Source organism: Vulpes lagopus, chromosome 3 (assembly GCF_018345385.1).
Source record: "Vulpes lagopus strain Blue_001 chromosome 3, ASM1834538v1, whole genome shotgun sequence".
NCBI lineage: Eukaryota > Metazoa > Chordata > Mammalia > Carnivora > Canidae > Vulpes > Vulpes lagopus.
The window spans coordinates 28,684,215-28,824,725 of NC_054826.1; the positions used below are offsets into that span (position 1 = coordinate 28,684,215).

The 140,511-nt window shown below is 49.2% G+C and overlaps 4 protein-coding genes and 2 long non-coding RNA genes across 10 annotated transcripts in view; 4 read left to right on the forward strand and 2 right to left on the reverse strand.

The window, feature by feature from the left end:
* Window positions 1-4,067: 4,067 nt before the first annotated feature.
* Window positions 4,068-62,268, forward strand: AFAP1L1 (actin filament associated protein 1 like 1). Of its 3 annotated transcripts, none has more exons than XM_041748206.1 (19): window positions 4,068-4,181; window positions 31,559-31,687; window positions 32,795-32,878; window positions 33,179-33,276; window positions 34,399-34,507; window positions 38,290-38,415; window positions 39,074-39,285; window positions 41,332-41,511; window positions 43,488-43,580; window positions 45,945-46,038; window positions 46,280-46,432; window positions 47,608-47,819; window positions 49,663-49,808; window positions 50,404-50,476; window positions 51,740-51,851; window positions 55,445-55,609; window positions 57,618-57,796; window positions 59,778-59,906; window positions 62,030-62,267. In XM_041748206.1, exons 1-19 carry the CDS (start codon window positions 4,166-4,168, stop codon window positions 62,051-62,053), a joined length of 2,334 nt encoding a protein of 777 aa, XP_041604140.1. In that variant the 5' UTR covers window positions 4,068-4,165; the 3' UTR covers window positions 62,054-62,267. The 3 variants fall into 3 exon arrangements, with proteins under 3 accessions (XP_041604140.1, XP_041604141.1, XP_041604139.1); XM_041748207.1 differs by lacking the exon at window positions 4,068-4,181 and adding an exon at window positions 31,351-31,402 and having other exon boundaries at window positions 38,317-38,415; window positions 62,030-62,268; XM_041748205.1 differs by lacking the exon at window positions 4,068-4,181 and adding an exon at window positions 31,351-31,402.
* On the reverse strand, window positions 13,700-21,831 carry LOC121486850. The gene is made up of 3 exons (XR_005986748.1): window positions 21,749-21,831; window positions 20,918-21,116; window positions 13,700-18,251 (listed from the first exon to the last, which is right to left on the reverse strand). It is a non-coding gene; the product is annotated as an uncharacterized LOC121486850 (long non-coding RNA).
* A 2,017-nt stretch (window positions 62,269-64,285) lies between the features above and the next one.
* On the forward strand, window positions 64,286-77,997 carry GRPEL2 (GrpE like 2, mitochondrial). Its single transcript, XM_041748208.1, has 4 exons — window positions 64,286-66,376; window positions 68,807-68,960; window positions 69,995-70,076; window positions 74,744-77,997. The coding sequence occupies exons 1-4, from the start codon at window positions 66,300-66,302 to the stop codon at window positions 75,106-75,108; spliced, it is 678 nt and encodes a 225-aa protein (XP_041604142.1). The 5' UTR covers window positions 64,286-66,299; the 3' UTR covers window positions 75,109-77,997.
* Window positions 77,998-80,749: 2,752 nt separating this feature from the next.
* Window positions 80,750-91,562, forward strand: PCYOX1L (prenylcysteine oxidase 1 like). Of its 2 annotated transcripts, XM_041750729.1 has the most exons (6): window positions 80,750-80,881; window positions 84,629-84,835; window positions 86,274-86,448; window positions 87,571-87,782; window positions 89,953-90,093; window positions 90,582-91,562. In XM_041750729.1, exons 1-6 carry the CDS (start codon window positions 80,794-80,796, stop codon window positions 91,241-91,243), a joined length of 1,485 nt encoding a protein of 494 aa, XP_041606663.1. In that variant the 5' UTR covers window positions 80,750-80,793; the 3' UTR covers window positions 91,244-91,562. The 2 variants fall into 2 exon arrangements, with proteins under 2 accessions (XP_041606663.1, XP_041606664.1); XM_041750730.1 differs by lacking the exon at window positions 84,629-84,835 and having other exon boundaries at window positions 80,765-80,881.
* A 1,508-nt stretch (window positions 91,563-93,070) lies between these two features.
* Window positions 93,071-133,808, reverse strand: IL17B (interleukin 17B). Of its 2 annotated transcripts, XM_041747875.1 has the most exons (5): window positions 133,204-133,808; window positions 125,687-125,776; window positions 102,341-103,386; window positions 99,933-100,222; window positions 93,071-97,478 (listed from the first exon to the last, which is right to left on the reverse strand). In XM_041747875.1, the coding sequence occupies exons 3-5, from the start codon at window positions 102,359-102,361 to the stop codon at window positions 97,247-97,249; spliced, it is 543 nt and encodes a 180-aa protein (XP_041603809.1). In that variant the 5' UTR covers window positions 102,362-103,386; window positions 125,687-125,776; window positions 133,204-133,808; the 3' UTR covers window positions 93,071-97,246. The 2 variants fall into 2 exon arrangements, with proteins under 2 accessions (XP_041603809.1, XP_041603808.1); XM_041747874.1 differs by lacking the exons at window positions 125,687-125,776; window positions 133,204-133,808 and adding an exon at window positions 104,363-104,626.
* LOC121486717 overlaps window positions 128,093-140,511 on the forward strand; it is a 22,673-nt gene continuing 10,254 nt past the window's right edge. The window contains exon 1 of the long non-coding RNA XR_005986721.1: window positions 128,093-128,482. This is a non-coding gene — a long non-coding RNA (uncharacterized LOC121486717). The remainder of the gene's footprint in view (window positions 128,483-140,511) is intronic.

Consider the following 140,511-nt stretch of genomic DNA (forward strand, 5'->3'; position numbering starts at 1 on the left):
GAGCCCTGTGGCCTGGGAACAGGTAGAAGCCCTGAGCCCTGGAACAGAAACCTGAAGGTGTGACCAAGGAGGGGCTTTCATCCATGAAACTCTCTCTTTCTCCCAGCAGCCACCACCCAGATCTCTATCTGCTTTCCGGGGCCCAGGGTGGACCAGCAGACATGTGTCATTTCCCTGGGTAGGAGCCATAATGGCGATATTGTACTGAGTGGAACAAGAGAAGTTTTCATCCGGCCACCAGCCCTGGGCAGACGCTCGAGCAAGGGGCTCTGGGGCTCACCCTGCACAAAGGAGCTTGGGAGAGCGGCCCTGCACCAAGGAGAAGCCCAATGGGCTGGGCTGCATGCCCACAGCAGCACGCAGTGAGGCTGGGAAGCAGAAACCTCTTCCTTGGAGAGTACCTCGCTGCAATCTCATTTCCCCCTGCAAATAAGTGAGCAAACAAACAACCCCAGGTGACAAATGGCACCCTCTGGGATGCAAGCATTAAAAGAAGCCTCGTGAGCCCTTGAGCAAAAGTATTCACTGACTCATTCCACAGTACTTGCTACCACTCACCCCTGGCCAAGCATGGCACTAGACCTGTAGGGATCTAGCAGGGAGTAAGACACAGCACTCACCCTCTCAGTGCTTGCAATCAGGGAACTGGGCGGGGAGGGGAGGCAAGGCAAGAAGTTAAGTAGGAAATTAAACATTGACGACCCAACTGAAGAACTGAGATGCACAGAGCAACAGAGTCAGTCCAAGAACTCAGGTCTGAATGCCCCATCTGTGGTTTTTCTTACTCTTCCCAGGGTCTCCTGAGCTATTTATCTGCACTGAGGTAGGGGGTCAGTGAAGTAGGCACCCCATAGTAAGAAGGGAGGGGGTCAGTGAAGAAGGCATACCATAGTAAGGCAGGGGGTCAGTGAAGAAGGCATACCATAGTAAGGAACTTGGACTCCACACTGAGGACAGAGGGAAGCCATCCCATATTTTTATTTTTATTTTTTTTTCATTTTTAAGAGGGATCTGGGGGCACTTGCCTTTGACTCAGGCTGTGATCTCAGGATCCTGGGATCAAGTCCCTCATCAGGCTTCCTGTGGGGAAACTGCTTCTCCCTCTACCTATGTCTCTGCCTCTCTCTCTCTCTCTCTCTCTCTCTCTGTGTGTGTGTGTGTGTGTGTGTGTGTGTGTCTCATGAATAAATAAATAAAATCTTTAATAAAAAATTTAAGGGGGATCTGATTGGGGTCATGGAATGTTCGGTCTGGTGGCCATGATGCAAGCAGACCTAGAGGCAAGACAAAAGGGTAGAAGACTAGAGTATGTTTCTTTCACTGGGACAAAGAATCTTTAGCCTCCAAATTTTTCTTTCCCAGGGCTTCCCAGTTCCACCTGATAAGCTAAGAATGAGACTGGGGAGTATCATTTGTTTTCCCAAGATTGGGAGCATGAGGGAGTTGAAAGCTTTCTTCCTGGTATTGTTCACGGGGATCAAATTTGATATCTTTTTACAGAGCCAGAGCTCTCCACACAGAACTCTTTAGACAGCACCAGACAAACCTAGTACCAAGCAATAAGAATCCTCTCCGAGGGTTGCACTCATGCAGAGACATGGGAAGGAAAGGAGGAAACAGGACATCCACAACCACCATCCAGGTCCTTCACTGGCGCTTACCACTGGGCACCCCACAATCACACCAAACCAAACAGCTCTACCAAACGGCTCTACAGGCACATTCTGTGGTCTCCCCCACTGTGGCTCTGCTCCTGCTGTTTGCTAATTACTGTTTGTAATGTAATCTCCCCATTGTGGGCTCACCCAAATGTCCATCATCCAATACTGTCACTATGATTGGCAAGAAATTCTTGCTTTGTCTTGATGAACTCCAAGAGGACTTTATCTCTCCTCTGGTCCTTTTCGCATAGTAATCTGTAACTCATTTATTTTGTGCATATTTATGTCCTCTATTAGATTGTAGATTCCTTGAGGACAAGAGCCCATTCCCACTTGGTGTTTTTTCTCCTGATAGGAACCTGCACAGAATGCCACAAATCTTGCTATGTGAATGGATGAAACATGGTGTCCTTTTTATGGTGACCATAGACTCCATTAAGTGAAAAGGACAGAAAAATATATATATAGTTATTCCTTGTCCAAAACCCCCAAACAGGTTTCTCATTCAGCGATCCTGACAGCAACCCAGCTGTAATCAACTAGGTCAACAGTACCACCCAGTGGGCATTATGAGTAATTATCTAAACCAGAACCACTACACCTCCACAGCCCCTTCTTTCTGTTAACTCTTGGCAAACTGTGCACAGACTGTTCTCCCATTTATACATGTTTCCCAGTCCAAAGTTCAGTTATTCCCCCTCCATAAATTACCCCACAGATATATATAAATTCTCCTTCGCCCTTTTGACTTTACTGTTTCAATTCTCTAACGAACCTCCAAAATTCTTGAAAGTTCAGCAAATATCTTTTAAGAATCTACCAGAGCCTCTGTCTTATAATCGCTATATTTTACAATATTTTACTCTTTCAAATGAAATGTTATGTTTTTAAACATATTAATGGGCTGCCCTGGGACCTTAACAGCCATCTATTGCCTTGTTTCCAATGTTTCAGAGTTCCAACAGTGAACTTGGGGAACTTAATCCACTTGTAAATTGTTGGTTGTCTGCTTTAGAATTTAAACTGACCTTTCAAATTGGAAAAGTAGGCAGGAACAAAGAGGAAGTTGGAAAATAATAATGGCTCACATTTTTATAGCTATTTATGGTTTATAAAGTGGGTTTGTACCATCGTTTCATTTGCCCTCGCAACAGCCCTACGAGGTCAATCAGAGGTCTCCCAAAGCACAGATGAGCAAGAAAGTCTTATGCACTTCGTAGGGCAAGACCTCACACACAAGTTTTCTGACTCAAATCCTTGTTTTTCTTCAGCATGCCACATTCCCTCTGAGGGCTAACACATACTACCAACAACCCATGCGATGTATGGAAGACAGCATTAATTTCAATTTGCCCATAAAAGCCATGGAGAAAAGATCCCTAGTCCAGGAAAGTGCAGGATACTCTTTCCCAAGTTGCTCCTCGCCTCTCTGCCTTTGCACAAAGTGTTCCCAATGCCAGGGTGTTCTAAGTTGAAGGAGTTCCCTAGTCAAGACTGAAAACAGAGCCTCGGCCCAACTTGGGGAGGAAGGGTGTCTAGGAGGACAACTGGGCTTGGACTTCACTTTGTAAAAGGTCTTAAATTTAGATATTTGATATGGTCTATAAATAAGTTATACCTGTTTTCACAGAGACACAATAACGGGATGAAAGAAGTTGACATTCTTCGTACAACTTTAACCTTAAATCCTGTTCTGGGCCGCCCTGGCCATAGCAGTATTCTTCCTACGTGCTGCAATCGGTTCGCCAAGAGCGCACCCCCATCGCACTGTATTTTGGACGCTCAAAGTATTCACCTCCACAATTTGTATTCCCCCCGTTTGGGTGTTTCATCCGTTAATACACAAAGAAGCTCAAAAGCTGGAAATATCCCAAGCACTGTCCGCCTTTTAACCCTCTCTGTGTGTCCTTGTCTTTGACGCTCTTCTTTTTGGAGATCTATTTTTTTCCCTGCCCTCGCGCACGCCCTCGGCGCCGCACCAGCGTAGCGCCCCGTCCGCTCTCTGGAACTGGAAGGTGCTCGGGAAAGTCGCATCGGCCGCAGACGATACGGCCCAAGTCAGGCCACGAGGGGCAGCTGCGGGGCGAGGGTTAGGTCCCCCGGGCGGTGGCCGGGCGGCGGGGCGGGAGCCGGGGAGCTCGTTCCAGCAGCCCGGGCGCCGGCAGACGGGACGCGCTGGAAGGTGCAACCGAGGCCCCGCGGGGCCGGGGGTGGGGCGCGGCGGGGAGGGGCGCGGCGGGGCGGGGCGGGGCGGGCCCCGGGACCCCGGCCGGCCGCGCAGGGGGCGAGGCGAGCTGCGGCCCGTTCCGGGAGGGCGCGGGGGGGCGGGCGCGGGGCGGGCATCCTGTCGGGGGAGGGGCGGCGCGCAGGGCGCTCCCGCGGGGCCGCAGCACAGCGCCGCCCGCCCCCCGCCCCCCGCCCCTCCGCCCCTCCGCCCCTCCGCCCGCCCGCCGGCCCCGCCGCCGCCGCCAACCCGCTCCGCGCGCCCGGGCACCGCCGGCGCCATGGACCGAGGCCGGGGTAAGAGGGGCCGCGGCGCCGGCCCCGGCTGCTGCGCGGGGCGCGGAGGGAGGACGGCGAGGGGGGGGGGGAGCGGGAGGAAGAGGAGGGCGGGGGGGGCGGGAGGGGTCGCGGCGGTGGGAGGCCGGGGCGGGGGTGCAGGTGCCTCCGCCGCGGGGCCAGCTCCCGAGCGGCAGAGGCGCCCCCCTCGCGTCCCGGGCCGCGTCGCCCCCGCGGGTCAGACCAGTGTCCTGCGCTCCGAGTCCACCTCGGGAATCGGTTTGCAGAAATGCCCCGCGGGCTTCCCGGGGCCAGCGGGCCCCTCCCACCCCATGCCCCTCGGGAAGAGTGAGATAGGGCCGGCAGGTACACCCCCAAACGCGGGGTGCCAGACGCCCCCCGGAGACCGAGCCTGCAGCTGCCCAGGGGCCTTGGGAGCAGGGACCGGGTCGTGCCACTGTGCGCCTGGGCGCCCGAGCCCCCGCTCGGGCCCTGACAAGCTGTGCGACCTGCGCCCAGTCCCTCTACCCCTCTGGACCAGTGACAAAGTCGGATCGAGGGTCTCTGCGAGGCCCCTTCTTGCTCCCACGGTTTTTCAGGAGTTGAGTGTGTCTGATAAAAGTCTCAGAGGTTGGTGAGGGAGGGCGTGTGTAAATTGACAGGAGAAAAGAGAGCAGCGAGTGTGGGGAGGGGAAGGGGGCTGCTTAAGAAGAGGCCTAGACACTTCAAAAGGCGGGTGTCTGCAAAAAGGGGCCTGCTTGGACGCGCCGGACACCGGGGCACCTACCCACCCGGCTGCCAGGCAGAGATCACAGGTGGGAATGCGCTGGGTACACTGGCCAGTGCTGCGCCAACGTGAGAAGCATTATTCTTGTTACTGTTATCAATGGGAAATGCCTCTGCCTCCCTAAAAATCTCACACCTTTCCTCTATCTGCCTGTTTGCTGGGCTGAGGCCCCCAAGGTGGGCGGTGGGGCTGGGATCAGGAACGGGGGTGGAGGTGGGTATGAAAGCAGTGAGGAGGGCACTGGGGGCAGGGGTGGGTGCATGAGCAGGTTTCAGGATCAGCTGGCACCGACTCCCAGTACGGAAAGGCCAGGCCGAAGGAGTTCCCAAGGCTCTAGGGGACCCCAGCTTCCAGTTCAAGAAGTTGGGCACGACTTCTCCACCCACCTGTTCCCAGCACAAAATACTGCATACACCTTCCCCTTTCGGGCCTTCGGGGAGGCAGGAAATGGACGGGCTTCAGTCTGGCTCTTTGGACACTGGGGCTCCGATTTGTAAAGCAGTTCTCACCTGTTAAGGGACTCATGGACAAGTTTGCAAACAGCATACGCACCAGAGAGGAGAAACAGAGGGAAGAGGCACCTCTAATGTCCCTCAATCGTCCCTACCCACCTCCCACACGGTACATCTAAAGCAAAAAGTACCCTCCTCCAGAAAGTTGTTGAACATCCCTGTCTTGGTCCCCAGCACAAAAATCCACATCTGGTCTACTCAGAATTATAGGAGGACTGTGCCCTCCTTAGACCAAGGGTGACAATAATTCAATTAGCTTAAAATGTTTTATAACCAGACACCTCCCTTAAGAAGGCTATCTCCTGAGCACTCTTCCTAGGAAGCTGGACTTCCTGGGACCCAGTTAGTACACAAAACTTTCTAGAGCTCTCTCTCCTGCTGCTGGCTTTCCCAGCCTACTTTTCCTTCTCCTTAATACCTCTTGTCCCAGTGTGCTATTACTTTAAGAGTTAGACATGGCCCTATATGTGTTGTGTCTACCTTTCCTCCCCAAGTGGAAGCTTCTGGAAGGCAGGGAGTGGATCTGTGTGGTCACTCTCCTGACACAATGCTTGGCACACAGTAGGAACTCGCTAAGAGTGGTTCGGTTCATTAACAGAAATATGAAGCACACTTGGTAGTGCACTGCAAGTTGATGGATATACTGTTGATTTTTTAAAAGAGAATATACATCAGAACAGTTCTTTGTGACTTTCAAAGGCCTTCTCAAAATGTGAGTAAAGTGGTCATATGGCCAGGGCACATGAGATCAGGTTGTCTATCTAGTTCCTAAGTTGTCTATCCTGCTAAATTATTGCAAACATCTTAGCACTAAAGCAAACTATATCTGAATTAGAATGGAAACCTGTCTACGTATTCAAAATAAAACATGGAGCTTCAAAAGGCATTCCAGCGACGTTTTTTAGTGTGCCCTTGCCCCCAGGTGGGTGTGTGCATTCACTTCCATTGTCCCGGAAGGTTTAAGAAGCTTGGGTTGAGTTTCAAACTCATACTTACTACTACGTGGGGAGTGGGATTGTCATGCCCAAGATACTGGGGAGGAAACTACACTTGAGCATTAATAACAATAGCCACGGAAATCATCCTAGGAAAGCCTGCATCGCAGGTGTATCAGTTTGCTAGGGCTGAATAACAAAGTACCACAGACCAGGTGGCTTACACAACAGATGTATTTTTTCACTGTTTGGGAGACTAGAAGTCCAAGACCAAAGTGCTGTCCAGGTTGGTTCCTGGTGTGGCCTTTCTGACAGGCTTGTAGACCTCTGCACCTTTTTTTTTTTTTTTAAGATTTTTATATATTTATTCATGAGACACACGTAGAGAGAGATATAGAAACATAGGCAGAAAGAAAAGCAGGCTCCTCACAGGGAGCCCAATTTGGGACTCGATCCCAGGACCCCAAGATCACGACCTGAGCTGAAGGCAGATGCTCAACAACTGAGCCACCCAGGTGCCCCGAGATGTCTGCCTTCTTGCTGTGTCCTCACCTGACCTCTTCTCTTTGCCCTGTGCACGTGTGAAGAGAGAGAGGGCTCTCTGCTGTCTCTTCCTGTTCTTATAAGGACATCAGTCCTATCAGATCAGGGGCCCACGCTTATGACCTCATTTAACTTTACCTCCCTAGACGCCCTGTCCCCATATACAGTCACATTGGAGGGCTAGTGCTTCAACCTATGAATTTCAGGGGGTACACTCCAGTTCAGATCAGCAGGATTGGGTCACTGCCACTAGTGGCACACCAATCACTTGCTGTTTAAGGGATAGAGCTAAGTTTGAACCAAAGTGCTGATCTTAAGCTTACTGCTGACTCCCTCTGCTGTGGCAGGTTACCTGCCCAAGCCCTAGAGCAAGATTTGGATGTCATGTCTTCTTGCCCCCGGTCCAGGTACCTGGACCTGTGTGCGCACAGCTGTGCTGCGCACACCTTCAGCAGCATAAAAGCTCAGCACCAAGGTCAACCGACTCAAGAATAAAAACAAACCTGGAAATTAAGACTTCTCTTCTCACAGGATATATGTCTTCCCATGAGTAAAGGAAAATTTATATGAGGCCAGAACAGACAGAGAAACCACTCATAATGAAATCCCTTCCAGTAGGATTTACAAATTCATGAATATCATACAAAGAGAGTAGGAGAGGGGCGCCTGGGGGGCTCAGTGGTTGAGCATCTGCCTTTGACTCAGGTCATGATCCCAGGGTCCTGGGATCTGTGCATCTGCCTGTGTCTCTGCATCTTTCTCTATGTCTCTCTTGAATAAATAGATTAAATCTTTAAAAAAGAGAGAGAGAGAATAAGAGACTGATGGCCACAGATACCACCTCCTACAGGACAAATTAATTCTGTCTTCATAGGATAAAAAAAAAATACTGATAATGCCTATTTCTTGGGGTTGTTGTATATATTAAATGCACAGAAGGTGCTTCAAACAATGCCTTGTATGTGGGACCCACTCCGTAAATGCTATTGTAATTAAAGCCTTGTATCATCAGATTCTGCATAATAAAATTGCTTTATAAAGCTTCACTTGCAGGGGTGTCTGGGTGGCACAGTTGGTTAAGCATCTGCTTTTGGTTCACATCATGACCTTCACGTCCTAGGATCCAGCCCCGCATTGGGCTCCCTGTTCAGCGGGGAGTCTGCTTCTCTCTCTCTCTCTCTCTCTCTCTCTCTCTCTAATAAATAAATCTTTAAAGCTTCACTTGGTCCCCCCTCAAGCTGCTCTGACTCTGATGACAGATTTGGAGTCCCTCCTCTGTTTTAAGGATGAGCTAGACAGCTTTGTGTACAGCTCAAAGACAGGATCTGTATCATAGTCTTCTCTGTATCCTGGAGCACCTCCTTTGTGGTGCTTATCCCTTGAAAATCCATCTGTGACTCTAAATAACTGGACCACAGTCTGACACATGACTTTGAGTGACTGGTAAAATACTAATATGTGTGCTGACGTGTCCATATTCTCTTATGCATCCTATTTACTCGTGCCCACTGACTGTCTGTGTCTTCCTAATTTTGCCTCTGAAGTCTTTCCAGTCTTCTCGAGCCATCCCCTCTTTAAAGCCTTTGGTCTAAATTGTATCTGATTTTGTAATATGCCTTCTTAATGTCCAAGATTATATCTGATCTGCCTTCCTCATGTGAAGTCACCGATTTCCCCATGGTTCCTTTCCTTTCCACCTCACAACTAGTTCTTTTTCAACTAGTTGAATTCAACCCAAGATGGGAGTTTCTTTTGCAGTCTGTGTTCTTTGGGAGATCATATTGCCTGCTGGGCAACTCAAGAAATAATCTGAAACTCTACTTTTCATTGAACGGGATTTTTATTGTTCAAGAGATTGTGGAAGAACCCATTCTAACTATTGTGCCTCTGTTGGACCATCTTTGAGATTCACATTAGGAAAGCTGCATCTTCCTTATCCAGCTTCCATGGGCCAAGCAACCTGTAGCTACTTCTAGAATGAGCTCTCTACAGTGACTCACCACCCACCTTCTACCTCTGGGATTGTGCATTCCCATGCAGATTACCTCTTCCCTGAGATCCAAGTTCTTTCTCTACTCCTATCCGTTACTGGCCTTCTGAAAGGAATACTCAACCATATTCATCTTTTCCAAATATGTTTTGTGACATCATCTTTGTCAGCCTGAAGACTGAGTAAAGCTGAATGGTTCAGAGAATAGATAAATGCAGGTTTGAAGTGTTCTGGTTTGTTTTTTAAGTAGGTTCCATGCCCAATGTGGGACTTGAACTCATGCCCTGGGATCAAGAGTTGCATGCTCTACCAACTAAGCCAACCAGATGTCCCAAGGGTTTGAGTTCTGGCTGTAACTTCCTAGCTGTATGATCTTTCTGAACTGAATAAATTAATTCCTCTGAACTTCAGTTTCACTTCATTTGCAATGTCGTGGGTAAAGGTAATATATGTAAGCTAGCTCTTAGGAAACATTCAGGAGTGATAGCTATTATATTTATTAAATACAATGACTTGGATTTCAGCTACTCTCTGCAAATGGGTGTATGTGGTCATATGGGGCCATGAGATTTGAACTTACTCTCTTCCCTGTAGAGGCTTCTGCTGTCACTGGGCGCTGCTTCCACATCCTTATCCCACTCAGAATCCATGGTGTATGGCTTCCCCATTGTAGTCAAGGTTTTTTCTGCCTCTCCCTCAAATATCAGTTTCAAATCCCCCTTCTCACATGGGTGAGCACCCTGCCAAGTAAGTTCCTCCCTCCCCAACCTCTGCCAGAAGCCTATCATTACTCCATTCTGATCTTTGCTTGGGAAAAACAATCCTGTGTTTGGATACCATCGGCTTCTCATACTTTTCTTACCCTCCTATAAAAACATGCAACTGAACAAGAAAGTACAGCTCCTGCATGCACATGCATGTACATGCACGCATGCGCATACACACACACACACACACACACACACGCACACACACACACACACACACTACCCCTAAGCATTTTCCTCCTCCCTTTCCTGACCAGACTTCTCAAGTACACAGTCAGCATGTCAGCCTCCAGCTCCGTCCCCTACGACCCCTGTGCTGCCTGCACTCTCCCTTCCAATCACACCTTCTGCGGAAAGCCCACTCTTCAATGTCACAGAAGGTTCCATTCTGTTTCATCTTTCACCTCCTCTAAGTCCCATCACCTGGACTTCTCAGTAGCACTATTGACCTGCTATCGACTCCTCTAAATGTGTTCTGCCCCTTGGTGGACATGAGGAAAGCATGGATTTTGGAGTCAAATAAGTCTAGGTTAAATAACCCCTGCTCCATCCCTCCCAGAAGCCTTTGCTGCCTCTCCTCCTGCCTCTCAGTCCCACTGTTATCAGTGCTCACAGCCTCTGGGCTTCCCCCACCCTCAGGCAAATTACCCAAGTCTTGCCCCCTCAGTCTGCAAAGCAGGAAGAATGACACCTAGAACAGGGAGACTGGGCTGTGGTGATATTTACCCAGCGCCCTGTGCCTGACCTGTGGCAGGTGCTCACTGTTCTCCATCTTCCCTTCTGGCTCACTGGCGTTTTCTTCTCTGATGACTCTTGCCCCTCTCTCCCCACTGTCAGGCCTCTCTCTACACACTCTCCTGTAGAGAACCAAGCCCCCGTGATGGGGACACCCAGTGTCCCTCTTCAGCTGCAAGTTGGGTCCACTCCCAGCATTACCTCCTGCCTGTGGTGCGTTTCCATCCAGAGGTCAACTCAACCTCTGAGTGACCCAATTTTGAACTCCTCTTATTCACCACCAAATCAGATCACCCTTCCTGTTTCTCTTTTTCTGTTAACAACACAACCACGTGAGGAGCTCTTGGAGGAAATGGGGCTGTTTGTGAACAAGACAGAATTTGAAAGGGGGACACAGGATCAGCCCTGTAGAAGAGATAATAGAACGACATCCCAGAAGGCTCTTCAAGAGATTCAACAGAGGCCAATTTGGGCTTGAGCTAGGAGAAACATACCAATGAAAAGAATGACTCACTCCTAGAATTGGAGTTGCCCAGGGACAGAATGGCCAGAGATCAGGGAACCACAGAATAACTCCTATGGGGACCACAGTAATCATACAGGCTAAGAATGACTGTCACTTAATATTCAAGTGGCTTCTATTGGCATGACCCTTTTGCAAATTGCAGAGAATGGGACTTCCACCTGAAGCATCCATCTTTTATTTAAACATACGCTTTGTCATAACTTTTACTGGGTCTTATAAATTGCACTTAAGGATAGAATACAGGAAGAAGAGGACTTGATGGCATTAAAGACAGTAATTTAAACTATAGATCTGATCATGCTTAAACCCCTCAGTGGATTCTCTGTGTTCTTAAGATGAAAACTATACTCCCTGTGGTGACCCTCAAGGCCCTGCCCTCACTGTTACCAACTTACTTTGGGCCCCTGGCCATCTCTTGCTGTGGGGTCCCCTTACATTGGTCTTTGTACCTCCAACTGGTTACTCCTGCTCATCCTTCGAAGTCTATTCAAACCTTACTTCCTTAAGGGAGTTGCTCCCAAGCTCCCAAGCTCCAGCTCCCTTCTATAGGGGCCCCCTGGCCCCCTGCACTTTTTCCCCCTTGGCTGTTGTTGTCATAATTCTAATCAATGGTGGGATTAACTGTTAATGTGAGCTCTGTGAGGGCAGGGCCCTTCTCACCTTTGTTCACAGCTCTTTCCCTAGCACCTAGAGTCATGCTTGGCACATAGTAAATGCTCAAAAGATGTCTGTGCAGATGATGAATAAATGAATGAAAAACTACAAAATTCACTGAGTAAGAGCTGGATATGGCCACTTTCAGCTCCAGGATTCTCCATTTGAGTGATTCTCACTTTCTGGACACAGAAACATGGACTTCATCATTATTCATTGTTTCCTTTGCTTTCATCTTTCATCCAACAAGACTTTAAATCCTGTTGATTATTATTGAAACATGTCTCTTGGATGGCTTCTTCTCTCCATCCAATGGGAGCTTCCTGTTTCTGCTCTCACCTTTTCCAGCCTGCCCTGAGGACCACCCTCCATTTGTCTGTTGAACTCCAGCTGGGCTCAGAATCATCCCCTGTGGAGCCTACTGAAAATATGCTCCCAGGGATCTGATGGGTGGGTCTGAAGTGAGATTTGGGTACCTGTGCCTTTTGTAAAGCTCCCAGCTGAGTCTGATGTGCTCTGTGTTTTGAGCAGGGACCTGCTTTTATCGCGACCCTTGACCCTGCCCAAATACCTGCCAGGATTCCCTGTTGCTATCTCGAGCACTGTCTTTTATACATTTCAGCTGAGTGGGACTCTAGGATCTGGATCTCTTACCCAAAGTAGTCTTCTGAAATGTCTCCCTTTATCTTTAACATGCCAAGCAATTTTTCTATTATAGTCCATAATATATCTGAACACATTCCCCTCCCTCCCCCCAAAAAAATCTTTGCCCAGTGGACCTCTAGAGATGCCAGTGTTTATCTTGGGGCTTCTCCTTCCCTACCCCACCCTGTACTCTGCTGTGGACTCCCAGGGTGTGTGAACTCTAGCCTGAGAAGACCAATCTCCAATAAATGTGCCAGGACACAGTGCCAGAGTGGACATGAGTCTGGACACGGAAGCAGAATCCTACATGCTAGCCCTGGCTCAGCCGCTCACTCTGCAAAGCAAGAATATACATTTCTACAACACTTCTGACTTTTAGAAGTGTTTCCACGATTACCAGTTGTATCCATTGCAGCATGGTGTTGGGATGGTGGGCACTGTGAATGCTTCATTCAGAGCCCATGAGCCTCTGGTAATCATACCCAATCTCACTTTGCAGTCGGATACTGTGGGATCGCTGTGGGCAAGAAGGACCCTGTATAATAGGGGGATATTTAGATAGAGTATTGACCACTAAAATCCTTTCTCTGTGGACCCTTCTAGCTTGAATTTCTCTCCTGTGGCTTCTCTCAACTCAGGCAAAAGCCCTGTGAAATGGACAGGTGAGACATCTCCCCATTGGACAGATACAAAAACTGAAGCTCAAAAAGATGTCTCCACTATTCCCTGTCCCAGAAAGAGACCAGCTCAGCATCATTCGGCTATTATGAAATCATCCCTGCCACATCCCCCTTCTATCTCCTCTTTGACTTGGGGTTATCACCACCCTCCTCAGTCTTGGCTTTTAGAAGATTTCATTGCACTAAGTTAAATACCCCTTCTATGCATCTGTGAGTCCCGTAGTCTGAGACGGTCTTGCCTTCTCATTTCCAGTGTCTCACACCTAGCAAGTGTTCAATAAGAACAGCCCACTGAGCGTTCACCAGGAGTCAGGCAGTCTACATTTGTACATGGGGCTCTTTAATGCTCACACAATCATGAGGTTGCTGCATTTTAGCCTTCCTGTGCATAAAACATGCCATTTGTTTCACTGGGTGAAAAGTCCATCCAAAACTGCTGCCTACAGTTATGACTCAAGAGTATCCATACTGTGTGAAGCTTTTATTTTCCAAAATCACAGCCAGGGCATGGATGTGAATTATAAAAATATGAATATTATTTTTTATTAAAAGCTTATGACAAAATCTAGTTCTGCTAGGCCATGAAGTATGTTCCCTGTGAAGGAAGGTGGCTCATATCAGTGTGCCAATGCATAGATCATTATTTATATATTTGTGATACTTTTCTTTTTTGGGCACTGCCATCTCTCCCCCCAAGGGAACTCAATGGGAATGTTTGTTGTGACTTTGCCCTCTGTTGCATATTAAAGTTATTTCCTGTTATTTACTCTGAGTAGATGACTAAAAATTTGTTGTATATATTTGTTAAAGTATCCCCATTTTACAGATGAAGAAACTAAGGCTTAGAAAGGTCAGTTTATTTACAGAGCCCTGCCTGCTTCTAAATATCAGTTTTTTACTGAATGCTGGAGGGTCATCGCCAAGTCAGTTATAGGAAGGACTTGCTAGATAAGCTACAAGGATTTACTGGGTCCAGGTTTCAAGGTGGGGGCAGAGAGGATGCTGGGAAGCAGGGGAGGGAAAGAGGACGCCCTCCGTCAGTGAGTGATAGGGCCAAGCAACTGGCGTGAGATTTTATTTCTTGCCCTTTACACTCCTCCCACCGTAGTCCTCAGAGTTCTGGTGTTTAGAATTCAAGAAGCTCTCATCCTCCTGGAGCTAAGAAAGAGGCCCCAGGCAGGGCTTGTCCTCCATCTAAAATTCCATTTGGGAAATCCCAGCCTCGCCCCAAGTGAGGGTGGAGGTACAGAGCCGGCCAGGCGTGATTCTTCTCCCTGGCACAGCTGTCAGGCTGCAGCAGGGGCAGAATGTGGCACCACATTGCAGTCATTCCAGCTCCGGGGAATTTATCGACAGCATGTCCTGCGGGAGGCAAGCTCAGGGGCTTTTTATAGCCCTCTAAGAACCGAGGGGAAAACTGATCTCTTGAGAGAGAGAAGTGGTGCACGTGTCTTTTCCAGGCACCGTTCCCTCAAACCTGTAGTCCCAGATGCCCACAGTTCAAATCAGGCCAAGGGTCATGGCTAAGTGAGCAGTGGCACACCAACTGTCCGGGAGACAGAGATCCCAACCAAACCCAGTTCCTAGAGCCCCCTCCATTGGCTTCAGTTTTCTTCACTTTGTCAGGTCGAAGGAATTCTAAGGCAGGGATCTGCACATCTCAGCCTGTGGACCAAATCCAGCCGGCCACCAGCTTTTGTAGATAAAGTTGTTTTTGTTTTTGTTTTTGTAGATAAAGTTTTATTGGAACACAGGCACACCCATTCCTTCTGCATTGTCTGCATGGCTTTCTCACTACAAGAGCAGAGCTGAGTAGCTGTAACAGGCCATATGTGGTCTGCAAAGCCTAAAGTATGTATGTACTATTTGGTCCTTTATAGGAAAAGTTTGCCAACCCTTGGATTAGACTGTAGAGAGTTTAGGAGTGTCTACCTAGAGCACTGTGGTAAGAAGGATTCTGAGCATGTCCAAACTCAGGAAGGAAGCTCTATCCTTTAGACCATAAAAAAGTGTGAATTCAAGAGTAGGGTTGGAAGGACCCCAGAATGCCATTTGCTCATGTTTTTCAAACTACTTTTAGTCCCAGAATCCTTTTGCAAACAAAATCTTAAGCAATAGAGCTTGGGGTGAAGTGGAAATGAGAACATGATACAGTCCATTCTGTCCCTCCTACTCCCAAGGCAGCACCTAAGGAAGCTACACAGTTCCCATTAGAAGAGCATTTGAAAACCACCTCTCCAATCCTATGACTCTTATTTTACGACTGGGGAAACTGAGGCTCAAGGGGCAGCATCTTGCCTCAGGTCATATGACGGACTCCCAGTTGGCTTTCCATGGAACTACTAACATGGTCATGAGGTGTCTGCAGAGTAGATACATAATCTCTGCTGGGGAGAAAACACATCCATTGGCTTTGGGGACCTCAGAGCTGCCATTAGTGCATGGGTGATGACAGGCCCTCGCTGATCCAGCAGCCCATGGGGCTAAACAGGGCTATAGTGAGGCCAGGACACATTGCTGCTACCTGCTGTGCTTCACAGTGGTTAAGCAAGGCTTGCTTGGGAGCTTTTTTTTTTTTTTTTTAGAACACCAAAGCCAAAAGAATAAAAGGAAAATTGAATTGGACCATATTTTTAAAAAAAAACAGTCATACCAAGACACATTTTTAAAAAACAGAACATGTCTCACTAACTGACATACAGTTCATTTTTCTGGGTTTTTTTTCCCTCCCCAAGAAAAGCTCTTATTAGGCAGATAAAACATCTTTAAACCAATGCCATCCTAGAATGGAGAAATTATGATAATTTATCCTGCAGCTTTCTTTTGAAGATGGAATCAGATTTATTCATTTGTAGAATAAATATTTACTCTTCCTGTCCATTCTTGTTGAAGGGTTTGCTGAGAGCAGATGCAGCTGATATGAAACCAAGGGGGATTTTTTTTTTTTTAGCTCCACTTGAACCCAGAAGAAAACTGATCTAAGGGTGTGCTGGGAAGCCAGAGAGACCGATCGTGTTTCCTCAGGGCCAGCCAGCGACCAGGTGCAGCTCTGAGGGCTTCCAGAGGGGAAGCTCGGGGTCCCTGCAGCAAGTCTCTTAGTGAGGCACCAATGCCGGGGACATGAGGTCATACCTGCCCGGTGGCCATCAGAGAATATATTAGAAGGACCAGAGGGCTCAAGGGACATTTTCTAGCCAGGAACCTCAGAACCTTCGGAGGCAGCACCCAGGTAGGGAAGATACCAGAGTAAAAAGAAAAAAGGCCCAGAAATGTGCTCAGCATGCAAGGGGTGGGCGTGCCGACAGCCCAGAGAAGCAGGTAGGGGTTAAATGGAGCCTCCTCAATCAGGTCCTTGGACAGAGTAGGGCTCATCTTCCAGGTCCCCAGCTGGGTGTGTCCCAGTCCTGGAAAGGCTGAGGTGCTCGGATTTGTAACTAGTAATAGAAGCAGCCTAATGCTGGAGCCCTGGCTCCAGTGTCATGTTGCCTGGGGTCTGAATCCTAGCTCTACTCATCCACTTAATCCCCCAAGTCTCAGTTTCCTCAACTAAAAATGGAGATAACGATCTCCCATCTCCCTACAGGGATCGTTGGATTCATGCAATGAAAGCACTCAGCACATAGGAAGCATTCAATTAAAAAAAAAAAAAAACCCTAACACTTAAAATACAGATTTGTAAACGATCGCCTCCCTTAATGAATTAGAATGGAATCCAAGTTCCCTCTCTGCTGCTTCCCCTCTGGCTTCAGGCTTCTGGCTCCTGGCTTCTGGCCTGCTGGTCCTTGCAAGGAAGGGATGGAATGACAGAGGGATTGCGGATAAGCCACAGGGAGCGCATGTGATGTGTCACACAGGAAACTGGCCTCAAGGCCCTGGGGAGCTACTGACCAGCCGGGTGTGAGCAGGAGGGGGTTCGTGTAAGTGTTGCCATTGGGGGACGTTATTAGAAGCGGCAGTGAGCCTGTGTGACAGTGGGAAGGGAGAGGCTGGAAAGAGGTGACCAGTTAGTTGCTGCCCACGAGCGGCAGACTGCATAACATGAACTCATCTCCGTGTCTAAGTTAAGAACAGAGAAACACACAACTTTAGGCTCTATCCACTTTCAGGTAGAGTTGTGTGGAATCCTTGGTCCAATGTGGGAGCAGAGACATTTGTCTGGGGCTCTCCCCACAGCTCACGACCCCCGTCCCCAGGACCTTCTGCTATCACTCTCCTGGAGCAACACCCCAGCCATGGAGCAGGGACCCCCCCAAGGGTCTCAAGAGCCTGCCCCAGGATGGCTGGGCGCCCCGTGGACTGGAGTCCTGGGCATCTGGTCGATACCCAATGCAGGCTTGGCAGTGAGAGGTTTCTGCAGGCAGGGGAAGGAAAGTGGAGGGGAGGAAAGGAGGACAAGGGGCTTCCCACCTGGGCCTCAGTCAGGGCTGGCATTGTGGGCCTGACCTTTAGCCCCCCACCTGGAATGGCTTGGCTAAGCCCGGGGTGATGGTTGCATCCCCAGTGATTGCTAACAACACGAGTGGTGATGACCAACCTTTACAGAAGGACTCAGGTGCTGGCAGTTTTAGCCCCCCACCCCGCCCCTATAATATTGCCTCCCTTCTGCTCACCACAACCTCTGAGGGGGGCACTCTCGTGATCTCTGTGTCACAGATGACAAAACTAAGGTGTTGTCACCTGCCTCGGGTCTCTAGGCTGGGGAAGGCAAACCCCAGGGTTGACTCCAGGTGTTTCTCACCCACTTGCCCACTGTACTGACCTTTCCCAATGCCCCTGTCGAAGGGCTGTCCCATGGGGGCTCGACCCCTCTTGGAAGGGACATCCACCTCTCTTCTTAGTTCAGATCTCTGAAAGTTCTATACAGTGGACCTAACAGTGTGGTCTTTGGAGCCACGACCCACTGGTCAGAGTCTACCCTCCAGTGCCCCCCAGGGCCCCAAGGAACAAGTTCACTCCTCCTCCTCCCCACCCCTCACCCCCGCCATGAGCCCTCCTGCTCTTGGAGACAGGTGTCCTAGATAGGATTTCCAGCCTTCTCCCTGGTCTGAGGTCCTCCTCCAAAATCTGCATTGTTAGTTAATCTGTCCCCAGTGCACCTGCTGTGTACCCATTACTGTGCTGGGCACTGGACAACAGTGACAGACACTAAACTAGACACCATCTCTACCCTCATGGTTCACAGTTTAATGAGGAAGAATATTGAACAAATGATCTGCTCTAGAGGGTGTAACAGGATGACCTCACCTGTCCAGGAAAGGAGGACTGCCCTCCTGGAGGAAGTCGCATCTGAACCAACCCTCATAGGAGTGGGCACCATCTGGGGAGAAGGAGAGATTTTAAATTAGCAGTAAGTCAACTTGGTATGCATCAGGAATTGCTCTCAGCACTGTACGATGCTCCACCGGATCTGCACAACAACCTGTAAGGGGCAGGTATTATCATTATCCCCGTTTCGCAGATGAGGACACTCAGAGAAGTTAAGTAACTTGCCCAAGGTCACACAGTTAGTATTTGGTGGCAGTTGGAGAACAAGCCACACAGAGGAAATACCATGAACAGAGCCCTGGGCTGGGGTCTCAGATATTGAAAATAGGTAAGGAAGAGTAAAAAGTAACTCTTTATAAAAAAAAAAAAAATCATTGAACATAACAAAGATAAATACATAGTATGTTCCTAAGAGTGCATCTGCTACTGATTTTCTGGTTCTTTTATCACACTGAGGTTTCTGTGGGCTGATTGTCAACCTAATCCTTCGCCTTCTGAATGGAAATGCTGTTCTTCATCTCTTGAATCCTACAGAGGGTCTGTTGCTTGTTTGGGGAGAGGAGGAACAGATGGTATATATAACCAATAATCACAATTTACTGATTTACAAGACTTCATGCTCTCACTTCTCATAGACCTTGTCAGATCTGAGCCTCACAACAGGCCTCAGAGGTGGGTAGGGCAGTTGTCATCAACTCCACTTTAATGTTAAGGAAATTGAGGCTCAGAGACATGAAGCAACTAGTGCAGGGTCACACAGCCGGTAAGTGTGGAGGTGGGGCTTGAGCCCTGAGCTTCTGGCTCTGGATCCTGTGTTTTTTCCTCTACACTAAAACACAGCGGACAGCGGGAAGCCAAAACAATTCAAACCCGGCACTTGTGACCTCTAGAAGGTTCATTAGCCTTACTAATCTCAGTTTCTTGTCAGTAGAACAGGGATAAGAAGAGCTCCCACCATATAGAGCCACCACCAAGATAGAAGTAATGGGCAGAGTGGTGGCCACTGAGAATAGTCCCATATGGAGTATCTCATACAACACAATGAATGAACACCATGACAGACAACAATATGGGTAGATCTTAGCAGTATAGTGGTAAAGAAAAAATCATAAAGGATTACCTACAGCATTATACGCTCTTTTGATAAAGTTAGACACAACTACAGATTTGTAAAAAGCTTTTGTGGCTATATCTGATTGCAGTAGCAGTATATACAAGGGAAAACAAGGATGTGACAAATACAGCATTCAGGATGGATATCATCTGGACCCCGGCTTTTGCTTTGAGTGGTAGATTTGTGGGTGCTTACTACATTAGCAAAAATCACTGATGACATAAATAAATAAATAAATAAATAAATAAATAAATAAATAAAAGTGGAGCATGCTTGAACCAGTGATGATGGTGTCTCATGAAGCAAGGATAAGGATTAACTCAATTCTTATCCACCTGAAGTTCTATTTTTTGTTTTTAAAGGTTTTATTTATTGGGACACCTGGGTGGCTCAGTCTGGGTTGAGAGTCTGTCTCTGGCTCAGGGCATGATCCCCGGGGTCCTGGGATGAGTCCTGCATTAGGCTCCCCTCAGGGAGCCTGCCTCTCTCTCTGCCTATGTCTCTGCCTCTCTCTCTCTCTCTCATGATTAAATAAATAAAATCTAAAAAAAAAAATTATTTTTTTGAGAGAGAGAGCATGTGCTCACAAGTGTGGGGAGGGGCAGGAGAGAACTTTCAGGAAGACTCCCGGGCCTGATACAGGGCTCAGTGCAGGGCTTGATCCATAACCCATGAGCTCATGACCTGAGCCGAAACGAAGGGTCAGATACCCGAGTGAGCCACCCAGGCACCCCCTGAAGTTCTATTTACAAAATGAAATGAGGGATCCCTGGGTGGCGCAGTGGTTTGGCGCCTGCCTTTGGCCCAGGGCGTGATCCTGGAGACCCAGGATCGAATCCCACGTCGGGCTCCCGGTGCATGGAGACTGCTTGTGTCTCTGCCTCTCTCTGTCTCTCTCTCTCTCTCTCTCTCTCTCTCTCTCTCTCTCTCTGTGACTATCATAAAAAAAAAAAAAATTACAAAATGAAATGAAAGTGTCAGGCATAGGGCCCAACCTGTTGGGAAGCATTCCAGAAATGTTCACAGTCTTTCTTGGATATCTTTACTATTATTTACCTTATCTGCACACCTCTCCCCAGAGGCCCTCCTTGTCTGCCCCAGGCTATTGATGGGATGGATCCTCAAACTTCTGTGAGGCAGAAAGCCTGCCCCATCTAGGCCTCAGGCCACTCAGGCCAGGCACCCATCCTGTGAATGGACACCAGTGGGGAAAGGTCCTGAGGCGTGCATTGCTGGTTCCAGCAAGCTCTGGGGGTAGAAGCTTTGGGGATAGCCCCGTTAGAAGATGGCCAGAAGGTATTACAATGCAGAAATTGGAATCTTAGGCTCTAGAATTAGGTCTAGGTTCGAATCCGGGTTCTGCTAGCTGTGTGCCTTTAGGCAAATGACTAGGCCTCTCTGAGCCTCACTCGTTCATATGTAAAATACTGTACTCACGGGGTCATTATGAGAATTAAGTGAGGTAATCTAGGCAAAAGGGCTTAGCACAACATCTGGGACATCATTTAAGAGCCTAAAAATACTACCTTGCATATGTTGGCAAATCGAACTCCAATAAAAAAAATATATATACAAAAAAAAACCAAAAAACCAAGACAAACTACCTTGCTTTATCACCGGGTACCCCAGGCCACTCCCAGGACCACGTCTGCCCCCCACCGTCCGAGGAAGGGGAGGGTGCAGGCTGCCGCGGACGGAAGCAGCTGCCATCTTGTGCGAGGGGGCGAGCGTGTGTGTCACAGTTTTCCACTTCCTCCTGGAACCATTTGAACCATTTCCTTTGTGAGCTAAACAGGGAGGAATCTGCAGACAAAGGAACAATTCTGGGAGAGCCCAGTCCCACAGCCAAAAGCTATTTCCTCGGAAGTCACTGGCTTGCCCCACACCCTCCTGTCTGGAAATGGCTTCCCTGGTGGCCCAGGGCCGGGACACCAGGTGCCCAGAGCGAAAGAGCTCTGCCGGAGGATGGCGACGCCTGGACAGAGCTACTGCTAGAAAGACCGGTTAGGATGTGGGGCTTCCCTGGGCCTGTCACCCTGGCCTGATGCCTGGGAAGAGAGTCCCCAGAAAGGCCCCCCTGACCTGCTCCCCAAATGACCTGTACCCTCCCTGACCTCTGGCCTCCCTGTCTTCCTGAAATAACAGATCAGAGAAGTGTGCTAGCCTAACATCCCACACAATGATCCCCATTATTATTTTTTTTTACTTATAGACCCTTTCCCCCCTTCACCCAAACCGACACGTGAGCATCCTGAGCTCCTCCTTACAGAAGTGGAAGGTGATGCTCAGAGGGCTTGAGTGCCTTAACCCAAATTCTAGCAGGTGGGAGGCATGGCCCCAAACCACCCGTCTCAGACCAAACCCCCAAGTCCTCCCCCTCTCCCTTCCCACCTCCCTCCCTTAGGATTCTGTACTTCTGGATGGTGGAGTCAAACCTGCACTATTCTCTTCAGCATAAAGGATATTGAGTTTCCTGCACCAGCTGTAATGAACACACACAAAAGCCTTCCAAGGTGACCTCCCCCTGCCCTCCCTCACACAGGGGCTATATTTAACTCCTGGAAAGCAGTCAGCACCAAGGCATTGGCTTTGCAGCTGGGTTTCTTTGCTGCTCCTTTTTCATTTTTTTCCAGCCCACGGGAACCCTGGTCTTCCCCCAAACACTCTGGGACAACAGGAAGTGTTTGTTTTAGTGACCAACAATGCCAGTCCGACCAGCCTGGTTCCCTCTCCGCTATTGTGCCCACTGTTTGGCCTTCACTTGGACTCCAAGAGAAGTGCTTATGAATCTGGAGGAAGTGAGATGTCCCCATGGCCCCCAGTAGGTAGATCTGCAGCAACTTGAAAGAGACTGTGAGCAGGGGAAGGAGAGATTTCTGTACCCACAAAGTGAAGGGGCAGGTCTGCAGGCCTCACCTGTAGGTGGTGGCTTCTCTGTGGAGTTAACCCAGAGCTGGGTAGACAGGGGTAGTGCCACGAAGGACCCCTGGGGCAGGCATCACTGAAGAGCTCCTTACTGGTCTTCCCGTTTTGCAATCTGCACTTCCCACGCCTGTAAAATGGGGCTGGCCCACCTTGTCATAAGAATTAAATTGTGTAAATAATACATGTAAATCTCTTTAAAGCAGAGGGTGACATAGAATGACAATGTAAGAGTAATGCAAATAGCTAACATTTATTGAGAACCTTCTATGTGCCAGGCACTGTACTAGGCACATTTTCATGTATTAGGGCTTATTCCCACCAATGAGGTATGTAGACTCATAGGTCACTGGCAGTGTATCTGAGGCACAGGGTGATAATGTAAGTGTCCCAAAGGTGCACAGCTAGACAATGGGGGGGAAGGGGAGACGGGACCTGAACTCAGTTTGGGTTGCTTAATATATGTTAGTCATTTTTATTTCCCCATTCATATGTTAGGATTAAAATCCACCAACTATGAAATGTGCTTCACTAAGTCTGTTGGCAGCCGTATTCACCCACGGGATACAAGCTCAACCAAATAGGGTTTGGGGAACTTAGCCAAGTAAGAAATTGGGCTTCAACTTCCATCTGTTCCCCAGGACTATTGTTACCTGTTTTTTTTTTTTTCTTTTTTAAGCATCCTCTTACTATGCTGACATGGTTTTTAAATCACATGAACTAGCTACTAGACTATCAACTCTTAAGTTTGTTTCAGGAATTCATTCCTTCCACAAATAAAGTATAGACTCTGTGTCAGGCACTAGCAAAAGCTGGCTCTATTCCTGCCCTCATGGAGTTCAAGCTCAAGTGGAGGAATTTGATGTTAATTGAAGAAATATATAATTAGATGTAACATTTCACCACGGCACATACCACAGGGAGAATGATGCTACGTAGTGTAAAATAGGGGACAGATGTGATCCAGAAGACAGGGGACACTTCTCTGAGGCAGTCATGAGTGGTGAGAGAGCTGAAGAGAGCATTACTGGCAGGAGAAGGGGGTTCTGACAAGCAGAAGGAACAGCATGTGCAAAGGCCCTGGTTAAGAGGCTGAGGAAAGGAGCATGAGGGCAGCCTGGGGGGAGGTCTCTCTGAAAGGGCCGGTAGAGTTGGAGGACCATAGGAGGGCTTCCTCTTCCCTCCCACCATGCAAACACGGAGGTCATACCTGCTAAGTGGACTGCTTTCCTTTCCAGGATACCTGACCTCCCCACCCCTACAATGGGTCTTACCTCATTAATGGACTAGCTCGTTAAAGTGCAGTGTACAGTAAGTCATCTCTCAAATCATGATCAAAAATGTTGAAATTAACACACTGAAACTTTCTCCAGCTCAGGAGACTTTATGAGCTGGAAATTGGGTTATTTTGCTATTTGGAAAATGAGAAAGAAAATTTGAGTAAACAAAACATGTAAGCCCTTTGTTTAAAAAAAAATGAGTGTACTGACAACTTTCCTATTTTGCATTTTAAAATCATACTTGTTGCATGTTCTCTGACTTTGAAAACAAAGGATGAGTTATCTTTGTCTTAAAGAGGCTTGTCAGAGAAGGAGATGGGAGAAAGAGGAGCTGTAGTTCCTCCTACTGCCTTGCATTTAATCAAATTGTAACTTGCAAACTGTTTCCAAGCATTTTTATAAATTCTGGAGTCTGAAAGGTGCCCAGGAATGAGATCACAAGTTCAGGGCGCCCACTAGGCTGACCAGGTAGGTGCCAAAACAGGGGTTATTATCCCTGTGGTTTGCAGAAAGTTAATTATTCACGTGTCTTTTGTTATGGAAATTAGATTCTCCCTTTCAGATCTCTAAATAAACCCAACCTTCCCTGCATTAGAACCCACACAGGCTATGGTAAAGACCTTTTGCGTGAAAGCTTCATTCGCGCTCATGGGGGTGTGCACTCCTGGGAACGAGTAACAGTGCTTTTGGCCTGTGGCTTATTTTCTGTTCTGTGCCCTCTCATTTTGATTTAAAGTGGGGAGGGGAGAGGAACAGAGAGAAAACTGATCTTAGTCTTAGGTATTCACCAGTAACAATAAGCACTCAGTGGTCTAATCTTAAATATATTTTAAAGTAGGTTTCTAATTTTATTTGGCAAACTTATTTTTTTGCATCCCAAAGAACAATTATCACCCATCTTGGGTTTCTAAGCCCGTCTGTCCCACTTAGTGAAAGATTGAAGTTTTATAAACAATGATTAAACCATTTCTTCCTGTGTGGTTTTTTTTTCCTCACTGGAATTCACTGTACCTCCCTAAAGCTCAGCTAAAACAAACAAGATCAATGAAATGTATTCGTGGTTCTAAATAAACTTTAGACACAAAAGATAATGCTGTCCCGATGCCCCAGTGTGTCCTCAGAAAGCGGACAGGACCTGGACCAGGAGTGAAGATGAAAGGGGGTGGGTAAGGAATGGGTGAAGGAAGTCCTTCCTGATGGAGGACAGCAAGGACAGGACTCCCCTCCAACTGAAAGATGTCCCCTCATCTGACATGGGGGCATGGGGAGTCCTTGGGGTAGGAGCCCCATGAGGGAAGGGGCTGCACCACCTCCTATTGGCATAGCCACCCAGAGTATCCGCTCAGTATCAGTCCCAGAGCTATGAACTGTCAACAGGTGAGGCTTGCAGAGTCCCCCATGTCCTTTTGTCCCCAGATATGCCCTCCCTCGTGGCCCCACACCTGAAACTCCCTGGAGGTCACATATGAATGGCGAGGCACCTGTTCAGTGCACTGAGCCCATATGCGTGACTTCGATTCATCTTTACAATGACTGTGTGGAGCAGCTGCTGTGATTACCCCGCACAGTCTGCAGATAAAGAACTAGAAGTTTGGACGAGTTAAGAAATTTCTCTGGGGCCATGGCTGGAAAATGGCCAAGCTTGGAGGGGTCAGATTGTGCACAGCCTGTGTTCTTGGCCACTCTTTGATGACTCAGCCAAGTAGCAAGCTTTGTGTGAATTTAACGCTAGGGACTTTTATTTTCAGTTGGTTGTGTGCCCATAGCTAAGTCAAATAACCTCTTGGTCCTTCACTTTTCACATCTTTAAAATGAGAAGGGTGGACTAGGTCATCAAAATATCATGTTCACTAAGTAGATGCTTCTTGGGCAGCAAGCATCACTGAGGCACAGTCCCTGTCCTCATGGAGCTAGTTACACACCTATGGCAGCTCTGTCGCCAAATACTACCTGAGCGGTGCTGGAGGAAGTATTAGGAGACAGCAGCCATCACAGTAATATGGCCCTGAGTGCTGGCTCCAGGCACAGCACCCAAGACCAAGTGCTTCGCCAACAGGACCACCTAGCTCTGCCGGCGTCCCCACGTTACAGACGAGAAGGCCAGGGCTTAGAGCTCGCTAACAGGCCATCCTGGTACAGCTTGGAAGTGGCAGCTCAAGAATTGCAGTGTGAGGGTTCTGACCCGAAGGCCCCAAGCACCGTGCTCTTCTAAGCAAGCTTCCCTGCTTGGGAGCTCTTATTCCCCCCGACTTGCAGTTATTTCAAAAGTGGTGTCTAACGATAACCTGTTAGGAAATGAGCAAGGCCTTCCCACGTTCCTTATGTTCACAGATGAGCCTTGTAGTGTGTGTTTTCTGGCGGAGTGTCTTTCAAAGACTGAACCTTGGAATCACCTGGGGTATTTATTAAAATGCAGCCTCCTGGGTTGCAGTAGAGGGTCTGCTGAATCAGAAGCCTCAGGTAGCAGGTCCAGGAATCTGCCTTCCCAGCAACAACCCCACCCACCCTCGGGAGAGTCTTACTCTTGCTGAAATTTGAGGCTGCTGTCCCGGCGGTCTGTGTAAACCCTGGCAGAGCCACTTGCCATATGCACTATCTACATACGATTCCTCTCCAAATTAAATTCTATGATAGTTTAAATCCCTGTGGTTTCAGTTCTCTGGCATTAAAGATGAAGCTGCCACAGAAGGCGCTTCCACATTCATTGCCTCTGGAAGCCAGCCTTTGGGGGGGGGGGAGTCTGTACTGTCTTTGAAGAGCCGAGCACTGGCTGAAAGCCCTCTTGTGCCCATAAAGTATGAGCATCTCTCTGGGATGAGATCTTGCTGCAGTGCAGAGACACCCACTGAGCAAGAATCTTAGCCCCCCAGTAAGGGTCTTCCACCTGCCTGGTGCAGGGACCCCAGGTCAGGAGCCCTGATGGAGTCATGGCCCAGCGCCCCCAGCAGGAGAGCTGTGGGGGCTGCTTGCCTCCCCTCTGCCCTGGCCTGGTCTCCACTGCTCTGAGCCCACTTTTTCTGATGGAAGATTCAGGCACAGGGTGTACACAGTGACGTCAGACAGACCTGGGCTCAAGACCTTACCACTTACTGACTGGGTGGCTTCACTTCTCTGAGCCTTCCTTCTGTCCCTTGTGGGGCACAGAGCCCAACACTACATCCCTCCTGTGCAGTTTATGAGCATGAAATGAGAAGGTGCACCCTAGATGCCCAGCACACAGTCACCACTCTGCCCTAGGGAAGGGTCCTCACCCATGTGCTGCCTGCAGGCTGAGCCTTCCCCTGTGGCTCACGCTCCCTCCGCCAACCGACTTTAGAAATGCTGTATGGGGACGTCTGGGTAGTTCAGCGGTTCAGCGTCTGCCTTTGGCTCAGAGTGTGGTCCCAGAGTCCCAGGATCGAGTCCCACGTCCGGCTCCCTGCATGGAGCCTGCTTCTCCCTCTGCCTGTGTCTCTGTCTTTCTCTCTGTGTGTCTCTCATGAATAAATAAAATCTTAAAAAAAGAAAGAGAAAGAAAAGAAAAGAAAGAAAGAAAGAAAGAAGAAAGAAAGAAAGAAAGAAAGAAAGAAAGAAAGAAAGAAAGAAAGAAAGAAAGAAAGAAGAAAAGAAAGAAAGAAAAGAAAGGAAGGAAGAAATGCATGCTGTGTGACTCTCCCTTTGTCACCTGCTGCCTGCTGGGTCCTTCCAGGCTACAGAAGGCATCACGGGCACTGGGCAGTTCCTCACTGGCCATCTGCTTCTCCCAGGTTCACTCAGTGCCCTCCTTCTGCTCTGCTCTGTCTGGACTTTTGTGATCACATCTCCATTAAGTAGGAACACTTAGGGGGTGCCTGGGTGGCTCAGTGGCTTAAGTGTGTCTGCCTTTGGCTCAGGTCATGATCTCAGTGTCCTAGGATGGAGCCCAAGTGAAGTCAGGCTCCCTGCTCAGAGGGGACTCTGCTCCTTCCTCTCCCTCTGCCCCTCCCCACCACTTGTGCACTCTGTCTCTCAAATAAATAAAATCTTTTTTAAAAAAAAGAACACTTAGAACACAGGGCCCCAGGACACCTGGGTGGCTCAGTGTTTAAGCGTCTGTCTCTGGCTAAGGTCGTGATCCCAGGGTTCTGGGATCGAGTTCCGTATCAGGCTCCGAGTAGGGAGCCTGCTTCTCCATCTGCCTATGTCTCTGCCTCTCTCCCTGTGTATCTCTCTCATGAATAAATAAAGAAAAATCTAAAAACAAAACAAAACAAAAAAAATTCAGGGTCCCATGTTAGGAATCCCATTAACAATCAGGGAAAAAATTTTAAACATTGTTACCAAACCTTGGGTACTGTAACTCCCATTTTTCAATGCAGAGAACTCACTCGGAACTTACTTGTTCTTCCTTTAGAAACAATTGCAACAAACCTCAAATCAGAAGCAAGGAGAGATTTAGAAGCAGGAATGCTGCCACACATAGGCACTGGCTGATAAGAGCGAGAAAAATCCTTTGGGACCTCAGAGCAAAATGAGAGAAAGGACAGGAGGGAGGTGAAGAGAGAGGGTAGAAGGGACGGACACAGGGACAGACTTAGCAACCTGTCATTATGGAAGGACAGCAACTCAGAAAGGTGTGGTTGGGAGGGGGATGCCCCAAGCGAGTCCACCAAGTCAAAACTACTTTTATCTAGTTCTCAGACCCAGTATGCCTTTTTTCACTCCCATTCTCTCTATGTTTACAGAGTTTTCCAGAGGTTGTGTCATGTGATGATGCGATAGCTCTGAAGGCTAATGAGATGTGTGCCTGTGTATTCTTGTGGTTTGAAATTTTCTCAGCCTTGGGGCACCTGGGTGGCTCAGTCAATTAATCGTCTGCCTTTTGCTCAGGTCATGATCCCAGGACCCTGGGATCGAGTCCCACGTAGGCCTCCCTGCTTGGTGGGGAGTCTGCTTCTCCCTCTCCTCTGCCTGCCGCTTGTGCGTGCTCTCTCTCTCTCTGTCAAATAAATAAAATCTTTTAAATAGATAAATAAATAAATAAATAAATAAATAAATAAATAAAATTTTCTCAGCCTTAAATGTTAATATAGTCAATATTGATAGATATAAATCACATAAGACAAAAGTTATTTGGAGTCCTTGATGATTTTCTGATGTGCAAAGGCATCCCAAAGCCAGAAAGTTTCAGAACCACTGGTAGAGGGATAAGCAGTCACTGCACCCCATAGCCTTGACATTCCCACATGGTATCAGGGCAGGATCATGAATTTTCAAATAGGAACCATGGCTGCAGGCCACAAGAAAGCTCCCATGGTCCCTTGTGGTGCCTTCCTGGTAGCATTTACCATGGCCTCCCTTGTGACTAATTATGTGTGTGTACATATGTGTGTATGAGAGAGACAGAGAGAGACAGAGAGGGAGGGAGCATATCCACTGGAACAATATCTTATTCATTTTCTAATCCCCCGAGTGGCGCATAATTAGCACTCAGTAAATATATTTTTTTAAGATTTTATTTATTTATTTATTCATGAGAAACACAGAGGCAGAGACACAGGCAGAGGGAGAAGCAGGCTCCATGCAGGGAGCCCGACGTGGGCCTCCATCCCAGGTCTCCAGGATCAGGCCCTGGGCTGCAGGCGGCGCTAAACCGCTGAGCCACCCGGGCTGCAGCAGTAAGCATTTTAGAACTGAGTTAACTGACTTTCTGTGTATCTGAGGAGGGTGCCAGAGAGTTCCTTTGCAACAGCTAAAATTTACCTAGAATGATTTTATGATTTTAAGTGGTTTCCTACTTTAAGGAGGGTAATCTACTCACCCAGAAGCCTTGTTCAGGTGACCTTGCAAGGGCTGAGGCCCCCGGAGGCAGCAGGGCCTCTAGGTCCATTGCACTTGGGCTGTGAGGTGAGCGGCACCCCCTGGCACTGTGCGACTCTACAGCTCTCGGGTCTGATTCTACACGAACATGGAATCTTTCAAGCTGTGCAACCATGTCACAGCCTCCCTTGGCCTCAGTCCTCTTCTGGAACACAGGTATCCCAGCGGGAGCTGCTCACAGATGAGGCATGGCGTGCAAAGCCGCTACCTCAGTGCCCAGCGGCAGAGAGAGCTCTTAAGGTGGTAGCTGACAGGATCAGCCTCTAGCTCATTTCCAGCAGATCTAAGGTGATGATGGAATGCCACAGAGAGACCGCCACATCATATTTTTTCCACCAAGTGCTACTATCCATACATAAGGTTTCTATTTTTAAAAGTCCTGGCCAAAAAAAAAAAAAAGTCCTGGCACAGTCATCTGTTTGTGCCCTCTCTCATCAAACACATGGAGCACCAGCACTCAGCAGGCCCCAGACTAGGTGCTAAAGAGGCCAAGACCCCTAGACCGTCTGCTCCGTCTCGAGCTTCACAGCCTGCCACGGGAGCAGACACTCGCGGAGACCCACACAGCACAGATCAGTGTGGTAAACACCACGATGGCAGCAGCGCCATCACCTCCCAGGTGCTGCCCTGGGGTGAGCATTTACTCTGTACGGGGCAAGGCACTTTTCATGCATGACATAATTCATCTTTACAGCAACCCTATAAGGCGGATGCTATTATTACCCCCATGTGTAGAGGAGGAAACTGAGTCACAGGCTAAGTAACTTGTGAAGGTCCCACAATAAATGAATGATGGAACCTGAACTTGAACCAGGCAGTCTGGCTCCAGGGCTGGCTCTCTTATGCACGATGTTATAGCCCCTCTAACACACCCAGACCCTGTAGCTGTAAGTCGGAGTCTGGTTGTTGCCCTAGGAGGGCCCAGGGTGGAGAGAAACATATGGGGCTGGCAGTCTGGAGACTAGAAGTCAAAGGCCTGGCTCTTCTGTGGCCTTCGTGTAACTGCAAGCAAGACATTTCTCTTCTCTGAGCCTTGGTTTCTTCCTCTGAAAAGTAGGTGTGATCATGGGACCTATCTCAAAGCTTGTTGGTAAGGATTGCATAAAATACTGCAAGGCAATCTCATGCCGTGGCTAAAAGGGAGGGAGGGAGCCAGGGCCAGTCGAGGCTCTGCTGGCTGTGTGACCCTGGAGGAGTTATTTAACCATTCTGAGCCATTAAATGCTTGGTAGTAAATTTAGATGAGACTATAAGCACAAAAGGGTTAGCACAGTGCACAATAATTGTTCAACACAGTTAGCTTTTAGTATCTGGCACAAGTGACCAGTAAGTGGCAAAACAAGACAGTACTACTACTGTAACGAAGCCGGTCTTTGGGCTAAGGCAAATCAAGTCCCAAGTGACTGTTTGGGACAGGGAGACATGAATGACATCATGGTCATGGCATGCTCCAGTCTTTAAAGGACTGTGTGCTGTAGGGTTTTTGCAACTCCACGTCCTCTCAACCAGCAGTGTCAGCATCAGCTGGGAGCTCACTAGAAATGCAGAGCCTCCCACCTAGACCTGAGCCCGCCTCTGCATTTTGACGAGATCCCAAGGTAATTCCTCTATACACTCAAGTTTGAAAAATGCTGGTGAAGCACAGAAAGACCGATGATAAAGGTTTGGGGCCTGGGGTGGGAAGGGTTAATGTTTAGTTTGGCTCCCATCAAGGCACCGGAAACAGAAGGTTCCAGAGATTGAAGTGTATGAACTGATGGGACAGGAAGGCTCCCTTCCTGCCTGTGTCCTGGATGGCCAGGGGCTCCAGCCTGGGACCTGCACTGAGCCCCGAGCTGCAGTGAGGAAAGACCCCTGTGGGCTGGACAGCCGAGAGCATGCTGGGACAGAGGCAGGCCTAAGAGCCTCTGCTCAGGCTACCTGGGCTCAGAGTTGCCAGGCTGAACCCTGTAATGTCAGTCCTCAGGCCAAGGCCATATGAGGTCTGAGGCAGAGTGGGGAGGCCCAGAGGAATGTCATGGTTAACTGCGCAAGTCTGTCCCTTGGGAGGTGGGCGGCCAGCACTGGGACAGCTGTAGGAGGGCTTCTGAGGTCTCCCTGCTGCACCCGCCTTGCCCTCCGCCCCCCAACCCCCGCTTCCCTGGCCTCTGGGGGGTGGAGGCAGGGCCAGGATCCTGACACCCAGCCCCTGTGCTTCCTCCTCAGTGCTGGAACAGCTGCTCCCTGAGCTCACGGGGCTGCTCAGCCTCCTGGACCATGAGTACCTCAGCGACACTGCCCTGGAGAAGAAGATGGCTGTGGCCTCCATCCTGCAGAGCCTGCAGCCCCTCCCAGGTCAGCCATCGGCAACCCCCCCAGCTCCTCAAGAACCTGCAGTAGCTCCCCAGGGACTGTGGCCTGAGGATACCCAAGCCTCAGAGTGAGGCTTGCAATGCTGTCGTGGCCTGGCCCGTGTCCTCATCCGCTTTGTTCCTTCTCCAACCTGGCTATGCTCTTCATACCCCTCCATCCTTGACCCACTGAAACTCGTGTACACAATGCACATGCCACACGTACTCACACACGCACACATGCCACACTCATACGCACAGCACGTTCTCCCCTGCATGGAACACCCCTAACAAATATACGCTCACAGGACACACACCCACACCCTCACCAGCAGCACGCTCTCACATACACAGCTCATGTGACACAGGACACACAGCGCATCTCTCCACCCCACATACTCTCACAAAACACTCACACGCAGTCTGTGACACACAGCAGACACAGCACACACGTCACACACCGCCTCGGCCAGATGTACACCGGCCCGGTGGCATCCGTCATGTTCCTCCCTCTAACCCGCACAGCTTCTCTGCCCCACTGCCTGCTCGGCAGCAAGGCCTCCTCATCCACTCCCACCTTTCCTCCACACCCCAGGTCAGCCCACACGTTGCTAAACGGAAAGCCCAGAGCTCAGTAAACTCTGATGAGCCGAGCCACGCCGTGTCCTGCAGGGTAGCGGGGAGTCTGAGTGATGGGCAGGGGGCACCACCACCAGGGGACTCTCCGAGCCTCACTTCCAGTGACAAAACAGGCAGATGCATCAGCAGCCCTCACGGGACTGTGGGAGGGTGGGAGGGGCAGCGGTTTGCCAACTGTGCTTGGCCCTGTCCCCTTGCCATCCCCAGAGCAGCCCTAGTCTCTGTTTTCTGTACTGTGCTCTGAGCATCCTTCCCCTTGGAGGAGGAGATGCTTAGGAACAATAGAAAGATAAGAACAAAGTTCGAAAACCAGACAACTCACTTAGGATGTGCACGTGCTTTGTCCACAGTGCTGTGTCCTGAGAGGGTTTGAGTCCCGGTGGTGGGGGCGGGGAGACTCGGCCCTCCTCAGAGTCGGCAGCAGCAGGTCCCCTCCCTCCTCAGTGCAGGTGTGCTCCCCCTCTCCCCACAGCCAAAGAAGTCTCCTACCTGTATGTGAACACGGCGGACCTCCACTCCGGGCCCAGCTTTGTGGAGTCCCTCTTTGAAGAGTTTGGTAAGTGACCCTGTCCCCACCCCAGCTGGGAGCTGTCCTCTCCCTGCATGTGGGAGCCCCACTGCCCCAGTCTCTGGAAGCGCCCTCAGATTGGGTGGGGGCCTGGCTCTAAGGTGGCAACGCTGAGCCACTTTCTAGACGAGAAGACCAAGTCTCAGAGTGATGAAGTCGTCTGCCCACCGTTAGTAACGAAAGAGGTGATAGAGGCCCCCTGACCCCAAATCCCCAAATCCAGGCTCCTTCCCATTCTCCCATGCTCATCCCTGGCTTTCTCTGCCCCAATGGCCTGAACCTCGGTAGACTGTGACCTGAGCGACCTCCGGGACATGCCAGAGGATGACGGGGAGCCCTGCAAAGGAGCCAGCCCTGAGCCAGCCAAGAGCCCGCCTCTGAGACATGTGAGTCATGGTCTGGGTCCCCATACACTGTGGCGCTCTGTCCCCCTGAGGTGGCCATGGAAACTCTCCCCCCAGTGCCTGGGAGCCTCCTGGCTCTGCAGGTCCCTGTTCTAAGGGGAGGAACAGGCTGTGAGAACATTTCGATGACTCTCATGATGTATTATTCACCATGCCCATGCTGAGCAAGGATAACAAGGTGAACCGACCTGTCCATTCGGGCATAAAGAACGTTCCGCACCCCAACTTCTAATTGCTGTCATAAACGTGGAGCTTAGGGAAAGCTCTGGACTAGGAGTTGGTGGCCTCTGCCCTCTTCCAGCTGCTATGTGGTCTTAGACCAATCACCTCCCCATTCTGAGCCTGTTTCTTCACTTACAAAAGAAAGATTTGGGTCATCACATCTAGGGTTCCCAGCCTTCATCTGTGGAATTAAGGCAAGGGGCCTGTAATCACATCAAACACTCTCCGTCAACTGCATAATTCACTGTCATCATCACCATCCAGTGGTACCAATGGTGGACCCCTTGCTACGTGCTCCACATGCTCACAATAACTGAATGAGGTTGGCACCTCTGTTATCCCCTTTTACAGGTCAGGAAACTGAGCTTAGAGTACGCGACATGTCCCACCACGAGTAAGTGGCAGAGCTTAATCCCAGTCAAAGAAGGGTGCCCTGGCCCCAGAGTCTAAGCACTTAGCCCTGAGGCTATGCTGCCTCCCTAAGTGCCATGCCTTCCAGCTGCTTGCCCCGCTGCTCCTCACAGGTCTGTACATGGGCTTGCAGAGCAGAGCAGAACTCAGTATTTTTTGATCACTGCATGCACTTACTCCAAAGCCTAACTACATCTCTGAAGCAGTCCACAAAACTTAGATATTACAGGGAAGCCCGGATGCCAAAATAAGTTGGGCAGATAATAGAGGACCAAGCAAACTCTCAGGGTTTCCCACCTCTGCCCTCCTGCCACCCTGTCAGGAGTTACAGCTGCACGTTCAGAGATTATACGTCCTGCCTCCTCAGGGCTCCTGCCTATCTCTGCTGCAGCCTCCTGCTGGTCGCTCGGCCTCTCCCTCTCCTCTATGGGCCTTCTTGGTCTTATCCACTTCCCTTATCCCCCGCTTCAGGCTGCCGATCTGCCTCCACCGCTTCCCCAAAGGCCCCCACCCGAGGACTACTATGAAGAGGCCCTTCCCCTAGGACCCGGCAAGTCCCCCGAGTACATCAGCTCCCACAGTAAGTTCTGGTCTCGTGGGGAACTCCCCTCCTCTAGCTCCTGTGTGTCCTGCTAGGACTGGAGCTCCAAGCTGCATACCCACCCGGCTCACATCCTGAGGAGGAGCTGCCTGAGTCCCCGGCCTCTCTAGTGGAGGCTGGGGGGAGGCCAGTGGTGTAGCCCCAGGAATGGGGGGCTTGGTTCCAGTCCCAGTTCTGTGCAGCCTTGCACAACTGCCTTTCCTACCCTGAAAATAAGAAAGGGGCTGGATACATGCATATAAATGTGCCAGGATAGAGGGACACAGGCCCACTGTGTCCTGGTCCCTAGCACTGAAGCTGGTGCTCGCCCAAGTGCCCCTCCTCCGTGGACCTGGTGAACTAGTTTGTCCTTCGGCCTCTCACCTTATAGGCAGGTTAAGTTAAAAAGCCAACATGTAGGGTGAAAAAGCACGTAGAGGAAATCAAAAGGTCCTCTGAGCAGAGTGTGGCCCCCCAGGGAATTCATGAAAAGATCTAGGAAGAGGTATCAGGAGCTTTACTTATATTTAGCTCAACACTTCTTCCTAAAATGTCTGTGTGAATGTTTTAGAGTTGGAGCATTTATAATCTAATAATAGCATAACTCCTGTAAGCAGTCTATACATATATACATATATAATTTACACGCAAATAAGTGGAAGTACATTATATGGTTACATTTTTACTGACAGGTGAACACAATAAAATAAAATAATTTAAAGGGCACTGGTACAAATTACCTTTGAAAAAGCTCTTAAATCAGCCACAAAGGAGAGTCTTTGGATTTGGACTCATCTCTCAGTGTTTCCTCCAGCACTGAAACAAATGGCTGATTCTTTGAGGATCAGATAAGTCACTGGCTTGGATATAGGAACTTAACATTATACACAAGAAACTGTATTATGTGGGTTTGGGGTGACCCAGCATTCGTAGTTGAGCTTGTATAAGACAATGATTATGTGATGCCATGTCGTCATTCAGTAGCACAGTAGAATATTTTCCAGCTGCCAAAAAATAAATGAAACAGGTCTGTCTGTGCTGATCAGAAATGAACTCCAAGATAACATTCATTGAAAAAACTCAAACACAGAATACTGCCTATAATGTGATTCCTTTTGTTCCTTAATGGGGTATACACACACACACTCATGCATTCATTTTAGCAATTTTTCTAGGATGTGCAAGAAACCATTAGCAATATTTCCCTGTGGGAAATGAATAGAAATCTGGCTGAAGGCAACATATTTTCCCATTCCTACTCTTTGTGCTGATCATGCTTATCATCGTGGGCATAGGTTTCTTTTTTTATTGTAACAAAACGTACGTAACATAAAATGGACCATTTCAACCACTTTCAAGTGTCCACTCAGTAGCATTTAGTACACTCACCATGTTATGCCACCATCAGCACTGCGTAGATCCCAAGCATTGTCATCATTCAAGGAGGAAAGCCCGTACCTGTTAGAGAGTCACTCTTTCCTCTGAGTCTCTGGCAACCACCGATCTGCTTTCTGTCTCAATGGATGGACCGATTCTGAATATTTCACATAAATAGAACCGTGCAATGCATGGCCTTTTGTGTCTGGCTCATTTCCCTGTTTTCAAGGGTAACCCCTATCACTGTGTGGATCGATATTTCTCTCTATGGCCACATCATATTCCATTGTATGGATAGACCACATGTTTTTTTAGTCGCGTGTCAGTTGATGGACACTCAGGTTCTTTCCACCTTAGGCTACTGTGGTATATCATTGTTGTGATTAATAAACTAGTTAAAGGGAAATGGTGAGGTTGGACGTGGTAATCTGTGGCTTTCTTCAGTCTTGAGAGTTTGCTGTCTGTGTTGCTGCTGTTTGGATGCAAAGCAGGTGACTTTGTTCTATTTTATGCATTTGAGGACAGGACAGGAAGGTGAGGACGAAGTGCTGCTGGGCCCTGAATCCCAGGTCAAGCCCCTCAGTTGGGTGAGGCTCCTCTACCTCCCCAGAGAGCTCACACTCCTCTCAGATGGGGCAGCAGGGATCCCGGGGCAGGAGGGAAGGGCGGGCCACAGGAAGAGCCAGAGAGCTTGACCAGAGAGAGGGTGCCAAGCTCGTCAGGGAATATCCTTCCTCTGACACAGTGTCCAGCCCTGCCAGGTGTTCAAGAGCGCTGGCCCATGTGTCCCCTCCCTCTTCCCTATCGCACCAGCCTCCCCACCCACCCTGGCCTCCCACCCGTCCATCTCACAGGATGTTGCCAGCATCTGAGGCCTCAGAGGGCCTGCTGGGAAAAGCAGACTCTGATCATCACTTGGGAGATTGCACTAGGGATTCTAGTCGCTGGGAATTTGCGTGCTGCTGTCCTCAGGAAACAGATGGATGGCAGGGGCTGGGAGCCCAGAGCAGCACTTTGAGAACAGTGTGGTATGGGAGCCAGTTGGACTGCGTGAAGGAAGTCTTCCTGGAAGAGGGGATGTGCATCTATTCCCTGAGCTGGCAACCTCAGTTCTCATCCAGGCTCTGCCGCTAGCAATCGGTGTGTGGCCGCAGTGCCCTCATCTGTAAAATGGGGCTCATACCTACCTCCCTACATTGTAGGAATCAAAGGAGAAAGTCATAATAATGACATCCGGCATGTGTCTAGCACATTCTATGTGCCAGGCACTGTGCCAGAAGCTTACATGCATTGTATCACTAGTCCAAGTTGGGAATTGTTCACGTCACTGCAAGGTGATGACCCTGAAATGCAGAGAAACTGTGGGCTTCTTTCCCAAGGTCACTCAATAAATGGTGGCAACAGATTCAATCTCCAATCTCGTCAAACCCAAAGCACTTGCCCTTAGCCCACTGACCTTCAGAATGTGCCCCAGGAACCATCTGTCTCAAAATAACCTAATTGTTTAGACAAAAAATCTGATTTCTTGGAGTTCCATATAGTTCTATCTGTACATGTTTTTTAATTTCCTATTACATAGGTTTTTGTTTTTTGTTTTTTTTTTTTAACAATGAAGATTCCTTGGCTCAGCTCACATGGGTGAATCAGAATCTCTAGAAAGACAGCCCAGGGATCTGCATTTTAAAGAGACCCCCGTAATGCTGATGCAGAATACAATTTAAGGTAGCCTCCACCCCTGCACTGTGCTTCCCCCTGAGTGGGAGCATGCTGGGAAATTTTGCTGTAGGGGGCTGTTGTGTTCACTGTTGTATGCTCTACCATTAGCTCCTCTAGTCCAGTTCCTCCCCATGGTCACAGAGGTTTAGGAGATTTGCCATCACGAGAGGGGGTGTGTGCATGAGGAAGGGAGAGAAGGACTGGGGTGGCAAATGCTGGGGGTGGGGGTGGCCAAGCCCAGGCAGCTGGAGCACCACCTCTTGCAGTTCGGAGATCAGGGCTGTGACCAAGACACACACACACACACACACACACACACACACACACACACACACCAATGCTGTGGGATCCCTTAGGAGGTGCTGACAGTTCTCTGTCTGAGAAGGTCAGAAGGAAGATCTTTGAGCTGGGTATTGAAGGATGAGTAGGAGTTTTCTAGCAGAAGCTAAGAGAACACACGGAATAGCATAAACATGGGCCTGGAGGCATGACAGGGCCCAGCAGGGCAGTGCCGGTGACAGGAGCAGAGAGCATGTGGGGAGCTAAAGCAGATGACATTCAGAGAGGAGGAGGCCCCTCATCCTGGCCCGGGAGCTAGGGGGAGCTACACTCTCTCTTCCCTGAGGAGGGGCAGGGGTCTGGGGTCTGCCCCAGGCACAGCCCCTGCAGTCTGCCTGCCTTTCTCCAAGGTGCCGCTCCTTCTGCCAACCCCACAGATGGCTGCAGCCCAGCCCATTCCATCATGGATGGCTACTACGAGGATGCAGACAGCAGCTACCCCGCCACCAGGATGAATGGGGAGCTAAAGAACTCCTGTAAGTGCCAGGAGGGTGTTCAGAATGGTCCTGTCCTCAGAGGGCAGACCTTGGCCTAAACTGTTGGCATGCATGTGTACCTGGCCCTCTGGGTCACCACAGAGGCCTCCAGCCCTTGTACTCAGTGACTCCAGGGTTCAGTGGAAAGACCACCGGCATGGAACCGGGAGCCCTGGATCTAGCCTTTGCCCTGCCTCTTGGTGACTGACCTTGAATGAATCATTTATTCTCTGTTAGCCCCCAGTTGCCTTCTTTGTCAAATGGGGACTTTCTGGGTGCTGTGAGAATCACCTGAGACTAAGGACACAAAGATGGTGGGGTATGACAATAGCTGATGTAAGCAGGGTACCCACCGAGTGCCAGACCCTGGGCTGAACGCTCTGCAGTTACTGATCCTAAGAGCCCAGTGGGGTAGTTACTGTCATTGATTGTGACCATTTTACCCATGAGAAAACTGAAATTTTGAGAAGTGAAGTCACCAAGATGGCAGAGCCACTGGTAAATCCACACAACACAGCGCCCGTGTCGGGGTATAGAGATCATCATGATCACAACTGAAGTCCACCGCCTCCTGGTCCCTGAACCCCAGAGTGGAAGGGTCAGAAGGTGCCTCCCAGGCAAGGACATGGTAACGGGTCATTTCCTATGGCTCCTACAGACAATGACTCTGACCCAATGAGTAGCTCCTACGAGTCCTACGACGACGAGGAGGAGGAAGGGAAAGGGCCACAGCCCACGCACCAGTGGCCCTCGGAGGAGGCCTCCATGCACCTGGTGAGGGACTGCAGGATATGCGCCTTCCTGCTGCGGAAAAAGCGCTTCGGGCAGTGGGCCAAGCAGCTGACGGTCATCAAGGAGGACCAGCTCCTGGTGAGTGGCCGAGGAAGTGTGCCTCTAGGCCTCACATGGACTTACACGTGTGTGTGTCTCTGTGTGCGTGTGCAGGCGTGTCTACCCCAGGTCCTCTGGGCTTGCTTTGTGCCCAGAGGCTCAGTGCTTCTGAGATAAGGGCTCTCCCACTAGAGCAGAATGTAAACACACACACATGCACACACACTCAAAGACCTGACATAGACTTTAACAAGTTTTTATTTCGCCAGTGAATTTTTTATCACTTTAAAACAATGTTTATTGATTTCATTATGCAACTAAATGTGTTTACGTATAAAACTGGAGAAAAACATAATGAAAATGTTTTTATAAGATTTTATTTATTTGAGGGCAGCCCGGGTGGCTCAGCGGTTTAGCGCCACCTTCAGCCCAGGGCCTGATCCTGGAGACCCAGGATCTAGTCGCACGTCGGGCTCCCTGCATGGAGCCTGCTTCTCCCTCTGTCTATCTCTCATGAATAAATAAATAAAATCTTTAAAAAAAAAAAAAAGATTTTATTTATTTGAGAGAGAACAAGAGAAAGAGAGAAAGCACGCACACAGAGGGAGAGGGAGGAGAAACACACTCCCCACTGAGCAGAGAGCCAGAAACGGGGCTCAGTCCCAGGACCTTGAGATCATGACCTGAGCAGAAGGCAGATGCTTAACCGACTGAGTCACCCAGGAGCCCCAAAAGTGATTTTTTAAAGCCACCTATAATCCCATTGACCAAGAGCTAACCACTGTTATGTTTTAATATACATATTTCCACACATCCGCCTTTTCTAAAATTGAGCCCATTCGGCACTTACTGTGGAACTTGCTTTCTTAGTTTTTTTTAATTTGCCATTTCTCATCACCATCATTTTATAAAAGAAAATGTACCTTTAATTCCAGAGTAGGAATACAGACATAATTTCAGAAAAAAAATAATAGCTCTTTACCCCGAAATCTGTTGACAAGCCTTACCCAACATCTATCCATTTGAAACATGACTTTTTCTCATCCTGGAGCAGTGAAAAGCTCACCCCAGGCCAGAACCAATCCAAAGGTCATGACTTACTTCTTCTCATTCCGTTTGTCATTTTTTTCTTGACATACTGCATTGGTTGGGATCTCCAGCACAATGTAAATAGAAGTGGTGAGAGCAGGCACCCTTGTGTCAGTCCAGATCTCAAAGGGAAAGTTGCAATAATTCACTATTAAGGCTGATATTTGCTGTGAGTGGTTTGTTGAAGCTCCTTATTGCCACATTAAGGAAGTTCCCCCTCTATATCTCTAGGTTGCTAAGAATTTATGTTACAGATACATGAAGAATTTTACCAAATGCCTTTTCTGTTTCTATTGAGATATGTGGCTTTTCTCCCTTTTTTCTATTCATATGATGAATTATAGGGTTGGCTTTTAGAAAGCTAATACACTTTTGCAATCCTAGAATAAACCCTGTTTGGTCTTGATACGGTTTGCTTTTCTATGTGTCTGGGATTTCTATTTGCAAGTAGTTTTTTTAGGGCTTTTGCAACCATGTTGAGATTAGCCTATCGTTTTCCTTTTTTTGTAGTGTCATTGTCAGGTTCTGATATCAAGGTAATGCTAGCTTCACAGTAAGAATCGGGAAGTGAGAATCATTATTGATAAACTGTTGACTTCCTAAGCCCAACCGTCCATCTCTGCTAGAATCCTCTCTCCCACATTCCTGCTAGTAGCACATGAGTAGCAGGGAGCTGGCTTCCTTCCAAGCCAGCTTGTTTCTTCTCTGGTTCTTTAGACTAGAATGGTCTTCCTAGTATTGTGCTAAAATCTGCCTCTTCCTAATAGATGGCGGTGCCCCTGGGGCTCTTGAGATCTGAAGATTGTCCAAAGACGCCCCCTTCCAGGCTTCTCTTCTCTGAGATGAATAGCCACAGCCCCTGTCTTCACGCAGTACCCACAGTTGGGCTGGGGGAGCGGGGGGCAGGTCGAGGTCGCTCCTTCAAGCCTTCATGCAAGGGCATCTCCCTCCTCTGCCCTCCAGTCCAGAAGGGTGACCCCTTCTCTTCCTGTCCAGTGTTACAAAAGCTCCAAGGACCGGCAGCCGCATCTGAGGCTGGCGCTGGATGTCTGCAGCGTCACCTACATGCCCAAGGACAGCCGCCACAAGAGGCACGAGCTCCGCTTCTCCCAGGGGGCTACCGAGGTCTTGGTGCTGGCACTGCAGAGCCGGGAGCAAGCCGAGGAGTGGCTGAAGGTACATGGCACCTGCACCCTCCCTGTCCGCCCTTCTGCCCTTCCTTCCACTGTTTCCCTGGGCCCAACTTTCAGCCAGGTGGGCTCCAGTCCCTTGGAAGAACAGGCCTTGCTCTGGGGAGGGGTGGTGATCAGAGCCTTGGGCGTGTGTAAGTAGCCTCAGACGTCTCCAGGAGACAGACCTCAGGCTGGAGTACTGTGTTCCTTCTAGTTATTTGAATCTTCTTTCTAACATCCTTACTGTGAGCCTGTCCAGCCTGCATGTGTACACTTTGTAATATCCTTGAAGGAAACAAATGTTATCATTAGATAAGCTAATTCTTAAAAAAAAAAAAAAAAAAGGAAAAATCCTTCCTATCTTAGGAGAAGTGTGCATCCTTGTAATATCCACCTATGCTCCAGCTTCTGCATCTTGTCCCTACTGCAGAGCAATCAGAGTTACTGTGTATTGAGGACGTATTTTGGGCCATGGGTCGTGCTAAGAGCTTTACACACTTGACCTCATCTACTCTTTGTAATGGGACCATATTGTCCCCATTTTACAGATGAGGAAACTGAGGCACAGGAATCTTATGTGACTCACCAAAGGTCACACAACCAAGTCGTTGGGGCTAGGATTCGCAGCTAACAAGGAAATCTACTCCAAAGGCCACAGGCAGGGTGGCATGGCGATGACAAGGGAGGAGTTTGGTGACACACAGACTGGAGTTCAAGTCCCAGCCCTAACTGGCACTTACTGGCTGTGTGGTCTTCTGCAAATGACGTTGCCTATCTGTGCCTCAATTTTCCCTTCTGTAAAATGGTTTTTGTAAAGATTCTAGAGAGCATTTACTATAGTGCCTGCAGACAGTAAGTACTCAGTCACTATAAGTGATCACTGTGTGATGGGGGTGGAGTCCCATCCCCAGTCCCTACCACAGGCCAGCCCGTGTCCCTGTGCCCTGTCCCGCTTCCACTCTGACACCTTTCTCCCTCCTCCTCTGATCTTCCTATTGGAACAAAAAAACCAGACACCTCTGTCCCTCCCTGCCCTCCCTTCTGTCCTGTGATAACCAATCCTACCCCCAAAAACTTTCATGCTGCTCATTATCTATCTCGAGATGGGAAGGAAGGTGAGGAACCTGCCTGCTGGGGGAGCCTTTGCCCTCCAGAGGCCGGGTGGGTCAGAAGAGGGAGCCCTAAACTGGAGACGGAAGCTGGAATCAAGCCTGGACTGGGGACTGTCTTGATCCTCAATACTGGGAGCTCATTAGCCCAGAGGTAAAGGGCAGACAACCATGGCTTCACTTCTTGGCGCCTCATCATCCTATTCAGTGACATGGGGGTCACAGCTGTCCCTACACTTCAAGGCTGCTGTGGGGATACGGCGGGAGAATCCACGTAAAATCACAGATGGGTGAGCAACAAGTGATGGCTGCCATTATTTCATGGTCTGGATGCTTCTGCTGTGTGAGTGGGTGTCCTGGAACCTCAGTGTCTACATCTCTTAAGTGGAGGGGTTGGCCCTGGCTGCCTGCAGGCTGTTGCAGAGGGTCCGCACAGCCACAGGAGCCAGTCCCTCGTGCTTGTGCAGGGCATCCTGGGCCACGTGGCCCTTCACACCCACAATCTCACTGGTCTTCAGACAACCCAAGGATGTAAGCAGAAGATGGTATTATCCCCATGTTACAGACAGGGAAAGAAGGCCCAGGGGAAGAAAGTGGCTTCCACAAGGCCACACAGCTATGGATTAGCAATGGAGTCAGGTCTCGAAGCCATGCCTCTCGTTCGCTAGCCTCTTCTGTTTTCAATTCAAGGGGCAGATGCAGGAGAAAGCTTGTTCAAACCCTGATGTGCAGGAGGCCACATCAGCCCATCCCTTCTGCCCAGTGATCCCAACCCCATTGCTCGATGGCTCTGAGTGCACAGACCCTATTCTTCCTTCTGCCTCCCCAGTGTCCCTGCCCACCTGCTCACAGCTGTCCCCCCTCTCCACAGGTCATCCGAGAGGTGAGCAAGGCTGCCGGGGTGACGGAGGGGGCAGATGTGCCCAGGTCCCCAGTCCTCCTCTGCAAGCTGGACCTAGACAAGGTACATCTGTCTCATCTGTCTCAAGGTCTCCCCTGTGCCAGGCAGCGGGGACTGAACATGGGCCCTGCTGGTGGTGAAGCCAGGCACCCACCGTGGTGTCCTACAAGCCGTGGGTGCCCAGCTCGGAGCTGGCACCACAGTAGGTGTTCAGTAAATGTCTACTGAACGAATGAATGCATGCATGCATGAATGAATGAATGAATACTCATGTCCAAGGTGCAGTATGAGCCAGGAGGGAGTAACTAACGCTGCCAGGACAGGAGGAGGTCACGGTTTAATGGAGCCATTAAAGCAAATTGGAAACTCAGAGTAGCGTGCCCCAATGGGTCACTTGGTTGTTGGTCAGGCAGTCGGAAAATATGTGCTATAGCACCTTGGCTTTGCCAGGTGCTGGTGGGTGATAAAGAGACTCAGCCTCAAGCCTACACACATGCGTCTTGCATGATATAATAAAGGTTAGTGTAGAATATGATTGTGTGGCCGGCATCATCCCGTAGGCTTTACAATGTTATTACCTAGTTTAATTTCTATGACAACTCTCTGATGAATTTCATTTTCAGATGAGGAAGCTGAGACACAGAGAGGTTTGCCCGGAGTCCCACAGTTAGTAAGAAGCAGAGCAAGGATGTATACCCAGACACCTGGCTCTTGATGACTTTGCCACCCCATCTCTCAAGGGTGGGGGGGTACTGAGCTCTGCTTGGTGAGTAGTTAGTGAGCACCGTGCACCAGGCGCTGTGCTGAGCACGCAGGTGCGATCCTAACAGGAGCACACAGCCACCCTGTGCTCCCCGGGGGGAGTCAGACACGAATGCCCAGGTGTGTGAGCGCTGGGAGGGAAAAGTACCACGTACCCTGGGAGTGTATGCCAGGGGTCTGCTCTTGGCTCAGGCATCAGGGAAGCTTCTCTGAGAGAACACATTCGCGCTGAGGGTGAACAGCGAGGAAGAAGGGTAGCTCGAATGTTGAGGCTGGTATTTTTGAAGCAAGTGGTGTTGGTAACTGTGTCTCTCCATAGAATCCTGTAGGTGAAGTGCCATCATCAAGTCAATTCCAACGTGATCCGAGTGTGCTTTGTATTTGCGTTCTATCTTGATGAAACACTTACCATCTGTATACCACCGCAGGACAGATAGAACCAACCATAGCTTGTTTCCTAGTTTACAAGGGAGATTCTGATACTTTTGACAGATCTGTCCCAATTCTGACAGTCGCCGTGTTTCCAGCCTTTGGAAATTGAGGGGAGCGCAAGGTCTCTCCTATCTCTTTGGGTCCCCAAGTTCTGTGCTTATAGCAAAGCATCCCTGAGCCCGGTCTGAGGAGTCCTTGGCAGGAAAGCTAGAGAGGCCTCAGAGCTCTGTACTTCTACTTTTTAAGCGAGTTGGTGCCATTTTAATCCTGTCCCACGTTTGGCTGGCACCGTTTAGCTTTCCAAAGGTCTCACAGCACACAAACCAGGTGTTAAAGATGATACCATCTGTTGGCCTTGAGATTTCACTTGGGCCAGCTCCCTGGAGAAGGGTGTGATTCAGCTGAGAAAACTGAGCCTTGGGGAGAGGAAAGGATTTTCCACATTCCCCTGACTAACAGGTAGTACCAGGGACAGAGTTTCTTCCAAGATCCTAATTCTTGGAAGACTGACTCTCCCTCACCACCTCCACAGCACCTAGTAGGCGCTTAACTGACCATGTATGAATGAGTGAATGAACAAACGGATGGACAGATGAACGATTGGTCCAGGGGTGGCATATGAGTAAAACTGTGTTGGCTGCAATAAAGTTGCTGCCATGGGGCGTGTGTGCATGTCTTTACCACCCTCTTAACTGAGTCAGGACCATAACGACCCCTCTCTTGTCAGCAGTCATGTTTCCTGGTCACCAAGTCCTGCCGTAACTATTTTGAACATGCCTACTCAACCCTTTTCCTACATCCTGTCATCTTAGCTCCTCCTTTACCACGTGTCCCCTTGCCGAAAATGACTCTCTCTCATGTGGCTCTTTTGCTCATAGTCTATCCCCACAATACCACCGGAGGTCACTTCCTAAATGAGTTGTATTACATTAATATCCCACTTAAGTACCTTCCCAAACCCTGTCACATACTGAATGTGGACAATCCTAGGAATTTATTGCCATGTGTTATATACAATGAGTCGCCTGGCTCACCAAGATGACGAGAGATTCCAAGACACAACTGTCCTAAGTCAGCATGTCTCCTCATACCTGGTATAGTGTCAGGCACAGGAGAGGTGCTGACAAATATCAGTTAAGTGATCATCATGTGCAGAGGCTGGGAGGGTTGAACCAACAAAAGGGGACTTCTGAGTGTGCCTGCTGACACGGGGCTGTCTGTGTCCCTCCCCAGAGACTGTCCCAGGAGAAGCAGACCTCAGACTCGGACAGCCTGGGCATGGGTGACAGCTGTTCTACTCTAGGCCGCCGGGAGGCCTGCGACCACGGTAGGAGCCTCTGGGGGCTCATGCCAGAGAATGCCAGAGCTGGAAGGGGCCTTGCACCGGCACACGGTGGGAAGCGGGTCCTGACTGCTCTGGGGATCTGGGGAAGGCCACCCGGCCTGTCCACACTGCAGTGGCAGCCAGGCCCCGTGTGCAGGCTGAAAGGGCAGTGGGGAAGGCTGGGGTGGGTGGATCTGGGACTTGGGGCTCCCTCCCTTCGGGTAACCCATCTCCATGGCAACAGGCAAAGGGAAGAAGAGCAGCTTGGCGGAGCTGAAGGGTTCAATGAGCAGGGCCGCAGGCCGCAAGATCACCCGCATCATCAGCTTCTCCAAGAAGAAGCCGCTGGCTGATGACCTGCAAACATCCTGCCCCGATGAGGAGGTTCCGTGCTGCGGTGGGTCCTGGGGAGGAGGATAATCAGACCCTACAGCTGTGGGTGCTGGGCTAAGCCAGAAAACCCTCTAGGCCTCCCTCCCTTGCTTCCAGGGCAGAGGAGAGAATTGCACCCAACCCGCACTCCGTCAACAATCCACGCCTTTCCATCACTTCTCTCCCGTGAGGCCCTGACACTCAGGAAAAGCCACCTGACTCCCTATCTCTGTTTCCCTGTGACCTCAGCTCCCATCACTGCCCGTCTGTGGACCTCAGTTTCCTCTAGGATGGGAGGAGATTATCTTATTTCCTCTCAGCCCATAACATGCCAGATGTGTTAAGTTACAACTCAGTCTTACAAAGCAATTTCTTGGACAAAAATATTTAAGTACTTAAAAAGGCATTCAGTGTGAGTTAAACGTGGTTATAAATGCCCTCAGTGTGAGTTCAACACGGTTTGGAAGGGAAGACATTTTATTCTGTTCTTGTTAACGCAGTGTCCTGTATGTATCCTGGAATCCAAAAGAAAATTCTGTATTTTGGATATGCAGTAATACTCCATTAAACCTCAAAAAAACGTTATAAAATCACATGGCTATAAAGAATTATTTTGTAACCAGTGAATCAGGGCATGTTATGGGAGAAAAAATCATTTGAGTCTAACATGTTAAGAGTGATTTAAAAAAAAAAAGTGATTTCTAAACCCGTTGGTCATCAGCCTGTGCCTTGCTCATTTTAGAACTTTCTCTTGGGTAGATACTTTTATTCTCACCTGCTGCCACCAGGTGTCAGCATCACCCATTATTTTCTGTCTCAATGGTTCTGGTATTTGGGGAGGAGGAAAGGCAAAAGGGATGGTTGTCCTTTTTCACCTATGGGTGTTCCCTGGCCCTTTTCACCGAGCTGGGTTTGGTAAGAGGGCTGTGTAGCAGTACAAGAATGTGATTATCTGTCCTCATTTCAGACAGGGAAATTAAATTCAGGGAGCAGAGGGGGCCAAAGGTCACAGGATGGCCCAGAGAGTGAGCTGATCTGGGACCCACAAGGCCTTTTTCCAGCTAGAGAATGAGGGTTGTCCGGGTGCTTTGCCCCCGGGGTGTAGACAGACCCATGCAGACCCACAGCTCCCACCTGGGGCTTCCCCAGGACCGGCTGTCGGCTGTCGGGAGGTCATACCGCCCGTCTCCCCCCTCCCAGGCTATCTGAACGTGCTGGTGAACCAAGGCTGGAAGGAGCGCTGGTGCCGCCTGAAATGCAACACTCTGTATTTCCACAAGGATCACACGGACCTGCGGACCCATGTGAATGCCATTGCTCTCCGTGGCTGTGAGGTGGCCCCGGGCTTTGGGCCCAGACATCCATTTGCCTTCAGGATCCTGCGCAACAGGCAGGAGGTTGCCATCCTGGAGGTGAGAGGAGAGAATCCAGGTGGTTCTTGGTGGTGGCAGCTGAGAGGAGTTTGGGCTTGGATATGGGCTTTTGTCTTGGGGGCCTTGCTGCTGACATTCCACAGCCCAAGGAAAAAGTAAGCCCACCTGCTGCCACGTGACCACAAAGGCCTGGCAATTAAAATACAGGGCACCCCCTTAAATTTGAATTTCAGATAAACAGCAATGTTTTGTTTTGTTTTAAAGATTTTATTTGTTTATTCATGAGAGACACAAAGAGAGAGGCAGAGACACAGGCAGAGGGAGAAGCAGGCTCCCTGTGGGGAGAGTGATGCGGGACTCGATCCCGAGACCCCAGGATCATGACCTGAGCCAAAGGCAGACGCTCAACCACTGAGCCACCCAGGCGTCCCAACAATGATTTTAATGTAAGGATATCCTGAGCACTATTTGGGATATACCTAGACTGAAGAAGTATTCGTTGTTTATCTGAAAGTCGAATTTAACAGGGCATTCTGCATTTTTATTTGCTAAATCTGGCGACCCTAGAACCAAGTTTTGTTTATTCTCCCCTATATTAAAATCCCAAGCCTGAGAGGCATCTCGTCTGATCTATCCCGAATCTGATTCTGGAATCCCCTCTAAAAGCTTCTCACCAGTGTCCGGCCACCTCAGGTAAACCACTGCCCTTCAAGGCAGCCTGCCCCTCCCTCCAGCAGCTACATTTTTAGAAAGGTGTTCTCCACACTGAGTTGAAATCTTCAGGCTTCATGAAGCCAGGAACCGTGCCTGTTCTGCATACTTTTGGTTTCTCCAGAACCCAGCATGATGCCCAGCACATACTGAGGGCTCAGTTACTATTTATTGAACAAATGGCTGAATGAGAATGTTTTTTCATGGTCGTTCCTACCCTGTGGCACTCACCCTCCTCCCGGAGGTCCTGCACTATGGGTGGAATCTCTCTTCTACATGTCATTTGTATGGCTTTTTAGAATTGAAAATGCAAACACTGGAGGAAAAGTAAGAGAACATTACAAACAAGGAAACTGAGACCAGGGTCGCCAGGTGCCTTGTCCAAGACTGCAAAGGGGTCAGTGGCCTGTTGGTCTGATCCAAGAACGAAAACCAAGCCTCTTGATCTTGTTTGCTTTGCCGAGTGCCCACTGCCTCACCCACTACTTAAATCTCGAGAAATATTGTCTCTGTCACTCTTTTTTTTTTTTTTTTTTTTTAGGTTGGGATAGGTCTCTTACTTTTCTTAAATTAGACACAGAACTTTCCAGCAAGATGTGTTCATCCTTTGGTCAAGTTTAGCATTTGTGTGTTCAGTTGATATTATAAGAATGCTCTTTAAATGAGAACTAGCAGAGCTGTGGGTTTAGTTAACCAGTAACTTGTTGGCAGTTTTCCTGCTTGCAGTTCTACAAATAATTGGCAGTTATAAGAAAAATGTTTTTTTGATTTTTTGATTGCATGAGAAATAGTCCCCTCCAGTAATAAGTAAATATGTAAAAAAAAAAAATTTTTTTCAGGGAACACCCAAATGCTGTTTTCACATCTAACTGATCACAAAGGTTCTAAGGATAGTGAGTGTGTGTATCATCTTAGAGATGGTCAGGGAGGGCTTCCCCAAGGAGGAGGCATTAGGACTGAAACCTGGATAAAGAAAAGGTGGAAAAAAAAAAAAGGTGGAAGCCACGTGGAGTTCTGGATGTGTGTTGCAGTCCTGTTCCTCTTGGATCCCTAAGTATTGGGTACATAGCAGGTACTGTGCACAAATATGGGTTCGGTGAAAGTGAACAGGTAGCCTGAGCCCCTAACGAACCAAAGTGAACTCATCAGCCTGTTGCCTCCTCTCCCTCAGGCAAACTGCTCAGAGGACATGGGCCGCTGGCTTGGGCTGTTGCTGGTGGAGATGGGCTCCAGAGTCACTCCCGAGGCGCTGCACTATGACTACGTGGACGTGGAGACCTTGACCAGCATTGTCAGTGCGGGGCGCAACTCCTTCCTGTAAGGGGCCTGCACCCCACAGCCCCCCTGCAGCCTCCCAGAACCTCTGAGTCTGGCATGGGCACTGGGAAGGAAGGGAGGAAGATCTGGGGAGGACTCTGTTTCTTTGGGAAGTCAGGGTGGGTGCCTTCCTCCTGCAGTAGGCAGGAGCGAGTTGGCTAAGGGAGGTAGCCCTCGGGTCGGGGGAAGCTGTGGATGCAATGAGCAGAAGAGCAGAAACCCTTCTGCATGGTGACCTGGGCTCAGCTTTTAGGCCACGGAACCTCAGGTTCTCGCACCCCTGGCCATCAGGGCTGCTACATGCATTGGAAGAGCCGGCCAGCGGCTTGGGGTGGTTGCTTGCCTCTTGGATCCTCTGTGTTCACTTAGAGAATGGAGGGGATGAATTACTCACCTCTCAGTTTGCTTGTGAGAATCACATGGGTCACCACCTCTGAGACCATTAACACAGCAATGGCCCAGCACTGCCTAGCTTGGTTGCTGTTACTAACCTTCTAATATCCATCACAGAATCAAATGAGAGTGGATAGAAAAGCACTCTAAGCCACAAAATGTCTTCATCATTGCCATCGTCGTGACGCCTTCTATTTTCTAGATATGCAAGATCCTGCCAGGATCAGTGGCCTGAGCCCCGTGTCTACGATGATGTTCCTTATGAAAAGATACAGGTGCGGTCCCTGTGGCAAAGGCCATGGATTACCTCTTATTCTCTGTCACTACTCCATTTTTCCCATACCTCAGAGTCTAGAAAAGGGAGTCTTAGAGGTGAGAGCTCAGTGTCATCCAGCACTGTCCAAGGCAGGGGTCCTGGCGTGCAGACATGTCTGCTCTCCTCGGCAGCTTGATACCCTCTAAGACTCCCTTTTCTAGACTCTCATCTCTAGACTCCCATCCTTCCTCTGCTTATATGGTTTTTCTTCAGATTCAGATGAACCAGTGGATGTAGCTCGAGATCTTTCTCAGTTGCAGAGATTAGCTGCAAGACAACTTAGTACCTAACAGCATGAATTTTGGACTCAGGGCTGAATCTGGGTTAGCTTGGGCTTCACTTCTCTGGTCCTCACTTTGGCTTCAGATGAATACTATAAAACCTACTCAATTGGATCATTGCAAGAACTAAATGAAATAATATATGGAAAAAAATAAAAATAAAAAATAAAAGAAATACTATATGGAAAGAGCTTAGCAGCGCCTAAACATTGGAATGTTTCACATGCAGTAAATAGTACTATTGCTATCAATATCATTATTATATTATAATCATATTCCATTCATGGTTCCCTGAGCTCTGAGCGGATTCTAAGTGCACTCTTCATGCACAAACGTAAAGTGCCTGGGTGGCACAGGGGCACCTGGGTGGCTCAGTCAGTTAAGCATCTGCCTTTGGCTCAGGTTATGATCTCAGGTCCTAGGATCAAGCCCCTCGTTGGGCTCCCTGCTCAGTAAAGAGTCTGCTTCTCCCTCTCCTTCCCTCTCTCTCAAATAAATAAAATTTTAAAAAATAGATAGCCATTTTATTATGTAACTTCCACCATTGGCTGACATCATCCACGACTTTTTATCTTAACTGGGAATGCTTATATTTAGCAATTTCAGAAATTTTGGAGGATACTTCCAAATGATTTGAAGACAGAAATATCTATGATATATCAAATATGGTCACCCACAGCCCTCGAGACTTCCAAATTCTCCTCTCAACAGATATTCCAGTTTAGGAGTTCCTTCTGCGGCCCATGACAGGAAGGTATGAGGATCAAAGGATATACGCTAGTAGTAGTCTGTAAATTGTTGAGTGTGGCCCCAGTTTAAAAATGTAAGGCCAAGATATCAGAGGTCCTGCAATGCTCACCAACCACGCTTGGACCAAATACACCCCTGCACGGAGGGCTCTGAGCCTACCTGAGCTTACCTTCTTTCTCCATTTTCCACAGGATGAGGAGCCCAAGCGACCTGCTGGGGCCCAGGTGAAACGCCATGCCTCCTCCTGCAGTGAGAAGTCCCATCGAGTGGATCCACAGGTCAAAGTCAAGCGCCATGCCTCCAGTGAGTTCTGGATGGGAGCGAGGGAGGGAAAGAAACGACCCACGGGGTAGGGGATCTCAGATCTGATTTCTCCAGGCATCGGGCAAATAAATTAATGAGTGAAGGGAGATGTAAGAAAATACTCTACCATAAGAAAAAGGACAGTATGAGCCAGGGGTAAGGGGCAGCTAGCATGTGGCCTCAGAGGGAAAAAAAAAAAGGGAATGGGATTGTGGGGGAAGACTGTAGGAACCAGGCATGCTCAGGCTCCACTTATAGGGCCAGCCACTACGCAGCTCCAGCCCATGGCTCCCATGCAGCAGGGCCGGCCCAGGTTTGCAGGTTATTTGACACCAGAAACCTTATATGAAGATTTATATATGAAACCTACTTACTTTTTAATAGTAGCGACTGATTTTCAAAAATTTTAACACTAAAGAAGGCCAAATATGTTTTTATGCTGCAGTGTGGCATATATATGTATACACATATGTTCACATATAAGATTCATCCTCACATTGTGTCTGTTCCAAAGGCTAAAAATATTTATAATTTCTGATCTGCGGTAGTACATGGAGAAATGAAGCCCTCCAAATACCCTTGAGGCAGCTGCCATGAAAGGCATGGCTCACTCCTGTGTCCCAGCCTGAGCTCTCCCTAGCACCCCATGGGAGCTCAGTGAATTGCCTGATTTCCACACTGCACAATAAAGGCTAAGCAGGCCGGACTCTGGTAAATTCTGTTTGATTTCCAACACTAATCTCTGCTCCGATGTGATTCATGAGCCAGCCAGCTTCCAGTAGGACAGCATATTCCAAGAATCTTCCAGTTATTGCTTTACAGTTCTTCCCCCTGCCCCTGAACAAAGTCAAGTTCAGTTCCTTGCTTTTTGAAGATTTATGTTTAAAATACTTTTCTTTATTAGATCCCTACTTCATTAATGTGTCTTCTGGGGGTCAGGAGACCTGTATTCCGTTCCCCCACTTGACCCTTAAATTGCTCAGTAACTTTGAAAAGGGCCCTTCCCCTCCCTGGGTCTGAGTTTTCCCACTGAACAGTCAGGGGGTTGTTGTAGAACATTCCTTATACTACTTTTGTCAGCACTGGAAATACAGGCCTTTACGGGATGCCCATTTTCAAATGGAAAAGTAGGGGCACCTGGGTGGCTCGGTCGGTTAAGCGTCTGACTCTTGATTTCAGGTCAGGTCATGATCCCAGGATCATGAGATCAAGCCCCCGCGTTGGGCTCTGTGCTGAGTGTGAAGCCTGTTTAAGGATTCCCTCTCTCTCTCTCTCTGCCCCTCCCAACTACGCTCATGCTCACTCTCTCATCTGCTCTGTCTAAAAAAAGAATTAAAAAATAAAAATAAAATGGAAAAACAAACTGAAATAAGCATGTAAGATTAAAGAAATCAGAAAACATTCAAAACCACCACAACAAAAATAACAAAACACAGATTCTTTCTTCAAATTAAATGTTATATTGAAGTATAGTTTATAAGAAATATAAAAGCGATGCTGCTCTGGCTGGAGCTAGGAGATCCACTGGTCCCCTGCATTAGCCTGTCAGCAGTCACTGTGAAATCACAGGGCTCTTTGCAGGGCAGTTGGAAACCACAGATCTAGCCCAACAGTGTGTCTCAGATGAAAGCACCGAAGAACATTGAAGTGTCTTGCCCAAGATCATGTTTTAGTTGCTGATGACTCTGTAATGAATTACTCAAAATGTAGTAGCTCAAAAAGTAAAGATGTGTTAAGTCACAGTTTCTGTGGGTCAGGAATCCCGGAGCAAATTAATTATTAGTAGTTCTGGCTTGGGGTCTCTTGAAAGGTTGCTAAATCTATTTCATTTTATTCTCTATTTGTGTCCTTCCAACTCTGGAGGTGTTGAGGTACTATGTATTTTATAAAATACTGAGGATAACAAATGGTGTTTGGGTTTTTTTTTTTCAAAGATTTTATTTATTTATTCATGAGAGACATAGAGAGAGAGGCAGAGACACAGGCAGAGGGAGAAGTAGGCTCCATGCAAGAAGCCCGACGTGGGACTCGATCCCAGATCTCCAGGATCAGGCCCTGGGCTGAAGGCACCACTAAACAACCTAGGCTGCCCGGTGTTTGGGGTTTTTAAGGTCCTTATTGGCTACAATATAACATTGACAACACTTTTCTGGTCTACCGTTTTATTTTCAGTTTGCCAGCCTATAAAATCCAAAAGTCTTCGAGAAAAATCCCCCTAGGATACCATTGTGTATCTGGGACATTGGGGGAAGTATAAGTCCCCTTCTCTTCCCTCCATGCTTTATTTATGATCAGGCTTGAACTACAGTGTTGTTGTGACAAGAACTGGTTGTTCATGTGTCACCGGGTAGCCACTGTGATCTCTACAAGAGCTATAGAGACAAACCCCCAATTATCAGTAAGCCAAGGGAATCACCCCAAACTCCACACCCTACCAACCAACTTAAAAGGGCTGTTGAGTGAATGTCTGAAACTAAAATAAGTAAATAAAAATTTCCCTGAGACATCAGACTGTGGCATTGCCCCAGCGAGAACAGTAATGCATGGCACAGAGCCTGGAGTCAGACACATATGGGCTCAAACTGGGCTCTACCTTCATTAGCTGTGAGACCAACCTCCCTGTGCCTCTGTTCTCCCAACAACAAAATAGAGCTAATAATAGTATTTATGAAGATTAAATGGAAATCAATGTAAATGGCCTAGTGTATAGTAAATGCTCAATTTTTGCCAATTATTGTTACTGTCCACCATAATGTAGAGCCTGCAACAGATTCCTGGGCCCCTCTCTCTCCCCCCACCCATTTTCCAGGAATAAAACAGGCAATGCCTGACTTTAGTCCAAGGTCTTGATTCTCTGTGGCTCTGGGTTGGATGTCCCTGTCTACTTGTCTTATATATACCTGAGAGTTGACTGCAAAATGCCCTTTTAAAACTAAAGTATGGGGGTGGGGTGCCTGGGTGGCTCAGTCAGTTAAGCATCTGCCTTTGACTCATGTCATGATCTTGGAGTCCTGGGATTGAGCCGCAGGTAGGGCTCCCTGCCCAAGAGGGCATCTACTTCTCTTTCTCCCTCTCCCTCTGTGTGCTTGCTTGCTTGCTCTCTGTCTCAGATAAATAAATCTTTAAAAAAAAATTAAAGTGTGCTATACACCACAAAATTTACTTATATCATTATCTGACGTTTACTAAGCACTTCCACTAGATACTGTACCAAGTATTTTCCATGAATTTAAAACTTACCACAATGCTAAGAGGTAAATTTGATCAATGTCCATATTTACAAATGAGGAAACTAAGCCCTAGAGGGAAGCACAGAAACACATCTATTCACTCCTGCCTGATATCACACAACTAGTAAAGGGCAAAAGAGAACACAAGCCTTGGTCTGCATCATTCCAAAGCCCTTGTTCCTAGCCCCTGTGCTCTGCTGCCTCCTTTATGCTCCTGTTTTCTTGAGGGAGTCACACGCCATAGATCTAAATATTCCCATTTTATAGATGGAGAAGTTGAGGCTGAGAAAGATGCTAAGACCACCCAAGTACTCTTAAGAGGTCAGAAAGGGGGGGGCCTTTGCCTGCCTTGTATCTCTGCAGGCGCCAATCAGTACAAGTACGGTAAGAACCGAGCTGAGGAAGATGCCCGAAGGTACCTGGTTGAAAAAGAAAGGCTGGAAAAAGAGAAGGAGACAATCCGGACGGAACTGATGGCCCTAAGGCAGGAGAAGAGAGAGCTGAAGGAAGCCATTCGGAACAACCCAGGTACTACGTGGGTGTGTCCTGGGGGGGGGGCAGCAGGGGGCAGGCCCAGCCTTGACACCTCCCATGGCAGAGGTCACCTGGTTATCCAGAACAGGTGCGCTTCTCCTCCTCTTCTTCTTTAACATCACCATCATCCTCCTTCCTAATAAAAGTGCCATCAATTCAATAACTGCTTTTAGGTAAGGGGATGAAAAAGCATCACAAAAATGTGTACACTTAACGTAGTAAAATTCAAGCTGATTTTAGAAAAGTTAAAATGTGGGAAATAGAGTGTGCCTTAGAATCAAGGAAATAAGAGGTATCATTTTGAACCTCACATTAAGTCACTCATTCACAGAAGTGCTCAGTACCCAACTGTGTAAGACACTGGTCCTGGTGCTAGGAATAATGGAGATAGTCCCAGGATCCTCTTCAGAAATCCAGAGGCATGACCCCCTGCAGGCCCAGCCTGCTCTGGGCTCTCTGCCCCCCATTTTCTGCTGTTTCCTTTGAACTCTCTCTACAGCTGTAGCTTGGCATATTTTCAGCCTGAGCTGTGCACACATGCTTGAGGGAACAGAGGCCTTGTCTTTTATCCTGCTCAGTTTCTTTCTATAGCACATCACTTTGTAACATTTGATTATTTATAATGTTTATCATTTTTATTTATTGTTATTTCTTTCTCATACGCGCGCGCGCACACACACACACACACACACACACACACAACATGAGAACCATAAGGGCAAGGATCTTTGCCTGTTTTTTTTTCACTTATAAATCTCAAGGACCCAGACCAGCACCTGGTACATAGTAAGCACTAAGTACTCAATAAGTATTTACTGAATAGATGAATGAATGAATGAATGAATGAAAGAAAGAAGGAAAGAAAGAAAAAGAAAGAAAGAAAGAAACTTTTAAAACTGATTAAGACCCAACACAGCTCTTGGCATAGAAAATATGCTAATACAGGTTTATTAGTTGACTGAGTAAGCAGCAAAATCCCAGTAGGAACCCATGGTTAATGTAAAGCCATATATTATAACTCAGTTACAAGTAAGAGAAACCAAAGTCAAGCTGGCTTAGAAATGAAAGGAAGCATGCCTGGGTGACTCAGCTGGTTCAGTGTTGGACCCTTGACCTTGGTTTAGGTTGTGATTTCAGGGTCATTAGATTAAGCCCAGCATTGCGTTTTGCACACACAGTGGGGAGTCTGCTTCTCTCCCTTGCCCCTCCCCTTGTGCTCACTCTCTCTAAAATAAATACATCTTTTTTAAAAATTCAAAAAAATTTTTAAAGAAATGTAAAGAAACATGTAGGGGTGCCTGGCTTGCTCAATTGGTAGAGCATATGACTCTTGACCAGGATCATAAGTTCAAGTCCCATATTAAGCTTAGAGCTAACTTAAGAGGAAAAAAAAATAATTGGAAAGCTGAGTGATCAGGTGTAGCAAGGTCCAGGGATTTAAATGATGTCATCACAAAGTATACTTCTCTAATTCTGGCTACTGCCTTCCTCTATGTTGGTTTCATTCTGTGCCCTTCATGGTGTTATAATGGCTGCACAGCCCTGGTCCTCACCTAGTCCTCTCAGCTGCTCCAGCACAGAAAACTTCTCTTCCCAGTGGACTCTACAAAAGCCTCAGAATTCACTCTGATTGGACCAACTCTAAACCAACCACTGTGAAAATGGAGATATGATTATGGGCCAGGTTTAAATTATGTGCCAACCCCTTGAACAAAAATTGAGGTCAATTCCATCCAAATTATAGGGAAGGGGAGGAGAAAGGTGGTTTCCCTGGGGAAAATCAGGATTCTATATCCAGAAGGTAGGGAAATGAGTCCAGGGCTGGTAAAAACCATACAACCCAGCATGAAGCTGGAACTTTAGATCCAAAGTCCAACTCTTAATCCTGACAAAGGGCTGGAAAAGCCCTCCGGAAAGGACAGACTAGAACCTGAGGTCCTGCCAAACCCCCTGATGCTTCAGGCCAGGCTCGGCTGTTTCTCATCGATGTCTCTGGATACAGGAGCCAAGTTAAAGGTTCTGGAGGAAGCTGTGGCCTCCCTGGAAGCTCAGTGTCGGGCCAAGGAGGAGCGCCGGATTGACCTGGAGCTGCGGCTGGTGGCTGTGAAGGAGCGCTTGCAGCAGTCCCTGGCTGGGGGCCCGGCCCTGGGGCTCTCCGTGAGCAGCAAGAACAAGAGTGGGGTGAGTCCATGCCCTTCTGTGCCAGGGGCACCTGCTTCTTAATCCCTTCACTTGCTATCAAGCTTCATGATCATCCTTTGAGGGTAGGAGTTATGCTCATTTACAGATGACCAAACAGACACCCAGAGAGGAGAGGGAACATACTGAAAGAGAGTCTCCCAAAGAGGACAGGGCACCACTGGGAAGGGGACTCTCTGGCCTATGTTGTCTCCTCTGCAGCCCTACCATTTGACTTTTTATCCTGAACCCGAAGTAGCCTTCAAGTTACTGATAATTTTAACTACGATATGTTGAGTAAGAATAACATGTTTGAACAACCACCATAGGTCCGTATAGCATTTTAACCTCTATTATCTCATATGATCTTCATGGCAATGGTGGGAGATAGTGCTAGGTGTATTCAAGCTACTAGATGAACTAAGGAAACAGAGGTCAGACATGTTAAATGACTTACTCAAATTTACTCAGTTAAGTGGGAGACAGGATTTGCAATCCAGGAAGTCTGACTCCAGATCCCAGCATTAGCCCCAGTACACGCGTCTCCCATCTTAGAGTCCCGGGTGTATCAGGCTGTCCGCCGGCCTTTGCATCCAATGCTCCATGCAACCCCACAAGGTAGATACTCTACCCGGAATGAGACCTCCTCAAGGAAAACCTAGCTGACCTCTGTCTCCATCTGAGAGTCTCAACCTCAGCACTACTGACATTTGGGGCCAATAATTCTTTTTATAGGGGACTGCCTTGTGTACTGTAGGAGGATGTTTAGCAGCATTCCTAGCCTCTACCTACTAGATGCCAATAACTCCATACCCAGTTGACAACTAGAAATGTCTCCAGAAATTGCCAAATGTCCCCTGGAAGGGCTCCCATTTGTGAACCACTGGTCTAAACAACCAAGAGTCCCATGGGTTATTCTTTCTCATAGCACTTAGGCACAATTTGTGTATACATGTGTATATGGACATATGTGTGTGTGTATGTATCCTTACTTGTCTAATGTCTGTCTCGCCCACTGGGTTGTATTTTTATTAAAAATTGGGTTTTGACTTACCATTACAGCCTTAGTTAGCCCTTTAACAGAGTCTGAAAAATAGGAGTGCAATAAATGTTTATTTAAAGAATAAAAGTTATGCCTGCCTTCAGACAAGGACATGGACACTCAGATGAAATAACTTGTCTGATACGTTTGGGTTGTCACTGGGAACTGTATTCTTACTGTTGTAGTCGGGAGCCAAGCTGCCTGGTCAAACCACACCCTGCTTCTCTGAAGCCAGGCTGTTTCTTCTGCCCCAGGGCATCCTCTCCAAGGGGCTTTCCAACCTCATTTACAGATGAAGAGCTTAAAGGACAGAGACAAACTCACAGAGGGCTGGAGGAGGAGCTAGAAGTTGTTCACTCATCCCAGCTGCTTCCTCCGACCAGTGTGCCCTGAAATTCACATTCCAGAGAGCTTTTCCCACTTTGTGATCCTTTCTGATGGCCTTTGGAAATAAAGAGAAGTCTTCTCTAAATTCCCTGCAGGCTTAGCTGTTAATATGCCACACTAAAGGAACGACATCCAGTAATGTACTAAGCAGCTATCTGGAAGTTAAGGGCTGAGGGCGTTGTAGAGGAGAAGGAATATAGGGGAGAGGTTAAGAATGTACTGTGGGGTTTGAATTCCGGCTCTCCCACTCACCAGATGTGTGACCCTGAGCAGTGTCTTGATCTTCCCATTTTCCTCATCTGTAAAATAGGATGACTAATAATAGTACCTACTTTATAGGGTTGGAAAAGCTAAATGAGCTAATCCACCAAAAGCCTGGTGCATAGAGGGTTTGGTAATTTTAGACGTCATTACCTTTATTCCAAGACCCTCAAGGGTCTTCCTCCCCTTGCCGTTTGGGGCTGGCATATATGCACAATGCTTTCTAATTTGCATTTTTTGGAGTGCAAGCCAGCATTAGACCTCACCTTTGTAACTATTTCTCCTCATCAACAGGAAACTGCAAATAAGCCCCAGAACAATACCGCAGAGCAGCCTCTCCCTGTCAACTGTACTTCTGAGCTGAGGAAGAGAAGCCCATCCATCGTAACCTCCAACCAAGGAAGGGTGCTACAGAAAGCCAAGGTACAGCAATAGCTCAGTGAATTAAAATTCAGAGACCTGGCAGCCTCCTTTCTGTGGAACCTCAACAAGAACCCAAAAACCAGCTGGTGAGAAAGGCAGAGAATTGAACTGCCAACACATCCACACAGTAAAACTCACGAAGTTTGGTCAGAAAAGGTCCTCAATCTCATTCAGAACATATTTACTCATTCTTAACATACAGTTCTAACTCAGTTTTCTGGATCCTGAGCCTACGGTGGATTTGGTACAGGAAAGGCCCTGTTTCATAGATGAGGAAACTGAAGATCAGAGAATGATGGGACCTGCCCAAGATTATGCAGGGTGTCAAGCACTGGGATACAAATGCGCCTCTTCCAATTCTAAATCCTGGGCTCACTCCATGATCCTGGCCCACAGTCTAATCCTGGGGCCAGCTGTCTTCCAGAACTTTTGGGATTTTAGAAAGGTAATACGGTACATATACTGTATATGATGAAAAACCCCAACGAGTTCTTAGAAGTACCCTGAAACCAACCATGTTAAGAATTCTACGACAAGGCACATGAATATTCACACCATGTGGAATATATAGATCATAAACAGCCTCACATCAATCAGTTCAGGTCAAGTTTTGCCACCAATGGAGTTTGTACCAAAACACTTGAGAAATATTTTGGTTTCAGGGCTTTCTGGATTTCAGAATTGGGGATAAGAAATTGTTGACTTGAAAAACAAACACCTGAGCATTAGGACATGAGATTAGAGAAATAACCAGCCAGAGGCTAGATCATCTAGACTAGAAATCAGCAGACTTGGTCTGTAAAGGCATATATAGAATTTGTGCACCACAGTTTCTTTCAAAATGACTCAGATCTGCCAACATAGTAGGAAAGTAGCCATAGACAACTTACAAATGATGAACATGACTGTGTTCCAATAAAACTTTATTTATGGATGCCAAGATGTGAATTTCATAAAATTTTTACATGTCAAGAAAAATTATTCATTTGTTTTCAAACATTTAGAAATGTGAAAACCATTCTCAGTTGATGGATGTTACAAAAATATGCAGTGGGCCAGATATGGCCTATAGGCCAGCGTGCTTCTCTTTAATCCTTGTAGGCCACAGGAAGAACCGTGAATTTTGTTCTAACATAATGGAAAGTCATTGGCATATTTTGAGCAAAAAATTTGTGGATATGAATTACATTTTTAAGACCATTCCGGGGGTGCCTGGGTGGCCCAGTGGGTTAAGCATCCGACTCTTAATTTTGGCTCAGGTTGTGACCTCAGGGTCACAATCTCAGGGTCATGAGATTGAGCCCTGCACTGGGTTCCACACTGAACAAGGAGCCTATTCAAGATTCTTTCCCTCCCTCTTCCTTCACTCTTCCCCTTGCCCAATTTGGAACAATGTTGAGAACTGATAAGGGGACAAGGGAGACCAGTTTGGAGTCACTCTAGATGAGACGTGAGAAAGGTGTGGTGGAGGTGATTTGAAGTGGCTGGCTTTGGAGGTAGAGGCAAAGGATTGGCTGATGGGGATGTGGAGGATGAGGAAAAGAAAGGAATCAAAGATGACTCCTATGTTACTGCCCTGAGCAGCTGCAGTTTAGATGGCAAAGACTAGAAAAGCAGGTTGGGAGTGGGGAACCCTCCCAGCAAGAATGCTTGAACCATCCCATTTCACTCTCATTCACACTATCACCTCCAGAGCTGGCTGAAAACCCTAGGCATCATTTGTGGGCAAAAAGCCATTCACTACTGGCCAGGACTTCAGTGTCCCTCCCAGATGAAGTCCTACATGGCTCCAAGGGTGGGCTGCATACCTTCACCCTTCCTTACCAAACTGCTTTGACTTCTGTCAGCCTCCTACCTGACCCCATCCCAGCATTAGAGCCAAGCATAGACTGGCCTCAGCTTCCTTCTCTGAGAAAGATATTTGAGCCCCCATAAAAATGAGGCCCAGAGTGGAAAAATGACTTGCCCATGGCTACCAAAGGAGAATGAGATTAGGACCCATGGCTGTTCTAATCTGGCCAGTGGAGATCTTTATGTAATTAGGTCCAGCAGAATGTTTTTTATCCTGCAAATCACACTAGAATATTCAGCAACCTGATTTGTCTTGTCTTTCTGGACTTCAGGAATGGGAAATGAAGAAGACCTAGAAAAAGGATGAAGATTTCATTCTGAAGGAAACACAAGATTGTATTGAAAACACTTTTTTTCACAAGAAGATGCCCGAAGACTGGAAGTAGCCCCCACTCTCCAGAGCACCCAAAAGACCAGCCTTTATTGTCTGCATGATTATAGGGGATATGGGGAGGGAAGAAGTGGAAGGGAAGGGGGAAATAGAGGGTGTCCTCATAACTTCACAGAGGGTGGGAAACGGGGGTGGAGGGAGACAGAAATCTGTGCGGTTGTAAAGGTTTTGTTAAATGTCTTTACCTTCACTTGTGAAGAAATGAAAGCACACATGAATGAGCCAATCCAAACCGTTCTAGCATCCTACTCCCAGACTTTGGGGCAAAGACGACAGCACTGAAGTATTGGTAGGTGGTACAGGACAAAGAGATAAGACTCAATCATCTGATCACACTTGTGCCAATTGGATTCATATTGGGCATTACTGACAACCCCGGTACAACATAAACAGACCGAAAAATCAATAGAATCTCCCTGCCTGCATAAAGGTGGACAAAAGCTATAGACAACACCCAAATTCTGCTATAATTCCTTATGTGCTCCAGAACTGGGCCAATTTGGCTACTAGAATCCTGCAGTTGAATTGTTTTCAAATTAGAGAGCTGATACACAGTAAGCAAGGGGAAGTTCAGCAGCAGACTTACTTTCAGCTCACTTTAAGTGATAGTGATAGGAACATGGATTTCTAATGTCCACAGAATGTTGCAGGTACCATAGGGTGGGGTCATTTGTGGTCAGTCAGTCCTTTACCCATTTCCTATGACACTCAGGCTCTAGGAGGTAGGGCTAGAACTCCAAGTGACATTCTTTAAATCTTTATCCTGATTTTTGCACTTGAAGGCTCTCCAGTCTGCCCTTCCGTATCTGCTGTCAAGTAAAAATATCAGGGACACTCAAATGACGGTGGCTCTTTTCTGCTGTGAGTGCCTTTGACTAACACCTGATACTTTTATAGGGAAGCAAGGACTTCAAGTCTTGGGCAGTCTCCTTACTGTTCAACTAACTACTTTCTAAACAGTGTAGGCACTTTTTAGGTCTTTACATTTCCTTCCAAAAAAAGATAAAACCAGTTAACCATTAAGAGCTCAAAGGTTAGGTCCAAGAGAGAAAGAAAATCCCAGAATAACCTTTGGACACTTTGCTGGAAGCTTCATATACTTTACCCTACCCAGGGCTTTACATACTTTGGCCTTATCCGAACTTTACCCCACTTTGAGGTAGCTGGAGACCAGAGCAAGGAAAATAACCTGATCAAAATCACCTAGCTGGTCAGTGGCAGAGTGTAAGGTTTAGGGCCTATGAGCCTATATCCAGACAGGGTTGGGTTTGAGCCCTGCCTCTGCCACTGACCAGCTGGTGAGTCTGGGAAAGTTACTTGACCTCTCTGATTTTCGTTTTCTTTATCTGTGAAACCTAGGTTAACAGTTCTATTTTCCTCCCAAGACTATTAGGTACATGGGAAACATCTTGCACACTGTCTGAGAAAGAAAAGCTCAGTCAATAGTGGCTCTTATTATTAGCTAGATAAGAAATGTCTGACTAAAAATCCTGTGTTCTTTCCACTGAAGAAATTATGTTTATATGGTAATCACAGCCATCATAAAGCTAAACAGCAACTAATCCATAACTGACAGTTTTCATCCAGATTCCACTTAAAACATCTTTGGTGAAAAAGGAACTCACAAAATCTGGATTTAGAATGTGGATCCTGGAATGATACCCAACACTCCAATTATGTCCTCAGTGTTTTCTTTCTCAGGCAGTTATTATGGGATTGAACATCTTTCCCCACCGATAGATCTTGGGGGTCCTTGAGAGGAGGAACACTAGAGAATTAATAATAAACATTTGAGCACTCCATGCATCAGGTACCGTGTTAGCCAAAGTACAGGTATACAACCTGTGCGGTCACAAATATTAGTAGAGCCCTGGCCTTGGTTTAATGTTCTGCTGTTGCCCTCTTAATAATTTTTGAACAAGGGATGTCACATTTTCCTTTTACCCTTTAAATTACATAGCCAGTCCTGGTACTAACTAATGACTTTTCCAAGCATTAACCCTTTCGTTTTCAATAAAACTCCGTGAGATAGGTTACATTATCTCAGTTTTCAGTTTGGGAAACTGGAGCCCAGAGTTAGGAAGGGGTAGAGCCAGCAGCCCTTCCTCTTAGTTCCAAGGTTCCATTTCATCCATGTCTTACCCTACTCCCCCTGCACTGCAGCATTCAGAATAACCCTAGCACTTAATAGATGAATGAATGGATGCATGCATGTAGCACATTTGGTGTAAGTTAGCTAAGAGATGTGTAACAAAATGGCTAAAGCATAGATGCCATTCCCTCATTGTTAAAAAGACTTTTTTTTTTTCTCCAAGGTATAGGCTCATGGCTGTAGGGTGGATTTGAAGCTCCATCCTTCCTGACACTGCCAAGTGTCGGGGGCTATCAGATTTCCAGTGTCCCTGAATCCTCAGTGGGGGACCCCGAGCAGGCTTACCAACCTCTCTGAGCCTCGCTTTTCTCAAATGTAAAAGGGGGATCATAATCCTTCCTTAACCCATGTTGCCCTGCTCCTGAGGCCAAAAGGAAAACATCAGGTGTTGGTTACAATGCATCTGGGCTGGGCCATGGACAGAATATAAAGATGCGTAAGTCTCCAGTTCTGTCCTCAGGGAACTCACAAGACGAGCAGAGAGAAAATCTGACCCAAAGAGCTACAGTACAGGTAAGCCGTGTTATGGTGAAGATTTAGAATGATGAGGGCACACTTCTCATTCCTTAAATAATTTTTTTGGACCTTAGGGACTATCCTGTAACTAGTGTGGCAACTCCCAAGTGCCCTCAACCCCGATCACCAGTCTGTCCTAACTTCCTGACACTTTTTCGTACTAAATCTCTCTACAATGCATTCACTTCCTCCTGTCTCCACGGACACTGACCATTTGATTCACTCAACAAATACTGGTTGAGAACCTACTATGTACACTGGACGTCAGAAACCACTCACGGCTCTGAACCAGACCGACAGGCTTCTGCTGAAACTCTGGTTGGGAGAACAAACAAAAAGAAAACAAAACAGAACGTGGAGCCAGAAATGAGCTGGACACACACCTGAAAGAGTAGCTGCTTTAGGTAGGGCGTTACAAAGGCCTCTTGCGGGGTCTCCAGGACAGAATAGAGCCCCCCCCCCCGCCCCGCACGAACTACAACAGCTGGTCTCCCCACCGCTTTGCTTAGACCCCAGCAATCTCCATCACACAGGAGTCAAAGCGACCTGTTAAACACGTAAAGGTCAATCAGAGTTAAGGCTCCAGCTCCTTCGACACAACATTTTCGGACTCCATTAAGTCACCGATCCATCGTTCCCCGGCAATAGAGCCAACCCATCTCTGCCTGACGGAGCTCACATTCTAGTAAACGGAAACGAGAAGATAAATACTCCACATTTTAAAACACAGCCAAGTCAGAAAACAAGGAAACTGGAGGGGGTGGGTAAAAAAAAAAAAAAAAAAAACAAGTAAGAGCGACGGCAGAGTCGGGCTTCAATTTTTGTCTTAAACCCGTCGCGCGATCCGTTCCGCTCACTGTGCTGCGTGCCCCCGCCTTCCCTCCAATATTTCAGCGCCTTGCTCACAAGACTCTTCCCCTCGACCGGGTCTTTGCAGACGCTGTTCACCTCTACCCGAGCCACCTTCTTCCTCTTTCCATCTACTCATTCTTCAGCTTTCAGTTCAAAGCATCACTTCTTCTGGACAAACTGCCCACACTCGGCGGCCACGTAGTCTAGGCTTCGGCGGCACGGCGCCCCCCGCGCCCCCGCCCCGACCTTTCAACGCCCGCCATATTTTGACGTATTGTTTACAATTTCACGTAAGCTCGTTGCGGGGACAGCTGCGACCCCCGGCCAGCGTCCGCGGCCGACTTCCCCACCAGCACCCAGCCCAAGTCCGCGACGTGAACCCGCCCGACGCGCCCGACAAGCGGAGGGCCGGAAGTGTCGCGTTCCGTCGGGGACGCCGGCTAGGCACGAGCGCCGCGCGCATGCGCCCGCGCCCGCGCGCGCCAGGACAACCGGAAGTGTGGCGTTCCCGTTCCCGGGGGCTCTGGGCGGGGAGCGCCCGCGAAGGCTGCCGGGAAGCGTGGTATCTCGCTTCAGCCCGTCATTTGGAGCAAGTGCGCATGCGCTGCCTCCGTCAGCCGAGATCGGGAATATGGCCGCGCGGTCTGTATGGGCGGTCCGGCGGCTGGTGCAGCGCCTCCTGGCCTCGAAGGCAGCGTCTGAAGGCAGGTGAGCGAGGCAGGCCCCCGGTCGGGGATTGAGGATAGTGCGAGACAAGCGAGCTGGAAGGGCGGGTGCGGACTGGAGGGCGCGAGGTGACCCACCATGCCTCGGCTGCTGCGATCCGGCGCTTACGGCCCCATTTTACAGAGGAGGAAACTGAGGCATACAGCTTCGCCTTCTTGCCGGGCCAAGGAATGTGGTTAAGAGCCGAGGTCACGTTCCGCCGAGGCGGGAACTGTTCAGCCCCGAGCATCAGTTGAATTGGGGGTGTACGTCTTCCAGCCCCCTTCCCTCCACTGGGGTGTCTGCAGTGAAAACGGGGTTCTCCCCGCTGACTCTCTGTGGGACCCTAGGCCGTTCCCTGGGCATTCCCTCGGCTTCACTTTACCTGTCGGTAAAAGGTCGTTGCCTTGGCCTCCAAAGCAAGGCCCTTTGGAGTCCGCCCTTCCACCTGCCCTCGGAGTGTGTGCACAGAGTTCCATTTCCTGCTCTTCACCTGGCGCTGCGGCACCCTTTAGGGATGACTTATCTTGCCGACTGTAGAACCCTATGGCTAGTTCTCTTCTCTCGTTCAACCCAGAAAACCGAGGTTCAGTAAAGTTCCGCAGCGTTTCCAGACTCCCAATACTCGGTAATCGTGGGACCCAGCTTGGAAGCCAGTCTCTAGAATCGGAGCTTTTAATTAGCGAGCGGTGTTCATTATTCTCAGGGACGACTCCGTGTGTAACTGCTCCTTCCTCAGAATAAAAAAAAAAAAAAAAATGAGTTGTAGGGTGAGTAAAGGTTGAACTTCTGAAATGTAAATTAAGCTGCGGGGAATCCGGAATTTCGCGTGGTTGTGTGTCACCTTTTTTATCTTAACGCACCTGACCTGGCACCTGGGTGCGAGGTTGAATTCAGGGCTTCCGGCTTTTTAAGTCTTTGGCAGTTTGTATTATAGGGAAGTGGCCAGAAGAAGAAAGTTTCGTTCTGATAAAATTTCCCCTCGCTCCAGTTCTGAATTGAAGGGGTCATCCTCGGCTCTCCTCTTCAAACTTGGGTTTTGGCTATTTTCTCTTTAAACTGGCCCTGGGAGTACATTGACCTACTTTCAATTGGATAAATGTAGTTTGTTAGGAGGACGGAGATATTTCATCCTTTGTGATTCGTCCCAGATTATCTATGGTGACCATGTTTTCTGAACTAAAAATATAAAACCATATACAATCTGATACCAGGTTGTAATAACTGAGTGCAGGGCCGGCCTGGAAAGTCCTCTTGCCCATAGCTTTGTACTGAGGGTTCCCTCTCCCTTTCTTGAAGCCAACTCCTTTTACCCCCGTTAACTCTTTGCACGGATGTCACCTCACAACTGCTTTTCAAAATACACCAGTTTCTATGAGTAAACTATTTGCCTTAAAGACCTTTTGTATTCACAGATTGATTTTGTTGATTTTACTTCAAATCAAATTATAAGAATCAAGGAAGCGTAATGGAAACTTCCGTTAAAGAGGAGTCAGCTGGGATCCCTGGGTGGCGCAGCGGTTTGGCGCCTGCCTTTGGCCCAGGGCGCGATCCTGGAGACCCGGGATCGAATCCCACATCAGGCTCCCGGTGCATGGAGCCTGCTTCTCCCTCCGCCTGTGTCTCTGCCTCTCTCTCTCTCTCTGTGACTATCATAAATAAATAAAAAATTAAAAAAAAAAAAAAAAAAAAAAGAGGAGTCAGCTGCTACAAACCAAGATGTGTAAAGTAGTCCCTGCTCTAAATGCCTTCCTTTGTAAACAACTATATGTCAGACGTTTGAGCTGTATGAAATTCTGGATTACAAACATGATTAAATACAAAGATGCATTTTATTCACCTGTTTATAGTTCACAGTCTGGAACATATAGTGTTTTATAAGTATTTAATTGACTTGGTTTTACATAGAAGTGAGTTCCCAACTCAGAATTTCTCTTAACACAGGTTCTCTTTCATAAGAGCCTCACTTACAAGCTTGTGGTCAAGAAAACTTTAGAATTCTAGGCCTGACTCCAGTCTAACACAGTCCCTTTACTGGGCTTAATTTTCCCCATTTGTAAAATGAAGGCTTGAATCAGAAATGTAAGGATTTGTGTTTTGGTTCTGGGTATTAGAGCTTGTTTTTTTCTTGCTGACTCTTGTGTCCTCACTTCTGGCTATTTGTGCTGCCTTGTGTTCAGTATCCTGGTTCAACAGAATCTACTAGCTCTGTGATCTTATGCAAGTCAGAAGCCTCTCTGAGCCTCAGATTTCTCATTTACAAAATTGAGATGGTAATATACTTTCACACACTACGAGATGAAAAGATGACTTAGGTAAAACCTGACAGTGGTGTCTGGCACTTAGTAAGTCCGTGTTGTTACTGTGACTGCAAGCAGTTTGGCTGTGTGTGATGGCGTTCCTTCATCATGTATCACCTCCCTCCCTCTTTAGGGGATGGCCACATTCTTTCAGCACTGCCACCCAGAGAACTGCTGGTGAGGACTGCAGTTCTGAGGACCCTCCCGATGAGCTTGGGCCCTCTCTTGCAGAACGAACCTTAAAGCTTAAAGCTGTAAAACTGGAGAAGGAAGTCCAGGACTTAACAGTGAGTAGATTTTGTCTGTTCACATCCCCTCTCTGGTTGAAATACCCATGTACAGTTTTTGTGTCTGGTTTTTTTTTTTTTGGATTAAATTTCTGGAACACTTGGGTGGCTCAAGCGGTTGAGTGTCTGCCTCAGGGGTTGAGTGGCTCCAGGATCGAGTCCCGCATCAGGCTCCCTGCATGGAGCCTGCTTTTCCCTCTGCCTGTGGCTCTGCCTTTCTCTGTGTGTCTCTCATGAATAAATGAATAAATAAATAATTAGTTAAATTTCCTCTAATTGGCTCTTTACCTCTTATCCCATTTCTACTCTTGCTTAGTACATTAGGCAAAGTAGTCTACAGTAGTTAAAACATGTTATGTCACAGTACTTAGATACCTGATGTGATGTAGCTTCAGAGAAGATACAGTACGTGGCGTGTAGTAAAAACTCTGTAGATACTTGTTGAATGAGTGTGTCATTTATCATTGTACTCTGCCAGTCAGACTACATCTGGCATACTCTGCCTTACTGGGTTGACAGACACGCTTTGAGGGCGATAATTAGAGAAGTTTCAAAGCAAGACCACCCAGAATGGTAAGGAGGTAGGAAAGCATGTCTTATGAGAGCAATTAAAGAGATCAAGGATTATAAGAATGAAAGATGAAAAGATTAAAGGAGCTAAACTAAGTGCCTTCAAATAGATGACACATTTTTAAAACCTACTATTGGTTGTCCTAGAGTTCAGTTCAATGAAAGAAAGAGGGTGGCAGTATTGGCTGCATGTGAAAAAGGAAGCATTCTCTGAAGAGAATGAGCTTGAAAACTGTTAAGTGTTCAGAGTAGGAGGCTGAATGACAACCTATCAGGGCTGCTGTAAAGAGTAGGTTCCTCATTTGACTTGGGAATTGTAGTAGCTGATTTAAGATTCCTACAGCTCCTAACTTTTTTTTTTATAAAAACCTATCAAAAGGGTGAAGTTTATAAAGTAAGCAAAAACATTTTTTCCCACCAGCAAGCATGTGTTTTCTGATCATTTTGACTCTGCTTTTGTTTAGATGAGATACCAGAGAGCTGTAGCTGATGGTGAAAACATAAGGCGCCGAACCCAGAGATGTGTAGAGGATGCCAAGATATTTGGTGAGATGTTTATTTGTTATAAAAATTAAAATACCTTTCAGTTTGGGGTGCCCGGGTGGCTCAGTTTTTGAAGTGTCCAACTCTTTATTTTGGCTCATATCATGATCTGGATCATGAGATCAAGCCCCACATTGGGCTCTGTGCTGAGCTCTGCTCTGGGCATGAAGCCTGCTTAGGATTCACTCTGCCTCTGCCACCACCACTCCCACCCCACCCCCCCTTGTGTGCAGCTGTACATTCTCTCTCTCTCTCTCTCTCTCTCATTCTCTCTCTCTCTCTCTCAAAAAAAGCTTTTAGCGTAAGGATATTTACTAGCAGTTTTGCAAACTGCACATAGTAAAAGAACACATCTAGGTCCTAAACCAGTCCTACCCTGCCCTTCCATTCCACTCTTGCCATATGCTTTCTGAGCTCTTTATTGGGAATGTTGCCAGGTGAACCATTTGCTAAAATAATGCTTGCCTTCATTTTGACCAAAACCTTTGCTAATTTTTCAAGCATGTACTTTAATGTTCTAGTGTTTATGCAATCAATTCTGTTTAACTCATTAATGAACAAGTGAATCATTAAGACATTCCAGAGGAGAATCCAAAAAACAAGATGCATGGCCAATCAGGAACACTAAAATTTGCCTCATAGAAGCAAAACTGGTCTATATCCATAGTGCAGTAATCAACTCTATCTCCAGCAGATAATTTTCACTACTATGGAGAAAAATCATTTGCATTCCCATTGGTATTTATAACTTACTGATATATAACTCAAAGACAAAGGCTCAGCCCGTATGGAAGCAGATAACTCTAGAAATTGTACTAGATCATGTCTAGTCCAATTTGAAGCCTTTGAGGGGCACCTCCTGGCTCAGTCAGTGGAACATACAACTCTTGATCTCTGGGTTGTGCATTTGAGCCCCACATTGGGTGTAGAGTTGTTTAAAACCAAAAATTTCAAATACATGTGTATTCATTTGAAGGCTGCACATTAAAAAAAAAAAAAAAGTAAAAGTCTTTCAGAAATTTTTCTTTGACTACACAACATCTCATTCCAAATATGTTCGTGACAGTGTTAGTAACGGGGATTGAAGGGTAGAGGGCAAATCTGTGATACTCCCCTTGCTCACAGTTTCATACAGAGTATTATACTTTGCACATAGAATGAAGGTGCTTCAGGGGCCCTTGGGTTGTACCTAGTCCAATCCCCTTTTACAAGTGAGCTGAAAAAAGTTAGTTGGTGACAGAAACCGAATCCATTGTCTTCTGACCCCCAGTCTATTATTACTTTCTCTGTATCACAGTAGTTCCTGTTCTAGGATTTTATCTGCTATTTGTGCATGGGATTCACTTCAGTCCTGTCCTGTCCTGTCTAACCCCAGTGCTGTGGCATAGCCTTCTGCTTTTCATTCAGTGCTAGGGACATCATGTTTCATGGCTATGAGTATCAGTCAAATATTGGCCCTCAAATTGTATTACCAATGTTTCATCCAAGTTTTAGGTCTTATTTCCAACAACCAGGACAGGACTTAGCAAACTACAGCCTGTGTGTTAGTTCATAAATTGCAGTCCTGAATTTCATTATTAAAAGTTTGTAGACATTTTCTTTTATTAAATAATCAGCTATGTAAGATCCTGGATTTTTGCGCTTTGTCCCACAAAACCTGAAGTACTTACTATATGGCCCTTAATAGGAAAAGTTTGCTGACCTTTGAGCTACAAGGAATTTCTGTAGCAAATAAACGAACTGTGGTACCTGGGAAAGACTTCTTGCCTGCTTGAAGGGAGCAGGGTGAGTTGGCTTACCAGAAGTCAAGCTTTGATGAGTTAGGAACTGTCTTGTATCAGTTTCCTCAAGAATTGATAAGGAGCCCAGGAACAAACAAATATTAGCTAAACTCAGTTTAGCTAATAATAATAATCTAATTTATCAATTTATAGGGCAAAATGTGTCTAACAATGCACCACCAAAGTCATTTGCTTGGGTCATTTCCTTCTAGTGGCCAGGAATACTTAGAAAAAATGAAGATTGCTTGGGGAGCATGGACATAGAAAAAATAGCTTTTATTTGTTATTTAATTAATATGTAATATAACATGATGATCACTCTCCTTCCAGAAATAGTTTTATCTCAGTAACTCATCTTCTCTTAAACAAGTCATAAAGATTCTGACTTCCCCCCCACACACACTCCCAAGAAATGGTGCAGACACCAACTTCCTGTTGAAGTAACAGTAATTAGAATAGAATCAGAGACTGTCCAAAGAACCTGGGCTTCTATTTACCCAAATTTATACAACTTGACTGAAGAGAAGCCAGGGTTCTTTATAGCATGGCAGTGTACAAGTTAGCCCAGAAGCTTACTGCTCTCAAAATTCTAGGGGATCCCTGGGTGGCTCAGCGGTTTAACGCCTGCCTTCAGCCCAAGGCGTAATCCTGCGGTCCCGGGATCAAGTCCCACATCAGGCTCCCTGCATGGAGCCTGCTTCTCCCTCTGCCTGTGTCCCTGCCTCTCTCTCTCATGAATAAATAAATAAATAAAATATTTTTAAAAAAATTCTAGTAGAGTATATGTCATCTTTTAATAGCCAAGACACCCAGTTGTTCTTTATGAGACATTCTTTTCTCTTGGGTACAAGAGTTTTGATCTAATCAGCATCCTTTTCCAGCCTTTGGAGAATGAATCCCTTTTACCTTATCAGCTTATTTCATTAATAGCCATTAATATTTATGGCTGCCATCCCTAATGGAGGTAGGGGAAGTATCTTGTGGAATTTTAATCACACCAAGTCTGGTTCCCTGGAAATGCCTGCTAGTTTTATTCTTTCCTCTTCTTCGCCTCCTCTCCTACACCAGACCAGGTCACAACAGCATTCCTTCACTTGGCTCTCCTGTTTCTTCTGATATTTTCTCTTCCTTCCTATCTGTCATGCCCCCAGTATCCCAAATCCATTATGTATGTTATTATTAGACTAATTTAAAAAAATTTTTTTTTAACTTTTTTTTTTTTTTATTTATTTATGATAGTCACAGAGAGAGAGAAAGAGAGGCAGAGACACAGGCAGAGGGAGAAACAGGCTCCATGCACCGGGAGCCCGACGTGGGATTTGATCCCGGGTCTCCAGGATCGTGCCCTGGGCCAAAGGCAGGCGCCAAACCGCTGCGCCACCCAGGGGTCCCTATTAGACTAATTTAAACCCTATTACACTTATTTTGCTCAAGATGCTATAATGGATATCTGCGATCCAGAAGTTAAAGATAGAATTCCTGCCTCTGTCAGTTGTTCCTTCCAGAATCTAGGCAGCAAGTCTAGGAAATCTCTTCTCTGTCATCTCTTTTATTACTTCCCTATAGATGATCTTCCTTTTTACCTCTGAACACAGTTAAGGTGGCTGCCTGTTTTGATATATGTCCTTAAAACTGTCCCTGGATTGGGCTGCCTGGGTGGCTCAGTCAGTTAAGCGACTGACTTCGGCTCAGGTCAGATCTCAGAATCTTGGGAACCAGCCCCATATTGGGCTCCCTGCTCAGCAAGGAGTTTGCTCCCTCTCCCCTTTGTGCCACTCATGAGTGCATTCTCTCTCTCTCTCTCTCTCTCTCTCTCTCTCAAATGAATAAATAAGATCTTTAAAAACATGGGATTCCTGGGTGGCGCAGCGGTTTGGCGCCTGCCTTTGGCCCAGGGTGCGATCCTGGAGACCCGGCATCGAATCCCACATCAGGCTTCTGGTGCATGGAGCCTGCTTCTCCCTCTGCCTATGTCTCTGCCTCTCTCTCTCTCTCTCTCTCTCTCTCTCTCTCTCTCTCTCTCTCTCTCTGTGACTATCATAAATAAATAAAAAAAATTAAAAAAAAAATCATTTAAAAACAAAAACCTGTCCCTGGATTAAAACCAAATGAACCAAGTCCTTCACCCTTCACTAGCTCCCACCAGGGCTTTGCTGTTACCATAGATATCTGTAATGATGACATTCCTCAACATTTCTGTAAGAAAAATCAAGATGCTGCAACTGGGAGTAATGAGATTTCTCAACAACTGAGTTTACTTTTAGAACAGTTCACAACTAAAAAGATTTTAAAAGTTTTGTGGCCTGTCTCCAGCAAGTATATATAACTTCAGAGCAGCCAGTTTGGAGACTTCATATGTGGAGTGTCTTGCTTTCCCGTCACTCTTCAGCTGATCCTCAAGAATAAACCATTCTTGAATCTCCCTTAGCACAGTCTTGTCAACTAATTTTTGTATTATTGCCTCCTGCCCCACGAAATGCCAGTATCCTGTCAGTATCTGTTGAGAACACGTCTTAGCAAAATTAAGACATACAAGAATTTCCAAAATGTACGTAACTCAGTACTAAAGGTGAATAGCAATAAGAATACAAGAAACAATGATCCAGTTTTCAAAAGGCGGGTTTCTGAGTCTCCTGCATGCAATCTTAGGTTCTAACCATCTTCCCCTTTTCCTAGTAGGCTTCCCAGTCATTTGCCTTCCAAGAGAAACACTGGTTTGTGAGTTTAATTAAGGTGATAATTGTTGATGACAATTCCTGAGTTCTTTGTGGCAGTCTTCCCACCTCCTGGGGTACTCAGGATCTAGCCACTTATCTGGGCCTTCCCCATACTCCACCCCAAGAGCAAAGTGATTTCCTCACAAACAATAAAAGTGTCTGGTTTCTCTAGGAATTCAGAGTTTCTGTAAAGACTTGGTAGAGGTGGCAGACATTTTGGAGAAGACTACAGAGTACATTTCTGAAGAAACAGAGCCCGGGGACCAGAAGCTCACTCTGGAGAAGATCTTCCGAGGGTTATCACTTTTAGAAGCAAAGCTGAAAAGTGTGTTTGCCAAACATGGCCTGGAGAAGATGACACCCATTGGTGACAAATATGACCCTCATGAGCATGAACTCATCTGTCACGTGCCAGCTGGTGTCGGGGTACAGCCTGGCACCGTGGCATTAGTAAGGCAAGATGGCTACAAGCTTCATGGCCGCACCATTAGACTTGCTCGGGTGGAAGTGGCAGTGGAGTCTCAGAGAAGACTGTGAATGGCCCACGAGGAACTGAATATTCTCCCAGAGTACAGTCACCTGTGTTTCCTTTATTTATTAAATTAGGTTTGTATTGTACATGAGGTACTTCATGTGATCTGTTTTGGATTTAGTCATATTGGCTTTATTTCTAAGATACTCTACTGATTTAATGTGACCTATTTGGTCTCATCAGAAGTCTTGCCATTTGGGCATTTGAACAATGTGACAAGTGATCCTATGGCCTTTGTCCAGATATGTTTAAGAAGATTATTTTAAAATTGGTACTCTGATGACTGTCCATTGAAAATCTTTTTAAAAGGTGGAAATGAATATATGTTTGTGTATTTTCAACTCAATGTTTCTTTGTAATGGTGCCTGTAACAGGAATTATATAGGATCTTGTATTTCTTGGGAAAAGGAGATGATGGGGATTGGTTCAACATCCGGGTACTTAGATGATAAAGCTTTAGAGTTAAATGAAGTTAGATCATTTGGGTTGATTTTTATACACATAAATTTTTAAGACTTCCCTTTTTTGTTTTCCTTTTAGCCACCTTTTGTCCGTATCATCATCTCCAGGTAGGCCATATTCACACTCATTGTCCCTTTCCAATTCCCATTTACAAGGACTAATTAGGGCCCAGGCAAGACTTGAAAGGCAGAGAGTATCAACAAATTCAAGATACCAGGTCCCTTTCAAGCAAATATGATCTAGAAACCTTGTGCTTTCTTTGCTAAGTTACCTTCCAATTATTTTCAGCCTCCCTAATCATTTCAGGGAAACCAAGGCAGTGCTGATAGCTAATGACCCAAATCAGTTTATGTAGATAATTTACCTACAACTTTTCTCTCCACTTCCCTTAAATCTTCCACTTTGTCAGATTTGCCTCATCATCCTTTATTAGATGATGCAGGGAGATGGTCAGGACAAAAATGTTAGGTTCTTACAATTTTTCATTTCATTTAGTTATGCTGAATTTTTTTTATTTGTACTCACAAATCACTACCTCTCATACTGATATGCTTTATTTTCTAGTTTTTGTATCTGTCTTATGTCACACATATTAACATCTAGTCATCTTTTATGTATTGACCTAGAATTAATGAGCCTGTGTGTTTATTTTTTTTTTCAGTCTTACTTAGCTGGTGTTCTTTAAAAGATTTGCCTAACAAAATGGGCAAGTGAATGACCTACCAATCAGACTTTATAAAAGAGGTCAGTTATGGAGATTTTAATGTTAGAAGAGGCCTTAGTGATGATCTCATCTCTTTCAGCTTCTTAAGCATGAAAACATCTTTTTATGACTGGACTCAAAAAATGTCTAAAACTAGTAAACTAAATTTCAGTGAGAACTTGAATAAGAACAACTAGATTTTAACTTTAATCATTTAAGATCCAACAGTTCGTTTTTGTTTTTTTTTTTAAGATCTAGCAGTTCTGTAATGAATATGCAAATATGTCCCCAGTGGACAAATATTGTTAGATGTCCAGATTGCAGAGGTTTAGGTTTTTAAGTTACTTATCCATAAAGTAAATCCATTTCTACTAGAACTTTATGACCCCATTCCATGGAGTGGTAAAGTTACCCTCTTAGACATCATAGATAGTTATAGCACACTCCACGTATGTATCAATAAAGCCATCCCCCAATGGGCCCTGCCATCTCTACCAGAATTTGACACTTAAAAAACAAATATGTGCTTTTAAGAAGCAAACAAAAGACTGGTGGGAAGATTTGAAAACCAGAACCTCTTTGGGCTTTCCACTAAGTGCGTACTGTAAAGTTAATGAGCAGTCAGATTTCGCAGTAGGAATTTGTCTTTTTTTTTTTTTTTTTTTTTTTTTTTTTTTTTTTTTTTTTTTTTTGCCTTCATTCCTTTGAGATTGACAGAGGTGACAAGAAAAGGAGCCAATTACAATTACCTATGTGTTCTTGAATTACTAGCTGTCATTATCAGTGAGTTTGAACAACCGTAATTTTAGGTATGGAATGTTCTGAGTACTTGAAGAGTTTTCTGATATTCCTTGCAGCCTTCTGTTTAGCAAGTAGATTGAGAATAATTTTAGGTTCTTTTATTATTCAGTAGTTACACAGACTTAAAAGTGTAAAATTTAGAAGATGGAGCTATAATGGTAAGAATCTCAAAAACTTAGGCTCTTGGGAACCAGAGCAGCATAATAGAGCATAGGCTCTGGAGGTATAGACTTGAACATAAATCCCAGCCCTGTCACTGTGTGACAATGGGCTCCAGTCATTTCACCCTTCTGAGCCTGCTTCCTTGTTTGTACAATGATTATACTTCCCTCACGGTATTGTGAGGATAAATGAAATGTGTAAATTGTCTACTACAATAGGCCCTCAAATATTTATTTTTATTACTTTTTCTTATACATGTTGTTTTGCCTATTTTTTTTATAGCTGCCTAAAGTCTAGGGAAAGATGAAGAAGACTGGTTAAGTGCTGCTTCTCTATAAAAATTGTAATTTAAGCAATCACAGTGACTTGTTTTCCTTCAAGCTTCTGGTTTTTCTGTGTTTTTTTAATCATAACGCAAGAAACCCACACTTTCTGGAGGAACAAGAAAATTGTGTCCATGCTCTTCATTATTTTTATCTTGACAGTAAAGTGAAAAGACATCTTAGGATATGTAAGGAAGTTTTGGCTCACTTGAAGAGGGGATCATGGTGTTTCAGTACATGGATTCTATAAACCTTTTACAGATTTTCTTCACTGCCATAAGGGAATCAGTTTACTGATAAGTTAATTGGTGCTCTTTCATGTCAAAAGGATCTAATAAGTGAAAAAGGTTCTTGTACACTAAAGCAAATCAAATGGGAAAAACTAAGAATAAAATAGAATATTCAGAAGCAACTTCAATAAAACCTGAATTGACATAACTGCAGTTCATGTGTTTAGTGTCTTCGTCTGCCTTTATATTGACATGGTCACTTCATTGACTGCTGACTCACTTTGTCGGCACTCAGCAGAGGCACTTTGAGATCCCACAGCATCCAAGCCGAGTGCACCTACTCAATGCTTGGTGTTGAAGATTTGTCTGCGTTCCCACCTCCTTGGCCTTGATTCGTTCTGTTTCATATTATTTCTTAGATCTGGGCTTTTGTTTCTGCCTTCCTCTCTGGCATTGCCTTATTTTCCTTATACTTGCTTCTTGGTTCTAATTGCCTTACCTGCTTCAACCACTTCACTTGAACTGCTGGATTTCTGATCCTCTAAACCAGATTACTGACATGTGCCCTTACTCAGATCTTCAGCTCCCACCAGTCCTTGCCAAGCTCTGCGTGGCTTTGTCTATATATCTGCTTATGGTTTCCACATACCCAACATCTTAGCTGAGTGGCCTTTGGAACCAGCCTTTCCAGCAGTTTGGTCTTCGATTTCATTACTCTTCCGATCTTATCTGTATACCCTGGCTCCCTAATCCATTGTTTCCCATATTCCCAGTGTTAGTGTACTCTTCCATCTGCTCAGACTGTCCATTTGGTCATGTTCACGGTGGAGGTTTTATTTTTATTTTTTTTTTCATTTTTTTTTATTTATGATAGTCACAGAGAGAGAGAGAGGCAGAGACACAGGCAGAGGGAGAAGCAGGCTCCATGCACCGGGAGCCCGATGTGGGATTCGATCCCGGGTCTCCAGGATCGCGCCCTGGGCCAAAGGCAGGCGCCAAACCGCTGCGCCACCCAGGGATCCCCACGGTGGAGGTTTTAAAACATGGCTCCAAATCTTGAATCTGGACTTTGTGGTTGACCAATAGAATGTAGGAGAAGTGACTGCTGGTTTCTGCACCCAAACCATCCTATCTGGATACTCACCCTTAGAACTCAGTCTTCAAATTAAGAGTAAACTGAAGCAGCTTGTGGAGTGGAACTGAGCCCTATCTGAGAGTTCAGCTGATAGCCAACACCATCTTGTCAGCCATCTGAGTCATTTTGAAAGAGGCTCCTCCAGCCCCTACTGGAACAGCCCCATCTGACACCTCATGGAACAGATGAGCGGATCTTGCCAAGCCTTGCCCAAAGCACAGATTTATGGGCAAAATAAATGATTGTTACTTGTAGCCACTAAGTTTTGGGGTAATTTGTTATGCAGCAATAGAGTGATAGAGTCACCCAGCTTCACTCCTGGTCTCCTAGTGTAAACCAGTACTACCTTACAATTGCCATGTTTTATTGGGAAAGTGATTTTTCTCTGTTCCTATGCTTCTATACCAGTAGGTTGGTTCAGTAACAAATATGTGAGACCTTTTGTTTGGAGGGGGGCGAGCTGAATTTTAAAGTTTTTTAAATTTACCCTACCAAAACACTACAAGAATCGGATTAAACCAGTGCGTAAGAGAACTTGGCACAAAGTGATGAATGCTTGTTTAACAAAAAGTTTAAGGGAGGGCAGCCTGGGTGGCTCAGCGGTTTAGCGCCGCCTTCAGCCCAGGGTGGGATCCTGGAGTCCCGGGATCGAGTCCTGGAATCGAGTCCCACATCGGGCTCCCTGCATGGGGCCTGCTTCTCCCTCTGCCTGTGTCTCTGCCTCTCTCTCTCTATGTCTCTCATGCATAAATAAGTAAAATAAAAAAAAAAAGTTTAAGGGAATATCTTGAACCATTAGGAATGAACTTAAAGAGTTTCACGTTCTGACATAAACATTGCCAAAAAGATTTTTATTTTTTTTTGAGATTATAAGAAATGCATGTTTGCTCATCTACCACTTCACTAGTAACCAGCTTGGCCCTTTATGACTCAGAAAGCTGACTTAGAATCCCAGCTGTATGCTCTTTTACTATCCTCGGAATCCTTTCAGTTTCTTCTCTTAGCCATACTCTGATTGAATTGAATGAGTTTTCCTTATTTATCCTGAAACTCCTCCCCAACTTTATTTTCTGCTCCAGGAATCTGCCCCTCACCGTGTAATGAACTAACCACCCTGAGCTGCTCTTCTTTTCTTAGAGGGTGAAGCTCAGCGGGAGCTTATCCCTCCCTCCCTCTGCTGAAGAGCCTGGGTGAAACCCTTCCCTTTTGTGTAAGTAGAAGGCAGAGACTCCAACAGCATGTGGGAACTGCAAGTACCCGTCAGGGACGGCAGGCCCGAAAGCATCCGGCCTGGTTTCCACGCACGCGGAGGGGAGCGCCCAGCCACCATGGCTGCACACGCTGGGTCAGCAATTTGCTGCGCTTGCAGACACTGCCAAGCGGCCTCACGTCCCCTATCTCACATGACTGTCACAACCACCTAGAAAGGGAGGGCAGGGAAGCCGAGGCACACCCCGAGACGGCACGTCGGAGAGCTGGGAGCTGGCGCGGCTGGGCTCGCACCGACGCCGTCCCAGCTCCGGCTCTCCGCCTCCCCTCCCATCTCCCCGGGCCCTGGTCCTGATGCTGAGCACCCGGAGCGCGCGCACCTGCGCGTGGGCAGGACGAGCCAGCCAATGGGGGGCCCGCATCCGGGAGGCGGGCCGGGGAAGCGGCGCCCGGCGGAGCCTGCCCGGGACGGATGCAGCCAATGAGGGCCCGGAGCTGCAGAGGGACGGCGGCTCGACCAATGAGAGGCGGCGGGCGGCGGGCCGGGGGCGGGGCAGCGCGAGGGGCCGGGGGCGGGGCGCGGCGGGGCGGGCCGGGGCGGGGCGGCGAGCCCTGCGCGGCCCGCGGGAGCGAGCGCCCCGCGTGCCTCCGGATCGCCGCCCGCCATGGCCCGCGCTGCCCGGCTCCTCGCCGCGCTGGCCGCGCTCCTGGCCGCCGCCGCCACAGGCGGGGACGCCCGGCCCAGCAAAATCGGTGCGGGAAGGACCGGGTGGGGAGCGGCGCGGGGGAGGGCTGCGGGAGAAGGGGGCGCCGCCGCGAGCAGCCGGGTGGGGGCAGGGGAGGCCGCTGCAGAGGAGGCGAGGGACTGGGCCTGGCCGCGGCAGGCGCGGGCCGCAGGCGGGTGCTGACCCCGGGGGCATGGGCATGTGGCGACGGCCACCGGGGCGGAAGAGAGGCGTGGGGCTGGCCCGGCCGGGGGGCCCTGAGCGCCTGCGGTGCACCTGGCCCTTCGCCAGCTGCCCCGACGGACCACGGCGGGGCCGGGGCCGGGCGATGGGTCCCTCGAGGTCTCTTGAGGGCCGCCCGCGCGGCAGGCACGGTGCTCCGTAGCTCCGGCCTGGAGGAGAGGCTGCACAATACAGGGCGGTCGGTGGTAAGGCCGCGGAGGTGCGCTGGCCCATCTTCCAGGCCCTGGGAGGGCCCTGGGCTTCCTAGAAGTGACATCTGAGCCCAGACGGCAGGGGGAATAGGACACGGAACCCGTGGTAGGTCTGCTGCAGATCGATTTGCTGGATGACAGTGGAGAACTTTTAACAGCAGTCCTCCTGGGCTTGATGACGATATTTTTATTTCGAAGATTTTTCAAACGCACAGCAGAGTTGAAGGAACCGGATACACAGTGACCAGTCGTGTACTCAACACCTAGGTTCTGCTTCTGCCCTTAGCAGACCCCTCCTATACTTGGCGTTATTATGTAACTATCACCCCACCCGTTAATTCATCTTGCATCTTAGTGCATTTTAAAATAAATTGCAGACATTAGGGCACTTGACTAAAGACTTCATCATGCCTATCATTGACTAGCGTTCCACATTTGCTTGCAGTTTATTTCTCTTCACAGTTGTCATTTTTAACTCTACAAGACTCCTCAAGATTTTCCAGTCCCTCAATATATAAAATTGCCACGGGCAGAGATGCTAGGCATCTAGCATCTAGTCCCCACTACACTAAGCTGCCCTCTTTGCACCCTTGTTGGCAGGGAAGCATATCCCATGGAGCACCACAGACTTACTAGGCTGCTAGTACAATGCTAAGGCTTCTTTACATTAGCGAACCACAGCTCAGACCATAAAGGGCTAAAACGTGGGAAATCAGTTTGGGACTGAGGGTTTAGGGTTTTTGGGGGGAGAGGGAATCCTGAGAGCTAGAGTGGTCACAGAAGGCCTCAGGGAAAATGTGGATTTTGAGCCAGACTCTAAAGGATGGGGAAGTAAGGCAGTGTCTGCGGGGCACTCCCTTCATCTCTCAGAAACCGGCAACCAAGCAAGGCACTTCAAGCTGGTCCCTGGAGAAGGGGCCTCCCCCAGTATTCCTGTCTCCAGCAGTGCAGAGCTTTCTGCCTGCTTCATTCCCAGCTGGCCCTGCCCACCTGGCCCTGGGGGTCACCCAGGGCAGGACACCTGGCAATGCCAAGATGCTCTGTAGCTTTTTTGATTGTCCTCAGCTGTTTGACAGAAGCCTCTGTTCGCTCCTGGTGGTTTGAACTCTACACAGGAGAGTGAGGAGCTTCCTTTGAGGATGGCTTCACTCCCAGACTGTTGCAGGGTCAAATCTGAGTACCTCTGTGTGATGCTGGACCCCTTCATGCCCGCCCGCCCCCAGCCACCACTGTTCCACACACCACACCCTGCTCGCTAGGGAGAATGTCTCTTTGCTGCCTGGCAAAGCCGAGTGTCCTGCAGGGTCCAGATCAGATTTACTTCCCCTGTGAAGCCTGTGTCCACATCCTTAGGCAGAATTGGTTGCTTCCTCCTCAGGATTCCCTGGAACCCTGTTGGACTTGGTCACACGTTGTTGCAGGTCATTGTGCAGGAGTCTCCCCATGCCTTGCATGAGCTCCAGAGGATAGGACAAAAGTCCTGCTTGATTGTCTTGTGCCTGAGCACATCTTATCATGGATCAGAGAGTGGGTGTCAGTCTGTGGGTGTTGAATGAGCTGCTCCTCAATGAGGTGAGCTCTTCCGCTTCCCAGTGGGCAGCCTCCAGGCCTCGTGATACTAGTTCCTCTGAAAAATGGGTAATCTGGGGCTCTGTCGCAAATGGGAAGGTCGTAAAAGGTTAAGGGCACTCTTGGACATGGCTTTGTAAACACTGAAAAGGAGGAAGTGGTTTGTGTTTTTCAAGATGCAACAAATACTTAGCTTTACCACCTGCCAGGATCTGGGGGCGTAGTGAGCTGCTCTTGGTCCTTAAACAGACCAGTGGAAGATAGTGTGCCAAGCACAAGGCCCCAGGGGAGGAGTGTGTGCTGTAGGAATCTGTGGGAGTAATACCTGACCTGTCTTAGGTGAGCCAAGTGAGCCAAGCTATAATTCCACTTGAGGGCCACAGAAGCAGTAAGGCAAAAGGCGACAGCATTCCCAACAAAGGGAGCGATGTAGGCAAAGGCACAAGTGTGAGAGAGCAGTCCTGGGTTCCATGGCCAAAGAAGTCGAGGTGGACAAGAAGGTGGAGCACTGGGGGCTGGGGCAGGGAATACATAAGTAAATGGAGGCCAGACCATAAAGAACCTAGTATTTTTTGCCTTCTTCACAGTAGCTAGTTGTCCGTCATGGGTCCAATATGGGTCTAGTAAGGATTTACTAGATTTCTCTCCTTTTCTCTTTGAACAGACTGCCGGATGAGAAGGCCGTGTCTCCAATTGTGGGAGGTGCAGCTGTCCGGTTCAGTAGCTTCATAGCTGTCTTGCTGTCTTTGCACAGTGCTATTGAGCATTAGTAACTACATTAGGATCTGTCTGGACAATGGTGCCTAGTAACCCCTCAGCCCACATTGCCAGTGCAACACTTTTATCTGTGGCTTGGATGACAACACTCATAGCATATGAACCAAGTTTGCAAATAGCAGGAAGGCAGGAGGCATAGTAAAGACAGTGGATGATAAGATCCCAAAAGACCTCAAAGCTGAAACTGGAACAAGAGTCCAAACCAGTATAGAGGGCCCTGCGTGGTAGTGAGCAGCCCATCACGGGGTGCATTCCAGTCATGGTAAACACGGATGTAGAAGTGATTTAAGTGTCAGGTGGTAGATTGCACTAGAACAAGGGTTGGCTGACTTCTTCAGGAAAGGGCAAGGGAGTAAATACTTGAGGCTTTGCAGGCCATACAGTCTCTGTGGCAACCACTCACCTCTGTCACCCTGGCATGAAAGCAGCCATAAACAAGCTGCAGAAAGAGGCTGCCTGCATTCCAGTAGAACTCTGTTTGCTAAAACAGTCGTGGGCCTAGATTTGGCCTGTAGGCGGTAGTTCGCCAACACCCAGGTTCAGGAGTGGTTTCCAAATACTGATCTAACCTAACAGTACCTGCCAGTGACCAGGTTTCCACCAGTTTGTAGTGAAATAATCGGGGCAATGTAAGGAGTTCATATGAAACCAAAGGTATTCTCTTTAAATGACCATCCAGAATTTTAAGACTCTTTCTGGCTAATGTGTCTTTTTCAATATAAAATGAGGGTCACGGTAGGTGACAATTTTCAGATTGTTCTTTGCTCTTAGTTTACTAAGAACTAGCCTTCAGATTTCATTTTTGAGATGTGATAAGCCTATGAAATGCAAGGGCCTGGGAACCACCTCCCAGGGCACTGGGAGGGTGGGAACTGCAGCCTCATGCCTGTGCCCTGTCTCTCCCCGCTCCATGTCCTATCTCACCCCCTCTGTGCCTGGTCTCTCCCCTCCATGCCCTGTCTCTCCCCTTGCCTGCCTCCTGGGCCTGCGGACAGCCGTGGTTGGGGCCGGAATTGGGGGCTCTGCTGTGGCCCATTTCCTCCAGCAACACTTTGGCCCCCGGGTGCAGATTGACGTGTTCGAGAAGGGGACCGTGGGCGGCCGCCTGGCCACCATCTCAGTCAACAAGCAGCACTATGAGAGCGGGGCCGCCTCCTTCCACTCCCTGAGCCTGCACATGCAGGACTTCGTCAAGCAGCTGGGTGAGTGCACCGTCCTGGGCTCCAGTGTGTTGCACCCAGGGCTAGCGGCAGCCACTGGGCTCTTCCCAGATGGCCCCGAAGGTCAAGGCCGGAAGGTCATGTGGCCCAATCTCCTCGTTTTACAGATGGAGCAGCTGAGACCAGAGAGGGGAAGGAACTTGCCTGAGGTTACACAGTGAGTTAGTTGCAGAGCCGGGATTAGAACCCAGGTTTGACCCCCAAGCCAGTCTCTTTCCCTTTCCATTTGCTTCCTCTCCGTAGCCATGATCATAATGGCTTTCACATGCTATGTGCTTGCCAGGTACCTGACATCCTTCTAGGCGGTATGTAGGCATCGCCTCACCCCCAATCCTCCCTACCAGTCCACCCTCCTACAAGTCAGGTGTTGTATCTCCCGAGGAGAGGAAGGCTCGGAGGATGTCTGCACCTCCACTAATGAGTCAGAGCTAATTCAACACCAACAGCATCTAGCAAAACCACAAATACGTATACCGTGACACACAAACTCTACCCCTCAGAAGTGACCCTGCAGAAGTGTACTTGCAGATGTGCTAAGTGGTATACAAACAAAGCCATTCATTACAGCATTGTTTGTAGTACCAAAAGGTTGAAAATATCCCACCTGCCCACCCACCTGGATCTGAGAGTGAATTTTATTTAGGTAAACAGCAGACTGTTCAGCAGCCAGATTGGGGAAGTCCTTCTTGTCCAAGTATAGAACAATCTCCGAGACACAGTATGTCAGTAAGGTGCAGGGTAGCATATAGTATGTGGGGGCGGAGGAGGAGTAACTCCTAGATATATATGTACTTACCAGCGTTGGCAGAAAATATCCCCAGAAGGATGCTGAAGGAATGTTTCTTCCAGGATGGGGAACCTGGTGGCTCAGGGACAGGAATCGGGGGGAAAGAAACAAGAACCCGTGACCTGGGGCAGAACCTCATTCTCCTAGAACCTCACTCCTCTGCTTCTACATCTTTAACTGGGGATGCTGCCACCTGTTCTACTTCTTTTCAGCTCTGGGACTGCCAGCTGTAGCCTGTGGATGGTTGCAAAGACCGGGGCCTCCTTCCAGGTGGGCCTGGTGGCCTGGGCTGCCATGTGAGAACAGGCGCTGGGGCTGCCAGTCCCTGGACATTCCGGGATGACCTCTGAATTCCCCTGGCTCATGGCTGAGTTCATCCCTTTTGGAAAAAACAATGGGATGTGGTCCATTCTTTTAATGTACCTGTCTTGATGGACCAGCCAGCCCAGTGCTTCCGTTTACTGTTTTAAACAAGCAGCACAGGTGAACAGACCGTAGTGTGTTCTAGTCCCTTTCACGGAGCCAGTCCATTTGCATCCTTCAGGGGGACCTTCAGTTTCGCTCAGGCACTGCTAGATCTCCTGTGGGGGGCCCTCAGAGAGGGACCTGAGGGGCTCCCTGCTGTCTCCTCAGGCCTGAGGCACCGGCGAGAGGTGGTAGGCAGGAGTGCCATCTTCAGTGGGGAGCACTTCGTCCTGGAGGAGACTGACTGGTACCTGCTGAACCTCTTCCGCCTCTGGTGGCACTACGGCATCAGCTTCCTGAGACTACAGATGTGGGTGGAGGAGGTCATGGAGAAGTTCATGAGGTAGGGCTGGCCAGGCCGTGGGGAGGGCGCTCCAGCGGGAGCCGGGAGGAGTGATGGGGAGGGAACTAGTGGGGCTGTAAATTGTCAAGAAGGAAAAGGGGGACTTGCTGGTGGGGTGAGTACCCCACACAATACAGTCCTGGTGCCCGAGGAATCGAGGCATGTACTGACTCGGTGCGAGGATGGGTCTCCAGTATGGTCATTCTAGCTTTCCTTCCCTCCGCAAAACTGAGGAATGAGGGGGCTTGCAAATGCAGCCACCTACAAGGGCATACCTGGGGGGGGGGGTGAGTCAGTGGAAGCAGCTGGTGGAAGAGAAGGGTAGGGAGTGGGGTGCCCCGAAGAACAGGGCCCATCTGAAGGGGGCAACTGTCACTGCTAGAGCCAGCGATGGCCAGGTGTGAACGTCGACCACATGTGGCTGGGTCTTCCAGCTTTTTAGAAGAAGCTAGAGATGCCGAGTTGTGTATGAAATCTCCTGGTTTTTCAATATATGCAACCAACTCATAAATCCAAATGAAGCACATCCATAGGCCTCATGCAGCTTGCAGGCCATGCACCTCTAAGCCCAACTGTCCCCCAGTTTAGTTTTCTCATCTAGAACAAACTCCTTTTTTCACCACTTCCCTCCTCCTTGGGCCCCAGCCTCCTGCCCCACTCCTCCAGATAATGAGGACGAGTGGTCCCATGTCACTCTGTCCACTTCTCGCCATTCACTCACTCGCCAGCTGGTGTTCCAGGTCTCCCCTGCAGGTCCTCCCTGCTTCCTGGCCTAGGCACAGACATTCAGGATGACCCCTCAGCTTCCTTGCTGGGTCCTGGCACTTCACCACTCTCCCCATGTCACACCTCAGAGTAGTTGTCATTTAGCAGAGCCATGATGTGAAGCCAGGTCTAGTGGGGTTCCAGGGTATTTGCCCTACCCTCCATGCTGTCCCTATAGTTAGGGGCCCCACAGAGTGGACAAACAGGCCAAATAACCAGCTCCTCACTCACCCCCCCACACACACATGGAGAGGAGGGGCAGGGTCCTTCTGGGCCTCCTGGGTGCAGTCAGCCAGGAGTAGGGGGTCAGCCAAAAGGTCTTTCTGCACGAGAGCTCCAACTCTGCATGTCTTCCAGGATCTATAAGTACCAGGCCCATGGTTACGCCTTCTCAGGCGTGGAGGAGCTGCTCTACTCGCTCGGGGAGTCTGCCTTCGTCAACATGACCCAGCGCTCTGTGGCCGAGTCCCTGCTCCAAGTGGGTGTCACTCAGCGCTTTATCGACGACGTGGTCTCTGCCGTCCTGCGGGCCAGCTATGGCCAGTCCGCAGCGATGCCCGCCTTCGCTGGTGAGCCTCTGGCCCTTGGCCTCCTACCCTCCCCTGGCCCATGGTGCCCAGAATGGGCTGGTCTCCCTGTAACAACCTCACGTTTACCAGGCTCAGTACAGGTGCCTACACACCTTATTGCCTCAACCCTATTTCATTATGTCATTGGTCCTCCAGGCTGGCAGGAGATGGTGTTCACCCCGCTTCTCAGATGTGGAAGCAAAGCTCAGATCTTAGGTCTACTGTGTTTCCACCAGTCCTGATTGGGCTGGTTCCAGGACGTGCCCCACTGGAGCCAGCGGCATGGGCAAAACCTGGCAACCCCCAGCGCGGGCCAGGTCCTTCTCTTCTCCTAGCCGCCTAACACGAAGGTGCCAGTTCAGTCCTTGGTCCTCTCCTCAACTACTCACACTTCCACCCACCGACTCCCAAGCATGACCTCCAGCCCAGGCCTCCCTCCAGGCTGCAGACTCACACATCAGGTCCCACCCTTATGTCTCCACTGGGAGGCCTGGGGAGCACTCAGTGTCGCCAGACCTGAGCTCTCCTGACCTTCCCCCTCAAGTCTGCCTCTCCTAGAGTCTTCCCAGCTGGGTCGGAATAGCTCCTTTCTGTTGCTCTAGGCCAAACCTGGCCTCGTGCTTTCTCTCATACCCATCACATGGTAGGTCAAGAAATCTCATCTGCAAAAAAAGAAAGGAAAGAAAGACAGACAGAAAGGAAGAAATCTCATCTACTTTGCCTTCCACATATATCCAGAATCTGACTGCTTCCCACCACCACGTCCTCCCTGGTCTAACCTATCAGCATCCCTCACCCCATTACTGCAAGTCTGCTGCCAGGCCCCCTGCCCCCAGCTGGCTATTCTCAATGTATCAGCTGGATGATACTTTTAAGAAACCCGCGTCAGGTCAAGCCTGCATGTAAAATTCCGTGAGGATTCCCACCTGCCTCCAAGTAAAAGCCAGAGTCCTCTTAATGGCCTACAAGGCCCTCTGTGGTCTGGGCCCCACCACCTCCCTGCTCACTCACCCCAGTCCAGCCACTCTGGCCTCCTTTGCATGTCTCTAGGGTTCCAGCTGCCCTCGAACCTTGGGGATTTTGGCTGGCCATCCACACCTAGAACATTCTTCCCTAACACAATCATAGTAAACTCTTGCTCCCTACCATGTCTCTGTGCAGATGTTCCTTTTCATTGAAGGTACCCCACCACCCAGTTTTCAGTTACATGGATGCCTCCTCCTGCCCCCAACAGTGCCAGTCTCCCTACCCAGCAGTGCCGTCAGCTTCTAGCCACCTATTTCATTTACTCCTTTCCTCTCTTCCCACTAGAATGTAGGCTCCCCAAGGGCAGGAAGCTCTGTCTCCTTTGTTTACTGATGTATCCCAAACCCTTAGAACAGGGCCTGGACCATTGGAAACATGGGCATGGGCAGCCCAATTATGTTGAATAAATGGATGGAAAAGTTTGTATTTAACAAGCATCTCCCTCGTGCCCAGGATGCTATCCCTCTGGCTGTGGGCATGGCTGCCTCCTTCCCTGCCTTCAAGTCCCACCAGGTGTCCCCTCAGCGAGGCTCTCGTGCTCAGTCTTCCAATATTTTATGTGTATCCTTTGAGATATAATTCATATACAATTCACCCATTAATTTTTTAAAAGATTTTATTTTTAAGTAATCTCTACACCCAACAAGGGGCTCCAACTCACAACCCTGAGATCAAAATTCACACGTTCCACTGACTGAGCCAGCCAGGTGCCCCCAATTCACTGATTTAAAGTGAACAACTCAATGGTTTTGAGTTGTGCACCCATTATTACAGTCAAATTTAGAATATTCTCATTGCCTCCAAAATACCCTATACCTATAGCCATCACCTCTCCAACAAGCCCTCGTCCCCGCCTTCTAGCCCTGGGTAACCATAAATCCACTCTGTGTTTCTATGGATTTGTCCCTTCTGGACATCCTGTATAAATAGAATCTTACCATCCATGATCTTTTACAGATGGCTCTTGCACGGAGCTTATTTTCACATAGGATTGTGAATTTTGTTGTATTTGTGTTATCTCTCTGTGCCCATGTTGGGGAGTCTTGGCCTGAGACAGAGGCTCAGCAGGTAGGATGGGGCTGGACTCTCCAGCCGTACAGCCCAGTGATACTGAGAACCCACTGGCCACACCCCCTTTGCCCAGGAGCCATGTCATTAGCCGGAGCCCAGGGCAGCCTGTGGTCTGTTGAGGGAGGCAACAAGCTGGTTTGTTCCGGTCTGCTGAAGCTCACCAAGGCCAACGTGATCCATGCCACAGTGACCTCTGTGACCCTGCAAAATACAGGTGAGTGAGCGGAGCAGGGCGCGTGGCCACTCCCATTTCCTAGACCAGGAACACTTCCACCAGTCTATCCCTAAACCCTGGTCTGTGAAAGGCTGCAGAGTGGTTCCAAAAAAGGCATTGAGAAGCCCCAGCACTGCCAAGTGACACCAGAGGGCACTGTCGTCCTGATTCAAATGTCCGAGCCAGAAAGCTGAGCCTTGCATTCAGCCAGCCCCAGTTCATTTGACCACTGAGGACTTTGAGACTCAGCCTTGCCCAAGTCCCTCCAGCTAGTCAGCTACAGAACTAGAGCAAAAACTCAGGACTCCTGACTCCCAGTCCAGTGCTCCCCCTGCAGCCACACCAGCATGGAAAGCCCAGGACCCACCATGCCGACAGCCCAGCTGCATTCAGAGCCCCGCACCTTCTGCGTTGGGCCCCAGGTGGAGATCAGTAAGTAGTGGACAAGAAATAAATGGACTTTTGTGCTCTATTCTGTCTCTTTCTAGAAGGGAAACCCTTATACTATGTAGAGTATGAGAACGAGGTGGGCAATGGCTCTGACTTCTATGACATCGTGGTCATTGCCACCCCCCTGCACCTGGACAACGGCAGCAGTGGCATCACCTTTGAAGGCTTTGACCCACCCATCGATGCTGCCCAGGGCTCTTTCCAGCCCACCGTGGTCTCCTTGGTCCATGGCTACCTCAACTCTTCCTACTTCGGTTTCCCCGACCCTAAGCTTTTCCCCTTTGCCAGCATCCTCACCACAGATTTTCCAAACTTCTTCTGCTCTCTGGACAACATCTGTCCTGTCAACATCTCAGCCAACTTCCGGCGGAAGCAGCCTCAGGAGGCCGCTGTTTGGCGAGTCCAGTCCCCCAAGCCACTCCTGCGGTCCCAGCTGAAGACCCTCTTCCGTTCCTATTACTCCGTGCAGACAGCTGAGTGGCGGGCCCACCCCGTGTACGGCCCCCACAGCACCCTCCCGCGCTTTGCCCTCCATGACCAGCTCTTCCACCTCAATGCCCTGGAGTGGGCGGCCAGCTCTGTGGAGGTGATGGCTGTGGCTGCCAAGAACGTGGCCCTGCTGGCCTACAACCGCTGGTACCAGGACCTAGACAAGATTGACCAAAAGGATTTGATGCACAAAGTGAAGACCGAGTTGTGAGGGCTCCACAGTGAACCTGGGCCATCCATCCCCTGCTGAAGATGGATCCCACCCTCTCCTCCCCTACCCCCTGACCCCCACAGCGGCCTCAGTTGTCCAGGCTGTGCTCCCCCGCCAAGCCTTCCCGACCCCTCATGTGTCAAGCTGCTTCTCTTTCCAGCGTGGGTCCAGATGGCCCACTCTCTGCCTCTCTATCTTAAGGACTTTCACAGTGTTTGCTTCATTTTAAGGAGGACAATAAGAGAAGGGAAGGAAATTCAAGCCTAGGTATTCGTTTTATTTATTTTTTTTAAGAAGAAATAAAAATTCATCCTCTCCAGCTTCTTCTGACTTGGTTTTCTAACTAGAAGACAGGGATAACTGGGAGGAAATAAGGGGCAGAGAATGTGGAGTCATATTTCTTGATTGCTTTTCATTCCCTCTCCCAAAATGTACGTGAGGCAGCACCCACAATGAAACACATGTACCAGGGGCGCCTGGGTGGCTCCATCAGTTAAGCATCGGTCTCTTGATTTCAGCATAAATCAAGATCTCAGGGTCCTGGGATCCAGCCCCACGCCGGGCTCTGCATTCAGCAAGGAGTCAGCTTGAGATTCTCTCCTGCCCCTCCCCTTGCTAGTTTCTCTCTCTCTCTCTCTCTCTCTCAAATAAATTTAAAAAAATATAGACCTATACCAGATGGTTATAAATAAAGGGGAGATCAGAAAACATAAGACATGATAATAGCTCCTATTTATTGGGCACTTGCTAGATATGTCATAACTTGTTAAGCTATTACCACCCAAACCTCTCAATGATGCTGCATAATGGGAGAGATGACTATGGTAGGACCCACAGAAGAGATGGTTACCTCAGTGAAGCTGTTAGTATAGCTCTGAGCTTCCTGGCAACCTGTGGAAAAAGGGAAATACACCCCACCTTAGGAAGAGGAAAGCTTTTCCGTGGCACCTGGGACAGTTGACCATGCTGTCCATTATGCAAGGGTTGAAGAGTAATATGGTGGATCTTTCTTGCAAGAATACAAGTTCCCGGGGGGCACCTGGGTGGCTTAGTGGTTGAGTGTCTGCCTTTAGCTCACTGGGTCCTGGGATCAAGTCCTGCATCGGGCTCCCCATAGGGAGCCTGCTTCTCCCTCTGCCTGTGTCTCTGCCTCTCTCTGTGTCTCTCATAAATAAATAAATAAAATCCTTAAAAAAACAAAACCAAAAAAAAAAAAAAAAAAACAAGTTCCCAGATGGTAGAGGGCAGTGCTACCTCACCCGCAGCTACATACACTCCAGCAGAAGAAAGGAAGAAAAGGTGTTGGGATGGAGTTCTGAGATTAACCTGAGGCTGATGCCTAACTCTCACCCAGACCTGCTATATCTGGCCCTGGGGGAGGGCCCAGAGGCCACAAGGACACAGCACTGCCAAACACCACTGATACTGTGGCTTTCCTAACAGGAATGGCTCCTGAAGTCATCCAGTGAACTTCCTTCTTTCTGTGGAGATGACCACAACAGCCCAGCATGAGGAAATAACTTGCCCAAGGTCTCTTGGTGAGTTCAGAGGGCTTAAATCTGGAGCTTCTCCCTAAAAATAACTGAATTCAGGAGTGCCGGGGTGGCTCACTCAGTTAAGCATCTGACTCTTGGTTTCAGCCCAGGTCATGCTCTCAGGCTCCTGGAATTGAGCCCCAGGTCGGGCTCTGTGCTCAGTGCAGAGTCTGCTTGAAATTCTTTCCTCCTCCCTCTCTCTTCTCGTCTGCCCCTCCCCTTGCTCATTTTGGCACACCCTCTATCTCTCTCTCTAAAATAAATAAAATCTTTTAAAAAAAAATGAATTCATCATGGGGCAAAATCCTCCACAACTAGGTAGAGGCCCAAATTGGCCTCGAAATTGTTTTTGCTGTGCTGAGGTGATAGTGGTGGCGGTGAAGAAGATGGTGCTTTAAGAGCGCGTACTTGTCAGTTATTAAAGGAATTATGAAATTGGCACATCACTAAGAACGTTTTTGGCTGAAGTAGTAGAAAACCAACCTTGAACTGGCCTAAGCAATAAAAAGGTTTTATTGGTTATGAGAATCCAGGCACAAAGCAGGTATCAGCCCGTGCAGTGCCAGAGCCACTTCTCTCTGGGTCAAGGAGGGCTGCCAACAGGGCCCAGGGCGAGAGGTCTCTCCCAACTGTGAACCAAAGCGGACTCTGGGCCAGTTGGGCCCCTGCTGAACCAATTCACTGTGACTGAGCAAATACCACGTGTGCTGATTGGCTTATGACTCCGCTGCCAGATCAATCATCAGGACACAGGGGATGAAATGAAGCTGATTGGCTTAGAACAGTCAAGTCCCTCCCCTGGAGCAAAGGTGGTCTCCTCCAAAGTACAAATTTGGGAAAGGGGAAGGGGTGTGAGAGAGCAGTGCAATGTCAACCACGCACAGGATGGGACAGTGCCCTGGCCTCCTTTTCAAGGCCAGTGGAATCAGTATGTAGTGACATCCTTTCATGGTCTATGTTTGAAATGAAGATGTGCATTTGATGATCACTGGTATTGGGCCAGGGGGCCAAGGCCAATTTCAGACTTGTCCCTGGTAACCATCCCTCCCTTGCATCCCTAAGGCTGTGTGCACAGAAGAAGCAAACCAGGACAGTTACACCTGACCCCGAGTCCTTGGCTGGGGCTTTGGCTCCATGCCCTAGCTACAGTGGAGCTGGCTCGTTTTTCAGAAACTGCCTTTATCTGGGTAGACAGGTCTGAACAGCTCAGAACCAAAGCAGGCCAAAATGCCCACACTTCCTGCTGCCCTGCTTCCCCAAGCCCAAACCTGGGAGCTAGATTTCACCACCTCTAAGCCAGAGATTCCTGAAGATAGCAGAGGGAGTATGGGGACCATCGTGGCCCCAAGGCCCAGCCTAGCCTTCTCAGACCAGGACAGAAGGCCCCAAGGGCCCACAGCCCTCTGGGAGAGGAGAGGGCATTGGTAGAGACTTAGCTCCCAAATCTGCCAAACTAAGAAGGGAGTCCACACTCATCCACAATAGTCCAGGGCACAGTGTGGTGGACATTTAAAACTCTTCGCAGGGACTCCACCCCTAGAGCAGATGACCTAGACAAAACCTCAACACTTGGAGGAAGGGGAAGTTGTGGAGGGTAGAGCTGGGGATGATTAAGGAATGGCAAGGGCAAGAGGAGTGCCTTGCTCCAGATCCACCTTTGAAGGAGCTACAGAAGGAGCTGGGGCAGATCTTGGGCTCCCCCTAGAGGCCGCCATGCACGCATGCATGCGTGCAAGCGTGCATTCATTCACCAAACGCTACACCCTGTTTTGCACTGGACACAGTACTAGGTGCTGAAGATGCCGCGCTGAAGGAGGCAGATAAGGCCCCTGTTCTCGTGGAGTGGGGGGTTCTCACCAGGCAATGCAAAACATGAAACACACCTAGATGCAAACCAAAGGAGGTTCCTGGGCACGGGGTAGACCCAGTGTTCTCCTTGGACTACCAAAGGTCCTGAGCTTCCTGCTGCTGCACTTATTTTTTTTTAAGATTTTATTTATTTATTCATGACAGATACAGAGAGAGAGAGAGAGAGAGAGAGAGAGGCAGAGACACAAGCAGAGGGAGAAGCAGGCTCCCTGCAGGGACCCTGATGCAGGACTCGATCCCAGGACCCTGGGATCACAACCTGAGCCACCCAGGTGCCCCTCTGCTGCTGCCTTTAAACCAAGGGACTGGGAAGGACCAGCTGCCAGCCCAGGCTCATGAGTTCAAGTTCCTAAGCTACAGAATGGTAACACTGGAAAAGACCCCAAAGATCCTAAATCCCATCTGCTCGTTTCACAGATGAGGATATCAAAGCCCAGGAAGTGGAAACAGCAACCAACATCCATATAAAACTAACTGGCATTTATTGAGTATCTCTGTGCATCTGATGCTCTGGTAGGAATAGGACAGCCTGTCCTACCCAGATGAGGAGTTTCCCCGCCCAACCCCTATGCCCCAGGGAACCCAAGGTCTCCCAAGACCAGAGCAACCCTCCAGCAGCTCAGTTCTTCTCATGTCCTCACCCCACAACAAGGCCTTGGAGGCTCTGGGTCCCTCGTGTGCCACTGAGGTCCTAAGACTTGGAGAGCAGGCTGTGGGGGCCTCGGAAATAAACAACTCCAGGGAGGAGGAACGGCTGCTGAAGGCATCAGGTTGGGCTGGCACATGGAGTCTATTTTCCATGTGTCTGGAACCAGGCCAAAGCTTCCTGGGGTAATTTTAACCAGTATCCACTCTAGAACAATACCAAAAAAGGTAAGTTGCTTACCGACCCAGACAGGCGCATACCTAATCATTGCCCTTTCATGAATTAGACTCTTAGAACATTCAGAGCTAAAGCTGAAGGTAGAGTAGCCAAGCAAAGTATCCCTGTATTGGCGGTTGGCCCTCTTTATTGAAATGAACTCTGAAGTGCCAGCTATTCTTACCCTCAGAAAAGAGCCTCAGCCCCTCAGCTGTCTTGGGGCAGGGAAGGTATTTTTAGACCCTAGAACAGCTGATTTAGGACTAGCTGCAGGGGCTAGGAGGTCAGGGGGAGGATTGAGTTGCAAGGAGCTAATGGGGGGAACAGGGAGTTATCTGGGGGCAGGAACAAGCCAGGGCTTTAGGACAAGTCATTTCGCACTGCCTTTTTGATCAAAGTGTCTTGATATAAACCAGTGGTTCTCAGCAGAGGGTTGTTGGAGGGAGGGAGGGGATGGGCCAGAAGGGGGATGGGTATATGGAGGGCACTTGTTATGATGAGCCCTGGGTGTGATGAATCACTAAATTCTACTCCTGAAACTAATATTGCACTATATGTTAATTAACTAGAATTTAAATAAAAAACAAAAGCAAAAATAAAGCCAGTGGCTCTCCAAGTGTGGCCCCTAGATAAGCCACATCAGTATCACCTGGGAACCACTACATTAGAAATGCCAAGTTTCTAGGGCATCTGGGTGGCTCAGTTGGTTAAGCATCTGCCTTTGGCTCAGGTTATGATCTTGGGATCCTGGGATCAAGCCCAGAGTCAGGCTCCCTGTTCAGTGAGGAGTCTGCTTCTCTCTCTCCCTCTGCCCCTCCTGCCCACTTGTGCTCTCTCATGTGCACCTTCTCTCTCTCAAATAAATAAGTAAAATCTTTATTAAAAGAAAAGGAAAGAAAAGCCAAGTGTCAGCTCCCACCTAAATTAGAACCACTGCATGCAGGGCCCAGCAATCTGTGTTTTAATGAGCCCTCCCCGTGATTCTAGTGCTTGCTAAAGTTTGAGATATCAGCGAACCATCTAGCCAGATCCCCTGGTACATAGGCTGGAGGAAAGAATCTACACTGGTGCTTCTCAACTCAAAGCAAGGGATCTCAGCCCAGAAAAATGCATCCCCACATGAAATTTTCAGCGGCTGGCTGGCCCAGGCTAAAAACCCCCACTCTTTGACAATCCAGAGGCTCTTCTCTGGATCTAAGGCGGCTGACCTGCAGAGAATCTCGGAGCTGAAAGAGACCTTGCAGGCCACTTACTCCAACCAGCTCCACAGTATCCATAGAGCCTCAGCACTACTGGGCCGTCCCAGAGACGAGGAGCTTACCGCTTCCTAAGAGCTTGTCTGCGATTGTCCTTGACTTATTTGGGGAGAGTTAGTGCTTGCTCACTCCTGTATACGTCTGTATCAACCAAGCTCCAATAACTTGGTTGAAACAGGCTTATACACCCAAATTAAAGGAAGTATGTGACTGCCCTACATGGCAGAAATGAAAGCGGGATTTTTAAAATAACCTATCCCAGTGTTGGGAGAATTCTGAGGGATGGAATCTCATCCTTCATATTGATCCGAAATCTTCCTCCCAAACCTCCTATCCCCATCCAGGTTCCGGCTTTGGAGCCTCAAGGAGCAAACCCAAGGTCTTGCTCAACAAAAGACACGTTTACTTTTCACTTTTCATCGGCCTTGCTTGGCGTGGGAGTGTAAGGAGGGTGGTCTCTGGCCACCCACAGGCTCGGGGTTCAGAAGATGCAGGTGCAGCCCACCGCGATGGTCTCCATGACGGCACGCTGGCGGCAGGGCCCGGTGCGTGGTGGCAGCGGGCACAGGCGGCGGCGCACGGGCACCTGGCTGAACACGGGCACGCTCACCATGCTGCGGTCCTCCTGCATGGTGAAGGGGTTCACGCAGCCCAGACACAGGCACCGCGCCTCTGGCAGGTCCGCAGGGACGCGGCTCGGGTCGTGGTTGATGCTGCAGGGAGGCAGGAGAGAACACTGAGTGGCAGGTGGCCGTCGCGACAGGGCAAATCGGTGCCCATGCCCGTCCCAGGACTAGATTGCCCTGTGGGGTCGCAATGAGCCTAGGGCCTTCTCTGCTCCCTGACCACGCACTTCTATTCTTGGGGAATGTCCTCCACGGGGAAATGATATATGAGCACATTGAGCCTCCTCCTCCCCAGAAGCGGAGTCAGGAGGCCTGGGTTCTACTCTGACTGCGGTTCTCTTCATTCAAGACACACTTTTCACCACCCACCGCAGGAGTGAATCTGTCCTAGACATTAGGTGTTCGCTGAGGGACAACACAGACATGTTCCCTCCTCGAATCGAGAGCATAGGGACCTGCTTTGTGACCTCGCCTTCCTCATGCCTCAGCTGTCTCATCTGCTAAGTTGGGGGCGGGGGGGGGTGGAGAGAGCTTCACTGAGGACCTGCAGCATCCGTATCACCCAGGGGCTTGGTAGAAATGCAGAATCATCCCTACCCCAGATCTCCTGAATCCAAAACTGCATTTTTAGAAGATGCCCCGCCCCCCCAAATCAAGGGCACAGAAAGTTCGGAAAGCCAATTTTGCGGGATCTTTACAGACCCTTCCAATTGCCACACTCCAGATATGGTAGCCACTAGCCACATGTGGCTATTTAAATGTAAGTCAATCAAAATTAGTCAGCTATGCTTCAATTAAAATAAATAAATTTAAAATAAATGAAATAGGGGGCCTGGGTGGCTCAGTCAACTGCATCTGCCTTCAGCTCAAGTCATGGTGCTGGAGTCCTGTATACCCTGCTCAGTGGGGAGTATGCTTCTCCTTCTCTCTCTGCCTGCAGCTTCCCCTGCTTGTGCCCTCTCTCTCTGCTCTCTCTCAAATAAATAAATAAAATTTTAATTAATAAATAAATAAAATAATCAAAATGAGTTCCTCAGTTGCATGACTGCATGTCAAGTGCTCAATAGCCACATCAAGCTAACGCCTACCATGTTAGAATTGACATCATCACAGAAGGTTCTATTGAACATGCTCTTCTAGAGTCTCAGGACCTAAGTTGTCCAGGGAAAAATATTTGGCCAGGGAGTGCCTGGGTGGCTCAAGTGGTTAAGCATCTGATTCTTGGTTTCAGGTCAGGTCATGATCTCAGGGTCATGAGACTAGGCCCATTTTGGGCTCCACACTCAGGGAGGAGCCTGCTTGAGATTCTCTCTCTCTCTCTCTCTCTCTCGTAAATCTTTAAACAAAAATCTTTGGCCTGATTAGTGAGTGAGGACCCTTCCAGTTAGTCTACTTCTTCATTATTCATTCAACACATATACATTTGGCCTCCTCTGCGGGTTCTGTGCTTAGAAGGTTCTCTGCTTAGAAGTAGAGAACTCTCTGCTAGAGTCTCAGGACCTAAGTTGTTCAGGGAAAAATATTTGGCCAGGGCAGCCCCGTGGCTCAGCAGTTTAGCGCCACCTTCAGCCCAGGGTGTGATCCTGAAGACCTGGGATCGAGTCCCACATTGGGCTCCCTGCATGGAGCCTGCTTCTCCCTCTGCCTGTGTCTCTGCCTCTCTTTCTGTGTCTCTCATGAATGAGTAAATAATAAAATAAGATCTTAAAAAAAAAAAAAAAAAGGAAGTAGAGCTACAGCCAAGGTGAGACACCGACCGTATCATCTAGAGATGGCAGGTCTTGACTCACAAACCTGGCTGTGAACCCTAATCATGTGGAGATGTATAAAATATCATTTTCTGGGCCTCTTCCTGGAGACTGTAATTGAGTGGGACATGAGAATTCTTACATGACTCTGATGCAGACCCTGGGAATGTGCCAGTCATTCAAAAGTGAGATGGATGTGGACACAGCAACTCACTGCCACCTGTGCGTACTGTAACTAGGAGGTGTGTACAAGGCACGCCAAAGCAGAGGAAGTGAAAGCCTTGCAGATGCTTCAGTGGGGACGTGAACCATAATGCCTAGGCTCTGCCTCAACAGCTCATTTAATAACAAGCCTATAAAACCTATGAAGTGAGACTCTTAACTCTGGGAAAGAAACTGAGGGTTGCTGGAGTGGGTGGCGGGGGGATGGCTACCTGGGTGACAGGCACACAATGTGACGAGCACTGGGTGTTACATGAAACTGATGAATCACTGACCTCTACCTCTGAAACTAATGACGTACTATACGTTGGCTAATTGTATTTAAATTAAAAAAAAAAAAAAAACACTACAAAGTTTTAACCAGTATCACCTCTACTTACACTGAGGAATCTGAGGCTCAGAGAAGCTAAGCTTGCCCTAAGCCACACAGCTGGTAAGAAGCAGAACCAGGAATCAAACCAGGCACCCAGATCTCTGAATCCCAGGTCTATGACAGTGATGGCGACAGTGAGCACAGTGTCCTCCTCGCCGCCACCAGGCATCCTGCCCACGGCTGCCCAGCCCGGCCTACCTGTAGCCCCAGGGTGACAGGCTCCTCTTGTTGGACAGCCACAGCTGCAGGTTGACCTCACACTTCCTCCTGGCCGGCTCAGAGCTGTTCCTGAGCTGGGCCACCATCTCGCTGAGGTTCCTCTCGTATTCCTCCATGCGGGCGTATGGCTTCGCCTGGGACACCAGGTCCAGTGGCACCTGGTGGGGCCCTGGAGCCAGGGTGCCAGGCCGCGCTGGCCCCTTCCTCTTGCCTTTGGGGTTCCTGGGCTGGCCCAGCCCCAGGAAGATGGAGATGGTGAGAAGGAACAGCTGGGGAAGAAGGCCATACGTCAAAGGTAGGAGAGCCAGGTCTCCCTCTGGGCCAAGACTGGAGGCCCAGGGAGAAGAGAGGGAAGAGAGCCTCTGCCAAGGACCACCCTCGCTGGCCATGCCTGGCCTGGTCCCGCCCAGCTGCCACATGTGTACCACACGTGTGTGTACGTACCATAGTCATCGCTGAGTCCTACATTGGCACCTCTTAAACATCTCCCCACCCTTCCATTTCTCTATCCGAGCAACCATCCTCACTTCCCTCAAAAGCCTCCTACCTGGTCTCCCCAAATCCTCCCTGGCTCCTTCTATCGGTTCTCCAGATTGTGGACCAGCACAGCTGTTTGAAATGCAAATCTGATAATGTCACCCTCCAGCTAACAGTTCCCCCTGGAGGTAACAACACCCCGACTCCGCTACACAGTCTGACCTCTGCCTCCTCAGATCACCCCTGGCTTCCTCTCACTCCTGTGCTCCGGCCTCTGGCCTGCTCTCAAGACCTTCTTCCCACCACGCTCCTTTCTGCCACAGGGTCTTTGCACAGGCTGCCATCTGCAGAGTCCTGCCTCCCCTCCCCTTCTAAATGCCACTTACCCCTCATGTCTCAGCCCAGTGTCACACCCTCAGGGATGCCTTAGGGGACTTTCTTGGGCTCTCAATACCACATGCCCTCGTTGCTTGACTACAGACTTAGTTTGTGTGTGTGGCTCTTTTATACATACCCTCCGCCACTAAGCACAGACTCCATGTGGACAGCCATTGCCATGGTTTCCACACACTGTCTCATCCCCTATGCCTGGGTCCCTAAACAGCTGTCACTATGCCTGCCCTCTTGTAGCTCACAGTCCGGGAGAAGGGGGACACATAGTAGGCAAGGAACCAGCCCCTAAATATCTTGGGGCTTGTTGCTGAGGAGGAGGTGGCTGCATGTGGCTAGAGATCAAGGCCACACGCTCAGTCTGGTGGCAGTGGAGCGGCCCTGCAAGGCCTTTCTGGGGTGCCGGCAAGGTGAGGTGAAGGGTAAGGGGGGGGAGTCTAAATACCTCACAGTGGGGTGGGGTCAATGTGAGAGGAGGTTTGAGTTGGTGAAGAGCTTTGCTAGGGAAACCACAAGGCTGAACTAGAGCGAGCAGGGGAGGGAGTGTGAGATGAAGGTGGGGAGAGGGGCATCAAGGCTGAGGATCCCTGTTGGATGCCATGACCCCTGTGCTCCCCTCCTCCGCACCACCCACCCCATCCACGCCTTACACACCCGTATCCAACCTCACCAACCATCCTCCCCCTCTCCCCCCACTGAACCGAGAGTGTCAGGCAAGTCTCTGGCCTGCTCAGGAGAAGCCCCAGGGTGCTGGCAGGAGGACCCAGGCTCTGAGGACCCAGGCTCCTCAGCAAGCAGAGGAGACAAGGGCCAGAACGTGGGTGGGGCCCAGGACTCTCCAGAAGGCAGGACTCTTCAAGGGGGTTTCAGCCGGTCCCTGAGTCTAACCAGGGGCCCACCTGCCCTGAGTCACTCCCCTCACCACCTGCACAGCCCACGCCTGAACTCTCCAGGCTACCCAGCAAGTCCTGCCCCCTGGAAGCAAGTTTCAGCAAAGCCCCTCCTGGCAGCGCAAAATCCACCAAGTCGCTCAATTCTTCCTTTCCGGTCCTGGATCCCGGTGCAGAAAAACGCCTCCTTAACAATTGGCTCTCTCCTCTGCGCTTCTCACATGGACTCCGGGAAGCCCAGAACAGAACCAAAGTCGCCCCTCCCTGGGGATCAGAAACAGAAGGACTTGCCCAAGGTCACACAGCCTGGATCCCAGGCCCCGGGGACTCTCTGGACACCACCCCCCATAACGGGGTTTGCCAGGATCTCCCCCGATGGCTTCGGCCTGGAGGGGCCTCGCTGCGAGGCCGAGCCCGAGCCGGTGCAGGGGCCTGAGCCGGCGGCCAGGGCTGCGGCTCTGAGACCCGTCTCTGTTTCTGTCTCGCCCTGGGGGAGACGGCAGAGGGAGAGCTCGGCCTCTGCAGATTCCAAGGCAAACAGAGGCGGCCATTAATCAATAGGAAAGAAGGACCGAGACGCTGCGGCCCTAAAATGGGTGGGGGTGGGGCGGGTGGGGAAGCGCCACGTACCAGGTTGTGCGGCCAGTCCATCCCGGGCCGGGCGGTTGGCCTGCAGCTGCCGCCCGCCTGGAACCCCAGATGCCTCCGCCAAGAGAATGGCAGCAACAGGATGGAGCGAAGCAATTATAGCTCGTCAGGGGGCTGCTGGGGGGTGGCTGGGGGGGCTCGTCATCAGCTGGGAGCCTCGGCCCCGGCTGGCTGGGCCTGGCGCAGCGGCAGGCGGCGAGGGGCGTGGGGCAGGCCAGGAGCCGGGCCGAGGTGCCCGGGGGCTGTTGACTGAGGGACAATGCCCTGTGTGTCTGGCGGGGCTCTGGCGGGTGGCACCTCCGTCTGTGGCCTGCGGCTAGCCACCCGGCCAGCACCCACAGGGCCGGCTAAGACAATCAGCTTCGTTTGCTTTGGGGACGGCGAGGGGGTGAGGGTGGAGGAGGGACGGGCTGTCCGTTGGTCAGGAGAGCAAATGTTCTCGGCTGTGCTGGCCAGGAGCGGGACGCAGGCCCCATCTCCCAGGGAAACAGCCCAGGCCCTCCGGCCTCAGCCAGCCTCAGGTGAGTTCAGTGGCCCTGGGTGATCGGCGTCCCACCCACTTAGTTCACAGGGGGGGAAACTGAGGCCAGAGCCGGGAAGGGGGCTTGTCTAGGATTACGCAGCGGGTTCGAGGTGACAGAGCTGGGATTCAGACCTGGTCCCCGTGCAGGGCTCGCTCCCCCACCCCGTGCTGTTTGTCTTGGGATATTTTCTGCACAGTTCCGGCCTGCCGTGGACATGCTTCTGAATCTGTGCTCTCACGCGGGCCAAGTCGCCGTTCATGAGGTCTTTGTGGCTGGTTGTTCTGGCCTTCCCGATGTAGGGCTCCCCGTCCGGGGTAGAGGGTCTTCACTCCTGTGTGGCTGGCTGTCACTTTGACTCTTTCTCAGCCTCAGTTTCCTTCTCTGTAGAATGGGAGTCATGCCCAGGAGTCAACAGTGGCCTGGCCCATTTCTTCCCGAAATCTTTCCGAGTCTCACTTCCCACCTCTCTAGAATGGGGGTAATGACAGTGGCCACCACATGGGGCTGTTAAAAGGAGGAAAGGAAATAAGCCATGTTAAACAGCTGGCCCAGTCCCTGGCATGTAGTAAGTGCTCAATAAACACTTAGCTGTTTATGACGAAAATTATTATGATGAAATAATCACATAATTGTTATTACAAACATTAGCTATTCTAATTAGCATGAGAGCCAGCGTGGTTCTCATCGCTCAGCCAACTCTCCTTCCTTGCCCCTCCGGCCCCCCTGAGAGAGCTCCGGGCTTCACAGGCTCCGGCCACAATGTGGTGAGCTGGGGTGACCCCAGGGGCTACGGGTCCTGAAATCCCACGCTGAACTGGCCGGTCCCGAGGGTCCAGGTCTCTCCGCTCGAGCGAACAGTCCAGCCTGATTTGAGGGAGCCAGTCCGCCCAGGGAGGCGGAGGAGGGTGGGAGAGAGCGTGCAGAGGACAGGGAGGGACACGGTGAAGGAACAAACATCTAGGACTGCACCGTCGTGCTGAGGGCCACTCCTGGCCATTTACAGGAATAGGCCGAGGGGGAGAACACAGAGTGCGACGCGCTGCCGAATGTCACAAGATTAATCTGTCCGGGGCAGGTTTCCACAGCATAACTGAGAAACTGGCTGAGGCTGGAGCTCATCGAGAGATACCACCATATTTGGTCAAATACTAGACAGGACTCTATTCTATCACTGGAAACTCCAGAGGGAGGGGGACTCTGAAAATACCTCCTCAGGCAGCAAGGGCCCCCACTCCCATCCCAGGCCGCCCCAGCCCCACCCCACTGTCCTCCGAGCTAGTGTGAGGGGGTGAGGGATGGGGGCAGCCTCCTTGCTACCCCTCTGCTGCTGCTGGCGGGTGGCGTGAGCAGCATGCAGCTGGGGGGACCCCACCCCCCACCCCGGCCGGCATCCACGGAAAGGGAAATGAAAAGATAGGGACCTGGCTGCCAGGGGGGTCCTCTGCTTCTCAGGCCCCCCGCAACCACCACACTCTCCTACCTGCTGGCCACATGCACCCTTGCTTCTGTATCCCAGAGTCAGGACTTAGCTGTCTGGGCTTCCAGCTCGGTGCTTGTCAATGTAGACTCCGGGGCCCTGGCCTCGGCGCTCTGACAACGCAGGCCCGGGAATCTGCGCCTCACAAGGAGCCGGTCTGGGAGCTACAGGAGTCCTCACCCACTCTCTTCACATTCCCCCACCCCACCTCCACTTCAGCACGGGAGGAGAAGGGGGCAGGTGGGGGTGGGCCTCAGTATTAGTGCCAGAGTCAGGAGAGGCTAGTTAGAGCACACCTGTCTCTTCTTCCCTCGCAGTTTATACCCACAGCTTGGGGCCAGGCTGGCACTTGGGGCCCCAGACTCCTCCCAGTAGGGAGGGGGACACCTGTGGGGGTACCACGGCAGGTGCTTGGGGAGTCACGGAGGGTCCCAGTGACCATCCCTGGGTTTCCCGTTCCTGGGCCATCTCAGGCCTGGAAGGCAGTCCCTTCCTCCAGCCTAGGTTTCGAGAAAACCACCAAAGCGTCATCTGCCCTCAGGGATGTCCTGAGCGTGAAGCTTGTCCGACTACAGTGGGACCAACCTAGGTCTGAGAGAGAGGCCCAAGAACGTGGGCGTCAGTGTTTCTGCCCCACAGCAAAGTTGGGGTCCTTAGGTCTTCTTTCACGGGAAGTGGTGGGCACTCATAACGGAGGCCCCGGGCAGGGGGGGGGGGTGCTGGGAAGGGAGAGGCAGGGGGTGGTCTTGCTCAGGGCCACCAGAGCCCTCGGCGGCAGGGCCCGCCTTTAAGCGGCGCTGTGCTTGCCACCAGGTGGCGCCACCAGAAAGCCAGACAACCCTGAAGAGTGTCGCATGCCCTGAAGGAACCATCCCCCCCTTCCCTGGAATGGGCCCTGGCGCTGAAACTGAGGGGACCAGGTGACAGGGCATGGGTCCTGTGCCTGCCCTCTGGCCTCCCGAGCAACCCTACTGTCAGGGTCCAGCTCCAGGGACACCTCCCATGTCAGAGCAGCAATGGCACAGGCTGCCAAGAGGGTGGGGGCAAGGATGGGGTGCAGGCTTCTGTCTGCTGTGTGAATGATTCCTTCGCTTGGAGCATCCACCATGTGCTGGGCCCCAGGCGTTTGTCTGCTGGACATCAGAATTTTCAGGAAATAACAATTAGTAATAATAATAGCTACTGCTTAATGTCTATTTACTGACTGCCAGGCACTGTGCTAAGTCCTTCGTGAGCATTGTTTCAGTAAATCTTCCCAGCCACCCTGTGGTGAGGTCCTAATTTTATCCCTCATCTACGAACGAGGAAACTGAGGCTCAGGGAGCCCAAAGTCACAGAGGATTCAAAGTAAGGTTGTCTGATTAGTGTACAAGCTGTCCCCTGCAGTGAGGGGAAGGAGAGGAGGGTCACAGCCAGGAGAGGGTGGGGGGTGTCCAGCTGGTCACGGAGGAGGGCCAGTGCTTGCCTCGGCCCCCCCATGACATCCTCAAACGAACTGGACCATGAGTGCTGGGGAGGTCACTGAGCCCAAGCCCAAACCAGAGTCCTCAAGAGGATCTGAGAGCTCCCAGGGCGTGAGCACGGCACCCAGCAGTGTTCCTGGCACGTAGTAGGCATTCACAAGGTATTTGATGCGTTGCTTCAAGCCAGCTGTATGCAATATGGAGTGTTAATGCTGGAATGGAAAATGGGAGGCCCGAGCCACAGGGACCTGTAGAGGGGGTGGGGGAGAGCCCAGGGGTAAGAGTTCAGACTCTAGAGATCCACAGATCTGAGTTTTAATCCTGCCTCTACCAGTTCACAGCTGTGTGACCTCGGGACAGTCACTTGACTTCTCTGAGCCTCAGGTTCTTCTGCACAGTAGAGATTAGAACTTGGCCTGGCTAGAACGTTATGAAGATCAAATGAGATCATGCATGTTAAAGCAGTTAGCAGAGTGCCCGACAAAAGCAAATGCTTAATTAAAGGTAGCTGCTGTTGTTATCACTGTTCTTGTTAAAACAGGTAGTGATTTGGGCCTTCAAGGTTGCTTCTGGAATGTTCTTAGGTGGGAAGGGCATGGTATAGCGGGAACAAGGATAGAACCTGCTGAAGAACGCAGCAGCCCCGTTTCCAACGGGTCCACCCTAGAGCCAGGAGGACCTGTGGGATTCAGTGTAAAGACTTGCCCGAGTGGCCCAGTAAGGTCTGGGGAGGCAGGAGACTAACAGGCGCCTCTGCTGCGAGATGGAGGGGGCTGTGGCCAGGAGGGCGCATCCTCCACAGGAGGTCTTGGCTCTCCTGCCATGCTGCCCACCCCGCCCGCCACCCTCCTGGGTAGGAGTCTTTCTCCCAGGCCCATATTTGCACAAATGCCTGCCTCACTGCTCACTCCAGAGCCCCAGCCAAGAGGCACTATTTTAAGCTCCCTGGACGGGAACACTGTTGGTGGGAACAGACCCAGCCAGCAAGCTCCCAGTTCTCAAAAAAGGGAAAGGCCTGGGCAAACTGCGGCCCCTGAGATGTGCAGAGGGACCGCCACATCCACATGATCCTCTGCCCAGGCCAGGTGCCAATGCCTCCTCCCCCATGGGGGGCAGTCAAGGGAATGGGAGTCAGGGTAGGACTCTAAGAGGTGGACTTGTGTTCTGGGACTGGGTGGCTAAGGCCTCCCTTCTGCCTAGCAGCCAGCCTTGAAAACACCAAGCTTGTGTTTCTGAATTACAGATCGACTCCACCCTGTACCTAGTCTCTGGTTAGTGCTCACTACCCATAGGCTCTCAGAGCCAAGGGATGTCTTGTGCAGTCCCCACCAGCATAGGATCCCCTTTTAAAGCACCTTAGCTGAACACCTTCACAGTAGGGAGATTTCTCTCTGAGGGCGCACATCCTAGTTTTTAAAGCCTTAGTCGTTGAAAAGAATAATTATAAGAGTGTTCTCTTTCATTATGCTGAAGTTCCTGCCTATGATGTGATACGGCGTAGTGGGAGATGGCCAACTTCAGAAATGGTGGTCGGACACTTACCCAATCCCTCTTATGTGCCCGTGTCCACTTCTCCTAACCTCAGTGAGCCTCAGTATCCTCCTAGAGATGTTTAAATGGATTTCTCAAAAAAATTTATGATTTTCCTGGCATACAACTAATACTTCATATTTGGCCAATTCTGCTGTTTTTATCATCATTTGGTTGGGTTCGTGTGCACCCAAGTTGGGTGGACAGTATTCTCCTGCGTGTATATGCTATTTTTGCTCTTTGATTGCGTATAGACCAATATTTAAAGCATGGACTTTGAACCAGAGTGACCTGAACCCCAGCCCCTGTACACAACTGCTGGGTTACCTTGGGCAAGTGACCTAACCTCTCTGAGCCTGTGCGTATCCTCCTGGAAAGGAGGCGGATCTAACAAGATAACGCATGTCAAGTGCCTGGCATGGCGTGGTGCTCAGTGAATGGCTCTGTGATTATTTTGTTTTACACATTGTTCTTTGCTCTTGCTCAGTCAGGCCAAAGAGAACAATTCTGGTCAGCTCTCTTCTAGAGCTTTTTAACTGCCAGAGTCCCAGTCATATCCCTGGAAAAAGTGAGCTCCCCATCCGCCAGGTTGGTTTAGTAGAGGGCCGAAGACCAGTTGGGAGTGGTATCTGGGAGATTCACGAAAAAGAAAGTGGGGTGCCTGGTTGGCTCAGTCAGTAGACCATGCAACTCTTGATCTCACAGTCATGAGTTCAAGCCCCACACAGGGGCATGGAGCCTGTTTAGAAAAAATAAAAAAAGAGGAAAGGGCTGGGCTCACTGAAGGCTTGGGTCCACAGGTGGGGCTGTCCTGCCTGCCTCCATTTGTCCAGACCTGGAACAGGAAGGAGCCCAAAGAGGCTCATGAGGGACATGGATTAAACAGCCTGTCCCTGGGGCAGACAGAGGCGCCGGGCCCCCAGCCCACCGGCATATCCTCCCCTTGGTCCCGGGGGATGTTTATCCTTCCGTCAGAGTTTATAGGACGTCTGGACTTACAAGATCCAGAGTCCTGGCTTTTCCCTGAAAGCTGTTGGCCCCTCCCCCTGCTGGGTGGGTCCGCATCTATTTTGGATAGGAGGCTCCATCCTCCAGCAGAAGCAGGAAAAGGGGACCACATGAGAAATGTTCTCTGTAGACCCCCAGAGCCCAGATCCTGTGGAGGAAGAAGCCTGGGCTGGGGTGGGGGTGGGGGTGGGAATAAAGAGGTTGGTGTCTCCCAGCTGTTTACAGGAGAGGAGTCCTCAAGGGGAGGCAGGGTGGAGAGGGGAATTCCTTCATAGCTTGGGTTCAAAGGCCCGCTCCCCAAACACAGCTGAAAGCCATGGTACTGCTCAGAGTCTGCCTTACATATTGGCTTCTGTTACCGGCTCAAATAGCAATGTTTTCATTGTGTTTGTTTTGGTGTCTGGGTGAGTGCGAATTCTCGGATGGGGTCTTGCAAGTGCGAGCCTTGGAGTCATGGGGTGGGAGCCTCTTGCAGACCGTGAACATGGCTTATTCTCACATCTGCTTCTCAGTGCCCGACTTGGGAACCCAGGGACAGCTATGACCAGGGCCAGACTTGCTGGAGTGCAGGAGGAACCCTGAGAGCTACCCAATACCCACCACTTGGGGGGACAGGTGGTGAGACAGCTCCCACTGCCCTTAGCAAGGAGCCTTGACAGCTGTAGCCTAGGCCTCTGTCCCCGCCCTGCTTCCCGATATAGACACCAGCCTCAGAAACATACAGGCTCTCAGGGCTACGGTGAGTCCCAACCCAGGCTCCCTGCAGAAGGAGGTCTGAACCTCCCAGCTCTGTGGCATGAACCCATCAGCTGAGGATAATGAGAAGCTGCCCCAGGTGGTGGTTTAAATATCTTGCCCAGGATGCTCTGCATGTTTCTATGAGCTGTGATTTTAAGATATAGGCAGTGAAGAGCCTTGAGAGTTCTTGAGGAGGGTCCACTCACTTCTTGACAAATACATAGTGTGCCAGGTACTGTGCTCAGGCCTGGGCGTAGAGCAGTGAACAGCTAAAACAGTTCCCGAGCTCACGTTCTTGAAAAGGATGGTGAATATGACAATATTGGTATTTGAGGACCAGGCTTCGGCACTGTGGCTGGGCATCCTTCCTCACCATCTCCTATACCTCTTGCATCCGTGAGCATGACTGGAGCCCATGACCTCAGCATTCAGGGCATGTGGAAGCAGGTACAATGTCTTCAGAATGTGACATCTTGCCAAATTGCTATTGAAAGGTTGGTTCTCATAAATACTATATTGGTGAGGAAAGAGGAAGAAACAGCTGGTGGGGAATCCGACCACATCCAAAGTCCGTTCCCAGGAAAGAAGCCTCCATGATTGTTCTAATGTTAGAAGACAGGTCCAAGGGGCACCTGGCTGGCTCAGTCAGAGCATGTGACCCTTGATCTTGGGGTCATGAGTTCAAGCCCCATGTTGGGTGTAGAGATTTTTTTTTTAATTTTTATTTATTTATGATAGTCACAGAGAGAGAGAGAGAGGGGCAGAGTCACAGGCAGAGGAAGAAGCAGGCTCCATGCACCGGGAGCCTGATGTGGGATTCGATCCCGGATCGCGCCCTGGGCCAAAGGCAGGCGCCAAACCGCTGCGCCACCCAGGGATCCCGGGTGTAGAGATTATTAGAAAAATAAATAAACTTTTAAAAAAATATTTTTAAACATGAGAGACTCCTAACTCTGGGAAACAAACAAGGGGTAGTGGAAGGGGAGGTGGGCGGGGGTATGGGGGTGACTGGGTGACTAGCACTGAGAGGGGCGCTTGATGGGATGAGCACTGGGTATTATACTATATGTTGGCAAGTCGAACTCCAATTAAAAAAATATACAGGGGATCCCTGGGTGGCGCAGCGGTTTGGCGCCTGCCTTCGGCCCAGGGTGCGATCCTGGAGACCCGGGATCGAATCCCACATCGGGCTCCCGGTGCATGGAGCCTGCTTCTCCCTCTGCCTATGTCTCTGCCTGCCTCTCTCTCTCTCTCTCTCTCTCTCTCTGTGACTATCATAAATAAATAAAAAATAAATAAATAAATATACCAAAAAAAATTTTTTTTAAAGAAGACAATTTCAAGGTTTGTGGCCCTGGAAGACAGAAGTGGTACAGCCTTAGGGCCCAGGCAGATGCTGGTGGTAAAGGTGATAGCTTCTGTGTGTACCGCTGTAAGTGCTGTAAGTCCCTGACTTTATTTACTCCCTTTATCAACCCCATGTGAATATAAAGATTTTTACAGAAGAGGAAATTGAGGCCAGGGAATGGAAGCACAATGAAAAAAGGGGCAGAGCTTAGGATGAAAACCTCAGTCCCTAAGGCCACTTTTGACCCACCACCCCACCCTAACCTTTGCCACAGTTTAGGGAATGAGCTTTGGAACCAGGCAGTGGTGAGAGGTGGGCACCCAGGTGTCTACACCCAGGTGTGTAGGCAGCATACACAGAGCACCAAAGTCCACCCAAATTCTCTTTGACATGTCCAGGCTGTGCTCTGTGAAGCAGCCTACGTTGAAAGGAAATTTGTTTGGCAAGAGGGCTTGGTGCCAGGTGGACATGTTTTCTGAGTCAGCTCTGGGGAGAATTCGAGGGTCGGGCTGACCCCAATCTCTCTCTCTCCCAATAGTGCGCTCTTGGAAAAACTGGGATTGTTTTGGGTCTGGTGATTACATAGCTATGTCCACAATTTTTTGTCTTCCATATTAGGATTATTGGGATTCCCTTGCATTCTATCCCATTATCTCAACCACAGGCCTAGCTCTGACACAATCTTTTTAGAATTACCTACAAATCTTCACATGTTTTAGGCTGTTTCTTCGAATCTTAGGATCAGCAGGACCTTATAGTCATTTTGCTGGCTTCTCAAGGATAGTAAATGATCCCAAGTCTCTTATCAGGCTCTGTTTGATTTAAATGTCTACCTCCCTGCTCCTTCCATCCGCTGATGACAAATTTGCTCTTTGAGAACATACAGAACAAAGCTGCTCCTTCTGCCCTATGACAAGCAGTGTCAGTCAGAATGGGTCACATTGTGCTGCGGTAACAAACAACCCCCAGAGGCTCACTCCAGCAAACATGTCTCACTCACCTCCGTTACAAGTCCTGGGTGTGCTCTGCTCATCAGAATTGCTCAGAGACCCAGAGTGATGGGACACTTCTACAAGTATCACAGCAGGATCAGAGGTTTGGAGGTTGTGGGTTTGTAGAGGTTGAAGAATGGGTTCTGGAGTCTCTGCTCCAACCACTTATTTCCTTCCACCAAATTCTTTCCTCTCTTTAAGTGTCAGTTTCTTATCCGTAAAATGAAGATAATGAGAAAGGAGCAACCTCACAGATTTTCTGTGAGGTTAATTGAGAGGATGGATTTAAGCTCTCATTGTGGAGCCTGGTTCATAGAAAGAACTCCATAAATGTCAGCTGTTATGATGTTAACATAATATTGTTAACTTACTGGTGGCTACCATCTCTGGACAGCACAAGCCCCGCTCTTTCCATTGTTCCCCATCTTGGCCAGTTGGAATTCCTTGGAAGAGTTAAGGAATTATTTTTTCCTTCCACAGGTCATTTTCACATTTTTTAGTCATGCATTGTATTTCATGAAGGAGGAGCTTGATTGAGGGCTCAAAGCTGAGGCAGAAAAGGTATATCTACGTGTCTTGCCAACCCCAAACTAGATGTATTCTGTTCAAGGTTCATGACCAAGATCTTTTGGAAAGTCCAGAGAAGAGAGGTCAAATTTGGAGAAGAATCCTTGCTTGAGATAAAACCCCTTGGTGGAAAGATTCAGAAATCAAACTATAGAATATCCAAGTTAGAAGAGACGTGTAGAATGAGCAAGTATCATCAGCTCTTCTCTTTTACAGATGGGGACACCCAAGACCAGAGAGGGAAAGAGACTGATACAATGTGACACAGCAACTCAGTGTCAGAGATGAGGCCTGAGCCCACTCCCCTTAATCCCAGTCTTGGGGCTTTCCACACACCGCAGAAGAGGACAAAGGGACAACATTCTTCACCGTTGGGATGGGGGCGGTGGGTGGGGGTGGAATCTCCTTGGAATTACGGCTTGTCCTCATTTCATGGAGTTATACTCCAGCGGAGTTGTAAAGTTAAGAACTTTATAAACATTACCTTATTAAGGCTTCTTGAAAACCCAAAGTCACAGCTCCTCTGGGTCATGGGACATGCGTTGAGCATCCAGTGAACAAACAAAGGGTAACATTACATTTTTCACTTCGTTTAGGAAACCTGGCTTCTAATTATAGGATTTGTTTAACAGTCCTGAATGGTTTACGAAGGCTTGGATCAGCGTCAGTCCTGAGGAGTGTCAGCAGGGGAGACATAGGCAGGGTGGAGGCAGGGAGGCAGGGACAGGACTCAGCGGCAAAGGGGAGAGATGATAGACAAGGTCAATTTAAGCCAACGCCTGGAGGGCATTAATTTTCCCTAAAAACCCCAGCCAGGTTGCTCCCAGTTGGAAATGATCTCCAATGACCAGTACCATAACCTTTTCACACAGGGACAATGACGATGAATTAGCTCGAGGGCAAGCAGGTGAAACAAGGATCACATTACTATTTGGTGCTCTGTCAAACTGAATCCCTGCAAAGGGGCAGGTTATCCTTAGCACACCCTCTTCCCCTTCCGGAGATATGGGCCGGGGGCTGGCTCCAGCTCCTTGCTTACATAAATAAATAACTTTATTTTAAGCAAGCTATTTTTTAAAATCTTTATAACTTCTGTAAAATACTGTTATATGCATATATCATATTCCCTTAACACAGATAGAAAGTAGAAAAGATAGAAGGAATATAGAAGTCCCTCGTGTTATATACAACTAATAATATAATGTAATAGGTAATTAAGTCCCTATGGTTAAGCTCACCGTCTAAGGAAGCAAGGAGGCTATCTAAGGAGACTCAGGGGATTAGGAAAGGAAATGTTATGAGGCTGCAAGTGCTCCCCACCACTAATGCAGCCCAAGTCAGGATAGAACAATCTTACCAAGCTGCTCTCCAGGCCAAGACATGTAAGGTCCAGCCCACCTACCATAAAGCCACATTTCCCTCCTCACTCAGGCCTGCATTGCAAGCTCAGCCCAACGCCGCGCCCCACCTCGCCCCGGACTCAAGGAAACTCCTCAAACCCTCACCTTGTCCCAAACATCTCACTGCCTCAGTTCCTGAGTTACCACATATGCTCATGTACGTACACACACCTCCCCTCTAAGTCCCTTGGACAACCCAGGTCTGTGCTTTCTTGAAGCTTAGGTTTGTGGTTTCCAAAGTGGGGGTGGGGGGGTCATTCAAAGCCCAGGAAAAATATTAGGCTCTTCTCTTTTTACTTCTAAATTCTCTCATTTCTATTTTTTATTTTTTTAAGAAATTATGATATATTAGCAAAATGGTACTTTATAGAATTTATAAAGATTTATTTTTTTTTATTTTTTTTTTAATTATTTATTTATTTATGATAGTCACAGAGAGAGAGAGAGAGGCAGAGACACAGGCGGAGGGAGAAGCAGGCTCCATGCACCGGGAGCCTGATGTGGGATTCGATCCCCGGTCTCCAGGATCGCGCCCTGGGCCAAAGGCAGGCGCCAAACCGCTGCGCCACCCAGGGATCCCTAAAGATTTATTTTTAAATCTTAAGGGGCACCTGGGTAGCTCTATCAGTTAAGCATCCAGCTCTTGATTTTGGCTAAGGTCATGAGATGGAGCCCCACATCAGGCTCCAGCTCAGCCAGGAGTCTGCTTGGGATTCTCTCTCCCTCTTGCTCTCTGCCCCTCCCCACATATGCTCCCTTGCTCATTCTCTCTTTCTCTCTCTCTCTAAAATAAATAAATAAATCTTTAAAATCAATTTTAAAATTTATTTATTTTTAAAAACTATTGTTTACTTCTAGAGGTTTATGATGAAAAATGTTGAGTTCCCCTGGACCAGGACTTGGAACTTAATCCTCCTTAACTCGAGTGGAGTGAGGGGACCTCCCCTAGCCTCCAGGATTTCAAATCCTCCTGAATTGAGAAACAAAGTACCTCTCATTCTTTCTGATTCTTTCACATCCTGAGCAGCTTGGACATTTAGACACAGGAAGACAGCAAATAAATAGTAAATTCATTAGTAAACTATGGTAAACCCAGGATTCAAATCCAGATCCTATGGGCTCCAGAGCTATGCTGGATTCCATCCATGGGTGTGACACACAGATTAGTGACATAGATCTATCCCTACTTTCAGCCCTTCACTCGGTACTTCTGCTCAGAGTAAGCATCAGTAGAGTTTCCAAAACATTTACCAACACCGTAATGTTGGTTTGGGGTCAACAGCATGAAAGGGGCAGAGGGCCAGCCCACCCTCCATGTCTCCTGACATTTTCTTAGTCAACCTGCCACCTCTGCAGTCCCATTGGTATGGGAGACCTCAGACTTTGCCTTCCTTGCACATTACCTGTTGGAAGCAGGAAGTTCCATGAGGCAATACTGAGTGAGGGGATGCACCCCCTTGGGAGACTGCTCTTGAGACCCCAGATTTACTCATGTGCAAAGTAGGGCAAGAAGTCCCACCTGTCTGCCTGCCTTGGGGATCCTTGGGAGGATGCACAGAGTACAGGACAGGGTCTAGGGCAGAGGCTGCAGGGGGCAGGTGGTCTGGTAAAGAATAGTGCCAAGGGGGTGTTGTTCAGGTGGTCTCGGGTGGAGGTCGAGGATCTCTACTGCCCAAGACAAAGATGGGTTGGTGATGGGCTGGCAGCAAGGAAACTCCCAGCACCATCATCAAACACCCTAGAAGTATCTCCTTTCTCACCTCCCCATAAAAACCAGGGTCAAATTGCTCACTCATGCCCTTTCAAAACAGGAAGGATGGAGACTCAGGCAGTTCTGGCCCACTGGGACTGGGAAGAAGAGCAGGGGGCAGGAGTACACCACCCAGTCTTACAGGTGCTGAGGACCTCAGCCATCGGGCACGTCAGCCAAGTGACTGCTTCTCCATGTCCAATGTCACTTTTCTTTAATGTCCAGATCCAGTAGCTTCAGCTCCCTGCCCACACTTTCAGCAAGTGCAGGGAATTATCTCCTTTTGCTTGAGCTTTAGGGGAGCTTAAGTTCCTCCTGAATCGGTCTTCACTTGGCACGGCCTGCCTCTCCAAGGCAAGGCGCCAACACCCACTTTTCTAGGCCTTCATGTGACAGAGACACCCCCACGCAAAAACGCCACAAGTACCAGGATGGGCCGGGCAGCATTGTTGATACTAGCAAGGGATTGCAAACCTTCAAAACGCTCAGCCCTATGTTCATGCAGGACTGGTGGCACATCCACCCAGTGGGACCCTCTCCAGCCATTAAAAGAACGAAGCAGCCCTCCCTGTAATGCTAGGCTGCTGTATCCGAGATGTGTGATTAGGGAAATGAAGTCAGGTGTAGAAGTGTGAGCGGTGTGCTCCTACGTGTAGACAACATGCCAGGGCCGTATATGCGCCTATGTGTGGGTGAACTTGTGAGTATTCGCAACCATCTCTGCAAGTATAAGCAAAACTTGGTAACAGAGATTTGCTCCGGGGAAGGAAGTCGGGGGATGAGAGGGCAGGCTTGGAAGGGCACTTATGTTTCACAGTGCACCATTTAGACCTTTTCGATGGTCACGATGTGGAGATATTCCCTTCAGACAACAAAGAGTATGTATATCATACTGTATGATGTATAACAAATGTATATCATTTTGTCCCCTCCTCCTCTGGGCTGGGCTTGGGCGGCTTTGCCTTCATGAAACCACGATGTCATCTGGAGGTAAGTCAGGTCTCGCCCCGCCAAAGCGGGAGCAGCCACATCCCGCATGTCTAATGCTTTTCTCCTTCCCTTCCTCAGTAGAAATTTGTTCAAGCCCTCTACTATACAAACAGAAAAACTGAGGCCCCAGCTTCAGAAAATCATGTACCCAATGTCACCTAGTAAGTCAGTCTCCGTGCAGTTCTGAATGGAGGACTGTACTTTTGTTCATGCTGTTCCTTTTGTTCCAAATGCTCTTCCCTGTTTTCACTCTTCCAATCCAATGTGCTGCTCCCAAGAAGCTCCCCAGATTCCCAGACTGGATACGACCTCTAGGCAGGCCTTGTGCATCCCCACAATACTGTCCAAATTCCCTGCCTTCCCCAGGAGCCAACGGGAGCTCTCTGGAGCCCCAGGCCTAGTCCAGTGTGAAGCCCAGAATGGGAAACAAAGTTTGCAGCCTCATGAATGAATAAAATAATGTATGAATGCTTTTGTTCTTTCCTCTTCCGAAATCCTCTTCTGCTTCACCAAGACCTCTCATATCACTCAGCACTGTTTCCTTTAGAGCGGAATTATTTCTGGGCACCTTTGCAGTACTCATGTGTTGCAAGCCCGCTATGAAGGTGCACACAGGAGTTGTGTCTCCTTTCCATAATGTCAGCTTTATTCAATCATAAAACAAGGTTAGGAACACCTGGGTGGCTCAGCGGTTGCGTGTCTGCCTTCGGCTCAGGTCATGATCCTGGAGTCCCGGGATCGAGTCCCACATCGGGCTCCCTGCATGAAGCCTGCTTCTCCCTCTGCCTGTGTCTCTGCCTCTCTCTGTGTCTCTCATAATAAATAAATATAATCTTTTTAAAAATAAAATAAAACAAGGTTAACATAATTATAAGCAGGGTCAGGATTCCAAACTCAATGACATTTTACTACGTGTTTAATGGCTTTTTACATGTCACACAAAGCAAAGCATGATACAAAGTCACACAACAGACAAGATACAACAAGGGGTAGGAAGTTAACGAACCCAACGGGAAGTCAATCTGCGAGCACACAACAGAGATGAGGTCTCCATCTGTCTGGGGCAGCTCCCGGCACCTGCGCCTTATTATGTCCAACCAGTGGAGGATCTCAGTTCTGTTCAGAGATCAGTCGGCCAGAGCCTCAGGCAGCAGCTGCCTTTTTGATGTGGTTAGACGTAAAAGGATCAGTGTCTTGAAACTCTGACAGTTTGCTGCAAAAATTCTCCCTTTTGAAAGGGATTTAATCAGTCTTGGGTCTTTGCAAACCTCTCCTAGTTCTGCTGGTCATCAGTTCTGAGCGTCGTCAGCCTGTGACAATTTCAGCAATATCTGGTCTTTGCTGCAACGCCCTTGGCTGCTTTTGTCACTGCTTGACATGAGTGACTCCATCTTGCTCTGTACACCACCTTTCTCACTCCCTCCCTCCATCTTTTTCCCAGGATCCATCCTCAGAGAGAGATAGATTCTAGGAATATTGTTTGAGTCCCTGGATCCAGCCATGCCTAAAGGTCACAGGTCTACCTGTGGACCAATCACATGAGCCAATGAATTCCATTTGTTTTGAAGCCACGAAAAGTTGAGTTTTCATCCCCTCTCCATAGAAGAGTGTTACATGAGAACACCCTTAACTGTACCACACATGATCTCGTTCCCTTTCCACAACACTTTGTATACAATAGATACCTATATTTGCAGGAGAAAAGAAAACACCAGATCCAGCCCCTGAGGCTGATGATGGAGTAGAGAGTCCCACGCACCACAATCTCCCGCCTCAAGTTTTGAGGACCCTGCCCAAGTTCTGCTAGGTGGACCGATAGTAATGACCCTGCTTATAAGTGGGGAAATGGGGGTCCCGGTCACCCAGCAAGTTAGTGGCACAGCTTGGAGGAGAATTTGGCCTCCTGGCTCTGTTGCCTGCTAAATCATTTACCTGTCATCAAAGGAGAATGTTGGGCTTGGCTTGCACACGCACACAATAACCAGGACGCAGGAAGGAAAAATGGGGTGTGGGGGAGTGGAAAGAGACAATTATCTTTTTGAAAGTCCCAGGATTGGAACGCCTGGGTGGCTCAGTGGTTGACCATTTGCCTTCGGCCCAGGGCATGCATGATCTTGGAGTCCTGGGATCGAGTCCCACATCGGGCTCCCTGCGTGGAGCCTACTTCTCACTCCGCCTATGTCTCTGCCTCTCTCTCTGTGTCTCTCATGAATAAATAAAATCTTTTTTAAAAAAGTCCCAGGATAGAAAGAATAAAGAAGCAAATTTGAGTGGTACAGCCTTATAGAATGGATTTGTGACATTAATTACCAGCATGTGGCCCCAGATTCTAGAGCATGGTGATGACTGTGAGCACTGAGTGTTTGTTGAGTGAATTGTGGATGGCACTAGGTTTTGATTCGCTGTGGCTGTCACCCACGTTGGTAGGAGGCTGGGGTCTAACTCCCATCTCCTGGTTTCTAAGGATAGTGCTGCTTTCAGTACCCCGGGTTCATGTGCTCAGTGGCATGAATTTTGCCAGCTGCAAAATGACCAAGACAGAGAAGGCAGGTGGAGGATCTTGGATTTAGGTGGGGGATGTGGTGGATTGGCAGAGGACCCATTCCAACCTACTCCTAGAGTACCTTCATTAATGCAGAATCTAATAAGCTAAAAACATTTCCCAGACCTCCTAGAGTTCTAGATGAACATCATCTCTGCCTCTTCATTGACACTGATGTCAGGTACTACCCTATGGGGTTTCTGCAGCAATTTTGTATCACTTACAGGCTGAATTATATCCCCCCAAATTCATAGGATCAAGTTTTAACCCCCCAACACAGCAAAAATTGACCTTATTTGGAAATAGGGCCATCGCAGATGTAATTGGTTAGGATGAGACCTACTAGAGTAGAGTGAAACTTAATCCAGTATGACTAGCGTCCTTATGTAAAGGCGGAATTCAGAGACGGACACCCGCTGGGAGAATGTCACGTGAACATGAAGCCAGACAGCAGGCTGATGCATCACAAGCCAAGGAACACCAAAGACTGCCAGCAAACCACCAGAAGCTATACGAGAGGCCAGGAACAGACTGTCCTTCACAGACTCCAGAAGGACCCAACCCTGTCAGCCCCTTGCTCTTGGACTTCCAACCTCCAAAACCTGGAGACAATACGCTGTTGGTTAAGCCACCCAGCTCTGTTACTTTCTCACAGCAGCCCTAAGAAACTAATATAGGCAGTGTACCCAATGGGCCTGCAGATCTGCCTCTTGCTTCAACAGTGTTTGGACAAAACAGACCCAAAGATGTCTCTTCTTCCCACTTCCTACCATCCTCCAACCTCTTTTCCAGCTACAACCTTTAGGAACATCTTTACAGCCATCCTCTGATGCTGGGACCAGGCAACACTGTATTTTGAGCTTAACTCCTTATGCCAATGACCTATGAGCTTCCTAGAATCATTCCACCAAGGCGGAGGCCATGGTCCAGTGTCCAGTCAACATGCATCTGCACGCCTCCTACAGCTGCCTCTCTCTGGGCTTCTACTTAGATCACGACAATGTGGCTCTGGATGCAGGCCACTTCTTCCATGAGCTGATGGAGGAGAAGCGCAATGGCACCGAGCATCTGAAGACACAAACCCAGCTCACTGGCCATGCCCTCTTCTGGGACCTGCAGAAACCATCCCAGGATGCATGGACACCATAGAAGCCACCATGGTCCTAGAGAAGAATCTGACACAGGCTCTTCTGGAGCTGCATACCCTGGGTTCTGTTGCTGCATGGACCCCCATCTCTATGACCTGGAGAACCATTTCTTGGATGGGAAGGTGGAGCTCATCAAGTAGGTGGTGACTATCTGACTCACCCCACAGGCTGACTGGCCCCCAGCATGGCTGGATGAGTATCTCTTCAAAAGGCTCACCCTTGGGCAACCCTGGTGGCTCAGTGGTTTACGCTGCCTTCAGCCCGGGGTGTGATCCTGAGGACCTGGGATCGAGTCCCGCATCAGGCTCCCTGTGTGGAGCCTGCTTCTCCCTCTGCCTGTGTCTCTGCCTCTCTCTCTCTCTCTCTCTCTCTCTCTCTCTCTCTCTCTCTGTCTCTCACAAATAAATAAATAAAATCTTAAAAAAAAAATAAAAGGCTCACCCTCAAGCATGACTAGAAGCCTCCAGAACCCAACAACGTTTGTAGGGCCCCTCTGGCATCCCCAGTTGTTGGGGCATCTGTCTGGCCTCTTCCTGCAGCCCCTGCAGCTTTTAATCCGCCCTGGAGCCTTCTCTCAAGCTGGAAACCAAATGGAAACAAAAAAGCTTTGCTTGGGGAGGGGGGGGGGATTAATATGGGACCTAATATAGAGCCCTTGCCAGCTTTGTGAGTATGGAGGGGCAGTTGTGGAAGAGGTGAGGGTGGCTTCCTGACCCCTCACTCATCTACAGCGATGTGTTCTTAAAGCCCGAGGTGGAACTGCCCTTTCTGAGTCCAGCACTTCTGACAGTAGCAGAGGTAGCAACTGTCCTGGAGGGACGCAGTCCTGTGGTGTTGTCAGCTGAGCCATTTCCAGGCCCTGCCTAAATCTTCTTCAGCCTTCCTAACAATTGTATGAGCACCTAATTCCCTGTAGTGAATTCCTTTCTGCTTGAATTGGCAGGAATGGCTTCCTCAGCTGAACACTGACTCGTCCTAATTCATTGGACATTTAACACCCTATTAAATTTTTGACTTTGCACCATTGGCGTTTGTAAGTTGTGACACAAATTGTCAAAGACTTGTGTGCCTTTTTTTAAAATGGAAGGATAGCTGACACGCAACGTTACATGGGTTCAAGGGTACAACAGTGATTCAGCAAGTGTACCTGTTATGCTGCGTTCGCCACAAGAGTAGCTCCCTCTGTCCCCACACAGCTCTACTGTAATTCCATTGACGTATTCCCTACGCTGTGCCTTTACCCCCGTGACTTACTCACTCCATAACTGGAAGCCTGTATCTCCCACTCCTCTTTACCCATTTTGCCCACCTTCCCCCAACACCCTGGGGAAGTACGGGTCTGTTTCTGCTGTTTGTTTATTCGTTTATTTTGTTTTTTAGATTCCACATATGAGTGAAATCGTATGTATTTGTCTTTCTCAGTCTGACTTATTTCACTTAGCAACATGCCTTCTAGGTCCATGCATGTTGCTGCAAATGGCAAAATCTCATTCTTTTTTATGGCTGAGTAACATTCAGATGTATGTACATATATATTTATACCACTTCTTCTTTATTCATTCATCTATCGATGGACACTTGCGTTGCTTCCATATCTTGGCTATTGTAAATAATGCTGCAATAAACATAGGGGTGCATATATCTCTTCAAATTAGTGTTTTCCTTTTTCGGAGTAGCTACCCAGTAGTGGAATTACTTGATTAAATGGTATTTCTATTTTTAATCTTTTGCGGAACTTCCATGTTGTATGCCTCTTAAAAAGTGATAATTCGGGCAGCCTTGGTGGCTCAGCGGTTTAGCACTGCCTTCAGCCCAGGCCCTGATTCTGGGGACCCAGGATCCAGTCCCTAGTCGGGCTCCCTGCATGGAGCCTGCTTCTCCCTCTGCCTGTGTCTCTGCCTCTCTCTCTCTGTGTGTCTGTCATGAATAAATAAAATCTTTTTATTTATTTATTTTATTTATTTTTATTTATAAAAATATATTTTATAATAAATAATTTTTATTTATAATTTATAAATGATTTTTAATTTGTAAATAATTTTTAATTTATAATTTTATTTGTATAAAATTTATATTAAAATGTATGTATTTTATTTATATAAAAATCATAATTTTTATTTATAAAAATAAATTTATTTTTATTTATAAAAAGATTTATAACAATTTTAATAAATAAATAAATAAATGATAAAAAGTGATAATTCCCCTTTTATCTGATGGTGAGAAAACAATAAATGCTCAGTATAAATCAGGAAAATCTCAAATACAGAAAACAACAATGAAGTAAGGCAAAATCACCCAAATTCCCACAAACATCTAGTGGTACATTTTCACACATATGTGCAATCACATGCACACTCACATGTGTTACTGAGGTGTTCCTTTGGATAGTTGAGGGTGTGATCATTGTGGTCCAAATGGTCCCAAGAATTCAAATGTTAAAGGTCCAAATGATGGTAACAGTAGAAGGTCAGATGAGCAGCAGAGCTGCTCTCTTCCAGGGCTCTCACCATCTTCTTCATATGCATCCGGAGGACCCCTTGTCCTTACCGGTGTCTTGGGTATGGGTAGCATCCAGTCCCATGCAGCGCTGCAGCAGTGTGCAGGCGGGGGTAGGAAGACATGAGTGTCCAGCAGAAGCTGGTCTTGGTGAGTCATATCCCAAGTTGTGGATCAAGTCCACACTCCCAAAGCGGCTACAGAGGTAGAGGCTAATATTCCCCCAGACTAGGGAAGGGCTCCACACCAAGTGCCCAGGGCCCTTCAGTGCAAACCTGTCCCACATCCTGTGAGCATTCACATGCCAGGGGTCACAGAGGTCTGGGAGGACTGTGCTACATGGCCATTCCCACCCCCCAACTGTTCTTCCCAGGTGATCCACACAAGAGGCTGGTTATTTCCTTCTCCCAGGACAGTGGGAAGCTGGCCCTCCTTCCTTTCCCAGAGACACGCCTTTCAGGCACTTCCAAGTGACCTTCTGACCTGGTCTGTCTATGCAGTCGCCTAATAGACAAAACACAAACTCAACCCCCAGCAGGGCACCTTGCTACATTCATACTTATCCCCACCAAAAGACACATCATTTATTTTATTCTGGTAAAATATGTATAGCATAAAAATGGCCATTTTAACCATTTTTAAGTACATAATTAGGTACATTCACAGTGTTGTACAGCTATCACCACTATCTGTTTCCAGAACTTTTATCATCATCCCAAGCAGGGACTCTATACCTGTTAAAAAATAACTCTCCACTCCCCTCCCACCAGCTCTAGGCAACCACGACTCTTTCTGTCTCTCTGAATTTGTCTCTTCTAGGAATCTCATAGACATGGAATCACACAGCATTTGCCCTTTTGTGTCCGACCTATTTCACTCAGCATGATGTGTTCAAGGTTTATCCATGTTTTCGCATGTAACAGAATTTTGTTCTTTGTAACAGCTGAATAATATTTCATTGTGTGTGTATGCCACATTTTGTTTATCCTTTCATCCACCTGAGTTGTTTTCACATTTTGGCTACTGTGAATAATGCTGCTGTGAACATCAATGTACAAGTATCTACATATCTGGGGGTTATTACCATTATTATTATTATTATTATTATTATTATTATTATTATTACCATCATTGCCATCCTAATGGATGTGAAGTGGTATCTCATTGTAGTACATCGTTTTACTGAAATGGGATTATGCAATATATTTTCTTCTGCATCAGGATTTTTAACCTCAATAATACTTTGGAGACAGCTGTCTATGAAATGATGTTTTTGAGAACTTGGCTTGATTATAATTCTAAGCATTTCTTCACTAACTGTCTATTACTTCCCTCTCAAAATCAAACTCAATCAATGACACAACAGTCTTATGCTCACCAAAGAAAATATATGCAGCTTGATATTTAACTCAAGGGTTATGGTCCCTCTTTTTTTTTTTTTTAAGATTTTATTTATTTATTCATGAGAGACACAGAGGGAGAAGCAGGCTCCACGCAGGGAGCCTGACATGGGACTCGATCCTGGGTCTCCAGGATCATGCCCTGGGCTGAAGGCGGCGCTAAATCGCTCAGCCACCTGGGTGGCCCGGCCCCTTTCAATCCATTGTCTCCCAACCAATTCACATCCGAGTCATGCCTTTTGGGTCAGGTTGGTATAAATTCAGGGCTGGGAGTTTGGGAAGGATTGGGGATGAGAACGTGAAGTGTGAGATAAAATTCGAAGGATCTCTGGGCCAAAAGGGACTTGCCAATTTGTCATCCAGCCTCTGCTTGCATTCCTCTAGTGACAGAGAACTCATCACTTTACCAAGACAGCTCATTAACCCATTTCATCCTTTGGTAGATCCACTGACTTTGATTTGAAAGTCCTTTTTTTTTTTTTATTTTAAAGTCCTTCTTATGTAGATATAAACTCTATCTTCCTGAAGCTTCCAATTGTACCACCTTAACCTCTTCCTTGATCACCTGTAGAGATAAGGCAGCTGTCCCAGGTCCCATGAGTCTCCTGGTCTCTAGACCCTTCACCCTCCTGGTTGGGATTCCCCTTGCCCCTAATTGCACCCACCCTCTGAGGACACAGAACTCACCAAGCACACTCTCCTATCCACCTCCTTTTTTTTTTTTTTTAATTTATTTATGAGACACACAGAGACAGAGGCAGAGACACAGGCAGAGGGAGAAGCAGGCTCCCTGTGAGGAGGCTGATGTGAGATTCGATCCCAGGACCCTGGGATCATACCCTGAACCGAAGGCAGACACTCAACCACTGAGCCATCCAGGTGACCCTCATACCCACCTCCTAACAAGAAGCCTCCTTTACCTCCCAGGACGCCTTGCTCATACACACTAACCCCGAGTCTCACTGACCTGTTTCCTCGGGGAATGCAGGGGTTTCAAGGCTGCCTTGCCACAGTCTGGAAAGAAAAGCTACCTCACAGAGAGGTTAATAAACATAAGCACTCCTCACTCCCAAGAGAGGGTATGGGAAGAAGCAGAAATGGGCTTCAAAATGTCTGAGACACATTTATAGAGACTGGGTCGCAAATGGCAGCCATTTAGTGAGCCTTTTAAGCTATTGTGGTGCCAGGACACCTCCTGTCCTAGGATCTGTCTCCGGATCACTTCAGTTCCTTGTCCTGACCTCTGGCAATGGGCTTCCTGATAACAGGGCCTGCTGGCTCGCAGGCAGCCATCTCACTGCTCAGCCAGACAAGGGTTCTCAGGTTTTGAAATGGTGGGTCTCACTACAACTTACACTGGCTGTTTTTCTGCTTTTCTTTTCTGTCTTGATGAAAAATCCTTGATGCTTTTACAATAGCAGGATTAACAGAAGTATAACTTAGGGGCACTGGGGTAGCTCAGCCTGTTAAGCGTCTGCCTTCGGCTCAGGGTCCTGGGATCGAGCTCCCATGCTAGGCTCCCTGCTCAGCTGGGGGTCTGCTTCTCCCTCTTCCTCTGCTGCTCACCCTGCTTGTTCTCTCTCTCTCTCTCATAAATGAAATCTTAAAAAAAGAAAGAAAGAAAGAAAAGAAAAAGGAAGTGTAAATTTCACAATCTCCAAAGTGGGTTTTCCATAATTTCGATAGTTCTCTTGGGCTGGTTTTAGCTTTACTTCAGGATCTGTTGGTGATGCTTTGGGAGGGATAAAACTGGAAAACTGAGTGGGGTGGGGAGGAAGGGTTCCAAGCCTTCCCTGTCCACGATCTTCCCTGTCCAGATACGGGCTTATGGATGGAACCCATATTCTTGGTTCAAGAATGAAGGGGGTGACATGAGAGGCATGGCGGGTCTGCTGTGTGCTGGGTCTAGCATCACAACCCTTAATAGTATCTTACATCTACTGAGCACTTACCAGCTGGCACTGCGCTAACCCCTTCCTAGGTGTGGTCTCATTTCATCTTCACAGCAATCCTGGGAGGTAGATACTGTTTCTTGCTCCATTCTACAGAGGAGGAAAATGAAGTTTGCAGATGTTAAATAACTTCCTCAGGCTCACCCCGTCCACCCCCCATTGGGAAGCAGCAGAGGTAGCACTGAGCATAATTAGAGTCTGACTCCGGAGCCTCTGCTTGACCCATTCCCCAGGACTGCAGGTGCCAGCCCACCTGACCCTCATGGCAACACTGCAAGGCTGGCTTTATTATCGCATTTCACAGAGGAGGAAAGTGAGGCTCAGAGCAACAGGTAAAAGCCCAGATCTCATGGGTAGGAATTGTCAAAGATGGGAACAGGGGCACAGGCCTCCTGACATCAAGCAAGATCTTTTTTTTTTTTTTTAAGATTTTATTTATTTATTCATGAGAGACACACAGAGAGAGGCAGAGACACAGGCAGAGGAAGAAGCAGGCTCCATGCAGGGAGCCCGATGGTGGACTTGATCCTGGAACCCCAGGACCACGCCTTGAGCTGGAGGCAGACACTCAACCGCTGAGCCACCCAGGCATCCCACATCAAGCAAATTCTTGATGGAGGAAGGAACGAGGCTGGTGTGAAGATTTTTTTCTACCAGATGAGGAGCCTCTTAAGGTCAGGGCTAGTGTCAGGTTCAGCACCCCACACCCCCTGGGACAGGGGCCAGGGGTCAGGTTCAGCTGCCCCACACAGAATGGCACAAGGCCATTTGCTGGAGGGAGTCCTGGCCTGAGGAAGGAGACAGGATGGGGCAGTGGTACAGGCCAAGGGGCTGGGAGATTGAACGGGAATGTGAACAGGGGTAGCGGGGGTCCAGCCAGCCTGGCCAAGGAGGGGAAGCTCTGAGCGACAGAGGCAGAGATGAAGGACTCGGCTGGCCACTGGCAGGAGGCCTCCATGGGCCTCAGAGAGGCTGCTCCCATGCTATGATAGTGGCCACCTCTCAAAAGACATCTTCTTAATGTGGTTTATGTATACAATGGAATATTACTCAGCAAATAGAAACGACAAATACCCACCATTTGCTTCAACGTGGATGGAACTGGAGGGTATTATGCTGAGTGAAGTAAGTCAATCGGAGAAGGACAAACAGTGTATGTTCTCATTCATTTGGGGAATATGAATAATTGTGAAAGGGAATATAAAGGAAGGGAAAAGAAATGTTGGGAAATATCAAGAAGGGAAACAGAACATAAAGACTCCTAACTCGGGGAAACGAACTAGGGGTGGTGGAAGGGGAGGAGGGCGGGTGTTGGAGGGGAATGGGTGACGGGCACTGAGGTGGACACTTGATGGGATGAGCACTGGGTGTTTTTCTGTATGTTGGTAAATTGAACACCAATAAAAATTAATTAAAAAAAAAAAAAGACATCTTCTTAGCCATTCTTCAAGGGCATTGTGGGAGTCCTGGGAACACAAACCCTATCTGGGGGGGAGGGTCACACTCTCCTAGAAGTGCTAGACTTTGAACAACTAAACCAATAAATATATAAAATAAGCACCGTGAAACACAACAAACAAGGGTAATGGTAGAAGGTAATGCAGTGACCAGGGAAAGCCTCTCCCAGAGGTGACTTTTAAGCTGAGACCAGATGCTGGAGAAGGAGCCAACTATGGGAAACTCTGGGGAGAGGGCAGTTTTGGCATAGAGAACTGCAAGTGCAAAGGCCCTGAGGCATGAAAAATGCTAAGGAATCTATGGGAAGCATAATGAGAAAGGGGGCGTATGGCGGGAGATGGGCATTTCTCACCACCAGGACAGTGGGGAAAGAGAGCCCCAGCAGGGAGAGCCCGGATGCAAGCTCTTACACCAACATGGCCTCCTGGGTACCAGGATAGGTCCTCCCCGCGTGGGGCCCTGGACCTCCTTTGCACGGTGATGGGATTGGTCTCTCAGGGTCCCAGCTTTCTGGGGAGGGAATTTAATTCCTCATGGTCTCCTGTCTCCTGCCGTTCCCACCAGACCCGGGCCCTTAGGGGCCAGGACTAGTGTTTTCCCCACCGGGGGTTCCCAGAAAATCTCAGAACTCCCTCTCCAGTCCTGGGACACTAGGGTCGGGAAAGAGGAAGGAAATTCTCACACACAGCAAACTCCCAGGGAGTTTGTTCATGTTCCCAGGCTGACAACTGGCAACCCTCAGAACTCCGGCCCCTTCCTCCTCCTCCTCCTCCTCCTCCTCCTCCTCCTCCTCCTCCTCTCCCCCCTCCCCCTCCTCCTCCTCCTCTCTCCCTGTCTCCCTCTCTCCCCCGGCCCCCCTTCTCTGGCTTAATGACTTCCACATGGGCCTCTGGCAGCTGGAGCCAAGCCTCCCAGCATTGTCTGAAATCTCCAAATTTAGAAGAAATATGAAAATTGTCAACCACTCCTTCCTTAGGGGGTAAAAGCAACATTCGGCACCGGGGGCAGGTCAAGGCGAGGCAGTCACGTGGCAGGCGCCCGGGCCAATGGGGGGCCCCGGGAGGACTCAGCACCCGCCTCACCCCAACACCGGGCTCGCCTCTTCAGCTCATATAAGGTAAAAGGCAGAGGGGCCTCTGTGGCCAAGGAGCAACAGGCAAGGGGCTAAGGGGAGGGGGGCCCAGTGCCAGCCGTTTAAAAATGCCCTGTGGCAGTGAGGGGTGCCAGAGGCCCGGTCAAGTTAGTTGAGAAGCAATGACACCCCCAACAATCCCCTAAATGAGCTGACCCCCGTATCCAGGCTGCAAGGAGCCACACCTGGACCAGACCCCAGGAGAGGTAAGAACCAGTGGCAGATATGAGGTCTGTGGAGGGGGGTGGAGGGGTGCGCATCTGTGGCATCCTCCCCAGGGCGATGCTCTGTCCAGGGGTCTGGTCCTAGCTCTCTTGCTAACCTGCTCTGTGTTTCCACTCTTCTGGGCCTCAGTTTCCCCATCGGGACAGGGGCTGGACTGGATGATCTCTAAGTGCCCATCCTGCCCTGACCAGATGGGCAGGATCTATGGTTCTGTTGGCTTGGAGGACTCCTCGTGGCTGCGGTTACATAGCGGGTGGGAGCAGCAAGAGCGGTCAGGGTTACTGTCCTGCCGGCCCCAGCCCCACTGCCATGCCCAAGTCTGGGCCCGTCTCCCTGGCTTCTCTGGAGACACTGCTTCTTCCTTGTTCTGTGAGGTTGGATTTCACAGCTCTAAGAGCCTGGGGCTCCTGGCAAGGAAAACTGTTTTCAAATAATGGTTTCAAGAAGCAAAGCTAGAGGCATAGTTATGTCGGCTCAGGCTCCAGCAGACGGGCAGAGAGGCGGGAAGGCCAGGGTGCTGGCCGGGGGAGGGGGATGTGGGCCCCAGCCCTAGCTCTGCCTCTCACTGCCTGGCCCTGTGGCCTTAGGCAGGCACCCTACTGTCTCTGGGCCATCTGTACCATGAAACCATTGGATGACATGGTCTCCATGCAGGATGTGGCTCCTTGAGCCCTGTTGGAGCCTAAAAGGCAGCCAGCATCGAGAAGTTTCCCCAGGAGCCCCTGAGCGGGGTCTGCCCTTTGACCATAGGCTCAGTGTCTAAACAGATGCCTCATGCCCATGGGAGCTCTCGTAGGCTGAGCCTCAAGTGACAGAAAAGAGTGGAAGGGTCTCTGACTACAGGCTTGGCCAGAGGAAGGTCAGCCCACAGCCCAGAGGCCTCAGGATGAGTCTGACCCCAAAGCAGCCTCTGGTGCGGAAGGCGCTGGTCTCTGGATCAGGAGGTGCAGGGCCTCAGAGTGGGATGAGGATGGGATGGACAGCAGAGGCTTTCAGGAAGGGTGATGTGGTGTGGTGGGGCCTCGGAGGAAGGCAGGAGACGTGGGAGGCAGGGCTGTGTAGGGGCAGACCCTGGGATCAGCACCAGAGGGCATGCAGGCAGTATCGCTCTTGTGAATATGCTCTGGCCACATCTAGGGCCCAGAGTGGACACAGTCCCCCAGTGCCAGCCCACCCAACACCCTCACCTGCCCCCTCTGATCACATAAGGCCTGAGGCCACAATGGTCCAAAAGGAGACGCTGGAATCCAACCGCTTGGGTCCAATTCTGGCTTGTTTACATATCAGACAAGTCACTTGCCATCCCTGAGCCTCAGCTTCCTCCTCTATAAAATGGGTACGATCGTGGTTCTAACGGCACTTGGTTTTTGTGAAGAGTGAGGGACATAGGCACACAAGAGCAGGGTACATGGTTCTGGTGTTACATTACCACCAGACCTTACTCCCCTTGAGGGGCAAGATGATCTTATCTATGTTTAGAGAGAAGTGGAAAGGAGACCCAGACCCGGAGTGCTCGGAGTTCCTAAAGGGACAGCAGGGTCTGGAAAGAGGCAGGAGGCATGAGTTCAAAGGTCTGAGGTTAAGAGGCCCAGAAGAGGGATCAGCTTGAGATGCCTAAAAGGCCAGGTGAGGTCTCCTTTCCTGCATTTATAGCACAGGGGGTGGGCAATGTGTCCCTAAGTGTGGTGTCTGAACCACTGTACACTCATCTACTGACAGGGAGCCCTGGATGGGGCCCCAGGAACCTGCATTTCAAGCTCCCAGGGAAATTCCCACACATGTGGAGTTCTGGAAACTGCTGAGCTGTCAGGCAGCCTGGGACCCTCGCAGACACAGCTGAAGCAACTAGATCCACAATGAGAGAGTGCTGCTCTGGGTCATACAGCTGATGACAAGGCTGGAGCAGAAGCAGCCACCCTGCCCAACCCTGGACTCCACGGTGGTGGTGCAGATACGAGAATTTTCCTGCGATCGTTACTTTCTGGGCATTACCTAAGGCCTTTACGTGAATTAATTCACTTAATCATCACAACAACCCAATGAGGTAGATGTAATCACGATCCCCATTGTACAGATGAGAGAACTGAGGTATAGAGGTTAATTGGCTTGCCTAAGGTCACACGGCTCATGAGCTCTTCGGTCTGGACACTGGTGCCAGTTGCCTCAGCCGCTGTCTGTCCATGGCTCTCCCACCCCCTGCCCTGCCCCTCGGCCACTGCACCCTGGAACTTCCTGCAAACCCTCCGGTGTACCTCATGAACATACACGGAGGATTTCCTGGGAGCCAGGCACCACGCTGAATGGTTGGTGGCATCATTTGTTCCTCCCAGGATTACCGAGAGGCAGGAATCAGCATTGTTCTCTTATCCCTAATTTATAGAGCAGGAAACCACTGGAGCTTACCCAAGGTCACACAATTAGAAAGTGGCAGAAGGGATTTAAACTCAGCCTGCAACTCCTAAACGCTTGCTCTTAGCCTGCCCACCCCGGCACCTCCGAGAGCAGTGATGAGGAATCCCACTTCAGAAGAGGAGACCAGGCTCAGAACTTGCACCCAAGTGTTCTAGTTCATTTCAAAGCCATTGCTTTCCCTTCAGCCCTGCTGCTGCCCCAGGATGGAAAGACCTTGCTTGTCACTGGTCCCTAAGAGCCACACTGCCGCTCTTTGAGTAAAATCAGCCCTTACCAGACTGGCCAGTTGTTGGGAAGAGCTGATATGTATAGCCCTGAGGAATAGAAAGTTCCAGGCCCAGGGCCACCCTGGACCCTCGGGGCTGTATCTGATTCCCCTTGTAAGCCTCAAGGAGTTGGGGAGATAGTCTCTGAGGTTCTCACCACCCGGCTATGCCTGGGCTGTGCCTCAACTACAACTTTCCAAGTGAACCATCCCCAGGATTCAGGGCCATGAGGTGGTGCAAAGAACCATGATAAAAAGCTTTTCTAACTGCTTAGTTATTGTGACTGTCCACATCGCCTGATGCCTAGGAGCCAGAGTTTCTCTGGAATTTATACCTAGAGAGAAAGATTGCTGGGTCCTGGGGTGCATGCCTGTCAACTTTACAGGAGAGAGCCGGTTTATTTTCCAAAGTGGCTGCACCAAGTCATCAGGTGCATACGAGCATCCTCCTCCTTGACCACACTTAAAATTGTCAGATTTCTGGAAGTATATATATTATACACTTTATTTTGTATCTATCAAATTTGTATAATAAAGAATGAGGGATCCCTGGGTGGCGCAGCGGTTTGGTGCCTGCCTTTGGCCCAGGGCGCGATCCTGGAGACCCGGGATGGAATCCCACATCAGGCTCCCGGTGCATGGAGCCTGCTTCTCCCTCCGCCTGTGTCTCTGCTTCTCTCTCTCTCTCTGTGACTATCATAAATAAATTTAAAAAAAAAAAATTTTTTTTTAAAAATAAAATAAAATAAAGAATGAAAGGAGGGCGCCTGGCTGGCTCAGTCAGTACATTATGCAATGCTTGAACTCAGGATCATGAGTTCAAGCCCCATGGTGGGCCTAGAGTTTACTTTAAAAAAAGAAAGAAAGAAAGAAAGAAAGAAAGAAAGAAAGAAAGAAAGAAAGAAAGAAAGAAAGAAACAGAAAGAAAGAAAGAAAGAAAGAAAGAAAGAAAGAAAAAGAAAGAAAGAAAGAAAGAAAGAAAGAAAGAAAGAAAGAAAGAAAGAAAAGGAATGAAAGGAAGAAACAAAAACACTACTCACTACAGTCCAACATGGGTATCTAGAAATGTGCCCTGCATGCACCAAGTGGCAGAGCGTCCAGAAAGCCTTGGGGCAAGAGCGGGCACTGCCCCTGTGGCCTTCCTCCAGCTGGCAGTGCGCAGGATGCTCCAAGCAGAGGCCGCCTGCCAGGTCATCGGCAGGAATTCGGGGGGAAAGGGCCCACAGTGGCTGGCACCTCCCAACGGCCTGTCTAGACAGGCCCCACGGGGCTTCACCACGCATCACAAGAGCCGGCCCCCTCCCCGCTTGCAAAAGAGGCTATTTGGCAGCCAAGCTTCTCCACCAGAAACTTAGTGTCCAGTTCAGAGCATGCCCTCATGCAGGGCACAAACCACCCGTTCTCATGGCCCACGGAGACCAACTCATCCAGGCCCCTTATTGTTCAGATGAAGAAACAGGCCAACATCGGAGCCACGGGGCTTTCAGAGAGGGGGTGAAACTCTGTCCGAGTGAAGAGTGGCCAGAGGGGGGAGGCTAAGATGCAAAAGGCTGGTGGTTAAAGGTGCCAAGTGGCAGTCAGGCCCCCTGGGTTTGAATTCCAGATGTTCCTCGTAGCCACTGTGACTTGAGACATGCTAAAAATTCCCGTCTCGTCGGGGTATTGAGCGGGCTAAGACTCCCGAGGCCCTCAGAGCAGTGACTGTCACACAGGAAGTGCTTGATAACAACTAACTGCTAAAATGTGATGACAGTGGTGTCCCCTCCCCCCGCCATGTCCACAGGGCACACGTCCCGAGCCCCCCAGTGGCCTCCTGAAACCACACATAGCGCTGAGCCCTATGTGCACTGCTCTTCCCTATCCATGCATACGTACCGATGACAAGATTTAATTTATACATTCGTCACAATAAGAGACGAACAGTACCTAATAATAAAATAGAACAATTATAACAATCCACCGTGATAGAACTTATGTGAGCGTGGTCTCTCTCTCTCTCAGAATATCCTACTGAGCTGCACTCACCCTCCTTGTGATGCTGTGAGGTGAGAAAGTGCCTCTGTGAGGACCTGGCACTGTGACGTAGCCGTGGGCTACCGCTGGGTCACCTGCTTCTGGGTGGCAGGCAGTCGCCCACGAGTAGCTGAAACCACAGAGAAGTGAGGGGATTGTGTCCTAAACGCAGCTTCTTCGGGAGGGAAGGAGGCACCGTAGTGGGCTCCAACTCTTCTTCCCCCTACGGGGCTAAATGGCCCTTGTTCCTTCAAAAATAACAATTGCAGGGGCGCCTGGGAGGCTCAATTGGTTAAACGTCCACCTTCGGCTCAGGTTATGATCTCAGGGTCCTGGGATGGAGCCGCATTGGGCCTCCTGCTCAGCAGGGAGTCTCCTTCTCCCCCCTCCCCTCTGTCTCTCTCTCCCCCTGCCTCTCTCCACCGCTCGTTCTCTCTCTCTCTCAAATAAATAACAAAATCTTAAAAAAAAAAAAAAAAAATGCCACATACCAAGTCTTCCCAAGGGCCAGGCCTTTTGCCCAGTGCTCTCTAAGGCAAGTACCGTCGCCTCTCTGGGGACCCAGAGACTCAGAGAGATTTAGTCCTTTGCCCAAAGTTACACAGCTTGTAAGAGGCTACGCTAGAGCTCAAGCCCAGGTCTGGCTGACTCGGGAACCATGCACTTCTACTGCAGCAATGTCCCCAGTGCGTCTGTGAGCAAGAGCGAGTTCTGGTTCCAGCCTGCCCAGTGGGACCAACCCTTGGCATTTGGAAAGGGGACCATCTGAAACCTGGTGCCTCCTTTCCGATTAAGTATTGTTATGGGGAGGAGATAGAGCCAGCCCCCCACCTCCTTCCCTACGCTTGCTCAGGGACAAAAGTGCAAACCGTGGCCAGACTTATCTTTTTTGTCAATGAGCATGGATTAGTGTGGGCTGAGTACCTGAGGACATCAGTCCTGGGTGCCCCCGATCCAGCACAGCCCATCAGAGATTTGAGGAGGGGGCAGTGAGCTAGACTAAGGCTGGAAGAAGCAGCAAAGCCCCGGCTCCTCCCCACGTGCCCATAAGGGGGTCACAAGCCTCAGTCCAAGGCCTTCTGAGTGGCCCTCCCCTGCCCCAAGCCATGCTCCAGGGGACATAGTAAAGTCCTAAATTGGGAAACACATTGGGCCCTGTGAGCTTAACAGGGACACTGCTCAGCTGCCACTAACTCCCACTCCCCACCATCCTCCTCCTCCTCCTCCTCCTCCTCCTCCTCCTCTTCCTCTTCCTCCTCCCCTTCCTCCTCCTTCTCTTCCTCTTTCTCGTTCAGGCAAACGAGGATGGGGGCAAAGTGTCCAGAGGGAGGCGGCCATCTCAGGATGGCATCTGTAGTGGCCATGACAACCACCCCAGCCGGTCTACCAGGCTCGAAGGCCACTGGCCGGTCGACCCAGAGATTGCCAGACTTTGAGCATGCGACCTGACAACCCCATTGGGTCCCAGGGTGTCGGCTGAGATAAGCTGGAGCAAGACGGGGAGAAAGGGAAAGAGTCATGCTCACTCTGACCCCAGCTCTGTAGCCCACACACTCGGGGAAGTTCCCCGTGCCTGTGGGCCCTTCGGGCTGTGATGGTCCATGATTTGGGATTGGAAGGGAGATAGCTCGGGCCATCCCACGTCTGATGGTGGCTGCCCAGACTCTCAGGGAGAGGAAATCTGGGTAGAGGTGGTCAGAGCAGTGGGGGCATGCTTAGGACAGACAGAGAAGGAGGCAGAAGGCTTTCCAGGTGGAGAGCTCTCTGTGCGAAGGTGTGGAGGCAGGACTGCAAGGACACTTAGAACAGCAAACAAGCCCATTCGCCTGGGCCAGAGGGTAGGTCTAGCAGCTTGGTGAGATTCGAGGCTGGGGAAGTAGGGAGGGTTTGGTCATGGAGTGGCTTGAGTAGCCTGCAACCAAAGCCCCCCAGAGTGGCAGAGGTCTTTCTTGGGACCCATCTCTGGGAGGACATCCCTATCTTTACTTAGCTGGTTTATCTCCTTGCCCTCCCCAGGCCAAGAGCCCCAGTGCAGGGGAGACACCTGGGGATCTGGGCACTGGTGGAATTAGGAGGGGTTGGAAGCCCATGGGCTGTAGTCACCATCTCTAAACTCCTGAAGAGCTTTCTAGGGAACAGGAACTTGTTCCTTGTAGCCCTAAAAGATGGGCCGTGCTGCCCCAGAGAGGCCGATGTCATTGGGATTTTAGGAAGGAGTCTCCAATAGTTTGTCCAAAGAGAGATGAGGTGATTGGGGAAGAAGTGAGCTCCCCATCACCAGAGGTATGCAGGCTTAGCATGGACACTATAGAGAGCAATCAAACATTAGAGGAGTCTGGGCCTCATGGCCTTTCCCACCACCAGGCTGGGACTTCGCATCACAGCTCTAGCTGCCTTGGGACAATCCTACTGGACTGAGCTCTCCTGCTGCCTGGATGTCAGATTCCCAGCTAGGCATGACATCAGTTCTGCCCTGACTTCATAAGAACCCTCTAGGGACCCTCCTCCCTCCCACTTCCTTTCCCCCACTGCTGCTTTTTGCCCTTCCCAGGGAGCACCAGGACTGACCAGGGAGACCTGGAGCCTGGTTTTAAGACTGGGTCTCCGGGGAACATTCAGCCGATGGCCTTCCACCCCAGCAGGAATGAGGCAGAGGGGGCCAGGGTCCCTGGGAGCTCTGTTCACACGCCCCAGAGAGTCTACATGGAAATTCCAGGAAGGTCACAGGGAAGTTTCCAATTTAGAACAAGATACTTTATTTTTGTCCCCCTTTCTCCCCTGTCCCTCCTTCCCCCCACTAGTGGGTGGAGGTGTCACAGGAGGCTGGAAGAGGAAAGCAAGCCTCCTCTTTGGGCTGAGTCACAGAAAGAATGAGTGTGGAGAGATGAGGTGTGGGCAGATGGGAGGGAAGGGGAGCCACCCAGGGCCTGGGGAGGTGGACATCCATGTGGGGAAGAGTAGAGGGGCGGGCAGAGTCAAGGGGAGAGCCAGGCCTGGGCAGTGTCCTAGGCAGTGAGCACAAGGCGTGCTGGACACTCAAGACCAGAGATCTATGAGCTGATTCCCTGAATCAGCCTGGGTTCCCAGAATAGACAGAGGGTCTTGGGATGCAGGCCCCCAGAAACCTCAGGCACTGGGTCCCCATATCAGTGGACTAGAAATCTACGGAGCAGCACTGGATCCATCTCATTCATCCTGGTGACCCTGGCAGATGCTTGGTAATCATTCCTGGTGTTGAATTTTAAACTCATAGGCCATAATCCAATTATAACTAAAAGGAATCTTCAAGAGCCTCAGGCCACCTCCTCATATTATAGATGCAAAACCTTGAGGCCAATGGCAGGCAGGGACTTGCCCAGGATCACACTGCCAGAGTGTCTGCCTAGCCGTGGGCATCCTTTGCCTCTTCCCTGCTTCTCTCCTCAAAGCCAAGGGGAGGGGACAGAGGAGAGGAAGGTGCCCCACCAGGACATAATTATCTCCACGAAGCAGCCAAAAGATGATGGTGTGTTTTGAGTTCTGGCTGCCCTGTTCAGGAAGGCCCTTTTCCTGGCCAGAGAGAGTCCCCCAAATTGTTGGCTGCTGCAGATGGGAGACCTCCTGCAGAGGAAAGAGCCCACGGCTGGGAGGGAAAGCCCTTGGTTCTATTCTTGGCTCCACCTCAAGCTTTCACATAACCTTGAGCATGACCATGAGCATGAGGTCTTTTCTGGCCTCCGTGTGTCCAGTGAGGAGTTGGCCCCAACCAGCTTAAACAGTCGGAGGGTCCCACCCATGATCACCTCAGTCTCCAGTGAGTTGCCATCTCCCTCTGTCTTGGTCCATTTGAGCTTTTTGCCTCAGCACAGGAAGTAGGCCAGGCACAGGAAGAAAGCAGCAGCCTGCAGGTTCCCCTCTGCCTGGGAGCAGCATCCTCTATGCCCAAGCTCCGCCACCCAGCCTTGGAATTCCCAGAGAGGCAATAAGCTAAGAAGGCCCTTAGGATTACTCCAGTGAGGGAATCTGAGACCAGAGAGGTTCAGCAGATTGCTCAAGGCCACTCAGCAAATCATGTGCAAAAGGGAATTCCTGGACAGGGCAGCCAGAACTCAAAACACACCATCATCTTTTGGCTGCTTCGTGGAGATAATTATGTCCTGGTGGGGCACCTTCCTCTCCTCTTTCCCCTCCCCTTGGCTTCGAGGACCCTGGAGGGAAGCAGGGAAGAGGCAAAGGATGCCCATGGCTGGGCAGCCACTCTGGCACTCTGGGGAAGTGAGTCTTGGGTCTCCTGATGCCCAGACCAGTGCTCTCTCTGCTAACCACACTGCCCTTTAGAATAATGAGCATGTAAGCTGTCCTCATGTATTTACCTTGACACTTCACATGTCCACACAGGGATCCTACAGTCTCTTCCCCTCTCTGGGATACAGTTTCTTCTAAAAACAGGGAGATGAGGTAGACCAGATGTCTCTCTAAGGCCTTCCACCCCATCACAAGGGCTCCACCAACACCCCAGGGCTTTCCAGTGTGATCACCTCAGCCCTTTCTTCACAGAGGATGAAGCTACCCAGGGCCAGGCCATCCCACCAAGTCACAACCCCCACCCAGACTGTCCCACTCCAGACCCCAGGGCTGGGCTTCATCCAGAACTACAGGCTCTGGCCCAGCTCCCCCTCTGAGGATCTGAATTTTTCTTACCATAAAAGGGCAAGCGTGCCTCTCCCGGCCCTGCTGCCAGCCCCGCTGGGGGAAAGGCTGAACTATTTTTAGAAAACTCAAGGGTTTGCTCCTGAACTCAAGATGGAGCTTGTCTGAGCCTGCAGCTGGGAGCCCCTTCCCCATCGTCCTCACCCACCTTCTCTCCCTCTTCCCCCTCCTTGCCTCTCACCCCCTCTTCCCCTCCCTGCCTCTCTCCCTTTGGCCCTCACTCCTAGTCCATCTCTCCTCCAGTGTGCTCCTCCTCCCCTCTCCCTTCCTCCTCCACACTTCTCTCTCCTCCCTGGTCTCAGAGCCAGCTCCCCTCCCCCAGCTCCCTCCTTCAGCTCTTGCTTCGGAGGATGGAGAAAGTAACACATCTGCACCCCCATCCCCTTCTTAAACACTATTTACAACATAAATTCCAAACATCCGCCATCTGGTTCTAGGAAGGGCCAAAAGATATTTAGAAAAGGAAGTCATGATTATTCCATCTTCAAAGCCAAAGGAACTTAAGGGCCCCCTCTCTCCCGCCTTCCTCCCCGGGCCTCTTTGTTAAGATCTAACAGATTAGGATCACTCAGTGAGTAGAAAGGTCAGTTCCAGCTGGGCCTTGGCCTGCATCACTTTAAGCTCATTGCTTCTCCTGCCTGCACCTCAGTTTCCCTATCTGAGCAATGGGCGCACAACTAGGGTGCCTCCGGGACTAATGTTCCAAGTCCTGCTGTATAAAACCACCAGCTCCAGGTCCCCGGGGCCTGCCCTGGGCTGAGCAATAGGATGGGATGAGGGCAGTGGGAAACAGAGCTAGAGGCAGCTGGGGGCTCTCCTTCTCTCTCATTCCATGGAGCTCCGTGCAGACCATTCACCTTCCTTCCCACTGACACTAACACCACGGGGGTGGGCTGGGGTCGAGCTGTCCCCTCTATCTATCTATCCATGGAATCCAGTCCCCTCCCCACCACAGCACAGTGAGCCCCAGAGAAGGGAAGTGACTTGTCTACAATCACACAGCAGGTCCACAAGGTGACCTGATGTCAAACTCACTGCTCTCCCATCTGACACATTCCAGAAGAAACCAGCATCTGATCCAGGAAGCATCACTCAGTCTCAGCAACCCCAGAAGTCCCAGTTCTTTGCAAAGTGGACAGAACAGAAGGCAGAACCAATCCCTTTATCATGTGTGCGTGCATGTGTGTGTGTGTGTTTATATTTTAAACAGCATGCACGGGAGAAAGACTGTGGACAAGAGGCATAACCACAACCAAAATGAGAAGTCTCCTTGCTTCTGGAGACACACAGCCTTGCCAAGGCCCACATGCCTCCACTGACACTGAAAATGCTTTCTTTGCTCACAACCCCCTTTCCATAAAAAACTAACATGGGCCAGACAAAATGCCATGAGACACTGACTCAGGTTGTCATTCTGTAAAAATCGTGCCAGGAATAGTCTGGTCTAACAGGGGAGCCGTGAAAATATGCGTTGGGCTGCCTGAAGCCAATCCTGAGCCTGACACTCATTAGCTGTGTGACCTTGAGCGTGTGCTGTAATCTCTGGGAGCCTCAGTTTCTTCACCTGTAAAGTGGGAATGTCAATGGTAGCTAACTCCTAGGTGACTATGAGAAAGCCTCTGTACAAGAAAGTACTTGGCAAGTGTGCAGCACATTGAAAGCTCTTGTTATGATTACAGCATGTCCCAGTGTAGGTCACTATGTGGTGGCTATTGTCACTGACACTGCCTGCCCCTGTTTTTGTTTTCCCTGGGGGGTCAGGGTATATGAGTGCATGGAGATCCTCTGCCCCCCACTACTTGGCTCCCCTGGAGCCTGAGCACCTCGAGGCAGGTCTGGGCTCCTGGGCTGGGCAGGTGGGGGCCCCTACCCTCTCCCTGTCCTCCCTTTTTCCTCCATCACTCTCCATTCAGCCTCAAACTGCATTCCCAGGGCTGGCTCAAAAGTCCCCAACAGCAGCCTTCCCTGGGGAGGAAGTAGGGAGCGTGTGAGGCTAGTGAACTCAGCTGGGGTGTCAAGGGGATGGGAGGGCGTCCTGGGAACAGAGGCCCAGAGAAGCCGCATAACAGAGGGGCCCTGGAAAGGGGCCCCACATGGTAGCTCCCACCCCAGCTTCCACATCTTCTCTGGATGCCTCTCTGGACCTTTGCCCTCATCCTTCCTGCTTCCCTTTCTCCCATGCCTATGCCTCACTGTGAGTCCAGCCTTGGGCTAGTGATGGAAATCGCAGCCATTTATGTGGGCTCACTACGTGCCAGCAACTGCGTCTGCACTTGACACGACTTCATCTGACCTTCACAGACAAGCCCGAGTCAGGAGAGGAGCAGCCACTCGCTCTTGATCACACAGCTAGAAGGAGCCAGGCGCGAGATGCAGTGCAGATCTGCCTGGCTCCAGGGCCTGTCTTCTCTATTCTTTGCAAATATATGGCCAAAACCCTAGGACCCTAGAGCCCAAGGGAAACACAGCCTGGGGGAGCCACGTGCCTGAGGGGGCCAAGGAAGGGGAGCTGAGGGCAAGGAAGCCTCTCCAGAGACAACCCACTGTGGGCATGGGTTCGCGTGGTTGCACGGAGCCCCGACCTCAGCCCTCTCCCACTGTGGTGCCATCTGGCTCGCAGATGTGGCCCAT

What these genes read in the sequence shown, in the direction of transcription:
- AFAP1L1 (XM_041748205.1), top strand. Translation starts at nt 31,366, where the DNA reads ATGTCATGGTTAACTGCGCAAGTCTGTCCCTTGGGAG. An exon ending in GTCCCTCTTTGAAGAGTTTG is followed by an intron (nt 32,879 to 33,178) that starts GTAAGTGACCCT and finishes GAACCTCGGTAG; the next exon opens with ACTGTGACCTGAGCGACCTC. An exon ending in TCAAGGAGGACCAGCTCCTG is followed by an intron (nt 39,286 to 41,331) that starts GTGAGTGGCCGA and finishes CTTCCTGTCCAG; the next exon opens with TGTTACAAAAGCTCCAAGGA.
- IL17B (XM_041747875.1), bottom strand. Translation starts at nt 102,361, where the DNA reads ATGGACTGGCCGCACAACCTG. An exon ending in TGGACTGGCCGCACAACCTG is followed by an intron (nt 100,223 to 102,340) that starts GTACGTGGCGCT and finishes CTTCTTCCCCAG; the next exon opens with CTGTTCCTTCTCACCATCTC. An exon ending in CTGTCACCCTGGGGCTACAG is followed by an intron (nt 97,479 to 99,932) that starts GTAGGCCGGGCT and finishes GCCTCCCTGCAG; the next exon opens with CATCAACCACGACCCGAGCC.
- PCYOX1L (XM_041750729.1), top strand. Translation starts at nt 80,794, where the DNA reads ATGGCCCGCGCTGCCCGGCTCCTCGCCGCGCTGGCCGCGCTCCTGGCC. An exon ending in CGCCCGGCCCAGCAAAATCG is followed by an intron (nt 80,882 to 84,628) that starts GTGCGGGAAGGA and finishes GCCTGCGGACAG; the next exon opens with CCGTGGTTGGGGCCGGAATT. An exon ending in AGCGATGCCCGCCTTCGCTG is followed by an intron (nt 87,783 to 89,952) that starts GTGAGCCTCTGG and finishes CCCTTTGCCCAG; the next exon opens with GAGCCATGTCATTAGCCGGA.
- GRPEL2 (XM_041748208.1), top strand. Translation starts at nt 66,300, where the DNA reads ATGGCCGCGCGGTCTGTATGGGCGGTCCGGCGGCTGGTGCAGCGCCTC. An exon ending in AAGGCAGCGTCTGAAGGCAG is followed by an intron (nt 66,377 to 68,806) that starts GTGAGCGAGGCA and finishes CTCCCTCTTTAG; the next exon opens with GGGATGGCCACATTCTTTCA. An exon ending in AGGAAGTCCAGGACTTAACA is followed by an intron (nt 68,961 to 69,994) that starts GTGAGTAGATTT and finishes GCTTTTGTTTAG; the next exon opens with ATGAGATACCAGAGAGCTGT.